The following is a 144,179-nucleotide window of genomic DNA, read 5'->3' on the forward strand; positions in this document are numbered from 1 at the left end:
GACACAAAACCGGTAGTCTTTAATGACACAGAAGAGTGCGAACAAATTAGGAAATTCAAACAAAATCAGAATCAAATTAATACGCAACACCAAGTAGAAATCCGGGAAGTACAAGGTCAGCTGACACAGGTAATACAAGAATTACGTATTTCAGAGGACACTCGCGCTCCAACACGGGAAGAGGGACTTAGAAATACGGAAAAGACGCTAAATAATAACACAGGGCATTTCGGAAATTATGTAAGAAATTGGCAATGTGCACCGAATTTTGAGATGGAACCGCCGAAACGATGTAACAATGACCGACATGCGACTTGCCGACATGATGATTTTGACTATAAGCTGTTCATTACTACACGTAAATTCAAAACATTTAAGAATTCTGGCAACGACATTCATCCACAAGCATGGCTCCATCAATTCTCTCATTGTTTTCCTCCCAACTGGTCGTTAGAACACAGATTAGAATTTATGTGTGGCTACTTAGAGAATGAACCAGCTGTAAGAATGCGATCGGTCATTCACGATTGCCACAGTGAAGGAGAATTTTACCATGCCTTCCTCTCAGCATATTGGTTTCAAGCCACACAAGACCGAGTAAAACATAGCATCATAATGATGAAACGTTTCGAACAATCTGAATTTTCCAGTATTATGAAATATTTTGAAGACATGTTGCATAAGAATCAGTATCTTTCAAACCCATACAGCCCCTCAGAACTCATCCGCATTTGCTTAATCAAATTACCTGAACATTTACGACATATTATTTTAGCAGGACGTTGCAAAGAAGACATTGAGGCTTTTCAGGGACTGTTACAAGAACTAGAAATTGACACTGATAATCGCGGAACGCGAAAACAAGAACACAACAATTACAGGTCACATCCGTCGCAATTCCGCGATGAAAGAAATAATAACTGGACACGACAAGGCTATTCTTACAACGCAAATCGTGACCAAAACAGACACCACCCATATGACAACCACTGGCAGAGTAATAATAGTTACAGAGAAAGATCGCATTTCCGTAGTAATGACTATCACAGAGACAGCCAGAGACACAGACGATATGGAAACCAAAACAATTATTATCAAGGGAGGCAGAATAACTTCAGACGCAACAGTTCGGCGCACAGTTACGATTCAGGGAGAAATTCTCCACCACGCGACGGACATGGAAGAAACTACGAAATCTACCGACATGACGACAGACGAGATAATCATAACGACAGACCTGAATTTCATCAGAACTGGCGGGATTCAAACAGAGCAGCGCACTTTCGACAACGTGAATTTGTAGAAGCTAGGTCTCCTAATCCCAATAACGACGCGCGCCAATAAAGGAACAGACAATGACTCGCGCCGCAGGCATCCACGTGCGCCGGGTGGCTCAGAGAAAAATAACATAGAAGCTAACCTTGAGAAAAATTCCAGTATTCTTTACCGACGTATACGACATGATAAATGCGTTGAAGTTGAAACTCTGCGTACTAGGAAGAGTAAAGGTTTACACCACATTTCACATGTAAAACCGTTTATTGAAAGATAATCTGCTTTTTAACTTTGTCTTTGCCATATAACTTTTCACTTTACATTACTAGTAAGCTTTGTCAGACTTAGAATCTGTTAACATGCAACAATGTTTGAAGTTAAATATCCAATCAAGAACCAAGAGAACTTATTTAAACAGAAATTACGAATGCATTGTTATTGTGAACAGACGACACAGTGTTATTGTGTGTGTGCATTCTTGCTTGTTTGTTGCACGATTACGACTATAAGGCTCACATACTTAGAACATTTACCAGTACTGTTAATGAGATTTTAATACAATCTTTTGGTTTATTTGAAAATACATTCTGAAATTAAAGTGCCAGATGACACAGAGGTTAGTTTATGTGACAGCTACACGATTTTATCACGACGCTACTAATGAGTGACAATTTACAATGTTGCTATTGCGGTGTTTCTGTTTTATATCTGCACAGTTTTTCTGAATTCTTCTGGAAATTAAAACACGTTTTAGTAGTAACTTTTGTGGTATAGCAACAATGAGACAGCCTTTTTCGTGGCACAACAATACGTTACAGCACAGTACTTTCCTCATCACGGCAATAAGCGTAATAACTAAGATATTTATACGCAAAGCATTTCACTTTTGTGTATCATGAGGTAAGTACATTGACTTCTGCAGAACTTAGCTTTCGGAGGACGATAACTACGAGACTTCCACAGAATTATCTTACAGCAAGATGCACATTTAGCGCTACAGGACACGCATTTGAGTGATTAATTTTGTACTTAAACCATTTATTTTTCAAGATTTTTGAATTACAAAGAAAGTTTTCCCTGATACATTTCATTCCATTGCAATAATCTGTAACACCTGCGGGTATAATTACATTAATCCTCAGGTGGGTACACGCTTACTTTGTGTACCATGTGTGTGGCAACCACAAGGAACCCTAGCTAATATGGTATTTGCTTATACAACTTTACACATCGGTACCGTATTTCTCCAACACATAAATTACACAGCTATCTGATTATTTGACAGAGAAATAAACTTTCTTTTTACTATGTCAGTGACAGATGTTTACGCAATTACACAGTTGGATAACTTCACACTTACGAAATTGTATGTTGTTTGTACTTTGTGAACTGTTCATATTTTTTCAGAACCATTGTGATACTATGAGAGCTTTGAATGATATATTTGGTAAGGGAGCATGATTTTAAAGTACGTTTGAGGTAGGTGACACTTTTGACATGAGCAGAGAATTTTTTTAAGTTTTGATATTATTGGAGGAAGCTACGACGATTTTGAGAGTTGACTGAGGTGTTATGATGTTATTTTTACGACGACTATGTGTATTATGTTGTTGCGGTATGTTTATGATTAATAAGCTGATGCTATATAAGGAATGTGATTACGTGTTTATATGTATATGAATAATGGATAGAAGTTAGGGACTCTTGACTTGTGAAAAAGGATGTTGGAAACCAAGAATCGTACTTTAAGAGTTATGAAATGTGTGTAAATGCGTGAATGTATCACAATGACGGCGAAAATTTCTTGGACACTGTTATATTCATAGGATTTTGTTTCTACACATTTGCAACGTAAATTCTCGACCTGTGAAATTTTTATATGAGACTGTCACTGTAGCGGAAACTGCTGTCGTAAATATTTCCGTAAGAAAGTTAAGTGACCACCTGCACGTAATGTGTCGCGGGCACCCAGCTGTGTCAGACGCCTGGAGAAAAAGCCATTAGTGTGTGCCAGAGGCACAGGTAGAAAAAAAAGAGAGGCCATTATCCTCACTATTGACGTTCCTTTGTAGAGAGCATCGCAAAAACGACACGGTCGAACTTGAAAACATATGTTGACACTGTGGAGCTCTTAATTTATGATATTTACAGAAATGCCTAATGAAATGACGAGAAATATTTTTACATCTGCACACCTGATTATGACAAGGGTCTTTCTACGAGAGTTGAGAGAATGTCTACTAACTTATGAAATGTCACATGACTATTGAATGATATTTTTATGCTTTGGTTTGCGTAATTGCTTATTTCATTTGATATCTAGTTTCTAGCTGCACTGCAGCATTGGTTAAAATAAAATTTTATAGATGTACTAATATAAATATTTTCTGTCTACAGATCGAGTAAATAATAATTTTTTTTAAAAAAAATGAAGGAGCACAAAAAGACATTTACCTTCACAGGAACTGCAATCATAGTTTTCTTTTCAAGTACTTGTTAATTTCTTTTGTAGAATAAATTGTGATGCATCACTCTAGTGTTAAGATGTGACATAGGTATTAGACATGGCCATTTTTAGTGTAATATTTTTTCTGCTTGAGCTATGTCATGTTTAGGTATAAGTTGCTGCTGTTTGCCAGGCATAGTGTTATTGAATTTGACTTTGTATTATTCTGTTAAGCCAGTTTTACTAATGATTTATTTTTATTGTTTGCTGCACATTGCCTTAGATTAGTTGTAATATTACAATTGCTTTGCTAATTTCTTAATGCTGCTTGCTTCGCAAATCTGCGTTTTTTTCATTGCTGTTTATATTAATTGTTTTATGCTGCTGCATTGCCTCGTCCCTTAGTTTAATATCTGAGCTCAGTAGATTTAAGTTAGCTTAAGAGGGGGTAGACTATATAAGAACCTAACTATGGAGAATAGGGAAAGAATGCTTTGGAGGTTATATGAAACAGATTTGGCAAAAATGAGTATTGTGCACTGAGAAATAATTATTTTGAAAGAAATATGAATCGAATACAGAAAGCAGGTATAGATAGGACTTTTTGGGAATAATGATGAACGAAGGGAGATCTCCAAGAACAAAATTGGTTTTGTTCGCAAAATACTGCAGTACCAAAAGTTACACTGAAAACGAACCCTGTCCTTTCCATTGTGTTATCCCCCTATGTGTTTGTGTACCCTTGTATATTTGTTTTCTTCCTGCCTCTGTGTAGTTTCATAGAATTTTTTTTCTAATACTATTCACTATGATGAGGAATACTGTTATCCTCAAATATAATTGGTTTTAATAATATGTTATTTAACTTGTAAATATGCTTAGACATTATTTATTCTGTTTTGTTTTAATGCTCATGTGTGAAGTTGATGTTTCAAAATTTATTCTGATCTTTATGTATGTACTTATGTCATTATTTTTGTAACACTGATGTACATGTTTATTTCTATTCTATTGTAAAACCTGTACTACAAATGTTATCTGTATTGTTATGTTCTTTAATGATGTATTTTGTACCTTTGTAATTGTATTCTTCTGTTATAAAATTGTAATTGACACCAGGTCATCAAATTAAGTAACTTGTAAGTTACATTTCACTGCACACGTTTCTGTTGGTCATAGTATATGGACAATATGTGAGAAGTAGGGACTGTTAGTGTTTGCACGTGTGTTAATAATTCAGCAAGGGACTGGTTAACAGCATTGCTGGTTCTAAGGACAATTTCAAAAACTTTGTGAGTGCACAAGTGGTGGTTATGGACTTGCTATATTATCCGCAAGACTCTTCAATGGTGATTGTGCACCTGCACAGTCACAACAGATGGCTGCTGGCCATCTCTACAAGGACTGCAGTGGGTCTGCGCCTCTGGTGGCCCACCAGTACCGTAATCTCTACAAGGACTACAGTGGGTCTGCGTCTTTGCTGACTCACCAGTACCATTATTTCTACAAGGACTGCAGTGGGTCTGCGCCTCTGGTGGCCCACCAATACCGTAATCTCTACCAGGACTACAGTGGGTCTGCTCTGTGATGACCTACCCACCAATACTCTTCAAAATTTCGACTGACTCCGCTGTGGATTTACTCTGTTGTGGCCCATTACCTGTCTGCATGTAGAGTCAGCACTGTCTTTTCGTTGGAAGGACAACAATACTTCTTCAATACTGCATGGAAATCCACTACTTCCGTGTGCATTTTCTTTTACTGCTCAGACTTTGAGAAAAAGACTGATATTTTACTGTGATGAACGATTAGAACTGTCTTTATGGACTGTGAGAAAATTTTAGCTTTTGACCAACATTGTATCAATAAGTGTGTGCATTTGATTTCTTTGTTATTGTAATTATGAAAAATTTTTTCAAATCTGTATTGGGCACTGCCCAAACCAATTTGTAAAATTTTTTGTGGGGAGCATGGGGGCTACGTAAGTAGGCTGTTTAGGTTTTTTTATTGGTAACGCCACCTCTGTATAGAAAATCACTGGCTGTGCGGTGTGCAGTCTGTGGCTGCTTTGCATTGTTGTAATACTCGCCATTGTAGTGTTAGGCAGCTGGCTGTGAACAGCGCATAGCGTTGGGCAGTTGGAGGTGAGCCGTCAGCAGTGGTGGATGTGGGGAGAGAGATGGCGGAGTTTTGGAATTTGTCATGAACTGCTATATATATATATATATATATATATATATATATATATATATATATATATATTGTTCTCTATTAATATCTTTCATTTGCTAACTATCCCTATCAGTAGTTAGTGCCTTCCATAGTTTGAATCTTTTATTTAGCTGGCAGTAGTGGCGCTAGCTGTATTGCAGTAGTGGGAGTAACCAAGATTTTTGTGAGATAAGTGATTTGTGAAAAGCACAGGTTAATGTTAGTCAGGGCCATTCTCTTGTAGAGATTATTGAAAGTCAGATTGCGTTGCGCTAAAAAATATTGTGCGTCAGGTTAAGCACAGTCCTGTAAAATTATTGAAAGGGGACGTTTCATATGTTGCGTTGAAAGTATGTGCCACGTGAAAGTGACATATACTTCATAGACTATTCGCCTACACTTCTTCGAAGTATGGGATACAAGTGTTGCGTTCCCTTTTGCCAGGGATATTATAAATCCCAAAAAGGCATGAAAGTGCACATGTTTCGATTTCCCAAATGTGTAAAGTTGAGAAATCGCTGGATTGCAGCTATTCCCAGACAGGAATTTGTGTCTATGCATCATTCAAGGGTAAGTAAATGACAAAATTTTATATCGTTTTATTTGTTTCCATTGCACCACATTTGCCAATTGTTCTTAAAAGCAGTTATGTATTATGTAGGAGTATAATTTGTTTCTTAATTCTGGACCATTGCTGCGAGGTTAATACGAAGCAACTATTGTCACACAGAATAGTTATATTAATTAGTGTGGCTCGAAAATGTTTAGTATTCCTTAAAACTCCTACCAGATTATTGAGTTTCCAGCACTTTTATTTGGAAGAGCTACAGAATGATTTTGTTCATATACAACTATTCGGAAATAATTTCAATTTGAGTAAACTACCTTAGAAAATTGCTTTAATTAATTCAGTCTTCAACAGATTAAGCAGTATAGAAAACAGAATTTCGATGTAAGTGCATTGTGATTAAATTAACAGCACTCTGTGACACGGATTTCAGTCAGGGATATAGGAGCAACAATCTTTTCATGTTTAAAGTTCTAAAGTTCTGGAGAGACAGGGAAATAAAATATTTTTTTTTTTTTTTTATTAAACATTACATCAGGAGGTACTCCATTTCGTCGAATGATTTGAGTTTCATGTGAGGTCAGCAAATGTTGCAGTGGAGAGGAAAATTTACGAAAATAACCAGGGAAAAAAATTGTTAAATTCTATAGGAGCTCCAGCTGCTTTATTTAAAACCGAAACCGTCTGCTTGTTATTGCATGTTGCCGATTTTTTACTGCAAGAAAACATAGCTTCTGAGGTTGAGAGGCACCCACTTGCCTTTCTCATACTGTGGCATCAAGCAGTCAGGCCTGCAAGATGAGTGGCTTGCCAAGCGAGTGGATTCTTCCTTAATTTATCGGGTAACATGAATTCTCGTATCTTACTATTTAGTTACAAATTATCCTCCTGTATGATTAACACGCAACGGAAACACGCATCTGACTATCAGTGATTTATAGAACACTGACTGCACACTACTCACTGGCAATACCACATTTACTTTTTGTCTTTGATTTAACGGCTTTTATATAAATTCGGGACATTATGACAACATACAATTTAATGAAAAAGGCCACCAATCTCTTTCTTTTCACTATCTGGTTTATTCCTAAACACACAAATTCTACAACCTACAACAATATCACATGAGAAATTCCGCCCAGTGGGCATGGCTTTACATTAGTGAATCTCGATACTATGGTCTCGTAATCTATTTACCGCAACAGTGCACTTCCTGGATAGGATGGTGGATCTTTTATTATACCTCACACTTCGACTCTCACAATCATCCTCACGAAACTTTCCTCCAGATCGAGCGATACAGAAGGAACAAGCATAACCCACAAATCTTTCGAAACTACCTTGCTACTCCCATGCAAAACACACATACCCAAATTACATGACATACGCAACACAACAATATGAAATATTACACAAAGAACGGTTACAACTTCATCACTTTCCGCTTTCCCACTTCAATCAATATTTATCCCAGTTTCACACGACACTGCCCCACTTTGTAATTCTACTTTCCTACTGTGAACTCTGGAGATAAACGCACGTCTTCCTGTGCAATGCAAGCCAAGTGGCGTTGCTGGAAAGATGGCCGACTCACCTTGATTCTCTCTCAGAGTTTAAATTTAGCGTCACACGGAATGATATTTCTTAAATATTTCAACTTATGATACACACGCTATTTCTTAAATATTTCAGCTTATTGTACACACGCTATTAATTCAGCTTAACTTAAGCACACGGAAGTATCTCAACTTACAACTACACGTGGGCTCATTGTGACCGTTGGTTTACTACAACCCCCTTAAAATTACCTGCCTCACATTTAATTCTCCCCACAAAAGTTCCTGAGGAAGAGAAATTATTAATTCTAACTACTCTTAAATATTCCACATCCATACCATGCCTCCACTCTTTCATTACGGAGCACAACAAAAAACAGATCTTTACAGCAGAAGGTCCAGCGGCAGAGTGCTGAAACATGGCCGTATTCCAGTTCTCTCGCACCTCTGTCGAAGTGGGAGAAGCACCTTGCTACCTTATTGGTCAGCCACATTTCAGGCGCTCAAAGCTCTGGTAAAATTTTCATCTCTTTGGTCTCACCAAAGGTAGCCAAAAGATCGACTCAAAGATGATCATATATTCCCATTCACTATCTGTGGTTAGCAGACGACCATACATTCATTCATTTCACAGATCTCACCAAACTGGATGTAGGGATTTATTTTGAGGGAGTGCACATGTGATCAATTAAATAAGTTGTCATTCTTTCCCACACTGGTATCCGGCTTCGCTGTATTAATTGAAATTGAGTTACTTTACAAAAAAAATGTGTTGTTCTGACAAAAATATCGAAGTATTTCGTACCTATTTTCAATGTCGGGCGGTACTGTACCCTTTCACCACCGGATACCCATGCAGAAAAAAATGACACGGTACTACCCTCGCAATCCACATGACAAATAAAACATCACATCATAGAAATAAAAAAATAATATTGAGATAAAAATTTGCTTTAGATACTGGGATCTTCGTTATTTTTATGAGTAATCCAAATTTCAATAAGTCTAAAACAAATAAAAAATACTAATTGTACTCATGAGATTTTAAATAGCTCACTGTCCAAACACAGAGCAAGTAATCTGACATTCATAAATTGCGTTGTAAAAACCTTTACACAGCAAAGTCTAAATACAAAAGAAAATCAACACAAGGAAAAAATTTCGTACACTAGTTACACGTAGAATGTCAGGCTCCATACCATTACTCTAAAATATACCTCAAACCTATAGAGAAATAAAACTGAGAAGAAAAACAATGAAATATACCACAAGTTACATACTGGTTACGTAATATAGTTCGTCTAAGACATCATGTCATACCTCATTAACTGTCATCACCTAAGCAATTGCCACAACTACTCGACAGTGAGTTTAACCTTATCCTATACCCATCAGTACAAATACCTGCTGCTGAGCTAGTCAGTCCATCAACTTTGATCAATACACGCAATAAATAGTTAGCAATAAGTACTTGAATCTACCAGTAGCTCTCTTATCTTACTCTACTGCTTATTTCTCTGTTGTCACACATTTAGACGACAAGAACTTGCATTTCGACTAGCCTTCGTTACACTTTAATGTGAAACACCACCACTGTGATAATGAAAATAAGTGGCTTCAGTCAAAACACCAACAAGATTATTACTATGCACGACATCAAAATGCATCAATTAATTCCGATATTCGTTGTGCAATGCAAACTCTTCTCCCCTGTGACAACCTTACTGATCAATGCTACAAGAGCCGCTACGTTAGTATTACGCCACTGGCTAATAATTAGAGCATCATTGTACCAAATATTCTAATAAACATGCTACGTGAACTTGATAACCCAGAACAGACAAAAAACAAACACTAACTATTCTAAACACAAATGTTAATTAGATACAATTACACTTGCTGTCCCTTCAGGAATGAAACATACAAAAAACATTTACACAATTACAAATACATTATTCCCTATCTTGCGAGTCACACGGAAACATTTCATTCTGTGATTTTCTTGAGGTCAAAAAGTTGCTGATAGTTTTCCTAGAACCACTGTCTCGGTGTCAAAGCTCTCCCATGGTTACCCGGACGAAAGTCTTTGAGTCACTCAAATCGGCATTTTGAACACGCACTGAACAGTAAACTGTATCTCTCATTAAACACAAATGTCATAGTCACTCTCAGAGTACCATCCACACGAATCTGTTCGTCCAAAAAATGGCCCTACAACTACTATTACCCACGGTTCTGTCCTTTCAGTTCATGGTGTAATTAAAAGTCGTAAGTTTCAACAAACAGCACTTATTCCCGCGCCAATTCAAGAAATGTCTCCTACTACAGACGCAAATGTCAATGTACCACTCTAGTTTCTTGCCTTCATACAATAATTGTTCACCAAACGACAACTGTCCTCTAAGTATACCAAGTGTCCCACATGCAATTCACAAAGCACACTTAACAAGTCACTGTCAAAAGTTTATGGATCCCACCATTCAGTGGTCGAGACAAAACAAAACGATCGTCCTGTCTGCTAAAGACAAAATCTTTTCCACCACTCACAACGTGGAAACACCAGTCCTTCACTTTCCACATTATGGAAAGTCGCAGTCATCTTGTTTCACGGCTCCACAGTCCAGTACTAGGTAATAGTTGCTGGTAACAAATGCTCGCCGGGCTCTGCCGCGCGCCATCCATTCTGCCGTGGCGCCGCTGCACGCGCCGTTGAGCAGAAAAAACCACCCGCTGCTGCCTCCGCGGGATACCTTCCCCAGTCGTAAGGGTGTCGGAACTTATGAATGGCCAGTGGTACGCGCGTGTCGCCCCAGGCCGTTGACCTGCTGTAGCGGGCGCGTGGAGTGTACCTCGTCTGACAGTGGAGTGGGGAGTGCCGCGGCTGTGTCGCCCATTGCCATGGCAACGTCAGCTCGGCCCGCTAGCGGTATGGGCGTTACGACACCCAATCAGTCAGAGCCTTCCGTGCATCTCGCAACATTACAGACAAAAGGATATTCTTACATTATTTAAATACTCATTGATCACATGTATGATCTATTAGATACATTGGTAATAAAAGAATCTTTGTCCTAAAAAAACATAAAATTATACGCCCTAGTTTTCTTACACATACAACATCGACATTTATCTCTTTTCTATAGACAGCCCACACTCATGCTATTCATTGTACCTGTCGTCCCTCATACAAAACATGAAAGTGTAAAAAAAAAAAAACAAAAGGAATAATAAGCAATCTATACTGCTCATAATTACAATATCAAATAGTAGGCTACCCTAACATCCTATCACAGTGAAAATATTAGAAATTTTATTCTAAAACTACAATATACAATGAACTTTTGTGCTTGTGACAGATTGAAATTAATACCCCTTGAAAGTGTTCTAACAATAAATAATAATAATCTACACCGCTCACAATTACCTACCACATGTTATTAAATAGTAAACTACTTCATAACACAACAAACATTTTAGAAACTGATGACTCTAAATCTACAACAAACAATGCACCTTTGTGCTTGTGACAGACTGAAATCAGTATCTCTCTATATATTTTACCTTTTTATTATATATAACAACATTCCTAGGACATGTATGAACCATCCACATGATGTCAGATCCTGACCTGCCATCGAGGTTCATCCCAATCAAACAATACATAATGATGTTTTAGTTACAGATCGGTAGCATCCCCTTTGCAGGAGTGTGCGCATTGATCACACTACACTACGACTCTCACTCACCAGACATCACATTTTCCTTCTCATTCAATCCATTAATACACTAACAGAATAGGTATAGAAGTCAGCTAACCTTAAAACCACCACACTTACGACAACATACCATACCTTTGCTCCCTTATACTCAACCACATAACACATGAAGCTGCTTCGGAGATAGCTTCCCAGTCTCCGAATTCGTCCTTTCACTCTGGCACCTCTCTCCATCGGCTTACCTCCGCATTCGCTTTACCCATTAATCATTCTGCTAAACACCAACTTAGAACTGCGACATTTCATCTAAGAACAAAAAATACACAAATTAATCAACCTGCAAAATAACTGTACACATTCTTGGTACCGTTTTGATTGGTTATACTGGTACCAGGCTTCAACAACAACAACAAATATTATTTTTGCCAAATCGCAAATTTTATGCTAAGAATTAGATCTACACTTATATCACATCTTACGTCAGTATTCCACAACGTTCACCATCTGGGTCTCATACTCCCTTTACGTCCTTTCACATTGTGCAGTTGTCCTCATCTCTTCATTCGTATTTCGGCTCTCCGTCCGTCCATTACTCCATCATTTCCTGGTCTTCCTTCATCATTGGCATCAATCTCTATTGCAGCATACACAGGCCTCTCTATAACATACATCTAAGACATCTCCACAGTATTCAATTCTACTCACCTTTATTTACCACTGTTTCATCACGTCGAATCTCTCTTTATTAGTCACACTGCTTCACGTCGCTTTTCTCCTCATATACCACCTTTATCCACTACTATTTATCACGTCGCTTCTCTATCTACCATCTTTAACAACTCATTAATCATCACGTCGTTTCTGCTTGATCCTTATTCATACGACACAAAATACGTACATACACCACTCTGTCGACTCCCGTTCATGACTCATTTGACCAGTCTATTCCGTCATACTTCCTGACATCCCGCCTGAAAATTCTTATGTTCGATTTGACCCTGCACAACGCTACACACCACAAATAAATACACTGATTATCTACCATAAATTGCCTACTTTCGATCTATCCTTAACTTTTCCATAATTTGATGTTAGAAATGTGATGAAGCCCACGAGACTGTTTTCCCTTGATCGTCTCAATCAGTACAGCATTTTCATGGACAATCCGCCTCACTCTGAATGGTCCACTATACACAGTAAAAAATTTGCTAGTTAGGAATCTGTGCTTACTTGAAAATTAAATGTGTGCAGAGAATATACAAGCTGGGAGAAATGGGCAGCCAAAGTGTTAGAAACTTAAGTGCTAATGGCCTCTTTCACTAACACCAGATTCCGAACAACCATACACAGCACTTCATTATAACTGTCACCACGACAATGACATACTATAGATCAGATGGCATCTAATTGAAAAACTTCGATCGCATTACTGATGTTACCTGTAACAGCAGTATAAACGTACCCTATTCCATACAGATCACAATGTTTACTTTTTCCATTATGTGTTAATTACCTGCAATTGGCAATAGTACATAACATTTTAGCAACTGGTTTCTTTGAAGAAACCGCTCTTTTACTTTACTGTTCGGAATAAAACTTTGCAAATTTTGCTCTGAGAGAGCAGCTTAACAGATGCCATTACTGGTGTTTTATTCTCTGATCAGAAGTATGGTATTTGCATTCCTACATATTAGTAGAGTTTGTCTGCTACATAGACAATTTTCAGTGCCAGCTGCATGTGTTTTAAGGTAAGATGCTAAGGGCTGATATGTTGGATTAGTTTCTCCTATTCTTGAATCCATTATGACAAGAATGAAATGCCTGGATTCCATGCTCTCCTGTCATTCTGATAGTTTCTACCCTCGACACTATCTGACCTGTCTCCGTTCACGATATCGCTCTCATTACCCAAGTGCTGAAATGACGCAGAATCGTCCACACCTCTGCCTGCTATCACTATATCTCTGCGCAATTTCACTGGCAACTTCGTTATACAGATCCTAATGAGCTCCCCAGGTTCGTATGTCACATTCAAATACCTGTTTCGTCTGAACATTTCCTGATAGCACGACACTGAATCTCTTACACCACCTTCGTTACAATTTGGCATCATCAATATGCTTTGCTTAAGCTGGTCCTGCTTACTTTTCGACCAGAATTCATTTAAATAGCTACTACAGTCTTTAAGGTCTTCCTGCATTTTCGCTCTAGCCTCGTCCCTCAAATAGTTATACACAAACTTCGTTTTGAGGAGCAGTCCCCACGTTGAAGGTAATGAATCGTGAAATTGAGACAGCCTTGGACTATACCCAGTTGGGTCTGGCACTTGTTTTATCCGACACAACCGTTCTTCTGACTCTCTGTATTCGTCTTGCTCTTTCTGCCTATTTCCGCCTTTTGAGTTTATCTCACTCTCCCCCTGCAATCTACCTGGTGGTGTGTCACCTTCGCTACTGCACGCTAATTGCAACTGTGCTATTTCACTATGTTTCCTACTTATTTCTAATTGTACCTCTTTAAACTGTAATGGTGGTTGTATTTCCTCCTGATCGGCATAAACCTCTCGCTGCGTACTGTCAGAACCTGTCTCGCCTCTTGTACTGATCTTTTCTGCATCCGCACTAATCGTATTCATTCTGGCCACTACCTCTTTGATTCGTTCTCCCGGCAACACGTCCCTACGCTCAGTAGTATCACTCTCTATTGCAAATACTTGTACCTCCAAATTATTAGCTTTTTCTTTCACGGCATCACATACTTGCTTCACCGCACCCAGATTCTTCTCCCCCTCATCTATCCGATTATTAACTGTGGACAGACGCTCATCGATAACTGAGTGTAGCTTCTTCATTGCCTCTTTATTTCCCTTATCCATTGCCTCCAATTTTTCCTTATTTGCTTCCAATTTTTCCTTAGTTGCTTCAAATCGTTCCTTATTCTCCCTATCTCTCTCCTTATTATCTCTATTGATTGCTTCTAATCTTCCGTTATTTGCTTCCAATCCTTTCTTAGTCTCCCTACTCATCGCTTCCAATCTTTCCTTATTATCTCTATCCATCCTCTGTAAAAACTGCAGTAGCCCACTGTCATTTGCTACTGTCGACGCGCTCACCTCGTTCGCCTGAGAAACCGTAGCTTCGCTAAGGGTAGCTGCACTTTCACTGAATACCTGAAATAGTCCCGAGCCCGCGTCGTTGGGAAAAGCCCGCGTTTGTGGACAAAGCCCGCCGCATAAAGGATCACCTTGCAGCGGTCCACTGAACAATACAGCCCCTTCGGAGTGTTTGCCGTCCCCGCTCATTAAGCCATGGTCAACAGCTACTTCCTGCTGCACTACTACGTTCGCCCCAGAATCGCTATTCTCCATGGTGGCTACACTTTTCAACTGCGATGTAGTTACTACGGACATTGCGCAAAAAAAATTATACAACGATCTTCCAACCTTAGATGAAGTAGCAAGCATTACATAAAAAACATAAAAGATCCTCACCAATCCAGAAAGAAATTGCCAACAAAAAAAATTTTTACTTTTTAGCGCTATCACAATACATTCCATAAAAAAAATCTTAACAGCAAACCCTAACAGCAGAATCCTGGCATAATATCCTGGCAAAATTATCCTGGCAACAAATTAAATATCCTGGTAACAAAATTATCGTGGCAAAAAACGGAATCCTGGCAACAAAATATCCTAACAAAAATAATCCTGGCAACAAAATTATCGTGGCAAAAAAAAAAAAAAACGGAATCCTGGCAACAAATTAAATATCCTAACAAACGGAATCCTGGCAACAAAATATCCTAACAAATGAATCCTGGCAGGGTCGAAATTATGAGACGCACCCACTTGCCTTTCTCATACTGTGGCATCAAGCAGTCAGGCCTGCAAGATGAGTGGCTTGCCAAGCGAGTGGATTCTTCCTTAATTTATCGGGTAACATGAATTCTCGTATCTTACTATTTAGTTACAAATTATCCTCCTGTATGATTAACACGCAACGGAAACACGCATCTGACTATCAGTGATAAATAGAACTCTGACTGCACACTACTCACTGGCAATACCACATTTACTTTTTGTCTTTGATTTAACGGCTTTTATATAAATTCGGGACATTATGACAACATACAATTTAATGAAAAAGGCCACCAATCTCTTTCTTTTCACTATCTGATTTATTCCTAAACACACAAATTCTACAACCTACAACAATATCACATGAGAAATTCCGCCCAGTGGGCATGGCTTTACATTAGTGAATCTCGATACTATGGTCTCGTAATCTATTTACCGCAACAGTGCACTTCCTGGATAGGATGGTGGATCTTTTATTATACCTCACACTTCGACTCTCACAATCATCCTCACGAAACTTTCCTCCAGATCGAGCGATACAGAAGGAACAAGCATAACCCACAAATCTTTCGAAACTACCTTGCTACTCCCATGCAAAACACACATACCCAAATTACATGACATACGCAACACAACAATATGAAATATTACACAAAGAACGGTTACAACTTCATCACTTTCCGCTTTCCCACTTCAATCAATATTTATCCCAGTTTCACACGACACTGCCCCACTTTGTAATTCTACTTTCCTACTGTGAACTCTGGAGATAAACGCACGTCTTCCTGTGCAATGCAAGCCAAGTGGCGTTGCTGGAAAGACGGCCGACTCACCTTGATTCTCTCTCAGAGTTTAAATTTAGCGTCACACGGAATGATATTTCTTAAATATTTCAACTTATGATACACACGCTATTTCTTAAATATTTCAGCTTATTGTACACACGCTATTAATTCAGCTTAACTTAAGCACACGGAAGTATCTCAACTTACAACTACACGTGGGCTCATTGTGACCGTTGGTTTACTACAACCCCCTTAAAATTACCTGCCTCACATTTAATTCTCCCCACAAAAGTTCCTGAGGAAGAGAAATTATTAATTCTAACTACTCTTAAATATTCCACATCCATACCATGCCTCCACTCTTTCATTACGGAGCACAACAAAAAACAGATCTTTACAGCAGAAGGTCCAGCGGCAGAGTGCTGAAACATGGCCGTATTCCGGTTCTCTCGCACCTCTGTCGAAGTGGGAGAAGCACCTTGCTACCTTATTGGTCAGCCACATTTCAGGCGCTCAAAGCTCTGGTAAAATTTTCATCTCTTTGGTCTCACCAAAGGTAGCCAAAGGATCGACTCAAAGATGATCATATATTCCCATTCACTATCTGTGGTTAGCAGACGACCATACATTCATTCATTTCACAGATCTCACCAAACTGGATGTAGGGATTTATTTTGAGGGAGTGCACATTTGATCAATTAAATAAGTTGTCATTCTTTCCCACACTGGTATCCGGCTTCGCTGTATTAATTGAAATTGAGTTACTTTACAAAAAAATGTGTTGTTCTGACAAAAATATCGAAGTATTTCGTACCTATTTTCAATGTCGGGCGGTACTGTACCCTTTCAAGGTAAAAGACAGAATTTAAAATTACAGTTTGTATTCGAGCCTAGAAAGGCGTATATAAGGCAAATCGTCAAAATAATTTTACTTCTTGAAATACCATAGGGCAGTTTTGTTCAGTTACTTTACTCAATGATATAAATTTCCATACTTTCATTACAAGGCCATGTAGAAGCCGGCCGCGGTGGTATCGCTGTTCTAGGCGCGCAGTCCGGAACCGCGCGACTACTACGGCCGCAGGTTCGAATCCTGCCTCGGGCATGGATGTGTGTGATGTCCTTAGGTTAGTTAGATTTAACTAGTTCTAAGTTCTAGGGGACTCATGACCAAAGATGTTAAGTCCCATAGTGCTCAGAGCCAGCCAGCCATGTAGAAGAGGGAAGCACGAGAATCCCTATGCGGTCTCAGCTCTAAAACTCGTAAAGTTCGTATAGCTGCAGAGTGCTTAATAGGAGCGTTCCGATACAGACTCGGCCATCAGTATGTGACGTCACAAGTATGCGCGCAGGCCTGTAGTCTAGATGGTGTTGCTACAGGACGCACGCCCAGCGCTGCACCTTGTGTTTACTTACATGACTCGGCCTTGGGAGCTGTGCAGCCAAGGTATCTGAAGGTCCCGATAAATACTTGAATCCGAGTACAATCTAGGCTATTTCTTAGTGGTAGAACTTGAAATGGCTGTTCTCAGCTTAGTGAGGATAATTTTGAATCTTTCTAGACATACAGCAGAGTTACATTAACAGGAAGAAAGATTTAGAGTTTAACGTTTCATCGATAGCAATGTCGTTAGAGACAGAGTACAAACTCGGGCTGGACAAGAAGATGAAAGAAGGTCGTCGGATCTCTTACAGTAGTTCTACAGACCACTCACTCACGCACAAATATAACAGAAAGCACACTGTTAAGAAAAATTACCACTAATGTTATTGTTTATATTCTATATTTAAATTAAGAGCTTCATATGTTTCTCCTGTCATACCAGGAAGTATACATACTGACCGAGCGAGGTGGAGCAGTCGTTACACAGTGAACAAGTGTTAGGGAGGATGGCAGTTCAAACCTATTTACAGAAAGCCAGCTTTACGTTTCGAGTGATATCCTTAAATCACTGAAGGTGAATGCCGGGATGATTCCTTTGAAACGTCATCGCCGCTTTCCTTCCTAATTCCGTGCTTGTGCTCCATCTCTGGTGTCCACGTTGTCGACTCGACGTTAATACCCATTATTTCTTCCTTTTAGGTACCGGTCTCGTATTTAATAGACTACACACAGAGTTAGATTCGTTTGCGGATGACACGAACATTGTAGTAGACTTACAACAATAACGACAATAGTAAATATGGTCCTTAAAAGAATTTAACTAATTTTATGCCGTAAAAAAATCCGTAATAATGGGTTAAAAGTATCTAAGCAGTGCAGTGCTAATGAGGATGTTTATATGTCCACTCAAAACTACAAATCTTCAGCGAAATTACCTACGTTGCTCTAAAGATCCTGGAAATAAAAGGTTTCCTGATATACACATGCACGACTGATAGAACACGTAAAACCTAACGAACGTCATCGTCACGAGTAATATTAACGCCGGCCGGAGTGGCCGAGCGGTTCTAGGCGCTACAGTCTGGAACCGCACGACCACAACGGTCGCAGGTTCGAATCGTGCCTCGGGCTTGGATGTATGTGATGTCCTTAGGTTATTTAGGTTTAAGTAGTTCTAAGTTCTAGGAGACTGATGACCTTAGAAGTTAAGTCCCATAGTACTCAGAGCCATTTCCATTTCAGTAATGTTAACGACTGATAATGGATTAACAACAGTGCAAGATATTTTCAATGACAAGATATATGAAGTGCTTCCGAGATTATGTTACAAACTTTCAGTGACAATGCAGGAGGGTAAATGTAAGTATTAACTTGAGGTAAGGGATCCCGGTCAGGAAACGGCCGAGTCGGAAGTTATAAGCTCTGACAGTTGAATACACGTACCGACACTGTTTTTGTTAAGATTGCAGGGTAAGCAACATTCAGAGATGCTAGTAAGGACCAAAACAAGAAATGATGTCCAATAAACATGAACTCTAAAATGCATACCTTAAGAGCTGTGAACACTTGTTCATTTTCGATACTGTGAACGAGTTCTCTTCCACTTAAGAGCCGAACCCGGAGGAGGCAGTGACGTTGGACGCTGGGCGTGAACCCAAGTCAACGATTTAACTAATCCAATAGGTACCCTGCTGGGTTCAGGCCGGAACTCTGGGCAGGCCAGTCCATTTCAGGAATATTATTGTCCACATACCATTGCCCCACAGATGTTTCTTTATGACAGCGTGCACTGTCTGCTGATACAAATAGTCACCGTCTCCTAGCCATTCTTCTACTGTACACAATATCCAATGCTTTCAGATGTGTTCATATCCTTCCGGATTTAGAGTTCTCTTTAGCGCAATAAACAGTTCACACCACATCAACAAAAAACACTCCCATATCGTAACACCAAGACCTCTGTACTTCTCTGTTGTCACAACATAATTTGATGGCAGATAACATTATACAGGCATTCACTAAAGCCAGATTCTTCCGTCGGAATGCCACATTGTATTCTGTGATTCATCAGTCCAAATCAATCGTTTACAGTCGCTCTTTACACCATCTCTAGCGTCGCTTAGCGTTGACTACATGAATGTGTAGCCTAAGAGGAGTTACTCAGACATTGTAACCCATTCTTTGTAACTCCCTACACGTAGTCAGTGTACTGGCTGGACTGTTGGTATAACATTGGAACTATTGAGTGAATTCATGCGAATGCTTACAGTTACCCTTCGCAATGCTCGACTTTTGCTGCCCAGTAGTACATGAGGTGAGCCTAATATTGATTTACCTGTGAGTGTTCCTCCGCATTTCCACTTCACAACCACATCAGTTACAATGAACTTGGAAACTTTCAGAAGGGTTGAAATGTCCTTGATGGATTTGTTACTCAGGTGACATTCAGTGATTAGTTCCACGTTCGTGACCGACCGATTCTGCTGTTACTCTGCTGACAACACAATACTTGCCACTTCCTTTTGTGCTGATAGATGAGCCTTTTGCGACATTAGTGGTCAGTTCATCATTATGTATTGGTGCGCAGATACCTTTGATTAGATAATCTACATTTCGATCTGTCGCCTCGTAATCACGACCAGCGAAAGGTGAAATATTTTCGAACTTCTTCTGCCTGTGCCAAAGAGTTTGAACTTAAATCGTTAATTTGTAAAATGATGTGGGTGCATCACTACACACAAGTGGGTTTTGTTGTATTTAGATAAACCTTGCTGTTAAGTACTTACATTTTTTAAACGTTGCTGTGAATTTAACATCCCGCAATATTTAATTTATGTATATTCAGTACCAGTAACAACATCACTAGCAGTCACAATAATTTGTCCTCTACAACCACATTTACGTTTAGATCCATACTCTGCAAACCACTGTTAAAAGCTTCGCAGAGGTTATATGCCATTATACTAGTTTTTAGGGTATTTCCCGTTTCATTCAAGTATGGAGCATGGGAAGAATGACTTTTTGAATGTCTCTGTGTCCTTACGATCCCTACAAGGGCGATAAGCAGGTAATTGTAGTATTTTCCTAGAGTCATCATTTAAAGCCATTTCTAGTCATTTTGCAAGTAGATTTTCTCGGGTTAGTTTACAACTGTGTTCAAACATCTGCCAGTTCAGTTCTTTCAGCATCTCTGTGACACTCTGTCACATGTCTAACAAACCTGTGACCATTCTTGCTGCCCCTTTCTGTACACGTTTCCTCTCCGTGTTAGGACTATTTGGTATGGGTGCTACACACTTGAGCAGTATTCTAGGATGGGACACACGAATGATTTTTAAGAAATAACCTTTGTTGACTGGCTGCATTTACCTTGCGTGCCACCAATAAACCAAAGTTTGCCAACTACTTTGCCCATTACTGAGCCCACGTGATCGTTTAATTTCATACCTACACGAAGCGTTACCCGCCGGTATTTGTATGAAGTGACTGTTTCCAATTGTGACTCATTCATATTATAATCACAGTTTACTATTTTTTTCGTGTTGTGAAGTGTACAATTTCTCATTTCCGGAAGTTCAAAGAAAACTGCCAGTGTTTGCATCACGTCGAAATTTTATCAAGAGTTGACTGAGTATTTATATAGCTTTTTTCTGACAGCACTGTATTATAGATGACTAATTGATCTGCGAAAACTCTGAGGTTATTGTACATATTGCCCGAGAGGTCATTAAGATACGATGTGAACATCAAGGATAGCAAAACACTTCCCTGGCGCACTCCCGAAGTTACTTGTGAATCTGTTCATGACCCACCATACCAGATAATATGTTGTGTCCTCCCCACCAAGAAATCGTCAGTCCCATCGCAAATTTTGATTAATACCCCATACTATCGTGCTTTTGATAAAAGCGCAGACGTGGTACTGAGTCAAATACTTTTCGGAAATCGAGAAATACTGCATCTACGTGACTGCTTTGATCCATGACATTCTGAGCGTCAAGTGAGAAAAGTGTGGGTTGGGTTTTCGGAATCCATGCTGATTGGCAAGGAGGTGATCATTCTGTTCATCTCGTTTGAACTCAGAGTATGTTCTAAAATTCTACAACAAATGGACGTCAATTATATTTTACTATAGTTTTGTGGATCCTTTCTGCAACCCTTCTTCTAGACAGGTACGACCTGTGGTTTCTTACAACTCTCGAGCATCGAGGGATGCACGACAGAGTGTAGTTCGAAGAGGAGTTAGCTCGGCCGCCATTTCAGTGTAGGATCTGATCGGGATTACATCGATCTCTAAGGCTTTCTTCAGTTTTAAAAGTTTCAAAAAAATGGCTCTGAGCACTATGGGACTCAACTGCTGAGGTCATTAGTCCCCCAGAACTTAGAACTAGTTAAACCTAACTAACCTAAGGACATCACAAACATCCATGCCCGAGGCAGGATTCGAACCTGCGACCGTAGCGGTCTCGCGGTTCCAGACTGCAGCGCCTTTAACCGCACGGCCACTTCGGCTGGCTAAAAGTTTCAGCTGTTTCTCATCACCACTGATACAAATATCTACACTGCGTAAAAAAGTAATACATCTGAAAAGACGACGTCGATTTTGATCCTATGACGGCAAATGCCACCTGGGTGATAGTAGGTATGCTGATAATGGCTTCAACGTCGTCCACCAACAGATAGCATAGTGGCATAGCTACCAGAGGGCCTTCAGTGTCTAGCTTGAATGGGGAATACTCACAGCCAGAAGTCTGAGTCTGGTGCACAGAGGCAACCAAGCCCACGGGAGGCACTCGAGCTGCCTACAGCCAAATGAGTGATTCTGTGGCCTTTCGAGTGGTTGGATGATGATTTCGGAGAACTGCCACACAAGTTGGACGTGCTGGTATCAGTAGTCGCCTGAACATTTTCACTTCAATAGAAGAGGTTCCGGATGTCCACGCAGCACAGACGCCAGCCAGGGTCATCGTATTGTATCTTAATTCACTTTTTGTCATCACACATACATGTAATCATTCAAGCTTATCATGTCTGTAAGTGCTGATATAAGATTTCTGGTGTATGTAATGTGTGTAGATAGTAGTAATGTGAGCAATACACAATACTCTGCCCATATCACTGAAAATCTTGTATTATCTTTGTTTCACTGTCCCTCAAAAAAGTTCTTCAGTATGACGAGTATTCCTCAGATGACCTCTTCAAGCCTAAATTAGCTTAGGACTGTCTCTATTGAGTACTTATATACATTCTTTGTCGAGAATATTAGTCATTGTTGCTGTTCGGACAGATTAATGGAACAGTAGGAGAAAACTTAACCATACGTAAAACGAAAATAAAAGTAATACGCATAGTTACTAGGGTCTTTTCACTTGTAAATCTCATAGCTTGGACATTTGGAAACTCCTTGAGCTTTGTTTCATTTACTATGACATCTCGTAACGTTTACAGTGTTATACAGTCCATTGCTTTGATTGCTCTAGTGGCTTAAATTTGTCTTATGTAGAGTCAGTGATTAGAATCACTTTATATGGTTCTTCACGTATTTTGTAAAACTGTTTGATTTCTGCATTAATACTAGATGACTTGTGGCTAATTTTAACTAACACCAAATTACCTATGTAAAACATTACCTGAGTGCTCTCTTTATGATAACATATTTTTTTAATTTTGTCAGCCCTGTCCTTAAGTTTTTGCAAAGCCAAATTTCTTTTCTAATCCATTGTAAGGTGATGCTTTGCATAGAAGGATAGTGACTCTGTTATTAGGTTAGGTTGTTTTTTGTTTGTAAAAACTTTAGAAGGGAGATGTTACTGCAGTGGAAAATGGTATTTTGTTCATGTCTTCCTCGAAATATTTTAGACACGTGTGACAACTATAATACTTCTTGGAGCAATAGGTTCTGCAGGGCCTATCAAACTACGCCACAACTTGTTCCTGTAGGAGTGTGTTGGAACCAAGGGGGCACTTGGAAATATACATTACGTTTATTTCTAAACTCATAAGGATTCTTTCCATAGTTTGGAATGCAGCTGAGGCCTGTTACCGCTGATGATACGTAACAATTTACTCAAAACATTTATGTAACAATTTATCTTGTTAGTCAACACTTCCCATAGCTCTTTCACAGGGGACTGAGTTTAGCAAATTTAGAAAAAATATCCAGTAGAATCAACAGGTAGATCAATCCTCCCTGTAATTTAGGTAGTGGGTCATATAAATCAACATCAGCTTTGTCCAAATCTCTATCAGGAGTGACGAAGTGGAGTTCCCATGTCGGATATACACTCCTGGAAATTGAAATAAGAACACCGTGAATTCATTGTCCCAGGAAGGGGAAACTTTATTGACACATTCCTGGGGTCAGATAAATCACATGATCACACTGACAGAACCACAGGCACATAGACACAGGCAACAGAACATGCACAATGTCGGCACTAGTACAGTGTATATCCACCTTTCGCAGCAATGCAGGCTGCTATTCTCCCATGGAGACGATCTTAGAGATGCTGGATGTAGTCCTGTGGAACAGCTTGCCATGCCATTTCCACCTGGCGCCTCAGTTGGACCAGCGATCGTGCTGGACGTGCAGACCGCGTGAGACGACGCTTCATCCAGTCCCAAACATGCTCAATGGGGGACAGATCCGGAGATCTTGCTGGCCAGGGTAGTTGACCTACACCTTCTAGAGCACGTTGGGTGGCACGGGATACATGCGGACGTGCATTGTCCTGTTGGAACAGCAAGTTCCCTTGCCGGTCTAGGAATGGTAGAACGATGGGTTCGATGACGGTTTGGATGTACCGTGCACTATTCAGTGTCCCCTCGACGATCACCAGTGGTGTACGGCCAGTGTAGGAGATCGCTCCCCACACCATGATGCCGGGTGTTGGCCCTGTGTGCCTCGGTCGTAAGCAGCCCTGATTGTGGCGCTCACCTGCACGGCGCCAAACACGCATACGACCATCATTGGCACCAAGGCAGAAGCGACTCTCATCGCTGAAGACGACACGTCTCCATTCGTCCCTCCATTCACGCCTGTCGCGACACCACTGGAGGCGGGCTGCACGATGTTGGGGCGTGAGCGGAAGACGGCCTAACGGTGTGCGGGACCGTAGCCCAGCTTCATGGAGACGGTTGCGAATGGTCCTCGCCGATACCCCAGGAGCAACAGTGTTCCTAATTTGCTGGGAAGTGGCGGTGCGATCCCCTACGGCACTGCGTAGGATCCTACGGTCTTGGCGTGCATCCGTGCGTCGCTGCGGTCCGGTCCCAGGTCGACGGGCACGTGCACCTTCCGCCGACCACTGGCGACAACATCGATGTACTGTGGAGACCTCACGCCCCACGTGTTGAGCAATTCGGCGGTACGTCCAGCCGGCCTCCCGCATGCCCACTATACGCCCTCGCTCAAAGTCCGTCAACTGCACATACGGTTCACGTCCACGCTGTCGCGGCATGCTACCAGTGTTAAAGACTGCGATGGAGCTCCGTATGCCACGGCAAACTGGCTGACACTGACGGCGGCGGTGCACAAATGCTGCGCAGCTAGCGCCATTCGACGGCCAACACCGCGGTTCCTGGTGTGTCCGCTGTGCCGTGCGTGTGATCATTGCTTGTACAGCCCTCTCGCAGTGTCCGGAGCAAGTATGGTGGGTCTGACACACCGGTGTCAATGTGTTCTTTTTTCCATTTCCAGGAGTGTATATATTCTATATCTCAGTTTTGTGGCTTTTATCGCAGGTTGCTGATAACTTGCTAATTTTCCTTTCTGAACCACACTCATGATGGAAATTTATTAGGCCTAATGGCACCTTATGACCAGACCTCTTCGACGATGTTCTCATCACTGGTCTCAGTGATTATGAGGCAGTTCTAGACACAATGATTGCCAAAGTACAGAGGGCAACTAAAACCAGTACAAAGTTCTATAAACTAGATAAAGAAGCAGTAGATGTTAAATAAAATAAGACTAATAAATGTACATTGAATAACCATGTTACTTTAATGTTTTAGAACGAAAATTTCTGTGTTACTTGAAAGTGAGCAAGTATGAAATAGAAGCACTGCTGGCTCGCGTGTTTGTTAAGGACGATGGCCTTAGACACAGCCAAGCATTTAGTGTGGAGAAGGAAAGTGGTCAGACCCTTGCGCAAGCTGCCACTCTCCAGAGGCAGACCGACTAAAACTTTAGGCCTGCTCTAACAGCTCTACTACCCACAATGTCAGATCCACACTCACAGTTTCGGTCATCCCTCACATCCCAGGATGCCACTCCTCATTTCTTGGAATGGTGATAACCAATGCAAAGATACGTCCAGTCGCGCCTCAGTACTTTACAGTCCATTAAAATGAGTAGTTTGTCGCAATGTAGCCCCAGGGAAGACAACATGGCACTGATAAAAGGTATCATAAGGAGCTGAATTTTTTTCGCTAAATTCAGAGAATTTTACCAAAAGTTTACGTAAAGAATGTAAATTGCACTATTTTCAAATCCAAAATACGTCAATAAATCAGACACACACACACACACACACACACACGCACAAACAAACATGTACACATATGCTCACACAATGTTTATGACACGAACTTGCAGGTCCAGCAGCATCTCTATACCATACTTGGTGTAACGCACAACAAACCCTGAAATTACATAATGTCCATATCTAGTTTGTTGTATGGTGCTTTGAATGCGTCTCAATGTTCGTTCAATATCTAAAATGTCTGAGCCAACATATGCCAGTAACACAAAAATACAACGTTTGTCTTAAATGTGACAATGTTATCTTACAACCGCACATATCCATCAACATTCCTGCCTAAAACAACATTATAATATCTCAAATTAAATCTCCCAATGCTATTTCTATGCCTAAATGGTTACCAAATACATGTGGCTAAACACAACATGCTAAACAGACAGCTGACATTTCATTTTTAGGCCTAAATGTGGTGATGTACCAAAAGAACCTGACGAACATGTTGACTGATATATTATACCAACCAGGCAAACAGAAAGATAGTCTCAATTACTTCTAGCTTTTGGAAGAATTCAGTTAATTCAATTTTTGTGCCTACACGTGATATAAGGCAGAATGGATACTAAAATTAAATATATCCTCAACTAAATTGGTCTATAATGCTTGTCAAAGGCCACAGTACTCATTCAACGACTGAAATGTCTGCAGAAATGTTTATGTGAATGTTACTTACTTATCTGGTCAAAGAAAAAGTAGACCAACAACACACACAGTGTTTATATCAAGTGCTCCTATGATTCCTCAACATCTAAAATACGTAAAGGGTGTTAACATTTCGAGCTGAGAATGTCTCTATGGTGGTTAACCAAAAGAACTGAGGTTTTCAGAACTTTTGCAGTATTATTTCACCTTAGGAGCGGAATTATAGGGGAAAAGAAGATAACACATAATTGTCCATATTAGAAACAAAATACAATGATTTTATTAACTAGCTAATATTGTTATTCACTTGAATTTGAATTAAGGGTACTTGACATTACGTACAAAACGAACTTCGGAGGAAGGCTGCAATATTTACCGGAACTATGGTTCCATGGCTCTCTAAAACTCCTACACACTGTCTTTCCCAAGATCAGCTCCTAACTATTTCCACAAATATAATGAATGTACGTGGCGTAAATACACAAAATATAGTCAAAAGACAAAGAAACTGACTGAACATCATTTTAGGAAGGAAGAAGGTATTTCGGCAAAATCTTTATTTGTGATGTAATACTTAAACTGCACAATTTGGCAATACCCTAGGACGAGTTCATAATAAGAAATTTTTACATACAGCACGACCAAAGACAGTGGTGGAACGATATGTAGAAAAACAATGGTGCTACAAGACAGACATGGAAAGTCGATATCTTGAAAAGTATTTTCCGAAATAAATAAAGATTTCAGTAATCTCTCTCTCTCTCTCTCTCTCTCTCTCTCTCTCTCAAAAATGTTCAAATGTACGTGTGTGTGAATTTCTAAGGGACCAAACTGCTGAGGCCATCAGTCCCTAGCCGGCCGAAGTGGCCGTGCGGTTCTAGGCGCTGAAGTCTGGAACCGCGAGACCGCTACGGTCGCAGGTTCGAATCCTGCCTCAGGCATGGATGTGTGTGACGTCCTTAGGTTAGTTAGGTTTAACTAGTTCTAAGTTCTAGGGGACTAATGACCTCAGCAGTTGAGTCCCATAGTGCTCAGAGCCATTTGAACCATCAGTCCCTAGACTTACACTCTGCGTAAACAAACTTAAACAAACTTATGCTAAGAACACACACACGAGGGAGGACTCTAACCTCTCTCTCTCTCTCTCTCTCTGTCTCTCTCTCTCTCTCTCTCTCTCTCTCTCTCTCTCTCTCTCTCTCTCTCTCTCTCACACACACACGCACACACACGCACACACACACACACACACACACACACACACACACACGCACACACACACAGCAACAAAATTTATCATAATACTCAAATATAAGTACAGATCTCAGATCGTCAACGAAGTATCAGCTTTGCACCAAAATAAAACTGCATTATTTTAAAACATTTGTTTCGAGTAAAAAATACACATGGCACTAATCAATTTAATTGTTATGTAGCATAAAAGAAACTACATATGGTTTCCGTATTGGCACTGGTGATTTAATTTATAAGTAAAGCAACATTTCTGAAAGTTAACAGTTCATTCTTTGTACCAAATATTGAATGCGCAATGTATTCTCAGATTAAATATTTCTACATCCACGTTTCTGACATTAAAAAAGACACGATTCTCTTATTGGAAGTAATGAAATAAATTATACATTAGTCGGCGAGCGTGCTTCAGTCTTTGTAACACGCATTACATTCAATAAAATATCAACAATATGGTTGTGCGTCATTGAAAAATACACATGGGTACTGCTGCTAATCTAACTTACAGCTTAAAGTGCACTTGTCGACAAGAATTACTAGAGTAAACAATGTTTCCCTACAGTGCTGGCATTGTCACCATCTTACACTCGCAAAAGCAATTTCACCATTCATCCATACATCTTCATATGCTTGAAATGCATTTAACATAGCAACGTGCTCACGCTAGTGATAAATACCTCTGGGTAGTTGCAGCTGTTGAAACATGTTTGCCAGTTTCATATTCTGACATAATCTCGGTTCAGTTGGCCACTTACAAGGGATCCAGCTCAATAGAACAAGTTCTTCATTACTTGTCTAAGAACTTCATTACTCTAAGTAGGAAGTTAGCGAAATAACATATTAAGCAGTTTAATACACAATGTCATAGCCTAAGAGACGAGAATTGCTATGCTTTCAGCTACCCACTTTGAAAGATGTTCAAGCATTATCGTGACCTCACGTTACTAACTTTGTCTTGTAGTACAAATCCTTTTGCGTTTTCTGCTTATACTGCTAAATATTGCTGTCACTGAAAACTATATGACATTTTGATGAAATAGAATACTGAATACATTCCTCCCATTAAATTTGTTGGAAGGAAAATACTGTTTAGTTAAATGCTCATCACAGTGGTATGATGTAGAACAATACAGCAATGTTTCTTTTTCCTTCTTTCTACTACTGTGGCGACTCAGGATCAAAAACGACTCCAAATGACGAAAAAAAATTACAAGTGGCCTAGAAGCTCTACTGTTCTATTACCCATGACACCACAAGCCAGGCCCCCTTATACTTAACGTGATTCACATTCCAAGAAACTGCATATAATTTCATGGAATGGTGGCGTCCATTAAAATTAAACATCCAATACAATGTAGCCTCAGAGCAGCCGGTTTGGAAGTGAGGCAAGGTATCTGAACGATCTGAATTTTTTGCGTCCTATTCAAAGCATTTATCGTAAAATATTACAGCTTGTAACATTGATCGCTCATTGACTGGATGCAAGCCGGCCGGAGTGGCCGCGCGGTTCTAGGCGCTACAGTCTGGAACCGTGCGACCGCTACGGTCGCAGGTTCGAATCCTGCCTCGGGCATGGATGTGTGTGATGTCCTTAGGTTAGTTAGGTTTAAGTAGTTCTAAGTTCTAGGGTACTGATGACCTCAGCAGTTAAGTCCCATAGTGCTCAGAGCCATTTGAACCATTATTGACTGGATGCAAACTGTAATGTTGCGTTGTAGCATATTGCGTCGTGATCAGTAGTTAAGGCATGGCTGTTCAAGTGGAGACAGGAACTCCACGTCTCATTCGTTGAACGTACGATATCATATGGTAACATGGCTTTTCCTGGCCTCTTATTGGCCAGAATGTAGAGACGGAGACTCAGCTGCAGCTTAAAAAGAAGCTAGTTGGTGGCCGCGGCCGAGAGCCGTCGTGATTCGGGCTGCACTGTTCACGGCCTGAGCAAAATTTTGTTTACTGCTCAGAATACTTGTGATTCAGCATCATATTCATTTCAACAAGTTCGCTTCTTCCATTCGGATAAGAAGGTCGAAAGGAGCAGTCATTTATGTGATGATACAGTATGATGCACTAATTTGGAAGTGTGTACCAGGAGGCAGTGGCCAGTGTGTCAGTAAAAGTGAAAAGTGAAAAGCTTTGCAACTGCGATATAAATTCCTGGCATCACTCACATCCATGCCCGAGGCAGGATTCGAACTTGCGACCGTAGCGGTTGCGCGGTTCCAGACTGTAGCGCCTAGAACCGCTCGGCCACCCCGGCCGGGGAAATATCGATTAAAAACGTCTTTTTTGCTTAACGTTAACCTTGCATCACACAGATGCTGAAAGGTTCTGGATGTTGACGGGAGTAATTAACTGCTCCACCTCATTCGCTGCTTCAGTGACTAGATTCTGAAGGCGGCGATCTCTTGTGGAAAGAAGTAAGTTGTCGGGGCAAACAATTTCGGTCCGTTAACCAGCATGCATAGAAAGTGAGAAAGTGCATCATGAACAGCTTTTTGTTGTGACAGTGCCTCCATCACCAAATAAAACTAAATTTCTTCTATTGCAAGGACGTTAGATTAAGTTATGTTATGGGCATCACTTGAAACACGAAAAATACTCTAACTAGCTACACTTTTTTATTTATCCACTATTGTTTTCCAAGGACTATATGTCTATCATAATTATGATGAATTTATTTAAAGTATCGTAACATAGGTTGTATTATGGGCATTCAGTGTCACTGTCTATGAGGCTGATGTTCCTAATCGTATTTGCATTATGCTGGCAGAAAGTGCCTCTGCGTCCCAGACAGTTATGGGTAGAAACCAACTAAGTTACGTTAATTTTAAATAAATGCGCAGTATGATGGATGTATAACACTCTGAAACGTTTGGTTCAGTGACAAATAAAAGTGGTTATATTTATTTGTGTATATCGGAAGCAGCAGCACCATTCAGAAGTCTCTTCGCTCTAACCCCTCTTAGTCAAACTTTCAGTGCACGTAAACTTGCTTCTTTACAGTGCAAGGTTGTAAAAATTCAAAATATAAGGGTTAGATATTGTTGTGGATTGGCCAGAGCGCCAACCCACAATGAGAGGAGACCGAAAGGCACGCGTTTAAGCTCACGCAGGCTGGCGTGAGGTCTGGAAAATGACTAGGAACTTAGAACTTAGAAAAACGGACGCAGATGGTGAATACTTAACTTTAATCCATAATTAGTGAACATCGCTCTTGATGATACATGAATTACAAGATCAATAGCAAATGATAATGGCGCCTTGCTAGGTCGTAGCAAATGACGTAGCTGAAGGCTACGCTAACTATCGTCTCGGCTAATGAGAGCGTAACACCTAGCAAGTGTGGTGTCTGGCGGTGACACCACAGATGTTTTGCATAAAATACCACATTCGTCTTTAGCTAACAGACAGGAATGTTTCATGTGATGTCTACAGGCAGGACTATCACGGATACGTGTTGAGGTTTCACACGGAAGCGTCTAAGGATTTCCGACAGTACATTGAAAACTGTGACAGCTAGCCACTCTCATTATGTGCCTATGTTGCTTCGTCGAAACGAAATATGAATTATGACAATGATTAAGTCACTTTTTCGTCGCCGAAACTAAACTTTATAAAATGCTTTTGTGAGACATACTGAAATAATGAGGCACCGGCCTTTTTTCCTCTCCAGCATATGTTTAACATGTTACTGCAACATGCAGATGACTGTGATGCTTCTCGTAATTATGGAAAATAAGGCAAACGAAAAATTAAAAAAAAAGAAGTGCTGGCTCATAGTTTATTCCACCTGAGTAGCACCACAGGATCCGTAGAAATGGAAGTCCCCAACAAAGGAAATGATTATCGTCAGGAGTCTCAAGTGTCAGAAACTTTGTCTTTGAAAACTGGTGTTTGACTCACATCCTGAAAGCTGAAGGGGAAATAAATAAATCATTGGGAAATACCGTCGTTTTATCTTTAATTAGCTTACTCGAAAGTAGACCTGTGCATGAACGTTTACTGACATCTCATGGCCTTTGCAACCTGTGTTACGGATATTTGACAGTCAACCTATCAGGTCAATAAGTAAAACACAGCCATGCAATAACGTATAATAGTACCTGTCGTATGAAAAATTAATAAAAACATTTAATTATGCTTGAAAACAGAATCACTCTCCGATGGGTACTGGCCATCGTTCGTGATGTGAAGCCTTTCGTATGAACTTGTGAGCGAACGTGCTCAGAGACGTTTCCACCCACTCTTACTCTGTGCCTCCTACGCCGAAGAAACTTCTGACGCAAAACCTCCATTCTTTAAAACTGTTATGAAGCCATTTGACTTTTCAGTGTGTGGATTATTAATTCGTCTTTTGTAGTAATGGCGCAGTAAAAAGAAGTGCCTCTTAGAACCTAAGGACCTAAACTTGAGTTTAAGAACTTCACGCGGATTCGAGATGGCGAAATTTTTCTCAAGCATTACCTGAAATTCATCAGCGAGTCACCTCTGTCGGCTGAGTTTATCTTGGCTTTTCTTTCTACTCGTGAGAGTCCACCACCGTATTAAAAGAACTATAGCGAACTGAACTTAGGTATCAGCTTTTCTGCCCTTTAGCCAGAATCGCTACGACATTCGTGACCTGTTCTCAACAGTTTTGAACCACATTTAACGATACACGTGTAAACCGCCATATTTTTTGCATCCACGCAACAGTTGTAAATACCTTGCTCAATATTCATATAACTTACGGAATTCAGTCTGGTAGCGTCCTCGACAACAGTCAATATTTTGACACGTGAAAACACCGTCACTTTCAAGGCACGAATCAAGCGGCAGGTTGGTTAACACGGCAACGTAAATACTCGATGGGTGAGTTTAGTCACCCAGGAAGCAAAAGACGGCGTATGCAGAAAGACATCTTAGTATAGAGCTAGTGCCACGACACAACCAACGGTATCCAACTCCAGACGTCGTCCATGGCCAAACATTAACGAGTGAGAATGTAGCGGTGATTCTGTTGTCTTGCCGCGGTGATTGGTCTCGTCCACCGAGGGTTTAAGTAGCCATGTACAGTGATCTGTCATGTAGTGTGTGCTTTGAAAATGTTTAAGAGGTTTTCTCTTTCGGCGGCTGTCGTGGTATATATCTGGCCTTATGGCCTTAAGTTAAATGATAATTCGATACGCCTGGAGAAGTTCAAGTTTCACTTACTTCCTCATTAAACTCACTAGCTTAGTCTGAAGTTGCGTCTCCGTTCATATATGGATTACTGATTTGACCTTATGGGTGGCTATTTATTAATGAAACAGTTCAGGTAAACAAACAGATATATGTCACTACAGCTCACATTCTAGACGAGACGTGGTTGACATGGTGTCGATTTAAATTACTGAATAATTTATCTACGATACGGTGGTAGCTGCCACACACATGTTCGTACGAGAGCTCGGCACCAACTAACTTTCCACCAGAAGTTATTCTACTCAAAAGAAAACCACTGATTAAGTTGTAGTTTATAGCTTGAAATACATTTCAAGTAATTTACTCGTTGCCTGAAGGTTATAGTCAGATATTTAGAAATAGAATACAAATATAAATAATTTTCTTTCGCATTTCCATAAAATTTAAAGAAATTATCAGAGTAATGTGATGGTTCACATAATTCCCTTGCGTTATTTGTGTAAAAATTCTTCCTGGTGTAACAATTTCCCTGTAATATATGTACATCCAATAGTATATAAATTACTTCAGTAGTAGTTAAATGTAGCCTTTTACAATTATCCGATTGTCTTCTGAGAGTCGTATGACAAACTGCGTCGTCTGTAAAACCATAGTAACTCTGCCAAGCGATGGAAACAAAGCTATACCGTTCAATATGTCATAACCACGCCATATCTTGTGTGACGGTGCGTCTTAATAAAGTAGCCCCAACAAAGTCTGTTATGTCACCGAGTATAATATGCAGTCCCGTCATTTAATAAATGTTAAAACAGTCTCTCTTGTATCGAAAACAGAGAACTGGAAGCATTATACGTACCGGATTCGCTCATAGATATCGATACATATGAAAATCTACCAAGAGTGATCAGTATCAATCAACTCAGAAAATGAAGAGGTATGGTTCTTATCATATTCACAGATTTCGCGCATTTCAAATTTAACACATGTAGTGCAATAATTTTGTGTAGGAGGATAATACATCCCAGTTTGTAGGAGTCGGTCAGTTTAGGACTTTCAGTTTCGAACGATATCTTATGCGTAAAAATAAGCAGGTGATATAGATATATCTATACATAATCATAATAGTATCGCAGATTTGGCAGGAAACTCACTAAATGTAACTTTTTTTCCGAAGGAAGGAAGATTGTGGCCATACTTCCCGCCGACGACGACGCCATTAGAATTGGATCACATTGTCAGATATTGGAAATGTGAATCAAATCGGTTGTATTGGTTTGGAAAGAGCTATTGTTAGTAAGTTAATTATACATGTTCCATAGATCATTTAAACGATTTTCTTACAGAAATGATGAAAAACGAGAAGGTTTAAAATATGTATGTACGATTAATGTTGTCTGCATCTACATCTACGTGATTACTCTGCTATTCACAGTTAAGGGTCTGGCTGAGGGTTCAATGAACCACCTTCAAGCTGTCTCTCTACCGTTCCACTCTCGTACGGCGCGCGGGAAAAACGAGCACTTAAATTTTTCTGTGCGAGCACTGATTTCTCTTATTTTATCGTGATGATCATTTCTCCCAATGTAGGTGGGTGCAAGCAGAACGTTTTCGCAATGGGAGGGAGGAGAAAACTGGCCATTGAAATTTCATGAGAAGATCCCGTCGCAACGAAAAACGACTTCGTTTTAATGATTGCCACTCCATTTCACGTATCATATCTGTGGCACTATCTCCCCTATTTCGCGATAATACAAAACGAGCTGCCCTTCTTTGAACTTTTTCAATATCATCCGTCAGTCCCACCTGATACGGATTCCACACCGCACAGCAGTACTGCAGAATAGGGCGGACAAGTGTAGTGTAAGCAGTGTCTTTAGTAGATCTGTTGCACCTTCTAAGTGTTCTGCCAATGAACCGCAGTCTTCGGTTTGCTCTACCCACAACATTATCTATGTGATCGTTCCAATTTAGGTTATTTGTAATTGTAATCAGTTGAATACCTTATTTTTTTAGTCCTACTGATGCAACTACACTTAAAAGCAGGGCCTTTTTTTACACAGACTATCAGATTTTAAATAGTAATTCGTCAATAAAATACAAGGAGTAATCTAGAAGAAATGAGTTTAGGTTATGTTTAAAACTTGCTTTGCTACCTGTCAGACATTTTATGTTATTCGGTAGATCATTCACAATTTTTATAAATATATATTCATATACTGAACTCCTTTCTGACGCTCTGACAGCTTTAGTAATGAAGAAAAGAGGTCATTTTCTTTCTCTAGCGTTGCAGGTATGGACATCACAGTTCTTCTCAAATTGAGATGGACTATTGACGAAGAATTTCATTAGTGAATATATATATTACGACGGCGCGGTCAAAATACCTAGCTCCTTGAAGATTTACCTACACAACGACTGCAGGTGAACACATCTCATTATTCACCCTGCTCGCATTTGTGCTATCAATACTTTTTTTCTGAGCTGTAAGTTACCTACAGAATAGTTCCATAAAACAACACTGAGTGGAAATTTGCGATATACGTATGTAGATTAGATTATATTAGAGATTACATTAATACTTGTTCCATAGATCATGAATACGACACTTCGTAATGATGTGGAACGTGTCAGGTTAGTAAAAGATGTCTGTACAAGATATTACATTACACAAAATATTGCATGACACTAATGTTTAAGTAGTTTTTCTTTCCCTTAATATATATCTAAAAATTCAGCTAATGAGTAGAAGGAGTTGTCATCTAGAAATTCTTTTAATTTATTTTTAAATGTTAGTTGGGTATCTGTCAGGCTTTTGATGCTGTTTGGTAGGTGACCAAAGACTTTTGTGGTAGCATAATTTTCCCCTTGCTGTGCCAAAGTCAGATTTAACCCTGCATAGTGAAGATCATCCTTTCTCCTGGTGTTATAGCTATGCACACTGCTATTACTTTTGAACTGGGTTGGATTATTGACAACAAATTTCGTAAGTGAATATATATACTGTGAGGTTACTGTGAGGATCCCTAGATCCTGAAATTGATGTCTACAGGATGACCGTGGGTGCGCACGAGCAATTATTCAGATTACACGTTTATGAGCAATGGATACTTTCCTACTCAACGATGAATTGCCCCAGAATATGATGCCATACGAATGCAGTGAATGAAAGTAGGCATAGTAAGCTAATTTACTGAGATTCTTATCACCAAAACTTGCAATAACCCTAATAGCATACGTAGCTGAACTCAGACGTTTCAGCAGACCATCAATGTGTTACTTCCAGTTTAACCTCTCATTAATGGACACACAGAAAAATTTTGAAAATTCTACCTTAGCTACAGACTTCTGTTGAAAGTCTATATTTCTTACTGGAGTTGTGCCATTTACTGTATGTAACTGTATATACTGTGTTTTATCAAAATTTAAAGAGAGTCCGTTTGCTGAGAACCACTTAATAATTTTGTGAAAAACATCATTTACAATTACATCACTTAGTTCTTGGTTTTTGGATGTTATTATTATACTTGTATCATCAGCAAAAAGAACTAACTTTGCATCTTCATGAATGTGGAATGGTAAGTCATTAATGTATATCAAGAACAGTAAAGGACCTAAGACCGAACCCTGTGGGACCCTGTACTTGATAGCCCCCCCAATTTGAGGAATCAGCTGTTGTTTTAACACTACATGAACCACTTATTTTAACTTTCTGCATTCTTCCAATTAAGTATGAATTAAACCATTTGTGCACTGCCCAACTCAAACGATAATGATTTAGCTTATCTAAAAGAATTCCATGATTAACACAATCAAAGGCCTTTGAGAGATCACAAAAAATACCAATGGGTGATGTCCGGTTATTCAGAGCATTTAATATTTCATCAGTGAAAGCGTGTATAGCAATTTCTGTTGAAAAGCCTTTATGAAAACCAAACTGACATTTTGTTAGTACTTTATTTTTACAAATATGAGAGGCTACTCTTGAATACATTACTTTCTCAAAACTTTTTATAGAACTGTCAGAAGAGAGATTGGGCGCCAGTTGTTGACATCCGACGTATCCCCCTTTTTATGCAATGGATTTACAATGGCATATTTCAGTCTATCGGGGAAAACACCGTGCTCCAAAGATCTATTACATACGTGGCTGAGAATCCTACTTATCTGTGGGGCAACAAGCTTTAAGTACCTTGCTGGAAATGCCATCAATTCCGTAAGAGCTTTTACTTTTCAATGAGTTTATTATTTTACTGATTTCACAGGGAGAGGTTGGTGGAATTACAGTTGTTTCAAACTACACAGGTATGGCCTCTTCTATTAGTAGCCTTGCCTCTTGTAGTGAAGATCTAGATCCTATTCTCTTCACAACATTTAGAAAATGATTATTGAAAATATTTTCAATTTCTGATTGTTTGTTAGTACACTTGTCATTCAGGAGATTAGTTCGTTTGTTTCCAAAACTATCAATTATACGAAGAGCAAAAGTAGTTGAACTTAGTTACTTGAAGTGCACAGTGATATTAATTCTCCATTTTAAACTTTTATCACGATATACCCCCACAATTTGGAGTACTGTACCATATTTATGGACTCCTGTTGATGTGCTACACCAGTTCTTGGTATGACTATTTGTTGTACAAAACTGAATATATTGCACTTCTTTGAAAACTAAGGGTAGTTCCATTTTGAGATAACGACTCAGTAATTCTTTGAAGACCATTTTTAACCACCTCTTTTGTTACTTACTCTCTAATGGGATTTGTTATAACATTAGTGTCCTCTTCAGAAAGTATTAATTCAGTTTCTTCGGTGTTAAGTGGGAGGTCTTTCTCATAAATAAGGAATATGAGTGGACCTAAAATTGAACCCTGTCCGGCTCCCTTTGTTATTTTTACACAATCACTAAAATTTTCTAGTCTTCCAACATTGTCTTATTTACTCAGTGTTTTGGTTGGCAGGAGAGCCAACACCGTGTTACTAGAGGAGGCCGAAAGGCACGCGTTTTAGCTCACGCGGGCTGGCGTGAGGTCTGGAACAGGACAAGGAAATTAGAATTTAGAAAAAAGGACGTAGCTGGCAGAATACTTAACTTTAATCCATTAATGGTGAGCGTCGGTCTGGACGGTACATGATTCACAATATCAATAGTAACTGATAATAGCGCCTTGCTAGGTCGTAGCAAATGACGTAGCTGAAGGCTATGCTAAACTATCGTCTCGGCAAATGAGAGCGTATTTTGTCAGTGAACCATCGCTAGAAAAGTCGGTTGTACAACTGGGGCGAGTGCTAGGAAGTCTCTCTAGACCTGCCGTGTGGCGGCGCTCGGTCTGCAATCACTGATAGTGGCGACACGCGGGTCCGACGTATACTAACGGACCGCGGCCGATTTAAAGGCTACCACCTAGCAAGTGTGGTGTCTGGCGGTGACACCACACTCAGCCCAACATTTTGCATTCAAAATGTTAAGTATGATTCCGACCAGCTATGTTTAAAGCCATAAGTTCAGCAAGAGTTGAGTTTTCGTAACTGTGAAGCATAATTTACAAAATCAAAAACCTTGAAAAGAACACAGAAAATACCAACTGGGGCTATTTTATTATTTACGTCTTGTAATATTTGATGAGTGGAAATATAAATAGCATTTTCACTCAGCAACTCTTCTGGAAACCAAATTGCGATACGCTAAGCAAATTGTTACTGCTTCAAAGGGAAACTACTTATTATTGCATTACTTTCTCGAATATTTGGAAAAGATGTCAGTATGACAACTAGAGGATAATTATTTTAGGTTCTTGGCGCTTCAGTCCGGAACCGTGCAGCTGCTACGGTCGCCGGTTCGAATCCTGCCTCGGGCATGGATGTGTGTGTCGTCCTTAGGTTAGTTAGATTTAAGTAGTTCTAGGTTCTAGGGGACTGATGACCTAACAAGTTAAGTCTCATAGTGCTCAGAGCCATTTTAACCAATTATTCTTGGCATCTGTCTTACGAAGAGGTTTCACACTTGTACATTTTTCCGTCTGGAAGAATTTCCTGTGGTGCATTACATATATTATTAAGAACATTAGTTTTTCACTCAGAAAAACCTTTATCAAATTTCATCAACACCATAGGAGCTTTTGTTTTATGGAGTTTTTATAACTATGTCAATTTTAGTGAAGGGTATATTGTTTTGTAAGAACCTGTCTCTGGACTTTAGAGTGCTGTATTTGTTATTCCCATTAATTGCGTATCATGAGCGGATAAAAAATTGGACACACATTAAATGTTTCAGACCGAATACTCACTATAAAAACGTTATCAGTCAGTGTCCTACTACATCGCTGCACACAAGTTGAAAAAACGAGCAGTGAAATTTTATTGAAACAGCCAAATAGTGATTCCAGTTCGTTTTTGTTGTCCGTACCTTTTAAACAATCCAAATTGAAATTTCCACAAACTAATAACTGTTCCTTCTTGTCTGACAGATAGCTCAATAATGCATCTAGATTTCTCAAAAATTGTTTATAGTTTCCTAGAGAGGATCTGTAGATCGTTCCAAACGCACAGAAGAGAAGCATTCTGCAGTAACAACTCACAAGCATCTGTTCCACTCTACACGAAAATGATGTTAGTTTATAACCTTTGATATTCAACCTCCCCATCACTGTTCAGAGCGGCAAAAAATATCTAACACTTCAGAATTTTCCACATCTTCGAGGCATACAGCAAGCTCATCTATCACGTTTTTCAATCTCATAATATTCTAATGGACAAAATTTCTGCTGTAATTTCTCTCAGTACTGTCTGTCTGTAACATCACTCTACCCTAAAAAAGTGTACCCATCTGTCTCTAGTAATCACAGGTATTTTGTGTTACATGCTTATGCCCTCCCTACCTCTTACACATTCTGAAAGTCGCTAAGCTAAACATTCCTTCCCCCTCCTATTAAGCACTGTTATTTGTACCAACGCAGCCTTGCTGTTATTTGTACCAACGCAGCCTTGAAGTTGTTATTGCGAGTCTGCTGCTCTACTTTGCTCAAAAACTAGTTGAGACTCTCTCCTCCTTCAGGTACAATCCCAAATGATTGCCAAGCGGCTATCTAATTTTTTTTCTTTTTTTTCTTTATTGATTTTCAATTCCCCCCGAAGGGGGAGGGCTGGCAGCAGCTTACTACGCTGCTCTACAGCCTATGGCTATCTAATCAATGCGAGATACTTTTAATAGTTTCATTCTCTCAAAATATGGTAGAAAACTCAAAGAGATTCTGGTCGTATTTAAGTACACCAGTGGCAAAAAACAGTCAATACCGTCACTGCATGATAGTGATGGAAATGTTACCGATGATGGTGCCACTAAAGCGGAGTTACTATATACAGTTTTCTGTAATTCCATCAGGAAAGAGGACGAAGTAAATGTGCTGCTCGGGGGGAGGGGGGGGGGGGACAATGGTAAGCGCCATCGCCGTGTATTTTGCGGTGGATGGCTAAGGACACCACCTGTGGGACGCATAATGCAGTAAACTTACTAGTAGTTCCAAATTCACTCAACAGATGTCAGGGCCGAGCTTAATGGTAAGCGCCACTGTCCGTCTGTTGCGGAAACATAGTGGTAAGTGACAGAGAGAATGGCGGCAAGTAAAAACATCTCCGAGACTACGGCAACAGTGAACATGGCAGAAGACGAGAAATATACTTCTAATGATACTAATATCTTCGAGAGGGATCCAGAATACATTCCTAGCGATTCATATGACTGAGGTATGTTATTTTGTAAATATACTGTCTTTAGTACGTTTCACGAACATAATGGTTCAAATGGCTCTGAGCACTATGGGACTCAACTGCTGAGGTCATAAGTCCCCTAGAACTTAGAACTACTTAAACCTAACTAACCTAAGGACAACACACACATCCATGCCCGAGGCAGGATTCGAACCTGCGACCGTAGCGGTCGCGCGGTTCCAGACTGTAGCGCCAGAACCGTTCGGCCACCAGCGGCCGGCGAACATAATGGTAAGTGTATGTACATACCATTATGTTCCTGAAGTACGTTAATTTTGAGGTTATTTTAGAATGGCTACATTTTTTTGGCTAAGTGGTGTGTGAAAGCGCATTTCTCATTTATATTGTTACATGTAATAATAATAATGGTAACGGCAGTAGTAGTTTTCGTCGTTATACAGGTTAATAGCGAATCAGATCATATTGCCCAAAACAACGAACAGTGTATCGCTCCTGCAGAAACCATTCAGGAACAGACAAAGAGGTCGTCTCGGAAAAGGTGCTGCTGTGGCCAAAATAAGAACTGGAACATGGTACTGTTTCGGAAATATCTAATTTCAACTGGTAGATTTCGTGTGATTGAACACCACTTCCCCGTGAGCGGGCACACAATGTTGCCGTCCGATAGAGATTTCACGACAATTTAAAATTACGTTCGCCGACAAGTACAAGACGTGTACAGTCCAGATCAGTGGTGCGAGATCATCAAGAAGTCGGCTAAGAAGAATACATTGCTCGCATATAATATGAAAAGAGAGGATTTCTATCAAATACGATACTCTAAAGAAGCGTTTGTCTTCAGAAAGAAGACAGTTGATGGTCGAGATGTCAACCTAAGGAAAGTATGTAGATGGAAGGTGACCTCCGAATATCCATCATCTTTATTCATCAGCGAGACATTTTGACATGACATTTGGCATGAAAGAAGCTTCAGGAAACTTTGAAGGCAAGGACCAGTTCCTATGCTTCGACTTAAATACAATGTGCAAAGGCTTATTGAAAAGAAGAAAGTTGCTGACGTCCTGTCGCTCCTAAATTACATACCTGCTGTCCACCATGGATTTATCCTGTCACTAAAGCCAACAGTTTTGGATGAAAAAGACATTAGTAATGAGAGTGGTGAATGATTTTGCAGTTTCAGGTAAGTGTTGACGACTTACTGTAAAATTTAATATGTAATGTTCTATCACTATGTGTTGTTAATGGTGTATGGTAATGTAATAATTTTTGTAGATTTCATTTGCTTTAGTCAGTTCTGAGTTTCATTTATGTCCGTATAGGAGATGATAGATGTTAGAATCACTACAGAATAAAAGGACTGTTCAAAAAAAATTATTCAGATTTGCAGATCAATTGAAACTTTAGATGCGCTGTATCTCGAAACTGTGATTCTGGCGCTTACCATTTTGTTCCCCCGAGGAGCTCAAATATTCCAGAATTCGAAACCAGAACAGCTGTTAGCATGAGTGACATAAAAGTAGATATCTTAGGTGTTGCGAAACAACTCAAATCACTTAAGGGAGGCAAGTCTTCCGGTCCAGATGGTATACAAATCAGGTTCCTTTCAGAGTATGCAGACACAAGAGCGCCTTTCTTAAAAATCATATAAAACTGCTCATTTGACGAAAGGTTTGTTCCTAAAGACTGGAAAGTAGCACAGGTCACACCAATATTCAAGAAAGGAAATAGGAGTAACCCATTGAATTACAGGCCCATATCACTGAGCTCAATTTGCTGTAGGATTTTGGAGCATATACTGTACTCGAACATTATGCATCACTTGGAAGAAAATGACTTCTTGGTATATAACCAACACTGATTCAGAAAATATCTTTCTTGTGCAACACAGCTAGCTCTTTATTCCCATGAAGTAAAGAGTGCTGTCGACAAGGGATCTCAGATCGATTCCATATTCCTAGATTTCCAGAAGGCTTTTGATACCGATCCTCACAAGCGACTATTAATCAAATTTCGTGTATATGGAGTATCGTCTCAGTTGTGTCTCTGGCTTTCTGCAAGGTAGTATCATAGCCACTCTGCTGTTCCTGATTTACATAAACAATCTAGGTGATAATCTGAGCAGCCCCCTTAGATTGTTTGCAGATGACGCTGTAATTTACCGTCTAGTAAAATCATCGGACGATCAATTACAATTACAAAATGATGTAGAGAGAATTTCTCTATGGTGCGAAAAGTGGCAGTTGGCACTAAACAAAGAAAAGTGCGAGGTCATCCACATGGGTACTAAAATAAATCCGATAATTTTTGGGTATACGATAAATCGCACAAATCTAAGGGATGTCAATTTGACTAAATACCTAGGAATTACAATTATGAGCAACTTAAATTTGAAAGACCACATAGATAATATTGTGGGGAAAACGAAAGAAAGACTGCGCTTTGTTGGCAGGACACGTGGAAGATGCGACAAACCCACTAAAGAGACAGCCTACGTTACTCTTGTCCATCCTCTGCTGGAATATTGCTCCGCGATGTGGGATCCTTACCAGGTAGGATTGACGGAGGACATCGAAAAAGTGCAAAGAAGGACAGCTCGTTTCGTGTTATAGCGCTATAGGGGTGAGAGTGTCACTGATATGATACGCGAGTTGGGGTGGCAGTCACTGAAACAAAGGCGGTGTTCTTTGCGGCGAGATCTACTGACGAAGTTTCAGTCACCAACTTTCTCCTTCGAATGCGAAAATATTTTGTTGACACCCACCTACGTAGGGAGAAATGATAATCATAATAAAATAAGAGAAATCAGAGATCGAACGGAAAGATTTAGGTGTTCCTTTTTCCCACGCGCCATTCGAGAGTGGAATGGTAGAGAAGTAGTGTGAAAATGGTTCGATGAACGCTCTGCAAAGCACTTAAGTGTGAATTGCAGAGTAACCGTGGATATGTAGATGTAGATGTAATTTAAAATACGCTATTTCTAATTTTATCTCTACGACACACATATTTCTTTCCTGTGTTATGATTTTCTTGTCTCGACTACGTAATCTACAGCACCATGGGAAAGCCTCATCCGACACCTTAGTGGTTTCCCGGTTACAATCACACCAGTGAAACATAAACCCACAGTCCTAAAATGTTGCTACGTTGCTACCTAACCTACGGCAACATACAAATTTATCACTGATGGCGCTGCTCTTACAATAAATTAAAAAGCGCTGCAACACACTTAAAATATAATAAAGTAATTATGAAAACTTATCATTCGGTGAGTTTTGCAGATAGCTTCTAGGCATAATATAAACCAGACAGAGATGTTCGCTGAACGTACGTTTCTGGCAGCAGAAGGGACGAAATAAATAAAAACTGCAAAGCACGATATTTTCTAATAACAGTTTCAAACAGACACTGTCAGGAAGTCACTGAAGGAATTCAGAGATCAGTGGTGGGCTGCTAGACTTGTAACTTGTAGGTTCAATCAACACGTGAGTATTACGGAAATGCTTCGTGAACTTAATCTGGAATCCATGGAGGGAAGATGACGTTCTTTTCGCTGAGTACTAGTGAGAAAAGTTAGAGCACCGGCGTTTAAAGGTGACGGCAGAACGATTCTACTGACAGCAACGTGCACTTCGCGTAAGGACCACGAAGTTAATATAACAGAGATTTTCCCTTGCTTTGTTTGCGAACGAAATAGGAAAGGAAATGACTGATTGTGGTACAAGGCATACTCCTTCCGCACACCATACAGCGAATTGTGGAGTATGTATGTAGATGTAGCAAATTACGTAAAGCATTGAAATGACTGCAAAACAACAAGGCAAGCGATTTTGAGAAACCACACAAAACATAAACTTGGATGGCGGCTCTGGGATCTGAAACGCCGTCCAATGTCTCAGCTACTGCATCGCCTCTCTTGGTAACGTTTTCGATGGCCTAAAAGCAGAAGCGCAGATACTTAAAAATACAATAGTACGAAATGCAAAATTAGTATTTCTCTTCATATATTATACATAGCTGGTACACAGTTAATCACTAGCTCGTACATGCGTGGATTAGACTGTTCTGGAACCGAATTTGCCTCTCTCCTGTATCCCTTTGTTGCTGCATCAATGCGAGTTCCCTCTGTCACATATCATGAGTCATATTTTGTATCGTACACTGAGGTCTGTAGGTCGTGTTACGTCCCTCTATTTACACACTACGTTTGTTTTCTTTCTTTTCAGACGGCGTATACACCTACCTACAGTGGGAAAGAACGTGTTCTGGCAAGTGCATGGGCTCATGAACGTGCACGCACAGGGAGAAACATAAGTGGTATGCAACGGGATTTTGTAGCACGATTCCATAAAGAAGCTCCACCAAATCGAGCACCACTGCGATAGCAACAGTCTTCAGAACTTAATCCATTTTTGATGGAAATGGGGCAGGACGACCGTGAACACGATAATAAACTTTGATCTCCCATAAAATCATTGCGGAAAAGATCTGCTGAACTTGGAATTCCAAAAACCACTATGCCAACACACATGTAAAAACATATGGAATTGAAATGTTGTAGGTCAACATTCGCAAATGGATTGAGTGAGGAGGACATGCGACGAAGACACGAAACTTACTCAAGATTACTCGATGCGGTTGTGACTCTGAGCAGTCCAGATCTGACATCAAACGATAATTCCATATGGAGAATAATAAAGCATCATTTCGCGAAACAACGATACCAGGCAATTGTAGAATGGAAGCAAGCCGTTAGCGAAACATTCAAGGAAATGACAGTTCTTGTGCTTCGGAAAATTTCACGCAGGGCATGGCGCCGCATAATTTTCTGCCGTGACAATAATGGTGCCCATACTGATGTTCTGAATCACTAAACTAGCTGGAACGTAAGAATCAACATTTGTCACTCATCTGGTATGACACAGAAGATATAAATAAATCAATAAACAAATAACTAAATTCACATCATGACCAAACACCGTAGAAATGACAAGAGTTTCGGGCCAGAATGTAGAGCATATTGTATCGCTTCAGTGGGAACCGCACCTATGTCTCAATGACATCATCGAAGTGACCATGCAGTGAGTTCTACGTATTCATTGCTGTGCCATATAGCTGAACCTTAAGTTCAGGGTGGCTATATTGAGACTTCTCTTGCAAGTGCAGACGGAACATATTCAACTGTGGAATAGTTAGGGTTTGATTGCGGCCAATCCTTGACCTGTTTACTTCTGTGCATGTTAGAGGAAGTTATCTCTTCCTAGACCTATTCCAGGGTTCCGACAGCATCTTTTAAGCAGAGTGTTCCTGTATCATATCTACATCTCCTTCATACATAGCTCTCTGGAAGAACGTGCCACTTGCACTTCCTGTATGAGACACAGCGGAAGATGAACGCCGATGTCTCCATGACGTGGTTGATCGCATAACCACGCACGTCTTAAACCAGCCACTGGAACATCTCGGCCAACCCACAAGAAGTCCACGGTCATATAAAATCAGCGTGATGCACAATTCCACATTACATTGGCCACTAGTTTTACCTGGCAGTAACACGAACAGTAACTGTAGAGGAGTTTGCAGCATTACCTCAAGCGTTCCAGCTCATTTTACTGGAAAACCTCGCCCTTATCCTGAACAAGTAACTTCTCCGAGTGTCCTTGCAATAAGCTGGGGTAGTGTGGGCAAACACTCCCATCTAACACAGTGCGTCCAGAAACATCCAGTACGGCTGGCACAGTGCAACTCAGGGCGTTCCTCCTTCGTGAAAGCAGCACGACAGCCCAGGACCGTCGTGATAGCGATGGTCACGCACTTCGACACGACACCATCGTACTGCCAATACAAGACGGCCAGATTTTTTCACAAGAATATTAAAACCACATTAATGAAATGGTTAAAAGTTATAAGAACAAAAGACTATCAAATGTAATACATTTATGGTGTAATAACCAAAATGGAAGAAAAACTGAAAATGCTGACTTAAAGACGACCACGGCAGCACGGCAGAAATAAGATTACCCTGGATGGTCTCCTGGCTGTAAACCCAGAATTGTTGAACAAGTCGGTCTTTCTGTGGTTATCTTTGTTCCTCTGAGTGGAGTCAGTAAGTAAGTCATTCATGTTATTTCTCTTGTCAGTGGATGAGTTGCTAACGTGCCTCTCCGAGGACATACATTAATGTTTCTCAAATTTCCATGTCTTTATACAGTACATGTGTGTGTATGTGGGAGTGTGTGTCTGTGTGTGTGTGTGTGTGTTGGGGGGGGGGGGTTCTGTTTAGGGTCGACAACGGTTTTCTGTTTCAAGATCTGAATTAATGCATTAAATTTGTTTAAAATCACATACTTTCATACCAGAAATTAGATGTTTGTAAAACATTGTAATCTATACCTGTCCCATCAGTATCTCCCTCAGAAAATGTATTTGTCGTCAGGACATAATCATTACAAAGGTTACTATGTAGCTTGATTGTCAGTTTGGTATGCGTAATACGGAATGTGAAACGCGAAAAGGTACCTGCCTATTATTGCAGTTAACATGGTAAATATAGTGTCTGCCAGGCTATCACAGTATTAAAAGAAGCGGTATTCATAGGATGACTGACGCTAGAATATAAGTCTGCCCATCTAGATTTCTACGTTTTCCGACACAAATGATTTAGAGACCTTGTTCACTGCCTGTAGGATCTTAGTCTTCAATTGAACGGTAAATCCAGTTCTTCTTCTCTCCTCCCTTATTTTTTCTACTTGCATGCTGTGGCTGACGCAGGAAAAGTGAATGTTTATCGGAGCCAACGGGTTACTGAAGGAAGCGCTCAGCTTCTACCCCTTTTCGCATCCGCACGAGGAAACAATCTCTTACTGCTTAGTCGGAAAACAGGTTGCATCGACTTGCGAGCGGCGTAGATTGAATCTGAAGCCCTCCCGGATGGAATAAGTCACGTAGTTAGTTCCAAAGCTGTTGTGTATACGCAATGTAAAAAAAAAAAAAGGTTTTTACCGACACACTTCCTTACACCAAAACCACAGGTAGTACGTAAAAGTAACTGGCATTTCCAGAAATGTGAGAACACTACTGGGGCGCACAGTAGTACCTCCCTTCCAAACATTTTTTCAGGGAACTCTATTTTCCGCTCCGAATCGCAATGACCCACTTCAGCAAGTTATTTGTGCACCGCTTGTTGACGATTTAACGTCACAACAAATAATATGACATTCAGAGAAGAGGACTTCAGCAATCTCCACCTGTTGAAGTAATACACTGTAGCCGTTTTCTGTGTGTTTAGGATTAATGTCTCCTCTTTTTGTTACGCAAATCGGGAAACAAGTGGAGGAAGGCCGTTACTAGTATAGGCCCACCTCACCTCAAACCTGTTCATGAACATTCGTACTTCAACACAACTAATATTCGAAGGGGGATCCTCTGTGCATTAATGAGGACTTAAAGTAAATGGAAAGATATTCAGCACCTTTACACAGTGACTTTGTCCTTTACTCCCTTCGACCTCTTCAACTACAGGTCCACACAGCATATAATAATCAAATATTTTGGCTAATGGGAGTACATTGATGCTGCTTACAGACCCTCTTCTCCAGTCTCCTCTATCTACTCCACCTTTATTCATCACGGGTATTTTCCTACTTCATCTTACATTACGCGGTGAATGAATGCTTCTGCACAGCAAGTAGTCCAGCCCTTACCCTTTTCAACGTCATCGCCCAAAGAAACGTCCTTCTCAAGATGTTTTCAGCACACATAACTTCCCTCTTGCGAATCGCAGCTGTTGTACACAACTGGCCATTGAAATTGCTACACCACGAAGATAACGTGCTACAGACGCGAAATTTAACCGGCAGGAAGAATATGGTGTGATATGCTAATGATCAGCTTTTCAGAGCATGCACACAAGGTTGGCGCCGGTTGCGACACCTACAACGTGCTGACATGAGGAAAGTTTCTCATACACAAACAGCAGTTGACCGGCGTTGCCTGGTGAAACGTTGTTGTGATGCCTCTTGTAAGGAGAAGAAATGCGTACCATCACGTTTCTGACTTTGATAAAGGTCGGATTATAGCCTATCGCGATTGCGGTTTATCCTATCGCGACATTGCTGCTCGCGTTGGTCGAGATCCAATGACTGTTAGCAGAATATGGAATCGGTGGGTTCAGGAGGGTAATATGGAACGCCGTGCTGGATCCCAACGACCTCGTATCACTAGCAGTCGAGATGACAGGCATCTTATCCGCATGGCTGTAACGGATCGTGCAGCCACGTCTCGATCCCTGAGTCAACAAATGGGCACGTTTGCAAGACAACAACCATCTGCACGAACAGTTCGACGACGTTTGCAGCAGCATGGACTATCAGTTCGCTGACCATAGCCGCGGTTACCCTCGACGCTGCATCACAGACAGGAGCGCCTGCGATGGTGTACTCAATGACGAACATAGGTGCACAGAATGGCAAAACGTCAATTTCTCGGTTGAATCCAGGTTCTGTTTACAGCATCATGATGGTCACATCCGTGTTTGGCAACATCGCGGTGAACGTGGAAGCGTGCATTCGTCATCGCCATACTGGCGTATTACCCGGCTTGATGGTATGGGGTGCCATTGGTTACACGTCTCGGTCACCTCTTGTTGGCATTGACGGCACTTTGAACAGTGAATGTTACATTTCAGATGTGGCTCTACCCTTCATTCGATCCCTGCAAAACCCTACATTTCACCTGGATAATGAACGACCGCATGTTGCAGGTTCTGTACGGTCCTTTCTGGATACAGAAAATGTTCGACTGCTGCCCTGGCCAGCACATTCTCCAGATCTCTCACCAATTGAAAACGTCTGGTCAATGGTGGCTGTGCAACTGGCTCGTCACAATACGCCAGTCACTACTCTAGATGAACTGTGGTATCGCGTTAAAGCTGCATAGGCAGCTGTACCTGTACACGGCATACAAGCTCTGTTTGACTTAACGCCCAGGCGTATCAAGGCCGTTATTACGGCCAGATAAGGTTGTTCTATGCACCCAAATTGCGTGAAAATGTAATCACATGTCAGTTCTTGTGTAATATATTTGTCCAATGAATACCCGTTTATCATCTGCATTTCTTCTTGGTGTATCAATTTTAATGGCCAGTAGTGTATATCTACTATCCTGAACCCTTCTGCCCACAGCTTCGTTTGAGAACGTAACTGTACATTTTACTTGTTTCCCTTTATCTTCATTACTATGTCTGACAAATTTCCACGCGTTTCCTTTCATTTCTCCTCCGGGACAAAGTTTCTGACCCACAAACCAAAATGCTCCACATGTAACTCTTTCTTCTTCTTGATGAATACAGATTTTATGATGACAGTTATCGATGCTCTGCTCTTGGTACAACAGGCATCTGTAGTTACCAAACCCCCTATTTAAAGAAAATGGTTAAGGTGACCCAAATCCATATTTTCCAGTAAGACTTGTAGTACTGTTCGGCACTTAAGTATTCATAATTATATGAGACAGTTGTAAGTTGAAAGCTGTCTATCGCATTTGAAATTTTCACTCCTAAATTATTTGTCATATTATTAACCCACAGGGGCACTGTAAAGATACATTGTGTACTGAATTATTGATATATACGAGCAGTAGCTGCTACCTACGCCTGCTATCGCATATTAGTAGTTTTGTTATGATAAAATATGGCGATGACGAGTAAGTAAAATATTGGTTATGCAATAACATCAGCTGCTCTCACGTGTCTGTCTGTCGGTTTCCTTTTCTTTTTCCTTTTTTTTTGCCTTCTTAAATAATCTGTGTTCTTCCTCCGAATTCATGATATTTCTATACCAAATTTCATCGAAAGCGGTTCAGTGGTTTAGTCGTGAAAACATGAGCTACTTTCCAATTTATAATAACAGTATAGATAAAATTCGATATCTTCATTCTCCGTGATCCAATTTAAATGAAATCAAGTCTATACATTGCCCCTAGCTAGGCTCAAGTTACCTGTGAAATTCCCATGAATACTTGACACTTCAGGCGTTGGAGCTCTTTCCCGCATCAGAACGCTCAGCGTCACGCCGAGACTATTTGCTATAGCCAAACCGTCACAAAAATGGTCAGTTCACTTCCAGTTCACTTTCAGTTCCTTATCTGGCTTTTCACTCCCAATTTCTTACCTGTTTTTTTTTTTTTTTTTTTTTTTTTTTTTTTTGTGTCCCGAATCCTGGGCCTGGACATTTTATTTCGCATTTCATCTCATATTATGATAACCACACCAAAGACAACACACACACGTACACTCACAAACACATACACACACACACACACACACACACAAACACACAAATGCTAACGAAATACACTGAAGCCATTCAGCATGACATATATATTATAACCGCATACATCAGCTTACATTCGACAAGCTTCATACGACATTCCTTGAAGCCAAACTTTTTGAAGAATACAATTCAGCATTTCGGCTGGGTCAGCAGGGTCATAAATGTAACAGTATACCGTATTGTGTAATGGCGTAGCGCAGTGCTAAGCGTACAAACGTGACATGTAAGAGGTTGTGTGTTCGAGCTTCGTCAACAGCTAAGCAGTTTTTTTTTTTTTTTAATTTCTAAATCTAATGAAGATGACTTTGATTACTATTTTTATTCTGTTAATTGATTTAAATGTAACTTTTTATTTCTAATACTTCGCTGTGTCATTTTCATCACTGTACTGACTTTTTATTTGGTTTTATTTTTCTTCTTATGATTCCTTTTTGCGTTTGCAGTCTGCCTGTGTTGCCTATAACCTGTAATAAAGTGCAAACCAGGACTGCTCACTGGTTGCTAACAGTTTCAGGTAACCCCTGATGGCGAGAAAGTTCGGTCTGTTTTTAGCTCTGAAACTGAAACTTTCTGCCTTGAGTTTACTCGTAGGTAGAAATGAGCTTCAATCTCCGTGAACAAAGCGAACATGATTTACGTTATGTTGCAGACTATTGGCCGCTGACACTCGGATGTATTGCACATCACGGGGTTATGGTTAAGTTGCGACACGAGTCTAAATTCATGGCTACAAAACGCGCCGTCTGCCGCAGTTCAGTCATCTCGCACTTCCGTCATACCTCGCGGCGGCCTTTTCCAACATTGCTCCGCGTTACTCATTAACAGTATTTGTGAAGTTACCCGCCTTGTTTATGTGCTGCCTATAGCCGAGCGACAGCCGGCAGCCAATGTGGCAACACTGTAGCAACAAGCGACAGACATCAACTGTCGAGTAATTTTAATGGGACTGTGTTAGCTTTGGAGATTAGTGTGTTCAAACAGACAGACATACACTACGGTTTTACAATCTTATTATTATTAGTATAGACAGTTGTCTTTGTCACAGTCTGTAGGGTGTTCAGAAGGACTCTTTGAGTGTCCGGTGCCACGAGCCAATCACACCGAAGCGCACCTCGTGGCGAACGCTGGCCAACACGTTTGAAAGAACAGTAATGTGAAGAATCTAGTCCAGTCTCGTCTGTCGCTTTCGATGGTTTGTGAATCGGGTGCTGTCGTTATGGTAAGCTATTACATTATACTACAGTGGAATCTGAACATATTTGACATCCGAGTCTGTCGACCACTCGCGGGTATTGCGCAATTAACGTGTATTTATTTTTCTGATTCTTATTGCAGGACTTTAAGTAGAGATTTTCGCGAAATCTTTCGGGACTTTAAAGCATGTCTGGCATGTGGCGGTGGTAGTTCAGTGCTTTGGGAAAACATCAGCTTTAGAAGCCGTTACAAAATATGTTTGGTATAATCCATCCGAATAGTAAGATATTTAAACTCGTCACATTTCCACCCAATGAGCGTTTTCATTATTTGTCGACATATATAGACTTAAATTAAATGAAACAACAAGTTTACTGTTATCAGTCACCGTTTTATTTATTTCCACGACGCGTTTCGAAGGTTTAATCCTCCATCATCGGATGGATTTACATTACTTAGTATTGCATTTGTGTGTGTGTTGTGTTATGATTTTTGGAGGAACTTGTGGCACTGCCTATTGGAGAAACAAGACACTATTTCAGAATATGGTTTAGGATAACTTTTGACAAAAAATTAAACTGGTATCTAATGCTAAACCTTAAATAAGTAAACTAGAGTACCTCCAGTGGTCACAGGTTCCTTTGCTGTCGTAACACATCACATGTATACTGCCACATTTGTAAACAAATATGGCGTCTGGAATCAGCTGGGTGCAAGGTTCGTATAGAAGAAGAGAAGACATAATCGCAAAGTGCAAAGAATATACATCGTAACAACATTATTACAGAATAATTGTTTAAAGCATTTGAAGGTGTTTGTTTTGAGGTGTCGAATATATATGTGTGTACTTCAGTGGTATATAAATCCAATTTTGACAAGTTAAAACAGCTAAACATTCGTACTCTTTTATACAGTCAGGTGAAATGTTAAAATGGCTTAAACTTCATACTTGTTAATAACAATTAGGTGAAATGTTACAGACTTGATTTGCAATGATCATATTGGCTACAGCAGTAAAATCATACACAGATGACACTCTTTGAAGAGAGAGAGAGAGAGAGAGAGAGAGAGAGAGAGAGAGAGAGAGGAAAGAGTGATTGTATGAGAACAAACATTTACATGGCAAGGAGTCTTAAGATTACATGTTGCATATATTAGCTGCCTAAAGGTTGGGGTAATACATTGGTTAATGCTATAAAATATGCAGATAGATATACATTTGTGCCAGTAGTTGATGTACATACGGTTTTAATCTGACAAGGGGTACAAGCTGTTGGTGTGATGAATTATCTGTGAATGATGTCAATCTCTTGTACTCTTGGCGGCTGTCAATATTTATGGTAATATTAGGAAGTGTGCACATGTGTGTGTGTGTGTGTGTGTGTGTGTGTGTGTGTGTTTATTTTTAAGAGTGTAGGCAGTTGCTGAAAACAGAGATTATACTATTGTAAATATTGTCATTTTTGTCATTTTAGATGGATTCTGGTTGTTTCATTTGGTGTTTGTATATTTGGAGTGTTTCAAGGATGTCTAGTTTTCTGCCTTTTGGTTGGATGTGTAGGATGCTAATTCTTGTGTTGTTAACATGGTGTTTTGTTTCATGCACATGGGTAGCTATTGCTGATGTGTGGTATTCTTAGTTTTTTAGTGCTGCCGTGTGTTCCTTGAACCTAATCTCAAATGACCTGCCTGTCTGGCCTATGTAGAAGCAGTCACAGTCCAAACATTCAATTTTGTACACACCTGTGTGATGAAGTGGGTTTCGTGTGCCGATGTTGTGGGGTAACTTCTGTCCAATCTTGTTGTCTGTTGTAAAGGATATGCTTATGCCTTTCCGTTTGAAGACATTGGCAATCTGGTATGAAATATTATCCAGAAAGGGGATTGCATGGAAGATGTTATCTTCTTTTTGTTTTTTGTGTTGTGATTGCTTTGCCATTATTGAGTGTTTTAGGGTGTCTACTATGGAGCTGTTATAACCATTTTCAATAGCTGTTTGTTTTATTATTTCAATTTCTTGATCACATTTATCTTCTGAGAGTGGTAGTTGGATAGCTCTATTAATGATGTACCGGAATGCTGTCATTTTGTGTGCTGTGGGGTGGTAGGAAGAGTTCTGGATTGTGGTATGTGTTGTGGTAGTTGTTGTGGGAGTTGAAAAACTGATTCAACTCACTTATGTCATCTTTAGTGCCTTTCATTAAAATGATGGTATCATCTACATATCTGCAGTAGTAGATGATATTTTTGGGGAGGTGGTGGTTGGAATTCAGGATTTTGTCTTCTAGGTTACTTGTAAATATTTCTGCTAGCAGTCTGGAAAGATTTGAACCCATTGCCAGACCATCTGTTTGTTTGTAGATTTTATTGTTAAATTTAAAAATAGTTGTGTGAAAGTGTGAATTCAAGAAGATCCATTAGTTCGTTAATGTGAGTTGAAGGGATTTTTTTGTGTTTATGTAGGCTGGCATTGATTATTTGTAGTGTGGGATCTATTGGCACAGAGGAATAAAGGTTTTGTATGTCAAATGAGGCAAGTGTGGCTCCACCAGGTACTTGTATGTTTCTGACATATTGTGTGAATTCTGTTGTGTTTTTAAGTGTTCTCTCATTATGGAATGTGTATGCTTGTTTGAGAATTCTGAAGAGTATTTTATTTAGCTTGAATGTTGGGCTGTTCCTACAGTTCACTATGGGCCTGATGGGGGTCTCATTTTTGTGTATCTTAGGTTGTGACCTGAGGCAAGGTGCTTGTGGGCTCATTGTTACAATGTTTCTTGCTTCTTGGATGGTGAGTAGAAAGTTAATGTTGTTTCAAATGTGTTTAATCTCCTTTTGTATTCTGGCTGTTGGATCTTTATGTATTTCAGTTATGTTGCTGGTTTGGAAGAAGTCTAAAAATAAAACGGTGACTGGTAACAGTAAACTTGTTGTTCCATTTAATGTCAGTAACAGTCACGGTAAAGCCTAACCTAAAAATGTTCGCATTTAAAGTACGTAGACTTTCTTTTGTTTCAAGTTTTCAGATGTTGTTACCTCCTCTACTATGTTTCCTGAAGAATTTTATGAGTACCATTATGGCGTAGCTACGTTCTGGAAGCTTTTCTACTCAAATATTTTCGAAGCCAATCGAAATCCATTTTCATCATTTTCGTATTCAGACGAATCTAGCCTGTGTTGCTCTTCGCAAATACAACGAAGTGTATTGTGCCAACGGCAAATATAGCTATTTTCTTAAGTTTTTCTAGGATCAACAACAAACCATTCAACAGATATGGAAACGTTACGCATCGTCATAATATGAATGGTTTTCAGAAGAAAACGAAAGTTACGGAGCTGACGAATCTAATGAAGTTGCAGCTCGTAACTTTGTATAAAAGGTGAGTATTTTACATGTAGCATTTCCAGTTATGCTTAACAGGCTGGGTATAGCATACCCTTTGCGCACAACATGGCTATGAACACTCTTTCTTACTCGTCTTCTTCTTCTTCTTCTTCTTCAAGGCTAGGCACTCGTGCGTTTTCAGCCTTCACTTTTCACTGCCACGTCATTCCAGATCTGCTTATGTCCCTTCTTCCTGTTGGCTGGTACAGCATGGCCAAACGTGGGATTCTCTCTGCACTCATTCTTTCTAGGTGATGTTTCCGTAAAGTTTTATTTCCTTAAATCTTTTCAGTAATACTAGGTGGTTATTAATAACTGACGGTATTCAGATTGCTGCTATGCGGGCTGCATACATCACAGGACACTGAAACATCGTAATTATGTTTATTAACTGGTGCACTCAGGGAGCATGCTGAAGAAAATAAAAGTTCCATTTTCTGTAACACTATTTGATGCTACATGGCACTATAGCTTGTAATTTATTAAAACCTTATTGTAACATGACTATGTTTCATGGTAAAGTTTCATGTAGTATATACTGTGCGATAGATAGCTCTGTACTGTAAGACGAGGTCAACACCTTAAGATGGAGTCACTATAATTTTAGGTGACATTCAATAGAAGCTGAAAATGAATATTTGAAAGTACAGCACCAACACTTCTTACCTATATGATTGTGTCCTACTGCAGTTACGAATGCTGTTTCAGAGTAGTGTCATTTTATCTCCACTGTATCACAGTGTAAGTCAGCACTGTCAGACGAAGATGTCGAATGTTTTTGTACTGAAAGATAAAGTTAATACTGAAGCATGGTGTCACTATAATCTTCGACCCACTTCATCATTTTTAGGTGAACCAAGATCGGTTTTCACAAGTAATACAGACCATTTAGACGATGGAATAACACTACTTACTGTGATATCAGGATTATATTATTCTCATCAACAACTAAACGCTAAATACAGGGTGTTTCACAATGAAAATACGGGTTTTATCACTTTGTAGAATTTATTATATTCACCTACAACTATAAATAGTACATCAGATGAAAGAGCACCTCGAACAGTTTTGTTTGTATATCTTTGCGCAAAGGGAAGAGTATGGAATAACCAAGAGTAACTGGAGAACGCGTTGAACGGGTGAGAGTCTTTCGCGCGGAGAACCAAGAAACCCCTTCGGATGGCTAGTCGTGAATTAGCAATTCCATTGAGTCTATGTGGCAACTTTTAACGAGACGCTTAAACAAAGTCCTTATCGTTCTCAGTTCTTACGAGTTCTAAAGCCTACAGACTACAGTATACGTGCCAACTCTGCATATGAAATGTTGCTGCATGACGATGAAGATCTGGATCGCGTCGTCTTCAGTGATGAATCGACACTGCGCTTAAGTGGAAACATACACAATGTGCGCAACTGAGGGTCACTCAGTTGCGCACATTGTATGTGTTTCCCCAACTCCAGTCAGTGTCCCATGTACTTCACTTAGAAAACAAAGGCCATAAACGAAACCTGCTGGAAGCCCTCGAAATTAACAAACATCTTGCTCACAGTCCAGATCTCATCCTAAATGACCAGACACAGCTCAACACTTCCCCTCTCCTAAACTTCATATAATCACCTCTGTTGTTCATTACTTCCCACACTCTCTCTCTTCCTACATATTCCCATTTCCCTGTACTCATTAAGTTGTTTTGTTTTGTTGAATTTGTCTCTGTATTCCATACAGAGTGTAGTTTCAATAGTTAGGGCTTTCTTTTAACTGGAACTTTTATTACTGTCCACGTCTAACACCCCTTGTTGTTGTCTCATCAAATACTGTTCATATTTTACTTTGTTGATTTATTTAATGAAAACTGTTACACAGCCTTTGCTTTGGTTATAATGTTAATGTTAAAATGTAGTACCACCACACTCTCAAACTGTGGGTTCCCTCAAACACCTCCATTTTCCTGCATTTATTTATTTCTGTTTATCTTATTGATATTGCTTATGTCCCTTATGTATTCTGTATTTACATTGATAATTGCCTCTTCTTTCAATTGATTTGTGTACCACTCTCCATGTTTCACACCTCCTGGTGTAGCCTTGTCTAGTACTAATTTTATTTTATTTTATTAGTTTTGTTAGTTAATCGAAAATGTTATGTAGGGATGCTATTCCTATTTTGTGCTAAAGGCTTTCCTGTCTACTCCATTCACTTCGCCTCGTACTTGATTCGCGTCACATCAATGGCATTATTATTAATGAAACAGATCGCCCACAGACACTAGAAGAACTTCTACAGAAATTTCATGGTACTGCTATTTATTCCACATTAGATTTGAAATCGGGATTTTGGCAAATTCAGCTCCATCCGAACTGCAGAAAGTACACGGCTTTTCTCTGTTTTGGTGACTGTTATCAATTTTGTAAATTACCGTACGGTTTAACTATTTCTTCAGCAGCATTTATTCTCGGTTTGAATACTATACTTCCGACAGAACTAAAAGACAGTATCACAACGTATGTAGACGACATTCTTATTGCAGAAGCAAACTGGTCTGAACACAATCTGATTCTTGAACAACTGTTGAAACCTTTTCGTGCACAAGGATTCACAGTTAGTCTTAGCAAATCACACTTCGGCAAAACTTCCATAAAATTTCTTGGACATGTAATTTCAGCAGAAGGCATTGCGCCTCACACGGAAAAACTTCAAGCTTAACGTGACATTACTGTACCTACGACGAAGAAACAACTACGCAGCTTTTTCGGTTTAATTAACTTTTTTCGTAAATTTATTCATTACTCTGCTTTAGACACCCCTAGATTATGTCAATTGACAGGTAAAAACACTATTTCGTCATGGGATAGCCAAGCGCAGCCTGTATTTGTCAATCTGAAACAAGCTTTGTTGAATTCACCACTTTTATCACATCCAGATCTTAATAGAAATTGTTCCATTGCCACCGACAGTTCTAACACCGCTTTAGGCGTACACATTTTTCAGGAAATTGAAGAAGATGGTTCTACAGCAATTAAAACCATCGCCTTTGCGAGTCGCATTCTGTCACCTGCTGAACGTAATTATTCTGTCACAGAACTTGAAACATTATGTGTTGTATGGGCATTTGCGAGATTTCGGCATTGTCTTTATGGAAGACACACTACCGTTTACACGGATCATAGAGCTATACAGTTTTTACTTTCAGCAAAATTTACACATGACAGGTTAAGCAGATGGGAACTTTATTTACTGGAATTTAATTTTACAATTGTTCACATTTCCGGTACACAAAATATTGTAGCAGACGCACTATCCCGTTCTCTCAGCAACAATCAGCAAGACATCGCAACCAACTTCTGCCAAGCAAATTTTAGCTTCATGTATATTCAACAAGTTGCATTGCTTTGGCAAGACAAGAATAATGTTACCATCAGAAACCATTACACTGTACGCAATAACATTCTGTTTCGCCGCTCTCACCCTGACAGCAACAATTGGTTACTGTGCACTCCTGACGAGCTTGGTAACAAATTAATTTGGTATACTCATTTAAGTTACGTACATTCCGGAGCCAGAAAATGTTTTCGTATACTGAGACAGAACTGTTATTTTGCCAACATGGAGAATCGTATTCGACGAGTTTTAGCGTCATGTAAAATCTGCCAGAAAGCTAAGTCAGACACAACTTCACACATTCCTCCGTTGCATCCCATTGTACCTGTTAAATTGAGACACATGGCCGCTGTAGACATTTTTTGCTCCGATTCCCAGAACTAATAGAGGGTTTTGTTAAATCTTTGTCGCTGTTGAACTCACTTAAAAATTCGTTACCTTCACTCCGTTACGCAAAGCTACTGCTAAATCTGTTTCGAAAGCATTTGAAAAACGTTTTCTATTTCATGTACGGCATGTAATGAAAGTAATTTCCGACAATGGACCACAGTTTCGATCTGCTATATGGACACGTATGTTACGAACAAGTAACATTTCTCCGATCTATATATCCAAGTATCACGCTTCTTCGAACCCTTGTCTACGACTAATGAAAGAAATTGGTAAACTATGTAGAATATACTGCCATAACAACATATTGATTGGGATACACACATACTGTCATTCCAGGATGTAATTAACTCAATGCCAATTGATTCTACTATGCAATCTCCGACTGTTATACTGAAAATTGTTGAACCACCTAACAAAATTAAAGAATTAGAATCTTTTCCTACATCTCGTCGACTGCTACACCATGAAATAATTAACATTGCGCTGAACAACATCAAACGTACCGCAGAGCGCCGGAGAAGACAGCAAAAACAGGTTTGTACACGCCGTGACTTTCACATTTGACAGAAGATATTAGTACGCAAACACTATTTATCTAACAGAGGAAAGAGTAGATGCAGTAAATTTGAGCTTCTATATGCAGGTCCATACAGAATTTGCAGCATTCCTCATCCCAATGTAGTACACGTAGAAACTCTGAGAACCAGAAAAAGTAAAGGCAATCACCATGTCTCGAATATTAAACCCTTTATCGAATGAATATACTTTATGATTTATCACACTGTAATGCCATTTGCAGATATTTATATGAACACTTACTGATGATTATCATATTTTTTCTTGGCAAGTGCCCGGCAAGGTAAGGTTAGCAGGTCGCTTTTCTTGTCGTTACACATCAGACCATGCACATTTTCCATTTTCGTGTATGTATGATTGTTTTTCTGTTTTGTTTGTATGCACTAGGAAATCTTTAAGATATAACAAACACCAGTTGACTTCAAACATTTTTCCTTATGATATCTCAATATCTTGACTATTCTACACTTTTGGCTACTGCATTATGAGACTCTGTGTACATTTTTGCACCTGAACACTCTCTATGTTTTTGACTTAACACTCTAAGCGCCAAGCCCGTAAAATTTACGGGCCTGGGATCGCGCGAAAATCACCAAGCCCGTAAAATTTACGGGCCGCTACATTTAATTTCATTCAAAACACTGCAACGTTATTTCTACGGGTTTGGCCAGCGCTATACGTTTTTCAGATGTTTATTAACAAAATGCGTCCATAGATGTCACGGCAGCGCTGTAATTCATGTTAAAACTTATCTTTGCGTTCTCAGTCTGTATATCATTCAGTTGTTTGTCATCATGTTTCGGCGCGGTTTATCAGACGCAGAAATTGCGGATTTGATCAATCATAGCGACACTCTGGATAATGTAGAGAGTGATTCAGACGATTCTGAATGCAATGGTGTGTTTGAAGGTACGTATTTCCGAATTTTCCACGTAATTGTGCAGTACGCACATATCTGTTGAACATGTGTAAACGATGTATGTAGTTACACATAATGTGATATTCTTTTTAGAAGACGAGATTGATGACAGTTTGTCTTCAGATGAAGACGAGAATGATGTTGAAGGTGTTGCTTCAAATCCAGCAGCTGTGCCGTATCCGAAAGACAGTGAGTGGACTGCAGTTGACACCTACCGACCTCTGCCTGTCAACACGACACCCAGGCAGATACTAGTGGATATTGATGAGTCGAGTTCTGTACTGGATTGCAGTAAAGTGTTCCTTACTGACAGTGACGTAAATGAACTCAAGAGACAGACAAATTTGTATGCATCACAGACAATACAGAAGAAAAGAAGAGGAAATAATCTGAAGCCCCATTCAGTTTTGAGTTCGTGGAAGCCAGTGACTATAAGTGAGATGAGGCGTTTCTTGGGTATTATTTTCCACATGTGTGTTTCGAAAAAGCCAAAAATTGCGGACCATTGGAGCACTAATCCTGTTCTTAGTTGTAACTTTTGTCCCCATGTCATGAGCCGTTTGCGTTTCACTCAGATACTGTCATGCTTGCATCTTGTTGACAATTCAAATCAGAAAAAACCAGGCGAAGATGGATTTCATCCACTTTACAAAGTTTTGCCATATTATAATAATTTGAAGGAGCGATGTATCCAGGCATATCGTCCCTCAGAAAAAGTGACAATTGATGAAGGAATTTGCCCATTTCGAGGTCGTGTGAGTTTCCGTGTTTACATGCAAAATAAGCCTCATAAGTATGGACTGAAAGTATATGCTGTTGCTGAAGCCAGTAGTGGCTATGTTGTAAATTTTGAAGTTTATGCTGGTAAGCATATTGTTGACAATTCTTCGTCTGCGGTTATTTTGCGATTGTTGTCTGACAGCAGCTTGCTGAACAAAGGCCACACTGTGTATTTAGATCGATTTTATTCCAGTCCAGAGCTATTTCAGCAACTGGCAGAGAAAGGCACTGGAGCTGTTGGTACTGTGAACAAATCCAGGAAAGGATTGCCTAAAGATTTAGTATCTGCTAAGCTGAAAAAGGGCGAAATGTCTTTTCGGCGTAAAGATAATGTATTGGCAATGAAGTGGAAAGATAAGAGAGATGTGTATACATTGTCTACAAGGCATCAAGCAACATTTGGTACGCATACTAAGAGAAATGGGTCTGTAGTATTGAAACCACTTCAGGTACTTGATTACAACCTCAATAAAATTGGAGTGGATATTGGAGACCAACGCCTGCAGTACAATCCGTTCCAGCACAGAACTGTGAAATGGTGGCGAAAATTATATTTCCATTTGCTGCTTATGGGAGTATCAAATGCATTTTGGCTGTACAATGCAGTGCACAGGAAGAATATTACAATAACAGACTTTATAACAGTGCTTGCAGTTCAGCTTGTTGAAGACGACACACTTGAATTCATTCCAAGAAATGAAGGAACTGTAGGTCGGCTAACAAAGAGACATTTTTTGCAGCACATACCTGCAACTACTAAGAAGTATGCTGCTCGTGTGTGTCACGTGTGCAGTTCCAGGAGCAAGAAACAGAGTGGCAAGGCTTCTCGCAAAGAGACACGATACGAATGTGAACAGTGTGGCGTTGCACTCTGCCTGGAACCTTGCTTTAAAATTTTCCACACTAAAAAACAATATGATTCTGTGTGAAATTTATATGTAATACTGTATACTATCAGAAACATGTAATGTAGTGCCACAATTTTGGTTAAAAATAAATCACAATTGTATTCCCTTATTCGTATGACTTTTTCTAAATTCTTAAAACATCTAAGTGATTTCTATAACTGTACCTTAAAGCTGTGCATTGTAAAGTAGTTTCTTTCACTCAGAATTAAAGTAGAAATGTGCAGCTTCAAGATGGTACCAAATTTGCCACAATCCAAACAGTAGATTTGATGCAGTAATTTTTTTAATATTGGTAAAATTGCCCGGTTTCTAGGGACGGGTGCATAAAATAGGCCTGGTACAGAGAGTGTTAATATGTTTTCTGTCATGCTATGCTGTATGCTTAATTATATCACTAGAAACAAGTTTTTATTTAATTGGTATATGATTTAAATGCAAGATGTTAATCCTTATTCATTATTTTCAGAAAGCAATAACGTGTAAAAGAAATAACTCAAACAAACCACAGTGGATTATTATGAAATGGGAATTTCACCTTCGTAATTAACGAAAGAAAATGCAATACCATGTCACGAAGAGTAAATGGATCAGAATTAACAAGCATTAACAAGAATATACTATACACATCGTATGATAGCAGTCTTAACTAATATATTTTTTTTTCTTTCAGAATACGAGGCGATTGATGCAGGCTGTCAGACAGAACTACACATCTTAGTTTTAGTGATGAAATATGCTAGAAATAAGAAACTCTATACTATGAATAGTTGTATGAGTAAATGGTAATACGAATAATGAATAATGAAGTGTCTTTTTTGCAGATGATAATGAATGATGATGAATGGTTATATGAAGAATATGCTAATCTGAATAATGAAGTTTTTCTTTGCAGGTGATGATAGTAATGAAGTTATGGTAATATGAATTATGAATTTTTTCTTTGCAGATGAGGGTAATGATGAAGTTTTATATTTATGCTATGTAGTTATTTAAGTATTTGTTGCAGTTCGTTTTGACAGTATGTCTTATATCACATGGTATAATGACTGAATGTTTTGGAAAGGACAGCTAGAGTACATACATATTGAGTACACGTTTCATTACCTGTTAATTCGAAGTTCACTACTTTTCAGCTTAATATGCGTTTCTTCTTTCAGCTCAATAATCCATTTTGTATTTTTTCCATGAGGAGCTATTCATGAAATTAATGTGCTATAAGCAGTTAGTCATTAAACCTGTTCTAGTACTTGCATTTTTTTTTACCCATTTGTGTGTGTCATTCATGAATGTGATCACATATACTCTACTTGTTTCGTAACCTTGCTACAGCTGACTCATGACGAATGACGTTACTAATTCTTATTTCCAGCAATAAGTCAAAAACAAATATTATCATGCAATTAATTATCGATCCCAATGCAATGCATTGCTGGCACAAAAAAATGTATTACCAGTCCCAAATAATGCTACTAGTTTAAGAGATATTTATAGTACTAAATACAATGCAGATTTCTCAGATGTATTAAATCCATTACATCTATGTATTATTGGACCACAGACCTTGAGTAATAGTTATAGTGTGTTGCATTTTAAATATGTCTTATGTCACTTGAATGATGAGTTCTGAGTAATACTGAATGATGTTTTCTAACCACAGACCTTGAGTAATAGTTATAGTGTGTTACATTTTAAATATGTCCTGTGTCACTTGAATGATGAGTTCTGAGTAATACTGAATGATGTTTTGTAATAATGCATAAATGCTATGCCAATAATTTCTGTAAATAATATTTTTGTTATACTCTATAAATGCTATCCCAATAATTAACTCTCATTTTTAATGATGACTTCTGAATAATGATGAATAATGTTTTATAAAACTATATGAATAATATGTAACTGGCCAATGAATGCCACTGTTTCTTATATTTTAAATTTGTCTTATGTCACTTACATGCTTTTATATATGAATACCAGTAGCTTGATGCTACACTCATTAGCTCCTGTTTTCAATGATGACTTCTGAATAATGCATAAAAATGGGTTGTAACTGGCCAATCAGTGCCAATGATTACTATAAGTAGATGAATTATGTAAATGGTATGCCATTAATTAACTCTTGCTTTATATGATCACTTCTGAATAATGCATAAAAAGGTTTGTAACTGGCCAATGAGTGCCAATGGTTACTATAACTAGATGAATTATGTTAATGCTGTACCATTAATTAACTCTTGCTTTGAATGATGACTTCTGAACAATGCATAAATATGGTTTGTAACTGCCCAATGAGTGCCAATATTTACTGTAATCAGATGACTTATGAATGATGTTCTGTAATGCTCCATACATAGTACAGAAATGTTTAGTAACTAGGCAATGAGTGCCAACAATTACTCAAATCGGTTGATAGACTAGTGTAATTCTCTATGATGACTAGCATAAGACTTAATGTCTTTCACCTTCAGACCTAATTACCAGAAATTACTGCAATATCCGTTTGTCCTGTCTATTCTCATGATCATGGAGCACTATATTTGGTTTTTGCACTAATTCTACGTTGGTGTACCTTACAAGAATGTGGTGTTGACACATCATGCTGTCCATCACCTTGAACAATGGAGATGTTATTATGGTCCCACTGTTTGGTGTACCTAATGTACTACCAAAATGGTAACATTGAATATTAATACGACATTTCAGTGTCTTGGCTACACTGATTAATACTTCAGGGAAGAGAACTTCAGATTGTCTCACTTCGTGTTGTGCTTCTGTAGAAAGATATGGACTTTCAGTGCAGCTACGTGCAACCTACTGTGCTACAACCATGATGCAATCCTTCCCTTTCGTTTCCTAGTTCTTATAAAATGGTAAAAATAATATATATATATATATATATATATATATATATATATATATATATAGTTCTTGTAAAAAATATATACAGTGCGTGTGCACTTTGTCATTTGTTAATGTGTTTTGTACTCATTGCGTATACATTTTCTCATTGCTTGATATGTTCTGTACTCAGTGCATGTGCACTCTATTTCATTTCATGTTCTACACTTATATATATATGTACATACTCTGTCACTGTAAACTTAGTTAATTAAGTAGATTTTAGAAAAATTTGTTGCTCATGGGAAGTCCAATTGACTCACCAACGCTGCCAAATTTTGCCCCCCCCCCCGCTCCCCCCCAGTGGAGGGTTATGTAAGAGGTCCGAGCAGATGTAATTTCGATGTATTGCTCATGTGCTGCCTGCGATATGCAAGGTGTCTGACCAGAGAGCAGTGTTGACTGCAGTAGGAACTGTGTAGCTGTAGCAGTAAGTTGTTGCTAGTCTGGAGTCTGCTCTGGTCTGGTATAGTGTATCGTCTTGGCTGGCCTGGTCGCGGTGCAGCGATGCTGGAGCCTGAGTATTATTGTATAAAGCAGCCTCGCGCATATGTAGTAATGTTATCTCAAGTCGCATGTAAATGTTTTAAAACTCTCGTAATAATAATCTTCCTCATAAAAAGTAACTTTTAACAACCATTCATTTCAATTTAAAGAATTTACTATTTTCTCCCATCCATGATCATCCCGATTATTGCAATAGAAAAATCAGTTGCTTCCTTTCATAAATGACAGATAGGTCGGCAAGCATTGCACAGAGCTGTGCCGGAAAAATTTATTGTAAGAGCAGATATATTCGGCGACTTCATTGAGGTAAGAATTTTCCCTTTTTTTTATTCAGAATGGTCTTTCAGGGCCATGACGCAGCACTGCTGTCGTCGTCCAAAATTTACCAGGTTAAATTCACAGTGAATTATTGAAAAATCATAAATGAGCGACAATTTAATTGAGAGGTTAGTTACATTGTATTGTTACCAGGTTACTGAATTTATTTATTTTTATTGGGACGTTACACTGAATGTGAACGACATAATTATAATTTTTAGTGTTGAGAGGTTTAGGAATTTTTCTGTTTTGAGGTTACGCTAAATGTGAATGAATTTTGAGCTTAGATTAAATCAGAAAGAATTTTGTGGGGAGATTAAATGAGAATGAATTTTGTGGGGAGGTTACACTGTGAAAGAATTTTGTCTTGAGGTTACACTAAATTAGAATCATACTCATATTATTATTTATTAAAATATTCTGGGCAGGTTACACAGTTTTTACTTTTTCATTGCAAGGATGTTACTTACTGTAGGTTTCTACTTCAGTCTAGAAGTGTTACTTCTCCTCCAATGTTGTTTGCAAACATTTTAACTTCTTTGGTGATAATACTCAGTAAATGTCTGAAGATGGCCTTGTAAGCCGAAAACCGGTTAACAATAAAACTAATATTGTAGAACAAAAGTGAACTGGTGCTTTTCATTTATTATGTCATAAGGATGATATGACGCTGGAGAAATATGCTACCACAGGTAAGTCCTGCGTTACGTAGTTGGCACATTATGATTATATGTTGGTATTATTTCGTTGATAGTTAGGGAAACTAAAGGAAACACAGTCTGTAAACTTTTTAGAGAGCACTGACATCATCGTTTCAATCGGTAAACATTACAAATGTTCAAATTTGTGTGAATTCCTAAGGGAGCAAACTGCTGAGGTCATCGGTCCCTAGACTTACACACTACTTAAACTAACTTATGCTAAGAACAACACATACACCCATGCCCGAGGGAGGACTCGAACCTCCAGCGAGAGGGGCCGCACAGTCCGTGACATGGCGCCTCAAACCGCGCGGCCAATACGCGGGGCTGTAAACATTACAGCCGTCCTCGGAAGATCGTTTTTATACCACCAGTGGAACGCAGCCTCGAAGTAGGCCTATGTTCCAATCAGTAACATTGATTACCTGCTTCCTCCCCTAACATGGTGCTTGGTTAGGTCAAGCATTACTGAAAAGCTGTAAAAGCCTCAGGAGATGAAAGTTCGATCTCTGTACAATCAGTAATGTGGCCTCAAGTAGGTCTAAAATGTATATGCCAATATCTATACATATTTAGATAAATATTGCAGACAGTTTAGTCCAGGGAATAGCATTATGCTAAATACTTCGACAGTACAGTCATGTTTAGGTATCAATTATAAGTTACACATTGACTGCACTATTCCAGTAGCTAATAATTATAGAACAGAAATTAAGACTGGTTTCTTGTTCCTGAGAAAAATCACCGCTTGCCTGCTTATCTTCGTATTTTAGTGAAATTGAGTTTCGTAGAGCGATAGGTTTGGTACATGTTTCAGTTAGACTTAACCAAAGTTCAATTGCTTGGTAGGATTGTTTCTTTAGCCACATGAGTTTTCCACTGTTGTAGAACAGTCTAGCAATGATAATAGCATTGTGGCAATTAATTTGAGGGTCCATGGTCATGTTTTAGGCCTCAGGTGTAAGTTACGCATTCATTGCATTTTTCAGTACCTGACAGTTGCAGAAAAGAAGGTGAGACTTCCAAGTAGTTTGCTGCTTGGCTTTTTAGAATTGTGTTTTAGCAAGCATGTGCATTGTAAAGTTATATGCTTGGTGCAGATCGCTTTTTTTACATAGATTCGTTTAAGCCTAAAACAAAGTGTTAGCTGCCTGCTCAGCATATTATTTTTAGCCGCACGTTTTTTGGACTGTTATAGAATAATTCAGATAAGGGAATAGCACTAGGGCGCTTGGAAATAATTAATATGAAGGTCTGTTCTGCCTTACACCATGTACGATACAATAATCGAACTGTGCTCATTGAGAGATGCAGCTTCACCTGTAAGTTCGATCAGCAGCAGAGTCATGTGTATTATGATAAATAATACAAACAGCTTAGATATAGAAATATTTAATTTTAACGATCTATTTTGCCTTGCCCTAGGTGTGGTACAGTAATCAAACTATACTCACTGACAGTTTTGGCCACTGGTGCATAGTTACACCAGAATAATCAATACGTTATGCATTTTTGATAAATAATGTCATTCAGGTACTTTTGCACATTGCACAAATTTCAAATTGTTGGGATGATTTTAACATGGAATCATATTAGCCACTAGCACAAGTGAAGTAGTGCCGCCATCTTAAATATTTAAATTTCTAAGGTGGCAGATTAAATGAATGGCAATTTCGCACCTTATATGAGAGTTTTTATACATTGTAACAGGTAGGTGAATATGTCTCCTGACATACTTAAGCGAAAATGACCAGATTTCCCTATTAAAATGTATAGTATGCAATGCAAAGGGATGACACTCAATTGATGGTATTAACACACCAAACCTAAATCCTGCAAGTCAATGAGCAAGAGGTGAAACAAGCTGCTGGAGGAAATGTTGCATTTGGGAGCAGATGCGAGGGGCGAAATCACGGGCTGAGTACAATGGAAAGCTCTTAAAGCGACCAGTGGCGCAGGACAACAAACGGACCAGGTGACTCATGCAGGAAGGCAAGTAATGGGCCACCGGAGTGGTATGGAAAGAATCTTTAGAAAACTTCATTGGGGAATTTCCAGATCGATACGAACAAACCGGTGACGCAGTCGATCACGTGAACTGTGCGTGGTACCCTCATGAAGTACACATATAACTTATAGGTGTCTGGAGTGGGCACAAAAGGAGTAAAGTGCCAAAAGTTTGTCACAGTTGGATGGTAGGCCCTTTGCAATTTGCAGAGATAGTTTCCAAAAAATAAAAGAAACACTCCTATTGGTCGGAAAAAGCTATGACGTGGAGCACGAAAGGACCCAGGTGGGGGACAGTTTTGCTACGAGAGACACAAGGCCGATAATTTCGTAATTTCGTGGACTCTCCTCTGAACCAGTGTCAATTGCACAACTGGGCGTATAATGCTATGTACTACACAAAGAAGGAATTTTCACTGAACACTACGTCCACTTTGGCTGACATTCAGCTAGATATTAGCTGTAGCATCTTTGTGCTCCAACGGTGGAGAAACGAAACAGCCACATAATTAATTGTTCTTGCGAGAACTGAGAGGGCATTGTAATATGGACGCTGCTCCATGTATGCACGTGCATATCACCATATTTCACGACTAGGGATGAGTGCATGATTTCTCTCCTAATGAGAAACATAGGAGTGTTTCTGCTGATAAAATCATCAAAGGTTTTGATAAGCTTTTATAGGACTTTCAGAAGGCGAGAGTAGCCATGCAGCCAAAAGCTCATCGCAGATAAGGTAAATACCATTAGCAGAGGCATAAACTTTTTGATTCACCAGCTTGCGTCCACTGTGAACTCGAGCAACCTTGAGTAATCTTTTGCTTAGCTTGTCACAAAAACTAACCATCCTCTGTAGACTTGATTGTCATCCTAATTAGTACCAAACTTAGAACTGGAATCAGATCATTTGTTGTAATAGTGACCAACTTCGTGATGTAGTAGTAAGAATAATTTTGTAAAGAACCTTCTGGTTAAAATTTGATATTGTTGTGTCTGGAGTTATTTCGATTAATCAGGACGAAATGCGTTATCTTGACAACTGCCCTAAACTTGTCACGTTACAGCATATGTAAATTCGTGTTTTTCTTTGATAATAATTCTGAATTAAAAACAATTTGCGTACAGCTTAAACACTGTTGTGCTCTGTCATAGAATAAGAGTCCACTCCTTACCCCAGTCACTTATTGTATAGACACTAATGCACTCACAGGGTGTTTATGCTGATGTCTGACGAAAGAGAAAAGGAGTGGAGTGTCAGAATTTTTTATTTTTTTAATTTCCGTTTAGCACAACTTACTTAGCTCTGCCAACTTGGATTTTTTATTTCCCTGCCACCACCATCTTACATTTTTGTGTGTCCCAGCAGTGTTATCTTAGATTTTTCAATTTGAGAGAAGGACTATCTTGGATTCCGCAGCTGCATCACTATGACTGCAGTATTGACTAGTGGCACCCATTTGAACTATGTGCTGGAGGCCCCATAGTCATTCTACTCATTAGACTCTTTTTTCTCTTTTAAAACTGGCATCAGTTTCTAGCTGTTGAAAGTATAGAAACATTGTCAGAAATCAGTCCATGATTTCTTGCTGAGTGTCAGTCTGCATTCCACGGTTCACCTTTTAGCTCTTCAGAATGCTTTTCTTTTCACAGAATATACATTCGTTATTTTGTAGCTGTAACAACGTCATTGGTGATACGTTCTGAAGATTGCGGTTGAAAAATAGAGTAGATGTACAGTTAATAATACACTGAAAACCTGTTACTGAATTTACTGGTAAAATTCTCGTATTATATCTGTATCAACCTACATTTCTCACTAACCTTTTAGTAACAACCTATATTTGCCTTTTCTTGTTACTGAAAACTGTGGACAGTATTTATGCACCATTTCATGAATACAGCAGCGTTCAAGTTGTGGTAAGTAACTCAGATCAAGTTTAGATATATTCTTGCATCTATCGCATCAGAATACTGGGGGTTCCACAATCATCAGATTTTACTCGTCATTAATGAGCCCTAGTAATTATCACGTTTCTTTTATTTTACAGTCTGCAATTATAGCGGTTACTAAGGATAGGCCTACTTGATTTGAGTTTATCTTGCGTTGCTCTTCAAAAGTTCCAATGAAATTAACAGTGTGAAACAGATTAAGCTTATTCCATCTTATTGTACTTAAAACGAGATTTTGTATATTTACAGTGACCATTTTTACAGAAGTCAGTAAGCGATTTCTTTGTACTACCCTTGCACTTTTATGCGTATTCTCTTGAATAACTGGATTATTCCAGTCCATGACTTTTCGGCAAGCTTTCAACAAATGTGTAAGAAGGCTAAAGGATTACGTATTGTAAGATTTCTACAGCAAGAAATAAACTTCTTTCGCTTCTCGTATCTAGACAAAGCAGAAGCAACAGATGCTCATGAGTGGAAGTCTGCTAATACGATCTTTTAACTAACATCTTCTATTTATAATATTTCAACCGTTTCTTCTGTAGTTTTTTTGTCATTGTGAATAAAGTACTGCATCGTTCATCGTTAACAGTACATAATCGAGTAACTTTACGTCGTATGGTCCCACGGAAACCGAGAACAATAAATAAATAAACTGCGGCATGTTTGCTTTATAACAGAAAACCTGTTATTTTTGTCAAATTTTTGTTTGTTTTATTATTACGAAGAGAGGGACAACATCAATATTAATTGTTTCAATTGAGGGTGCGTATTTTAACTATGCATTCAGTTAAGCTTGGAGAATTTTACGGTAGTGCAGTGTAAAACGTAATATTTGAAATATTGTATTCGTGTAAATTTCCGCAGCGTGCAATAAAATCTTTCGTTACAATCGCCCTCACTATACAGAATGCATTTTCTCTCCTTCCATTTACTGCCAGGCACTTGCGCTGGAGACAGAAATGAAGAATATGTTTCTCGAAACATTGCAGATAACACACGGATTGACTCGGTTAGAAACCAGGGAAGACTTTACTGAATTCAAATACTGTAGGTAATTCAGATGAAGCATTCCGTGCTAATACAAGACTGTAATACAATCCGTATTCTTAATGGTTTCACATCTAATTGATCCAAAACTTGTCGGAAATCACTGTCCTACAATTGTTCCTCAATGAACAAAGATCCCTCACATCTGATGGTAGCTGAAAACTAATAGTAGATTGCGCCTGAGTGCATCTGTACTTCCTCTACACACCTTGCTGAAGTTACAGGAAGTTGTGAGTTATGAAATGACACCTGTACTCAAAGAGATGTGTTGTTAAGAAGTGCGCCGTGAGTGGTATAAATATTCCTATGTAAAAGATAAGTCACTGTTTAAAGTTGTTACCAAAAACACTGAAAAGAGTTTGACCGATTTACCTTCAATTTTTGCACGATGTTCTAACAATCATTCGGGTGGACATAAACTGTTTATTTTTCAGTTTATATGGTAAATAAATATAAATGTGAATGTAACACAAAAACTGGAAACGTGTTTTTAAAAAATCTCAAAATTTCTTGATCGACTTACTTCAAATTTTTGCACGATACCCTAATCAATGTTTATTTTTTTTTAACACGCAATCTATAACCATACATACAATACCTGAAGAAGAAACGTTGTTAACAAAAATATCGAAAAGTGGTTGACTAAATTACTTCGAATTTTTACATATAGTCGAATAAAATTTCAGATAATGAATGAAGGAGAAACCTTGTCAACAAAAATTTCAAAGAATAGTGGGCACGGAGAGGGTGTAGGCAAGGAAATGGACGCTGAAAGGATGCAAGGAGAAAATGAGCAGATGATGCACAGAGAGAGGGGGGGGGGGAGGCGGAAGAGGAGGAGATGGACAGAGAGAGGCGGGAAGGCGTTTATCGTGTAAATTCAATCGCGATACATATTTATCAGTTGCGAAGCAGTGCAGGGTTCGCTCGTAGTTATATAAATTTAACCTTAAATTTTGTTTGTCACTGAAGCGTTAGGAAATAAAGGAATGGATTTTGAGACGATATTGATGCTAATAGAGAAGCCTTTTGTTCTCAGTGAGCGTTTTAATTTGTCGTCAAATCCAAGTTCTAGTCTATTTAAAGACATACTGATAAATACAATAAATAATTTTGCACTTGGATTTGATTTGGAACCTGACATGATATTTCACCTTTTTGGTTTCATCTACAACGACAATAATTTCAGAGGATATACATATCCAAAAATTATGTTGTGCAGTAAATTAAATACTTTGTCACATTTTTTAACATTATTATTGAGGTGATTAGGTCAACATATGTGTAAATACGTAGTGCTCACATATCGTTAGTTTGAGAGGATTTTGACACATTTCTCCGTCCTTTTGTACCATATATAACATACATTTACCTCGAGAGCGTGAGCTTATATATTAAATCGAGATGAATAACGCAAAGACGTAACGTGGATATCTGAAGTCACACTTATTTTGTATAGTCTACCGCCAAGTCTTTCCTCAAACCTAGAAGAAGGGGCAGCAAAAAATTCTCAACAGGTCCGAGAAGTGTTGTAGCAAAACGATTGCTATCTCGCCTTAACCGAGTGACCTTGCTCGTAGGAGGGGTTGCTCGGGGGAGAGCACTTATCGATTGAGTCTGGGATGGTCTGCAGCACGCACGAAAATTAAAACACGGATGTTAGAAAGCGGGCGCCTTCGCCCGCAGCCACGGGCGCCCCGGCTGCTGCCGACAATGGTGGATGCGATCTTCCTTCCCTCCGGAGGGCGAGGGTTGCCACGGCCCAATCGATAAGCGCCACCTATCAACTGCCACTCGGAAATCGCAATTGAGCGCCTCTCCCCCTGCAGTAGAATCGCTGTGCTCGCTCCGACTCCGAATCCACCTACAGTCCGCAACTTCCATGCCAACCATTGGAAACCGGAGTTCTCATCTCAGCCTGCGCACCGCCTTACTGACAGCTTCATATTCGATGCAAATGTGCATATCATGAGTCTTCCGAGATGTCTGCATCTACATCTGCGTATACACACTGTAACCACCGTACGGTGCACTGCGGAGTGTACCTTGTATCACTTCTACTCAGTTTCTCTCATATTCCACTCTCAAATAGAGCGTGGATAAAAATGGCTGTAAAAAATCCTCCGTACGAGCCCTGATTTCTCACATCTGACATTCGTCGTTCTTAGGCGGAACATACGTTGGCCTAAAATGCCCTTCTCTAAATGTGTGCATCTTTTTGCCTCCAGGGATATCCGTATGAGTTCATGAAGCATGTCCGTAGTACTTGTTTCCTAATCGATCCTGCCGTGGACAAATCTAGCAGCCTTCCTCTGAATTGCTTCGATGTCTTCCTTTAATCCGACCTGGTGGGGTTCCCAAACACTCAAACATTACTCAAGATTGGGTCGCACTAGCGTTCTGTACACTTTTCCAAAATTGTCATAGCAAAACGATGCGGGCCATTTACTTCCCCTACACATCCGACGTGCTCATTCCATTTCATATCGCTTTGCAACGTTACACCAAGATTTTTAATGGAAATGACTATGTCCAGCGGTATCCTACTAATGTTTTATTCAAACATTACAGGACTGTTTTTCTACTCATCCACATTCACTACAGTTTTCTTCATTTAAAGGAAGCTGCCATTCATCACACCAACTAGAGATGTTGTCTAAGTCATCTTGTAAATTACTAAGACCACTCAACGATGACAACTTCCCGTACACCACAACGTCAAAATGGCTCTGAGCGCTATGGGACTTAACTTCTGAGGTCATCAGCCCCCTAGGACTTAGAACTACTTAAACCTAACTAACCTAAGGACATCACACACATCCATACCCGAGGCGGGATTCGAACCGGCGACCGTAGCGGTCGCGCGGTTCCAGACTGAAGCGCCTAGAACCGCTCGGCCACTTCGGCCGGCACCACAACGTCACCAGCTATCAGCGTAAATTGGTGCTTACTCTGTCCGTCACGTCATTTATGTATATGGGGAATAAAAGCGGTCCTGTCACGCTTCTGACGATAGCCTTGTCTCTGATGAGCTCTCGTCATTGAGGACAACGTAGTGGGTTCTGTTACCTAAAACGCTTCGAGCTACTGGGAACCTAAGCCATATGATTGGACCTTCGTCAACAATCTGTAGTGGGGCTCCGTGTCAAATACTTTCTGAAATTCTAGGAATGTGGAATCTGCCTGTTACCCTCCATTCATGGTCTCTGGGTTATCGTGTGAGAAAGGGACATGTTGAGTTTCACATGAGCGATGATTTCCGAACCCGTTCTAATTTGTGGACAGAAGTTTTTCTGTCTCAAGGAAATTTATTATATTTGAATTCAGAATGTGTTTCAGAACTCTGCAGCAAACCGATGTTTTGGATAATGGTCTTTAATTATGTAGGTCAGTTCTTTTACCTTTTTTATGTAAAGGAGTCACCTGTGTTCTCTTTTTCCTTTTTTTCTTTCCGCTTGGGACTTTTCGCTGGGTGAAAGATTCGCGATAAATGCAAAATAAGTAAGGGTCCAACGTCGCCGAATGCTCTCTGTAAAACCGAATTGGGATTCTGGTCTGCATAGAAGCGAACCGCATGCTACTCGAGTTGCAATCGCGAGGAAGGACGTCATCATCGGTTTTTGTCATATCTAGAAAACAGGACACACAAAACTGTTCTCTTCCGTTCACTTTTCTTAACATACCACGAGAGACACGTGGAACAAGTCACGTGAGCTACACTGCCACTTTACGACATGGACAAAATGATTCGTACCAAAGTTGCTGGGCAAGAAGACATAAAAAATGTGTTAAGAACAGTCTGTATGTACTTCCAAGGATAGAATGAAACTATGTTGTGTTTTCAGCCCAAAATAGCAATTATCCTACACAAAAACTACTGTCGCTTATCTTCTGTGTGTGCTGTATTTCTCTGGCTTTTCCCGTTATGTTAGGTTCAAGGTATGCGTGTGGAAGGAAGTTATGTGTTCCTTGACTCTTATTGCAGCAGAACATCTTTGAATTTTAACTATAAACCTCTCCGTGATCCACAGCGCGTGTCTGCTACTGGAATTTGATGAACGTCCCCGCGTTGCTGTCGCGCTTAGCAAACAGCCGTGTGAGGAAACTTGTTGTCCTTCTTTGGATCATCATCTGCTGTGCTATTACGTTTTCGTGCAACTCCCAAACTGTGAACGTCACTCAAGAATAAGCAACGGGGGTTTATTAAATTACCTTCTTAAAATATAATTCTTCACGTTTCCACTGTGAATCACTACGTACCACTTGTAACTCCTACGATTAATGTACATAAATGGTTCCACTTCAGATCACCCCGAAAGTATAATCCTAGATTTTTGGGTCTTTTTAATGTGATGAGTCTTGTCATCTATTTATAAGCAATACATTACGGTGGATTACGTTTAGGCACAACTGTCAGTACCTCAGTTAAGCGATGATTCCGTGCAGATATTCCTGCATTTCATTGCCGTTTTCAACTGAAACTACTACCCGTTATACAGGGTGGTCAGCAACCTCTGAAAAACTTGTAAACGTGGTCCAGGATAGGCTGTGCTGACAAATATATGTTAAGAAAGAAGTTTGATACATTGCGCCATTGCCGGCAGGATTGGCCGAGCGGTTCTAGGCGCTACAGTCTGGAACCGTGCGACCGCTACGATCGCAGGTTCGAATCCTGCCTCGGGCATGGATATGTGTGATGTCCTTAGGTTAGTTCGGTTTAAGTACTTCTAAGTTCTAGGGGACTGATGACCTCAGAAGTTAAGTTCCATAGTGGTCAGAGCCATTTGGACCATTTGAGCCAGTGCGCCATTCATAAGATAATGAGCATTTAACTTAGTCAATCATGTAGTTACGTGGGCAAATTCAACCTGTCCACTAGAGACGGTGTCAAATGGCTTCAAATGGCTCTGAGCACTATGGGACTTAACATCTTAGGTCATCAGTCCCCTAGAACTTAGAACTACTTAAACCTAACTAACCTAAGGACACCACACACATCCGTACCCGAGGCAGGATTCGAACCTGCGACCGTAGCAGTCTCGCGGCTCCGGACTGCAGCGCCCAGAACCGCACGGCCACCGCGGCTGGCCACACTGCTAATCTGTTAATGAACTTCCGGAAGTACATTTCGTTCTCTTCATTGAGGAAGAACGTTTCTCTCAGAAATTTGTAGGTCCAAACATCGAGATAATCGTAGCTGCAAACTTGTGAAGTTGCGGAAATTTATCTTGAAAAAAGGTTTATACTAGTCTACAACACTTCTCACTCAGATGCCTGTCACACTGAAGGTCCTTAAGTTCTAACTGTTGTAAGTAGCCTGTTCGAATGTTGGCAGCGTAAAGTGAAATGAAGTGATGCGTTTACAAGAAAATATGGAAGGCAATGTATGATGATGGATGTTCTTGGTAATGTTTGGGTAGTGGAATTATTGACAACTATATAATTTTTGGAACTGGCTGTCACATGGCTAAGGTAAAATTTTCTAAATACATTGTTTGCTCTTCAACAAAATCTGTCTTTTTGTTAACCATATCCTTCCTAGTAGTTAGAGTCTATAGTAGTTAGAATCTTTTTATTTAGCTGCCTGTTGTTGCTACTTGCTGTAATTCCTGTAGTTCGCGTTATGAAGATTTTCTGTGAGGTAAGTGACTTATGAAAAAGAATGCGGTTTCCACTATCGGGATTGGTGTTTGGAATGAGTTTAGGCAATTAACAGAGTTGGAAGTAGTTTCATATTTCTTTAATTTCATATTTTCTGGAATTGTATTATTGTTAGGATTTCTTTCAATTCAGGGCCATTCTTTTGTGTTAATTATTGGAAGTCATGTTGTCAAATGTACAGCAGTCAGATTTAGTTTGGCATGTATATTGTGGGTAATAAATGAATAGGCTAAGTCTGCGTTGTCTTTGTCAGGGAAAATTCTGTAGGTCAGTGTTTACTTAAAGAAATAATTAAAGGGGTAGTTTCACCGTATCTATTCGTCCTGCTCTGACGTGCTATAAACTGATATTGGATTGCCTCACCTTCGCTTCAAGTTGCTAACCCTGCCATAATACTGCTTTTCGTAGATTTTAAAAGAACTGCTCACCATGTTATGCTTTGCACCATTAAGTAGAGAGACTTTAGTTTAAAACTACGGCGAACGTAACATATTGTCATTCCTATGAAGAGAGCACACGGTTTGCACTTTCCTGCGCTAAGAGGTTCACGCCTCCACAATACTCCACACCCATACAAACTTGACCTGAATCACTCTTTGAAATGCAAATGTTGCGTGGATTTCGCTCACTCCTCCTAAGTACTATAAGTCCCTCCACATCCTACAACGTCATGCATTCTGGCTTGCCTTCCGCATCCGTCTACCTTCCACCACATGGATCCTTTACGAACTCGTCAAATCTTTGCTCTTCTCACTCACTTTGAACATCTCTGAGCAACCTACATGCCTCACAGAAACCTCTCCAATAATCCTACAGTTTCCCCTCTACCCTGCAGCTCTAGTATGCTGCCGCACCTCTACCAACTCAGCGCACGAACCCTACATCTATACACACCCTCGATATATTCGCTCAAAGGAATTTTAACCGTTTCACCCTCCCAGACAGTGCCTTCCATCACGACATTTACCCCTCCTACTAACTTTAAACCCACCCCACCCGTTCCACCTCATCAGGGCTCCCTCTCCGTCTCTTCCCCAAATGTATCCTACCTCCCTCTTTTCCCCTTCCACCCTTCTTCCCCTAGCCCATTTTTCTCATCAAATTTTAGACTCACTAATACCCACTTTACTCCAACCCCTCTTGTATCCCAACTGCCACTTCTACCCCATAAATACATCCGCATCAGTCCTCCGTCCATATACCACCTCCATTCTACTCTCCTCAGCGACCAACCCTTCCCTTTCAGCAACAGACTGCCTACCCCAGATCCGGTACTTCCAGCTTTAGTGCCAGTCAAGTGCTTCTGCGTCAGGGTTTTATAAAACGTTTTTACTTGTTTTAATATGTAATCTTATTGTGTATCTGCTTTTTATCTCTTATTACAACTGTTTTTAATTAAAAGAGAATGAACGAAGGAAATCAGGTATCTTTTATGCAAAAACTTCCATTTGGTTTTCACCTTTAAAAGTTTTAAATTCACTGAAAATACCTCAGATTTCTGTTTATTACTCTTTCATCTCTTTTACATTAGCTTGTCAATTGGCTGAAGAGCTGGTTGACTCTACCGTTGAAAGAACCAGTGGGGATACATTAGTTTGAGGAGCATGATAGGGAACACACGTTGATGCCTTGGTCATCCAATACGTCTGATCTGAACCCGATGGAACACTTCAAGGACGCTATTGGGGCCAGCTTCACACCCAGAAATAACAAATCCGTAATTTATGGGCAGGGCGAGACTTGTTTGTAGATACTTGGCGCCACGTACCTCTAAAAACTTATCAAAGACTTGTCGAATCTATACCAAGCATATTCGCTCCCGTATTGCGTTCAGAAGGTAGACTAACACGCTATGAAGCAGGTGTATATTGTATGAACATGTAACCGACAACGCTTTATACTGATGTTAGAACTAATGTCATATACTACAACTCTCCATAATAAACAAAGTGCGAAAAAGTCACGAGAAGGCTGGTCTCATATGAAGATGTGTCTAGTATGACTCCCGAATGTTGCGGATAGATTCGATGTATTGCACGAGGGTAGTCATGAGTGTGACCAGCCTGTTACAGACAGGTTTGTTGCGAACATGGCAGCCCTTCTCGAGCTAACCGACCTACAACGTGGGGTGATAATCGGGGAAAGTATAAGCAAAAATTATAGCATATTAAACATTACCAAGGAATTCGGAATTCTGTGTTTGAATCTTCCGTATCACAAAGACAAAGAATCCACATGCGTTAAACACCGCACGGGACGACCACTGCGAAGTTTCCATGAAGCGTTTAAAACACGGGAACAATATGAAAACTGACATTTTAGTTGTGCTCACAGTTTAGTTGCACAGTTTCAAAAGTCACAGTGATCACCATTATCCAGATCGTTTCAGTGAGCTGCTAAATCCTGTAGTGCTTTAGTCACTTCTGTAGTGGACTGACAAGGCAGCCAGTCCACAGTGAAGTAGCCGAAAGGGCACGCGTCAACTCACGCCGTCTGGCGTGAAGTCTGGAACAGGATAAGTTATGAATGTGATAAAGAAAAGAACGTAGCTACTAGAACACTTAACTTTTATATTGTCCTTTGGTATACAGCATTCTTGATGATACAAGTGACTATCTTGAGATACATGCAATGGTACAATTGGCGCCTTGCTAGGTCGTAGCCATTAACTTAGCTGAAGGCTATTCTAACTGTCTCTCGGCAAATGAGAGAAAGGCTTCGTCAGTGTAGTCGCTAGCAACGTCGTCGTACAACTGGGCGAGTGCTAGTCCGTCTCTCGAGACCTGCCTTGTGGTGGCGCTCGGTCTGCGATCCTGACAGTGGCGACACGCGGGTCCGACATGTACTAATGGACCGCGGCCGATTTAAGCTACCACCTAGCAAGTGTGGTGTCTGGCGGTGACACCACAACTTCAATGACATTTCAGAGCTGCAAATCAGTGGCGAATAAGGAAGGAACCTAAGACACCACAGCATTTTCTATTTTGGCAGATATGACTCTGTAAATGCTGCGTGTTTTAATATGTATTATTTGAAGCAAATTTTCATATTTTTACCAAATAATACATCTCTTATAAGCCTTATGAATCTGATGGTCATTACAGTACTATTATTTCAGAGACATTTGTTTCCACAGTCTTCAGATTATTCACCTTGATTGTGCACAACTGTAAAGTTTTATTGATAAATGCCTTTGATAGGTGGTAGAACAGACATATCACCGTATTCTAAAATCATTTTATTTGACTTTAAGCTTTAGAACTAAAGCACTTTTTTGGTACAAATGCCTGATGGAAAGAGGGTAAATGGCGTCTGAACAACACAGGAGCATGCTGGAAATGTACTAATAAATACTAGAAAGCGTTGCGAGGAGTGGTGGAGAAGTTTATGTAGCTCTCAATATCCAATAGCAGCTACTAATACGAGATGGACTTTCAGTACACTTTAGTGGATATTATTGTATGTGGCGTGACTCGCGTTGATACGAGGATTTCTGCAGTGTTAGCGGGACGCTACAGATTAAGTTACCATCGTACAGTTCAGCGGGAATGTAACACATATAAATGGACTAGTCTTGTGTGCCGGAATAACTGGCCAGGATACCGAATTATTTTCTCCGTTTGGGTCTGGAAGTATGCTTTTTCACCAGCATATGACCCGTGGTTGTTGATTCATAATCAAAACGTCTTCGGTCCCGGGTTCGATCCCCGCCACTGCCTAAACTTTGATAAATAATCAGCATTGGTGGCCGAAGACTTCCGGCATAAGAAGTCAGCCTCATTCTGCCAACGGCCTTGTCAAAGAGGGCGGAGGAGCGGATAGAGTTTAAGGCACTCTCTTGTCCTAGGGGTGGGAAATTGACCCTAAAGGCGGAGGAATCAGCAATGATCAACGACATGAGGATGTAGAAGGCAATGGAAACCACTGCATTAAAGACACGTAACGTGTACCCACAGGACATGTGGCCTGTAATTGAAGAAGTGTGGCAAAAGATTCCGGAATAGTCCCCCATTCGGATCTCCGGGAGGGGACTGCCAAGGGGGAGGTTACCATGAGAAAAAGATTGAATAATCAACGAAAGGATAACGTTCTACGAGTCGGGGCGTGGAATGTCAGAAGCTTGAACGTGGTAGGGAAACTAGAAAATCTGAAAAGGGAAATGCAAAGGCTCAATCTAGATATTGTAGGGGTCAGTGAAGTGAAGTGGAAGGAAGACAAGGATTTCTGGATGAGTATCGGGTAATATCTACAGCAGCAGAAAATGGTATAACAGGTGTAGGATTCGTTATGAATAGGAAGGTAGGGCAGAGGGTGTGTTACTGTGAACAGTTCAGTGACCGGGTTGTTCTAATCAGAATCGACAGCAGACCAACACTGACAACGATAGTTCAGGTATACATGCCGACGTCGCAAGCTGAAGATGAACAGATAGAGAAAGTGTATGGGGATATTGAAAGGGTAATGCAGTAGGTAAAGGAGGACGAAAATCTAATAGTCATGGGCGACTGGAATGCAGTTGTAGGGGAAGGAGTAGAAGAAAAGGTTACAGGAGAATATGGGATTGGGACAAGGAATGAAAGAGGAGAAAGACTAATTGAGTTCTGTAACAAGTTTCAGCTAGTAATAGCGAATACCCTGTTCAAGAATAACAAGAGGAGGAGGTATACTTGTAAAAGGCCGGGAGATACGGGAAGATTTCAATTAGATTACATCGTGGTCAGACAGAGATTCCGAAATCAGATACTGGGCTGTAAGGCGTACCCAGGAGCAGATATAGACTCAGATCACAATATAGTAGTGATGAAGAGTAGGCTGAAGTTCAAGACATTAGTCAGGAAGAATCAATACGCAAAGAAGTGGGATACGGAAGTACTAAGGAATGACGAGATACGTTTGAAGTTCTCTAACGCTATAGATACAGCAATAAGGAATAGCGCAGTAGGCAATACAGTTGAAGAGGAATGGACATCTCTAAAAAGGGCCATCACAGAAGTTGGGAAGGAAAACATAGGTACAAAGAAGGTAGCTGCGAAGAAACCATGGGTAACAGAAGAATTACTTCAGTTGATTGATGAAAGGAGGAAGTACAAACATGTTCCGGGAAAATCAGGACTACAGAAATACAAGTCGCTGAGGAATGAAACAAATAGGAAGTGCAGGGAAGCTAAGACGAAATGGCTGCAGGAAAAATGTGAAGACATCGAAAAAGATATGATTGTCGGAAGGACAGACTCAGAATACACGAAAGTCAAAACAACCTTTGGTTCCATTAAAAGCAACGGTGGTAACATTAAGAGTGCAACGGGAATACCACTGTTAAATGCAGAGGAGAGAGCAGATAGGTGGAAAGAATACATTGAAAGCCTCTATGAGGGTGAAGATTTGTCTGATGTGGTAGAAGAAGAAACAGGAGTCGATTTAGAAGAGATAGGGGATCCAGTATTAGAATCGGAATTTAAAAGAGCTTTGGAGGACTTGTAACGTGCGCGTTTGGCACACGATACTCATTAATGCCTGTACTATGGTAAGTGAGTGGGGTTTACCTTACGAGACAGGATATTTGTATAGATATTGACCGCGTGTACCTGAATGGAGGCAAATCAGACTTACACCCACTCTGTAATAACAATGACACGCCAAATAAGTCCGAAATGCAACTACACGTCAGGACGGACAAAAAGCAACACAGAAAATGCTACCAATTTGTTAATAATACGGTCACCAGCCTAATTAGGCATTAACTGAGTTTATTCCCTGTACAAGTTGATGTACATTCATGCAAAACAACACGTAGTAACACTGCATAATATAGTAAATTTTAGAACCAGAAAATCTATTGAACTGATAGTTTCACGTTCTGTACTGATATGGAAAAACCACGAATACATAACACTACACTATAATGTTTACTACAAAACTTCGTACTGTCTATTGATCTGATTAAAATCGGGCATAGGTTACCCCAGAAATAGCACTTTCGAATCACACACACAATGTCAATTTTGATAAAGATAAAACACTGATAACTTTTGGCTTTTATATTGACTGTAACTTTCGCTAGTTAAATCAATTTAGAACACTTCAGAATTCAAACGAATAAAAAGGGGGGAGGGGGAAACCTTGAAACTGTTATGATCACTGTATTAAAAAATTTGATTATTGAAATCATTATGCGCTCAAGATTTCCAATATATGAGTTACTACTCTTTTTTATCTTATTTCCTGCTCATTTAAATACCATTATATCTGTCTCGAAATAATTAAACTTGATTACTATATCAATATTAAAGTTATCTTTCAACTTCGTTAGACCTTCGTTATTCATTTACTGGTTCATTAACAAAACAGTTCTTTAAACACCATTCTAACATAGTTAGGTCTGCAAGTAATTATTATTAACACAAAATTTAATTTTTCATTTCGGGACACTCGGATTGCACAACATTTGGAAAGGACCCTATCTAGGTTAGTTGTGAGGATAATTAAATGCTAGGAAAGTTCTGGTAAAATTTAAGTTGTTATTGAACAGTATGGAACAAAAGTAACACTGGTCCATACGAATACAGTACTAAAAGTTTCAACCTGTTTGTATCGATGCGGCGGTTTGCCAGCGGCGACATGGCGAAGCACAGAGCACACATACAACCACAGCTATGGCTCTTGACGTATCAGCACTTTATTTCTTCATAGCGTCGCAATACTTTTCCATTTAGTGCCTATGGAATTTTGCCATGCTGTATGGGCGTTGGAACGGCATACCCGAGGCTCAGTGAAACTACGTCTTCCAGGAGAGCTTCCTCGCTCCGGAAGGTGTTACTCAAACCAGTGCCAAACTCCAACTACTACTGCTGAGCCCGTTGTGCCATGCAGTGCCCATGCGCATTTTCCCGTGCTCGCCTGCCATCCACCTTTTACCGTTCCCTTACAGACAGGGTATTCACCCGAGGTTTTGCATTCTACTCATCCTAGCACTTTGCCTACGTATGGACCAGACGCACAGTTACAATTTTAAACATCTTACAATAGTTTCAACATTTGTTAAATTTCAATTCTATTACAATATTGTTTGACATTTGATATAAACATTAATATTCACATTGAAAATTGTTTACAGTTCCCTTAACATAATGGCATGAAACAAAAAAGAAATGAAATCAGAACATCAATTACACTAATTTATCGAAAATTCAGATGAAAAAAAAATTTACTTATCTGTACAATAGTACAGCGTCGTTGTCGTTACACATGCCCCTGTTTCCAGTAAATTTCACTAAGTGCAAATTTGATGGGAACACTGAACTTTGTATTTATGCAGGGGTTCCGAATCTTTGTGTTAATGTGCCATCATAAAATTTTATATCACAAAACTTCCTTTCACTCACATCATACAGGTCTATACTTTTTAATATACCGAGAACATTTACCTATCACTTACTTAAGTGCCTTTGACACAGTCCAACCTCCTATCGGAACATGATTTAAATTTCTCAGAAAAATAAATTCAAAAGCTGAATCACAAACACTTGACTACAAAGCATATACAAATACCTATATACACTGTAAGACAATTTGTTGCTGCTTGCATTGAATGGCAGTCCATTTCCTTACTTACTAATAAACACACAATAATATTTAGAAAAATTATGACACGTATTTGCTGCCTATTATTCAGATTTTGGCAGTCCATTTCGCATCATTTTATCACATCTCCTGTACCACACTTACAATTCTCCTTTGACTATTTATCTGCCCTCTTTGGTGTTTGGCAGTCCTTTATATTATGACTCATATACTGCCCACTTTGATTTTTTGGCAGTCCCATCTTTTATTTGGCTTGCAGCATTTGCTTTTTTCTTTTCAGGCCTTTTTTCCATACATCTTTACATTTATAGACTATTTGGTAATCTGAAACTTACATAAGTACATTAGCACACTGATATTAGTATACATACATTTACAAAGATTTGTTACATTTAGAATAAAATAGTTTCAGCATCAGATACAGCACATTTACTGCAAATTGCTTTCTGATTGTACTTAGGTTACTCACTCCTAGGAACATACAGTTTCAGGTCCACAACGTTTCTTACACCTAAAGGTCTCTTGGATTTTGGGTAGATCAGGTAATAAGCATTATTGTGTGGAATGTTCTGTATTATATACGGTCCATTATAAATATATTTCAATTTGGAAATTTCATGGTTCAGTTCACTAGATTTTTCGTGGGTTTTTAAAAGAACATAATCCTCAATTTTAAACTTTGAAACTTTCAGGTTTTTTTCATGACTTTTAGATCTAGATTCAGCTTTTTACTTTGCCCTTTTTCTGACTAATTCTTTCTTTTGACTCAACCTCAAGCTTGTACAAGGTGGAAACTCTAGTTTTTCCTCAATTAAACTTTTACTTCTGCTGCCTAACAAAATTTCTTCCGGTGGGAACCCAGTAGTTTCATGATGTAAGGTGTTCATGACATTCTCAAAGTCTAATATAAATCTGCCCCAGGCTCTAAATCATGCCCCTTCCTGTTTTTTACCACAACGCACCTTGGTCAACTGTGACATCATCCCAAGATACATTCCTGACCTGTGAATCATTTATATCTGGTGGTTTCCTAGGTTTCTGGAGTTCAAAGTCTTTGCTTACTTGAACTCTTTGCAAAATATACATTGAGTCGTCAGGTGGCTCCTTTTTTCTGTGTTCAGTCTCAACATCTGGGTTTGGTTTTGAAACTTCGTCATCAGTAGGTACAACATCGCAATTAGCTGTATTCCCATTATTTTCACTAGTACCGAAATATTCGTCATCTGAACTATCGTCAGAATACGACCATTCTGCATCGCTTTCAGGTTCTAACATAAAAGCTTTTCTGAGACAGGCACTAAGTTCTTCCTCTGCATTTTCGTCACGCTTTGATTTTAACTCAGTATCCTCTTTTGACAAAACGACTTCATTATCAGCTTTACTCACATCCACTGTTACTTCATATTTAGCGTAATCCTCGTGGACTTCCGTTACTCGTAGGTAATTACCTGCCCCTTTCCCACGGTGCCTTTCGGTAACAGCTTGTACTGTTGGCGGATCATTAACAGAAGTTACTTCCTCGTCAATGCTTAGGATTTCATCCTCGAATTCCTTTCTATCTTTAACCATCGTCCTATCGGCAGCACGCGTACTTTGCGTGGCGCTATTTACTCTCTCCTCTTCAAATTCGGGCCACGTCACCTTATCGACGTCCCTACTATCTCCTTTTTCACTAATGAACCTCCTTGCCTCATACTCCTTCTTAAAATCCTCCCACTCACACTGCTTGAGGCCCTTGTACAGATCGTCGATCTGCACATGCCAATCAGTTACTTCTGCTAATTCATTCTCGCCATTTACTTCATTGCTAACACTGCTAACTGCACCTCTCTGTGTATCCACTGTTCCATCTACTATTTCCTTCGCCACGGAATTACCACTCGTGATGTATTCGCCAGCTCTTACAGCAATGTTCGTGCCTAATTCTGTCGCCTCGCTAGCGGCTTCTCTCTGAACAGCTGTTCTGCTAGGCTGGGCCGTTGCCCTTTGATGCTCCACTCGCCTGTTAACATGTAGCGCAGTGCGCGGCGAAGATGAGTCATCTGTGCACGCACCTGACGCTTGCTTCGCCACAACACGCCTGTCCCTAAGCTGTCTCATAACTTCACTGTCAGTCTGGTAATATTTCTTAAATCGGGGCCGGTATGTTCTGTCCGCTTCCGTTTGGCCCGCAACGTTCGCGGAAATCAGCTTCCCACGTCGTTACTATTTTGCGCGGTGTACCCTCTATCGCGACCTAGGTAACTCCCTCTTCCTCTTCCTCTGCCTCTACCTCTCTGTATCATGTTGACGCGAAACGCATCGCCGTCATTTCTCTCGTCATTATTGCGGTTATTCCTGTTACTAAAATTCTGATAATTGGCACGACTTTCGCGCCAATGATCTTCGTCTTCGACCCTTTCGAGAAACGCTTGGAAGCTACGATGATTGCTTCCCACATATCTCTTCAAATCTTCTGGAAGCTTTTTATATAGCTCCCATATGATTTCAGAATCGGATCTTCTCCCTCTTAAATGTGTCAACTTTCGGTACCAATATTCGCAGAAATCTTTCAAAGAATTCCTGCCCCTGTTATCATGAAGTTTGGCCATGATAAACTCGCGCCACAAATGATCCTGTTTTTGTTCGGACCACTATTCTTCCGTAAACTGTTGTTTAAACACTTCGAACGTCATTAGTTCGGTATTCAAGTTAATTCCCCAGCGCTTAGCATCACCTGCTAAGGCGCTAATTACTACGTTTATCTTTTCCTGACCAGACAAGTGTTTAGGAAACATCCTCTAGCAATTTTTGATGAAATCTAACGGATGCCATCCGTTATGTTTCTTGGCGGGATCGAAGCGCTCCTCACCTTCCAACAACTTCGTAAGTGGCATGCCTTTACAGACAACACCAGGCCTATCTTTGATTTTACTCTCGAGATCGAAAATTTTGCATTGAATTTTCGATGTATTTTGTACACACTTTTGTACACATCCGGTAACTTTTTCTCCTAAATTTCTTTCTGTATCTGAAACTGCCTTTTTCAACTGTGATATTCCATGTTGGCATTCGTTTACGAACTCACATTTAAGACCGAAAACTTTTTCGTCTACTTTTGTTTCAACTAGAGGCTCTACTTTCTCTTGGATGTTCAGAATTTCAACATCAAACCTACTGTTAATGTTGTCAATATACCTCTGCATAGTATTCATATTTTTATTAATTGTGTCAATTTCAAACTTCACAGTATTTACTACAGAGCTTAAATTACCCACTTTTTGTTCTACTTGTTCTATTTGTTTACTAATTTTAATTCCTTGTTCTTCGACCTGTGCTTTAAGCTGACCAATGTGTGTTTTAAGCGGATCATTCTGTCCTGCAATTTGTTTGGTTAATTGTTCAAATTAATCGTTCATGCTTAAAATTTTCACGCTGTTTTGTTCTACGAAATCGGTGTGTTCCGATACTACATCAAAATTTTCTTTCGGTTCTTTCTTTATCTGTGGTGAATCAACTATGTCAGTGGATTCGTTCACATACCCACTGTCATCTACAAAGTCATCCTCTACTTCCTGTTTTATTCCTTGCTGTGTTCTAGGCAATCTCGACATTTCAATCTGTTCGTTAATATGTTCGTGATATTGTATGTACGCCAATTGTCTTCCGCTAACGCCATCTGTTATCTGGCCACGTAAACACCTGTCATTGCCAGCTACATCTTTCATTACGCTCGGCACATCTACTGTGTCTACGTTCTTGTCCATACTGAACGCAAATTACTCCTCACTACCGTACTTGACGTTCACTGCTGTTTACTTTACTGAATATTATTACAATTCGTGCCACTGAACATCCACTGTTCGGTATTCACGTAAATTTGTGACCGAAAACAACTGGATGTCCTGTCACCGGGAGCCACTTGTAACGTGCGCGTTTGGCACACGATACTCATTAATGCCTGTACTATGGTAAGTGAGTGGGGTTTACCTTACGAGACAGGATATTTGTATAGATATTGACCGCGTGTACCTGAATGGAGGCAAATCAGACTTACACCCACTCTGTAATAACAATGATACGCCAAATAAGTCGAACATGCAACTACACGTCACGACAGACAAAGAGCAACACAGAAGATGCTACCAATTTGTTAAAATACGGTCAACAGCCTAATTAGGCATTAACTGAGTTTCTTCCCTGTACAAGTTCATGTACATTCATGCAAAACAACACGTAGTAACACTGCATAATATAATAAATTTTAGAACCAGAAAATCTATTGAACTGATAGTTTCACGTTCTGTACTGATATGGAAAAACCACGAATACATAACACTACACTATAATGTTTACCACAAAACTTCGTACTGTCTATTGATCTGATTAAAATCGGGCATAGGTTACCCTAGAAATAGCACTTTCGAATCACACACACAATGTCAGTTTTGATAAAGATAAAACACTGATAACTTTTGGCTTTTATATTGACTGTAACTTTTGCTAGTTAAATCAATTTAGAACACTTCAGAATTCAAACGAATAAAAAGGGGGGAGGGGGAAACCTTGAAACTGTTATGATCACTGTATTAAAAAATTTGATTATTGAAATCATTATGCGCTCAAGATTTCCAATATATGAGTTACTACTCTTTTTTATCTTATTTCCTGCTCATTTAAATACCATTATATCTGTCTCGAAATAATTAAACTTGATTACTATATCAATATTAAAGTTATCTTTCAACTTCGTTAGACCTTCGTTATTCATTTACTGGTTCATTAACAAAACAGTTCTTTAAACACCATTCTAACATAGTTAGGTCTGCAAGTAATTATTATTAACACAAAATTTAATTTTTCATTTCGGGACACTCGGATTGCACAACATTTGGAAAGGACCCTATCTAGGTTAGTTGTGAGGATAATTAAATGCTAGGAAAGTTCTGGTAAAATTTAAGTTGTTATTGAACAGTATGGAACAAAAGTAACACTGGTCCATACGAATACAGTACTAAAAGTTTCAACCTGTTTGTATCGATGCGGCGGTTGGCAAGCGGCGAGATGGCGAAGCACAGAGCACACATACAACCACAGCTATGGCTCTTGACGTAACGGCACTTTATTTCTTCATAGCGTCGGAATACTTCTCCATTTAGTGCCTATGGAATTTTGCCATGCTGTATGGGCGTTGGAACGGCATACCCGAGGCTCAGTGAAACTACGTCTGCCAGGAGAGCCTCCTCGCTTTAGAAGGTGTTACTCAAACCAGTGCCAAACTCCAACTACTACTGCTGAGCCCGTTGTGCCATGCAGTGCCCATGCGCATTTTCCCGCGCTCGCCTGCCATCCACCTTTTACCGCTCCCTTACAGACAGGGTATTCACCCAAGGTTTTGCATTCTACACATCCTAGCACATTGCCCACGTATGGACCAGATGCACAGTTACAATTTTAAAAATGTTACAATAGTTTCAACATGTGTTACATTTCAATTCTATTACAATATTGTTTGACATTTGATATAAACATTAATATTCACATTGAAAATTGTTTACAGTTTCCTTAACACAATGGCATGAAACAAAAAAGAAATGAAATCAGAACATCAATTACACTAATTTATCGAAAAATCAGATGAAAAAAAATTTACTTATCTGTACAATAGTACAGCGTCGTTGTTGTTACAGACTTACGGTCAAATAAGGCAGAAGGGATAGATAACATTCCATCAGAATTTCTAAAATCATTGGGGGAAGTGGCAACAAAACGACTATTCACGTTGGTGTGTAGAATATATGAATCTGGTGACATACCATATGACTTTCGGAAAAGCATCATCCACACAATTCCGAAGACGGCAAGAGCTGACAAGTGCGAGAATTATCGCACAATCAGCTTAACAGCTCAAGCATCGAAGCTGCTTACAAGACTAATATACAGAAGAATGGAAAAGAAAATTGTGAATGCGCTAGGTGACGATCAGTTTGGCTTTAGAAAAAGTATAGGGACGAGAGAGGCAATTCTGACGTTACGGCTAACAATGGAAGCAAGGCTAAAGAAAAATCAAGACACTTTCATAGGATTTGTCGACCTGGAAAAAGCGTTCGACAATACAAAATAGTGCAAACTGTTCGAGATTCCGAAAAAAGTAGGGGTAAGCTATAGGGAGAGACGGGTCATATACAATATGTACAACAACCAAGAGGGAATAATAAGAGTGGACGATCAAGAACGAAGTGCTCGTATTAAGAAGGGTGTAAGACAAGGCTGTAGCCGTTCGACCCTACTCTTCAATCTGTACATCGAGGAAGCAATGATGGAAATAAAAGAAAGGTTCAGGAGTGGAATTAAAATACAAGGTGAAAGGATATCAATGATACGATTCGCTGATGACATTGCTATCCTGAGTGAAAGTGAAGAAGAATTAAATGATCTGCTGAACGGATTGAACAGTCTAATGAGTATACAGTATGGTTTGAGAGTAAATTGGAGAAAGACGAAGGTAATGAGAAGTAGTAGAAATGAGAACAGCGAGAAACTTAACATCAGGATTGATGATCACGAAGTCAATGAAGTTAAGGAATTCTGCTACCTAGGCTGTAAAATAACCAATGACGGAAGGAGCAAGGAGGACATCAAAAGCAGACTCGCTATGGCAAAAAAGGCATTTCGGGCCAAGAGCAGTCTACTAATATCAAATACCGGCCTTCATTTGAGGAAGAAATTTCTGAGGATGTACGTCTGGAGTACAGCACTGTATGGTAGTGAAACATGGACTGTGGGAAAACCGGAACAGAAGAGAATCGAAGCATTTGAGATGTGGTGCTATAGACGAATGTTGAAAATTAGGTGGACTGATAAGCTAAGGAATGAAGAGGTTCTATGCAGAATCGGAGAGGAAAGGAATATGTGGAAAACACTGATAAGGAGAAGGGACAGGATGATAGGACATCTGCTAAGACATGAGGGAATGACTTTCATGGTACTAGAGGGAGCTGTAGAGGGCAAAAACTGTAGAGGAAGACAGAGAGCGGAATACGTCAAGCAAATAATTGAGGACGTAGGTTGCAAGTGCTACTCTGAGATGAAGAGATTAGCACAGGAAAGGAATTCGTGGCGGGCCGCATCAAACCAGTCAGTAGACTGATGACGAAAAAAAAAAATGTCCTGTAACATAGACTGTCAAATAGCAAAACGTATCTACTACTTCGTCTCATTTCTCTTAACATCACCTGATTTAATTCGACTACATATCATTACTCCAGTTTTGCTTTTGTTGATGTTCATCTTACGTCCTCCTTTCAAGACCCTGTCTATTTCGTCCAATTGCTCTTGCAGGTCCTTTGTTTTCTCTGAGAGAATTACAATGTCATCGGCAAACCTCAAAGGTTTTATTTCTTTGTCCTGAACTTTAATCCCTACTCCATTTTTTTTGTTTCTTTTACTGTTTGTTCAATGTAAATACTGAATGACATCGGGGATAGGCTACAACCCTGTCTCACTCCATTTTCAATCACTGATTCCCTTTCATGCCCCACGACCCTTACATGCTTCTGGATCCTATACAAGTTGTAAATAGCATTTCGCTTTCGGTATTTTACCCCTGCTAGCCTCAGAATGTCAAACACAGTACTCCAGTCAACACTGTCTAAAGCTTTCTCTAAGTGTACAAACGCTATAAATGTAGTTTTACCTTTCCTTTAGCTGTTTTCTAAGATAAGTCGTAGGGTCAATATTGCCTGTCGTGTCCCTACATTTCTCCGGAATACAAGCTGATGTTCCCCGAGGTCGGCTTCTATCAGTTTTTCCATTCTTCTGTAAAGATACGTGTTAGAATTTGTTCTCTATCCATTTTTGATTATCCATCTTGCACTTCCTGTCGGTCTCAATTTTAAAAAGTTTGTATTCCCTTTCGCCTGTTTCATATGCTGCATTTCTCAATTTTCTCCTTTCATCAATTAACTTCAACATCTCTTGTGTTATCCAAGGATATATACTAGGCTTTGTTTCTTTGCCTATTTGATGCTGTGTCGCCTTCACTATTTCATCTCTTAAAGCTATCTGTTCGGCTTCTAATGTATTCCTTTCCCCTGTTCTAATCAACCGTTGCCAGATGCTCCCTCTGAAACTCTGAAAAACCTCTGGTTTTTTCAACTTATTCGGGTCCCATATTCTTAATTTCCCATCTTTTTCCAATTTCTTCAGTTTTAATCAACAGTTCATAACCAGGAAACTGTGATCAGAGTCCATATCTGCCCCTGTAACTATCTTACAATTTAAAATCTGGTCCCTAAATCTCTGTCTAACCATTAAATAATCTGTAAGAAACCTTCAGTACCTCCAGGTCTCTTCCACGTACACAACCTTCTTTTACGATTCCTAAATCAGCTGTTAGCAATGATTAAATTATGTTTCGTGCAAAATTCTGCTAGGCGGCTTCCTCTTTCATTCCTTTCCACATATTCACGTACAGTTTTTTTCTTCTCTTCCTTTTCCTACTATCGAATTCCAGTCTTCCATCACAATTTAATATTCATCTCCCTTAACTATCAGAAAAATTTCTTTTATCTCATGATATACTTCCTTAGTCTCTTCATCATCTGCAGAGCTAGCTGGCATTTAAACTTGTCTACTGTGGTAGCATTGACTTCGTGTCTATCCTGGTTACAATAATACGTTCACTATGCTGTTCACAGTAGCTAACCCGCCTTCCTGACTTTCTTATCCATTATGAAAAGCACTCCTGCAGTACCTGTATTTGACTTTGTCGGTTGGTTGGTATCAGGAGTCCTGTAGTCCTGGTAGAGATTACGGTATTGGTGGGCCACCAGAGGTGCAGACCCACTGTAGTCCTGGTAGAGATTGTGGTATTGGTGGGCCACCAGAGGAGACCAGAGAGCGTGGTCATCGGTCTCATCGGGTTAGGGAAGGATGGGGAAGGAAGTCGGCCGCACCCTTTCAGAGGAACCATCTCGGCATTTGCCTCGAGTGATTTAGGGAAATCACGGAAAACCTGGTAGAGATTGTGGTATTGGTGGGCCACCAGAGGAGACCAGAGAGCGTGGTCATCGGTCTCATCGGGTTAGGGAAGGATGGGGAAGGAAGTCGGCCGCACCCTTTCAGAGGAACCATCTCGGCATTTGCCTCGAGTGATTTAGGGAAATCACGGAAACCCTAAATCAGGATGGCCGGACGCGGGATTGAACCGTCGTCCTCCCGAATGCGAGTCCAGTGTCTAACCACTGCGCCACCTCGCACGGTTTGACTTTGTTTTTATAACCCTGTATTCATCTGACCATAAGACCTATACCTGCTGCTAAATTCACTATATCTAAATTCAACCTATCCATTACCCTTTTTAAATTTTCTGACCTACCTGCCTGATTAAGGTAGCTAACATACCACCCTCCATTCCGTAGAATGACGATTTTGTTTCTCCTGATGACAACATCCTCTCTGAGTAGTCCCCACCCGGAGTGAAACGTCCTGTTTGAACAATTATACATGACTGTGCTTAAACTGACACACAATATTTTTAGCGCAACGCAATATGACTTTCAATAATCCCTACAAAAGAATGGCCCTGACTAACATTAACCTATACCTTTCACAAATCACTTACAAAAATCTTCGTTACTCGAACTACTGCAATACAGCGAGCGCCACTACTGCCAGCTAAATAAAAGATTCAAACTACGGAAGGCACTAACTACTGATAGGCATAGTTAGCAAATAAAAGATTTTAATAGAGAACAAACAATGTATTTACCTTAATAGTCATAATATACATAGCAGTTCATGACATCCAGTCTTACAAATTTCAAAACTCCGCCATTTCTCTCCCCACATCCACCACTGCTGGCGGCTCATCTCCAACTGCGCAACGCTATGCGTTGTTAACATCCAGCTGCCCAACACTACAATGGCAGACAACAATTCAAACTAGCCACAAACTGCACACAGCACAGCCAGTGATTTTCATACAGAGCGCTACGAGGCGTTACCAATATAAGAACCTAAACAGCCTACTTACATAGCCCCCATGCTCACCACAAAAAATTTTACAAATTGTTTTGGGCAGTGGCCAATACAGATGTGAAAAATGTTTTCATAATTAGAATAACAAAGATATCAAATGCACACACTTATTGATACAATGTTGGTCAAAAGCTAAAATTTTCTCACAGTCCATAAAGACAGTCCTGATCGTTCATCACAGTAAAATGGCAGTGTTTTTCTCAATGTCTGAGCAGTACAAGAAAATGCACACGGATGTAGTGGATTTCCATGCAGTCTTGAAGAAGTAGTGTTGTCCTTCCAACGGAAAGACAGTGCTGACTCTTGACATGCAGACAGGTAATAAGCCACAACAGAGCAAACCCACAGCAGAGTCATTCGAAGTTTTGAAGAATACTGGTAGGTAGGTCATCACAGAGCAGACCCACTGTAGTCCTGGTAGAGATTACGGTATTGGTGGGCCACCAGAGGTGCAGACCCACTGTAGTCCTGGTAGAGATTGTGGTATTGGTGGGCCACCAGAGGTGCAGACCCACTGCAGTCCTTGTAGAAATAATGGTACTGGTGAGTCAGCAAAGGTGTAGACCCACTGTAGTCCTTGTAGAAATAATGGTATTGGTGGGTCATCAAAGATGCAGACCGACTGTACTCCTTGTAGAGATGGCCAGCAGCCATCTGTTGTGACTGTGCACGTGCACAATCACCATTAAAGAGTCTTGCAGATAATATAGCAAGTCCATAACCACCACTTGTGCACTCACAAAGTTTTTGGAATTGTACTTAGAACCAGCAATGCTGTTATTCAGTCCCTTGCTGAATTATTAACACATGTGCAAACACTAACAGTCCCTACTTCTCACATATTGTCCATATACTATGACCAACAGAAACGTGTGCAGTGAAATGGAACTTAAAAGTTAATAATATGATGAACTGGTGTCAATTACAATTTTATAACATAAGAATACAATTACAAAGGTACAAAATACATCGTCAAAGAACATAACAATACAGATAACATTTGTAGTAGTACAGGCTTTACAAAAGAATAGAAATAAACGTATACACCAGTGTTACAGGAATTATGACATAAGTAAATATATAAAATAATGAGAATAGTTTTCGAAACATTAATTTCACGCATGAGCATTGAAACAGAACAGAATTAATAATGTCTAAGCATCTTTACAAAGTAATTAACATATTATTAATGCCTATTATATTTGAGGATAACAGTATTCCTCATCATAGTGAATGTAGCTTAGTATTAGAAGAGAAAAAAATTCTATGAAACTGTACACAGAGACAGGAAGGAAACAAATACACAAGGGTACACAAACACATAGGGGGATAACACAATGGAAAGGACAGGGTTCGTTTTCAGTGTAACATTTGGTACTGCAGTATTTTGTGAACAAAACCTATTTTGTTCTTGGACGTCTCCCTTCGTTCATCATTATTCCCAAAAAGTCCTATCTATACCTCCTTTCTGTATTCTAACCATATTTCTTTCAAAATAATTATGGCTCATTGTACAATACTCATTTTGGCCCAAATCGTTTTCATAAAACTTCTCAATGCATTCTTTCCCTATTCTCCATAGTTAGGTTCTTATATGGTCTACCCCCTCTTAAGCTAACTAAAATCTACTGAGCTCAGATATATATACGAAGAAACGAGGCAATGCAGCAGCACAAAACAATTAACACAAACAACAATGACAAAAAAATACAAATTGGCAAAGCTAGCAGCAATAAATCTAAATTTGAAGAGCAAATGCAACATTATCACTAATATGAGCCAATGTGCAGCAACAAGAAAAATAAATCAGTAGTAAAACTAGCTTAACAGAGTAATACAAAGTGAAATTTAGTAGCACTATGCCTGGCAAACAGCAGCAGCAAATGCCGTAACTTATATCTAACTCTGACAAAGCTCAAGCAGAAAAAATTGTACACTAAAGACAACAACGCGGATAAGGGAAATGTATATTCAAATCTTAATATGTATGTCATTAAAGTGGTGCACCACAACTTATTCTACAAGATAAATTACCAAGTACTTGAAAAGAAAATTATGAATGCAGTTCCTGTGAAGGTAAATGTCTTTCTGTGCTCCCTAATTTTTTTGAAAAAAATTATTATTTACTCGATCTGTAGACAGAAAATATTTATATTAGTACATCTATCAAATTTTATTTTAACCAATGCTGCAGTGCAGCTAGAAACTAGATATTAAAGGAAATGAGCAAATATATACAAAGCAATGTGTGAAACGATCATTCACTAGGCAAATGGCGTCTCCAAAAGGCAGTAAAAAACTCTCTCATATAGAAAGACAATAGATGTAAAAATGTTTCTTGTCATTTCATTAGGCAATTGAGTAAATATCATAAATTAAGAGCTCCACAGTGTAACCATACGTTTTCAAGTTCGACCGTGTCGTTTTTGCGATGCTTTCTACAAAGGAATGTCAATAGAAAGGATAATGGCCTCTTTTTTTCTCCACCTGTGCCTCTGAAAGGCACTCACTAATGACTTCTTTCCAGGCAACTGTCGCCCGTCTGGGTGCCCACGACGCATTACCGCATTACGTGAAGGTCACTTAACTTTCTTACCGAAATATTTACGACACCAGTTTGCACAACAGTGACAGTCTCACATAAAAAATTTCACGGGTCGAGAATTTGCGTTGCAAATGAGTAGAAACAAAATCCTATGAATATAACAGTGTCCAAGAAATTTTCAGTGGCATTGTGATGCATCCACACATGTACACACATTTCATAATTCTAAAGTACGATTCTTGGTTTCCAACATCCTTTTCCACAAATCAGAGTCCCTAACCACTACTCATTATTCCCTACCTCATTATACATATACATATTCGTCGACACTTCTTCAATATTTCATCGTGAGAAATACGTAGCATAATCAAATTCCTCATATATGGTATCATCATCGTATTGATCATAAACATACCTCAACAGCATAATACATAACCTCGTCGCAATAATATCATAACATCTCAGTCAATTCTCAAAACCGTCGTAGCTTCCTCCAATAATTTCAAAACCTAAAAAAAATTTTCTGCTCATTTCAATTGTGTCATATACCTCAAACGTACTTTAAAATCATGATCCCATACCAAATGCGACATTCAAAGCTCTCGTAGTATCACAATGGTTCTGAAAAATATGAAGGGTTCACACAGTACAGACAAAATAGAATTTCATACGTGTGAAGTTATCCAGCTGTGTAATTGCGTAAACATCTGTCACTGACGTAGTAAAAAAGACATGTTTGTCTCTCTTGGTTAAATGATCAGATAGCTGTGTAATTTATGTGTTAGAGAAATATGGTACCGATGTTTTACACATCGGTAATACCATGTTAGCTAGGGCTCCTTGTGTTTGCCAGACACATGGTACACTAAGTAGGCGTGTACCCCCCTGAGGATTAATGTAATTATATCCTCAGATGTTACAGATTACAGCAATGGAATGAAATGTATCACGGAAAACTTTCTTTGTAATTCAAAAATCTTGAAAAATAAATGGTTTAAGTACAAAATTAATCACTCAAATACGTGTCTTGTAGCGCTAAATGTGCGTCTTGCTGTAAGATAATTCTGTGGAAGTGTCGTAGTTATCGTCCTCAGTAAGCAAAGTTCTGCTGAAGTCAATGTACTTACCTCATCATAAACGAAAGTGAAATGCTTTGCGTACATATATATCGTAGTTATTGCGTACCTTACCATGATCAAGAAAGTACTATAATGTGACGTATTGTTGTGCTACGAAAAAGGCTGTCTCATTGTAGCTATACCACAAAAGTTACCACTAAAACATGTTTTACTTTCCAGAATAATACAGAAAAACTGTGCAGATATAAAACAGATACACCGCAAAAGCCACAATATAAATTGTGTCACATATTAATAGCGTCGTGATATAATCATGTAGCTGTCAAAGAAACCAAATGCTAAGTCATCTTTAATCCCACAGAAAGTACTTCAAACAAAGAATGTCTTTTCAAGTAAACCAAAATGTTGCATGAAAATCTCATTAGCAGTGCCGGTATATGTTCTAAGTATGTGAGCCTTATAGTCGTTACGTAATCGTGCAACTAAGAAGCAAGAATGTACACACAATAACACTGTGTCGTCTGTTCACTTTAACAATGCATTCGTAATTTCTGTTTAAATAAGTTCTCTTGGTTCTTGACTGGATATTTAACTTCAAACATTGTTGCATGTTAACAGATTCTTAGTCTGACAAAGCATACTAGTAATGTAAAGTGAAAAGTTATATGGCAAAGACAAAGTTAAAAAGCAGATTATCTTTCAATAAACGGTTTTACATGTGAAATGTGGTGTAAACCTTTACTCTTCCTAGTACGCAGAGTTTCCGCTTCAGTGGAATTATCATGTGGTATATGGTACATCGGTAAAGAATGCTAAAATTTTTCTCAAGGTTAGCGTCTATGTAATTTTTCCCTGAGCCAGCCGGCGCACGTGGCTGCCTGCGGTGCGAGTCATTGTCTGTCTCTTTGATGGCGGGCGTCGTTATTGGGATTAGGAGACCTAACTTCTACAAATTAACCTTGTCGAGAGTGCACTGCTCTGTCTGAATCCCACCAGTTCTGATGGAATTCAGGTCTGTCGTTTTGTCGGTAGTTTACATAGTTTCTTGTTTGTCGGCCACGTGGTGGAGAATTTCTCCCGGAATCGTAACTGCACGCTGAACTGTTGCGTCTGAAGTTATTCTGTCTCCCTTGATAGTAATTGTTTTTCTTCCCATATTGTCTGTTTCTATGGTAATCTCTGTCATATTCATTACTACGGAAATGCGATCTTTCTCTGTAAGTATTATTACTCTGCCCGTGATGTCATATGGGTGGTGTCTGTTTTGGTCACGATTTGCGTTGTAAGAGTAGACTTGTCGTGTCCATTTATTATTTCTTTCATCACGGACTTGTGACGGATGTGACCTGTGGTGAATTTTTTCCTGTTTTCGCATCCCGCGACTGTCTGTGTCAATTTCTAATTCTTGTAAGAGTCTCTGAAAAGCTTCAATGTCGTCTTTGCAACGTCCTGCCAAAATTACATTTCTTAAATGTTCAGGCAATTTCATTAAGCAAATGCGGATGAGTTGTAAAAGGCTGTATGGATTTGAAAGATATTGATTCTTATGCAACATGTCTTCAAAATATTTCATAAGACTGGAAAATTCAGAATGTTCGAAATGTTTCATCATTATGATACTATGTTGTACTCGGTCTTGTGTAGCTTGAGACCAATACGCTGAGAGGAAGGCATGATAAAATTCTCCTTCACTGTGACAATCGTGAATGACCGATCGTATTCTTACAGCTGGTTCATTCTCCAGGTAGCCACACATAAATTCTAACCTGTGCTCCAATGACCAGTTGCGAGGAAAACAATGAGAGAATTGATGAAGCCATGCTTGTGGATGAATGTCGTTGTCAGAATTCTTAAATGTTTTGAATTTACATGTAGTAATGACCAGCTTATAGTCAAAATCATCGTGTCGGCAAGTCGCATGTCGGTCATTGTTACGTGGTGTCGGCGGGTCCATCTCAAAATTCGGTGCACCTTGCCAATTTCTTTCATAATTTCCGAAATGCTCTGTGTTATTATTTTGTGGCTGTTCCGTATTTCTATGTCCCTCTTCCTGTATTGGGGCGCGAGTGTCCTCCGAAATATGTAATTCTTGTATTACTTGTGCCAACTGATTTTGTACTTCCCGGATTTCTCTTTTGTACAGTGTATTGATTTTATTTTGGTTTTGTTTGAATTTTCTAATTTGTTCATACTTTCAGTGTCAGTGAAGGCTACATACAAGTCTTGTGTCATTCAGGTCATCATATACCTTTGTAGATAAGTTAGTGAACTGATCTGAAAGTTCGGCTACTTTATCCGATAGTGAAATTATTTCCTCTGTGTGTTTTTCTGAACCAAGTTTCAGAGTGTCCATTTGTGTTGAAATCGTATCTACTGTGTCCTTTAAGTTTTCCAGAGTTTTTGCAAGTTGCGTAACCGAATCAGTAGATGCAACTGAGTCAGTTTTAGCTTGCAAGGTGTCGTGATTTTCATGAACAATAGTTCGCAGTTCTTTTATGGCTGCTTCGTGATTCTGTAATGCATTTTCATGACGCGAAAAAATAGGTTGGCAATGCTCACAAATTTGCGTTTTTACGTCATTACAGACTTTTTGACATTTCGATTCGATTTTATGTAACTCAGTAGTTACATCTTCACGTGTTTGTTCAAGTGTGGTGTCTAACTTTTGAAGATTTTGTTCCATTGCGTCTAAATGTTGCTGTGTTTGTCTCTGGTGTTGTTCCATTGTGTCTAACTTTTGAAGATTTTGTTCCATTGTGTCTAACTTTTGAAGATTTTGTCCCATCTGTTTCTGAGTTTGTTCAAGCGTTATGTCTAACTTTTGAAGATTTTGTTCCATTGTGTCTAAGTTTTGTAGCCTTTGTCCCATTTCTTTCATTAACTGTAATAACAATGCGCTAGTGTCTGAAACATGTTCCTCAGTGCTTTTCGGTAGTGAAGTTGCACCGGCAACATTCACATTTTGAAAAGCAGAAATTGTGTCTTGACTTATTTGAGAAAACGGTAAGGACCCAAAACCTGAATCTGCAGTATTTGCAAAATTGTGTCCTGTCATTTCCGATTCCTGAGGCGGGCTGTTGCTGACCGATCGATCCATAATGCTTCCCTGTTCACTAATTGTTTCACTGTCTACGCCATTATTTGCCGCCCACTCCATTTCCCTATGCACAGTTACCAAATTACTACTTTGAACATTAGTTAATTCATTACACGGTGGCGCTTACACACTGCTTTCGTCTTCGCTGTCATTTCTCAGTTTACTTTGGAGCCTAGTGTTACGTTTTTCACACGCCATTATTGTCACAATATTTCACACGATAACACAGAAAAGCACAATCTGAAGAGCAAGAGTAAGAGAACACATTAACATAGCGCTGAAAATAATATCTAGTTAATTGCACGCGCAGTTGAGAAATACTTGGTGTAAAACTACATGCATGCCACAACTGTTTTACTGTACCACAATGAAAACTACAACTACAAAGGAAATTCTCTCTACAATTACGCGCTAGCAATAAACAAAAGCTACACTAATTACACAAACTACAAGGAAAAAATCAAAAGATTCCAGTGAGGTATCTACGGCTAAGAGTCGACATATGAAACGTCCCCTTTGAACAATTATACATGACTGTGCTTAAACTGACACACAATATTTTTAGCGCAACGCAATCTGACTTTCAATAATCCCTACAAAAGAATGGCCCTGACTAACATTAACCTATACCTTTCACAAATCACTTACAAAAATCTTCGTTACTCGAACTACTGCATTGCAGCGAGCGCCACTACTGCCAGCTAAATAAAAGATTCGAACTACGGAAGGCACTAACTACTGATAGGCATAGTTAGCAAATGAAAGATTTTAATAGAGAACAAACAACGTATTTACCTTAATAGTCATAATATATATAGCAGTTCATGAAATCCAGTCTTACAAATTTCAAAGCTCCGCCATTTCTCTCCCCACATCCACCACTGCTGGCGGCTCACCTCCAACTGCGCAACGCTATGCGTTGTTAACATACAGCTGCCCAACACTACAATGGCAGACAACAATGAAACTAGCCACAGACCGCACACAGCACAGCCAGTGATTTTCATACAGAGCACTACGTGGCGTTACCAATATAAAAACCTAAACAGCCTACTTACAGGAGATCCAAATCGGAGACTATTTTAGCTGCAAAATATTTTACCCAAGGGGACGCCATCGTTATTTAACCACAGAGTAGAGTTGCATGCTCTCGGGAAAAATACGACTGTAGTTTCCTCTTGCTTTCTGCCGTTCACAGTAGCAGCTCAGCAAGGCCGTTTCGACTGGTATTACAAGGCCAAATCAGTCAGTCATCCAGACTGTTCGCCCTGGAACTACCGAAAAATCTGCTGCTCCCTCAGGAATCACACATTTGTCAGGCCTCGCAACAAGTATACCTCCGTTGTTGTTGCACCTACGGTACAGCTACCTTTATCGCTGAGGCACGCAAGCCTCCAAACAGACGTAAGGTCTGTGGTTTATGGTGTGGGTTACGTTAATCAGGATGGGTGAAATGCCAGATACGATGACTTTCTCTTAACTGTATTTAGTTTCTTTACTATTATACCACGGACTTAGATAACAGTAAAACATTCATTACCACACACTATCAGATAAAAAGTATCCGGACACCCATGTCTAATGTGGATGTCAGGGGGGCGGACAAACCAATATGGAAGGTGTAAGAGGTATGCGCTGCCTGCGATATGCAAGGTATAAGAGAATCGCTGACCAGAGAGCAGTGTTGACTGAGTACGAACTGTGTAGCTGTAGCAGTAAGTTGTTGCTAGTCGCTAGTCTCAGGTAGTCTGCGTTTGTCGCTAGTCTGCTCTGGTCTGGTGTATCGTGTTGGCTGGGCCGGTTGCGGTGCAGCGATGCCGGAGCCTGAGTATTATTGTATAAGGTAAAAAGCAGCCTCGCGCATATCTAGTAATGTATGTGAATTCCCATGTAAATCTTAAAAAAAATGACCTAATAATATTCTTTGTGATATAAAGAATTTAAAGAATTTTTGCTTTTTTATTCAGAATCATCTTACAGGGCCATAACGCAGCACTGCTGTCGTCCTAAAATTTACCAGGTTACTGAATTTATTTTTTTTATTATGAGGTTTAAGAATTTTTCTGTTTCGTGCTTACATTAAATGACAAAAGAATTTTGTGGGTACATTAAATGTGAATGCATTTCGGTACGGAGATTATAAATGGGAACCAATTTTGTTCTGAGGTCACACAAAAATTAGAATCATTAACCAAAAATTTATTTATATACAAAAATTTTGTGGGGAGGTTACACTCGGCGAAATCCGGCCAGTATCGTATTTCTTTGTGAATTTCTGAGAAGTTGTCATATATCTGCTCTTATTTACCTAAATATAGTTTGCATCTGGCGCAACGCATTTACTAATTTGTCACTCCTTCTTTCACAGATCATCGGCAATTTATTGCTCTTTGTTGTAATTGTGTTTGTTCCTTTTTTTTTGCTTTGTCGTTGTTTCATTTTTATGCTTAATTTTGATTCGTGGAAAATGTCGCGAAAAACTGTTAACAGTACATCGTGATGTGCAATGAGTGAGATAGCCGACTCGAATAATTTGTCCGTTAATACTTGCGACACTCAGTGTAATAATGATAATCCTCCATTTACAGACAATCAGTGCGTACCGATCACTACCATTGATTTTGATCCTAATGATGAGCAAACTAATGCAATTATGTCCAGAGTAAATGTAACAATTGATGACGCGGCACGTTCTGTTACAATGAACGCTGCCCAGTTTAACACACCTGATTTGCAGAAGTTACACAGTGAACAGATAATTATTTCTAATCAAGATGAACAATGTAGTCAAAATACGTCAGATCTATTTGATTCCGAGGTAGTGACCCACAGTGCACACCCGATTGGCAAACCTTTTCAAGAATTACAAAAAAAAATGGTTCAAATGGCTCTGAGCACTATGGGACTCAACTGCTGTGGTCATCAGTCCCCTAGAACTTAGAACTACTTAAACCTAACTAACCTAAGGACATCACACACATCCAAGCCCCAGGTAGGATTCGAACCTGCGACCTTAGCTTCAAGAATTACAGAATGACCAAATGGTTACAGAAAACGTGACACATATTGATACACCATCTTACAACATAGAAAATAGAATGGCTAATTTTGGGTTGGATCAAATTATGGCAGTATTGCTACAGTCTAAGAAAGAACAAGACAACAAATTCAAACAACTTAATGAACAGAACAAACAACTTAATGAACAGAACAAACAACTTAATGAACAGAACAAACAACTTAATGAACAGAACAAACAACTTAGTGAACAGATTACAGCCGTTGCTGCTCAATGTCATGATACTAAAGAACAATTACATGAGGAAATTAAGGCTTGTGCTAGGAGCAGTAGTGAAGAAATTAGACCTGTGGCTCAAGAATTAAGTAACACACATGCAGCCACAACTAAATTACTTAGAGACGAAATTAGTGCAGTCGCTAAAGAATGTTCTGAGAACGCAACACAGTTACGCGACGAGTTTAAATTAATGTTAGCAGAACTTTCACGCACACTGGATGCAAAAGTAGACGCGTAATTCGACCAACAGAACAGCCAAATTGACGAACGTTTTAATCACCACCTACAAAACAGTGAAACGCGTTACCGTAAATTTATACAGGAAAAGAATAAAGTAAAACGACAAGTCATGGAAACAATTACTGCACAGAGACAGGAAGATAAGCGTAAATTGTTTACGAAAGCAGAAACATACGTAGACAACAATATTGCTACAGTATCAGACGAAATTAATGCTATCAAACAGTTGAACACCGAATTACATGATGAAATCTCTGATCTTAAAACAAAAACAGACACAAACACAGTAGACTTTCAGATAGTGCCCGACAGACTTGAACAATTAGAACTAATACAGGATCCCGATGCCATCAAAGCAGACGTTAAGAAATTAAACAAAACCACACATAAAATACAAGAACAAATTAATGCTTGCGATACTAAAAACGATGATCAGGTAAAAATACTGACTGAAAAATATGATGAATTGGCCAGTCGTGTTGATGTTATCGAAAGTAATAATGACACCAAATCAGACGATAGTTCACCAATATCGTTTAATCAAACAACCGAATTCCAAAATTTACAGCAGACGATCAGTGAGATAGGTTCGTCCAATAATACATTACGTAGAAAAATGTCAACTTTACAGCAAGAAGTGACAGAGATGAAAAATGTTTCAGCTTTTAATACATCACAGCATATGCCACTCTCCGAACATCTGTCAGACTCACACAGCCAGTATAATTTAGGTAATTTACAGAGATTACATGACTTAGATTCCGAACAGTCACAGACAAACAGATTATCATACAACCCTGAACCTGTTCAGACATACAGAGACGATAATTTTGATTACAAGCACTTTCTATCCGTGAGAAAATTTAAAGTATTTAAAAATGACAGAACACAGAGTCACCCCTTGGATTGGATACAACAATTTAGCTTTGCATTTCCACCGACTTGGCCCGTAACACACAAACTTGAATTTATTTGCAGTTTTTTGGAAGGCGAACCGGCAACTCATATGAGACCGATCACGAGACAATGCTGTTCGGTAGAAGAATTTCAGAATGCTTTTCTGTCAGCGTATTGGTCGAAGACGACACAGCGTGGAATCAAGGATCAACTAATTAGTTTACCGAATTATGAGAACTCAAATTTTCCCACTGTCACGCAATTTTTTGAACACATGGTCCAACAAAACCAGTAAAGTGAACCATACAGTGAATCTGCACTTATTCAATTATGTATTTCTAAATTACCACGATCATTAAGAGTGTCACTTTTAACGGGTCAGCAGAAAGAAAATATTTCGGCATTCAGAGATATGTTACAGCTTTTGGAAGTGCAGCAATCGGATTATTCCTACATAAACAAATATTTTTCATATAATAACCAAGGTCAACAAGGATACAGCGGTTACGATCAGCCACGCTATTTCAATAGCAAAGGTAATAGACGCTCCAGGAACGACAACCACCAGAATTTTATTAACAGACAAAATATTAATTATCAGTATCGTCAAAATTATCAGCAACAGGAACCACATTTTGGTAACAATAGACGCTTTTCATCGCAACAGCATCAAAGCCAGCCGGTTAGCATACCTAACCAACAATGTAATGTACCAGGTCAACCAAGCTTTAATGTTTCGCCGCCTACACGTATAGCGTCAGCTCCAACAAATAATAACGCACAGCAACAAGGAAATAACTACGTACAGAAAACACACTATTTCAGCTCATATCGCAATGCACCGTATTGAAATGACTATTATGACAGACGTAAAAGTAATGAGCACAATTTTCAGCGTACGTTTAATAACAGCCGGTCTTACCAACAACAAAATCATCCGCAACAACAAATTATCATGAATGAACCAGACAGTAGACATCATCCCGAACGTAATACGTCAGGACGAAATAACAGAACAGTACAAATAGTGGAAATGCCACAGCATCCTCCCGAAAATAATAGCAAGTCAGATAGAATTTGACTAGATACAGTACAGGTTGCATCTTCCAGCAACGCAAGCAATACTTTTCACACACAGAATCTTGTTCACGAAAATGTTATTACTTTTGACGACATCCGAGACACTCTTTTGCAGGAAAGACCAGTTATTCAAAAAACCGTTTCACAGCCTATCATTGACGTAAAGATTGGATCGTCCAAATTTTCAGCAGTAATCGATTCTGGTTCACCTATGTCAGTTATAAATGAGGAAACTTTCAACGAATGTAACAAAGAGAATACCTATCCTACATTACCATTAGGCAAAACGAAAGTAAAAGGAGCAGTATCTGGTAAAGGAGTAGATGTAAAATTACAGACACATTTATCATTTTGTATTGCAGGTCATACATTTCACTCAAATTTTTGGATTGTTCCCTTATTGACGACAGACGTTATTTTAGGTACGAATTTTCTGGTACAACACGACGCAATTATTGACTTTCAAAACTCCTATTTAACGTTAAAGGACGAAAATGTACAACTGGCTTTAGAATTTCAGCACTCTTTATCTGCAGAAGAACAAACAATTAATCGTACAGAGGTCATTTCCGCATCACGTAACATAGACTGTCATTCCATACTGTTCACAGATACGAGGTGTGGCTAGAAAAAAACCGGACTAGTACTGGTGAAACAATAAAACGAATGCAATGAGGCTGAAAGTCGCGTGGCCTGTCACGTGACTCTCGCTCCGCCTGCTGCTCGAGTTTCATCTGCCTCCTGCACTCAGTCTGCCCGTGGCGTCTGTTTTAAGTAGTTGACGTTTTGTCTGTGCGTCGGAAAATGTTGAGTGTACAGAAAGAACAGCGCGTTAACATAAAATTTTGTTTCAAACTAGGAAAATCTGCATGTGAAACGTTTGTAATGTTACAACAAGTGTACGGCGATGATTGTTTATCGCGAACACAAGTGTTTGAGTGGTTTAAACGATTTAAAGATGGCCGCGAAGACACCAGTGATGACACCCGCACTGGCAGACCATTGTCAGCAAAAACTGATGCAAACATTGAAAAAATCGGTAAACTTGTTCGACAAGATCGCCGTTTAACAATCAGAGCAGTGTCTGAGTTAACAGGAGTTGACAAGGAAAGTGTTAGGCAGATTCTTCATGAAAGTTTCAACATGAACAAAGTGTGTTCAAAAATGGTTCCAAAGTGTCTCACAATTGAACAGAAGGAACGCCGAAGAATGATTTGTTCTGACATCCTGGAAAACATTGAAAGTGATCCCACCTTCTTACAAAATGTTATTACTTGCGATGAATCGTGGTTTTTTACTTACGATCCCGAAACTAAACGCCAATCGATGCATTGGAAAACTCCTGGTTCTCCACGACAAAAAAAAGCACGAATGTCAAAATCGAAATTCAAGGCAATGATGATTGTTTTTTTTTTGACATCAAAGGGATTGTGCACATTGATTGGGTACCAGAGGGACAAACAGTGAATCAGCATTACTACATTAGCGTCCTGGCTACCCTACGTGAGCGAGTACGGAGAAAATGGAACGATTTGTGGAGAAAAAAGTCATGGATCCTTCACCAAGACAATGCCCCAGCTCACAGTGCGTTGTCAGTGAAGACGTTTTTGGCAAAACACGACATTCCGATCTTAGATCATCCACCCTACTCACCTGATTTGGCCCCCTGTGTCGTTTTTCTTTTCCCTAAAGTCAAGTCAGCTTTGAAAGGAACTAGATTTGAGACTGTTGAAGCAGTAAAAGAAAAAGCGACGGAAGTAATGTATGGACTTATCGAATATGATCTGCAGCATTGCTATGAACAGTGGAAAATTCCTATGGAGCGGTGTAGAGAGCGAGGAGGAGAGTACATTGAAGGAGATAACATGAAATTATAAATAATTGTAAATAAATGTTTTTTCCAGCATCAGTCCGGTTTTTTTCTAGCCGCACCTCGTACGTATGTACACAATTGTAATACTCCAGACGAAGCCGCCTATGGCGTTATGCAAATGATTTCTGATAAAGTTATACAGAACAGTGCAAATACAGACGACGAACGCACACAACTACACAAAATTCTTTTACAGCGAGCTCCAGTTTTTGACAACGTTCCTGGTACTATGTCCGGTTTTATGTATGAATTTCAAGTTAAACAGCACGACACATTTAAAGCCAAACATTATCCCATTCCGTATATTCACAGAGAACAAGTTAAGAAAGAATTGCAAGCTATGCTTGACCAAGGAATTACTGAAACGGCAGTTAGTCCGTACATAAACCTGCTCCATATTATTAAGAAAAAGGATGGTTCACTTCGCCTCGTACTTGATTCGCGTCACATCAACGACATTATTATTAATGAAACAGATCGCCCACAGACACTAGAAGAACTTCTACAGAAATTTCATGGTACTGCTATTTATTCCACATTAGATTTGAAATCAGGATTTTGGCAAATTCAACTCCATCCGGACTGCAGAAAGTACACGGCTTTTCTCTGTTTTGGTGACTGTTATCAATTTTGTAAATTACCGTTCGGTTTAACTATTTCTTCAGCAGCATTTATTCGCGATTTGAATACTATACTTCCGACAGAACTTAAAGACAGAATCACAACATACGTAGACGATATTCTTATTGCAGAAGATAACTGGTCTGAACAGAATCTGATTCTTGAACAACTGTTACGATCTTTTCGTGCACAAGGACTCACAGTTAATCTCAGTAAATCGCACTTTGGCAAAACTTCTATAAAATTTCTTGGACATGTAATTTCAGCAGAGGGCATTGCGCCTGACCCGGAAAAACTTCAAGCTTTACGTGACATTACTGTTCCTACGACGAAGAAACAACTACGCAGCTTTTTGGGTTTAACTAACTTTTTACGTAAATTTATTCATTACTCTGCTTTAGACACCCCTAGATTACGTCAATTGACAGGTCAAAACACTATTTGGTCCTGGGATAGGCAAGCACATTCTGAATTTGTGATCCTGAAACAAGCTTTGTTGAATGCACCACTTTTATCACATCCAGATCTTAATAGAAATTGTTCCATTGCCACCGACAGTTCTAACACCGCTTTAGGCGTACACATTTTTCAGGAAATTGAAGAAGATGGTTCTACAGCAATTAAAACCATCGCCTTTGCGAGTCGCATTCTGTCACCTGCTGAACGTAATTATTCTGTCACAGAACTTGAAACATTATGTGTTGTATGGGCATTTGCGAGATTTCGGCATTTTCTTTATGGAAGACACACTACCGTTTACACGGATCATAGAGCTATACAGTTTTTACTTTCAGCAAAATTTACACATGACAGGTTAAGCAGATGGAAACTTTATTTACAGGAATTTAATTTTACAATTGTTCACATTCCCGGCACACAAAATATTGTAGCAGACGCACTATCCTGTTCTCTCAGCAACAATCAGCAAGACATCGCAACCAACTTCTGCCAAGCAAATTTTAGCGTCATGTATATTCAACAAGTTGCATTTGAAAATTTCATTTCGTCGTCATTACGAGACATAGCGCAAGAGCAGAGTAAAGACAACGTGTGGAAAGAAATTAAAGAGCTTTGGCAAGACAAGAATAATGTTACCATTAGAAACCATTACACTGTACGCATTAATATTCTGTTTCGCCCCTCTCACCCTGACAGCAACAATTGGTTACTATGCATTCCTGACGAGCTTGTTAACAAATTAATTTGGTATACTCATTTAAGTTACGCACATTACGGAGCCAGAAAATGTTTTCTTATACTGAGACAGAACTGTTATTTTGCCAATTTGGAGAAACGTATTCGACGAGTTTTAGCGTCATGCAAAATCTGCCAGAAAGCTAAGTCAGATACGACTTCACATATTCCTCCGTTACATCCCATTGTACCTGTTAAATTGAGACACATGGCCGCTGTAGACATTTTTGGTCCGATTTCCAGAACTAATAGAGGTTTTTGCTACATGTTTGTCGCTGTGGAAGTCACTTCGAAATTTATTACCCTCACTCCGTTACGCAAAGCTACTGCTAAAACTGATTCTAAAGCATTTGTAAAACATTTTCTATTCCATGTAGGGCATGTATTGAAAGTAATTTCCGACAGTGGATCACAGTTTCGATCTGCTATATGGACACGTATGTTACGAGCTAGAAACATTTCTCCGATCTATATATCCAGATACCATGCTTCTTCGAACCCTTGTGAACGACTAATGAAAGAAATTGGTAAACTGTGTAGAATATACTGCCATAAAAAACATATTGATTGGGACACACACATATTCTCATTCCAAGATGTAATTAATTCCATACCAAATGAATCCACTATGCTCTCTCCGTCTGTTATACTGAAAAATGTTGAACCACCTAACAAAATTACAGAATTAGTAAACTTTCCTACATCTCGTCGACTACGACACCATGAAATAATTAACATTGCGCTAAACAACATTAAACGTGCCGCAGAGCGCCGGAGAAGACAGCAAAAACAGGTTTGTACACGCCGTGACTTTCACATTGGACAGAAGATATTAGTACATACACACTATTTATCCAGCAGAATAAAAGGTAAGTGCAGTAAATTTGAACTTCTATACGCAGGTCCATATCGTATTCGCAGCATTCCTAACCCCAATGTAGTACACGTCGAAACTTTGAGAACCAGGAAAAGTAAAGGCAATCACCATGCCTCCAATACTAAACCCTTTATTGAATGAACATATTTTATGATTTATCACACTGTAATGCTATTTTCTGATTTTTATATGACCAATGATGCAATTATATTTATGTGACTACTTACTGATGATTATCGTATTTTTTCTTGGCAAGTGCCCGGCAAGGTAAGGTTAGTAGGTCGCTTTTCTTGTCGTTATATATCAGACCGTGCACATTTTCCATTTTCGTGTATGTATGATTGTTTTCCTGTTTTGTTTGTATGCACTATGACATGTTTAAGATGTAACAAACACCAGTTGACTTTGATATTTTGCCTTATGATATCTCAACATCGTGACTATTTTACAATTTTTTGCTACTACATTATGATATTCTGTGTACATTTTTGCACCTGAACACTGTCTATGTTTTTGACGTATATGTTTTCTGTCATGCTATGCTGTATGCTCAATTATATCACTAGAAACCAGTTTTTGTTTAATGGGTATATGATTCAAATGCAAGACATTAATCATTGTTCATCATTTTCAGAAAGCAATAACGTGTAAATGAAATAAATTAAACAAACCACAGTGGATTACTATGAAATGGGAAATTCACCTTCGGAATGAACGAAAGAAAATGCAATACCATGTCACGAAGAGTAAATGGATCAGAATTAACAAGCATTAACAAGAATATACTATACACATCGTATGATAGCGGTCTTAACTAATTTTTTTCTTTCAGAATACGAGGCGATTGATGCAGGCTGTCAAACAGAACTTCACATCTTAGATTTAGTGATGAAATATGCCAGAAATAAGAAACTCTATACTATGAATAGTTGTATAAAGTAAATGGTAATTTGAATAATGAATAATGAAGTGTCTTTTTTTCAGATGATAATGAATGATGATGAATAGTGATGAAGAATATGGTACTATGAATAATGAAGTTTTTCTTTGCAGGTGCTGATAGTAATGAAGTTATGCTAATATGAATAATGAAGTTTTTCTTTGCATGTGATGATAGTGATGAATTTTATATGGCCACTTAACGCACCACTTTTAAGTTTTTATTTGCAGATGAGAAAAATGATGAAGTTTAATATTTACTGTTAGTTAAGAAATCCTATGTAGTTATTTAAGTATTTGTTGCAGTTCGTTTTGACAGTATGTCTTATGTCGCATGGTATAATGACTGAATGTTTTGGAAAGGACAGCTAGAGTACATACATATTGAGTACACGTTTCATTACCTGTTAATTCGAAGTTCACTACTTTTCAGCATAATATGCGTTTCTTCTTTCAGCTTAATAATCCATTTTGTATTTTTTCCATGAGAAGCTATTCATGAAATTAATGTGCTATAAGCAGTTGGTCATTAAACCTGTTCTAGTACTTGCATTTTTTACCCATTTGTGTGTGTCATTCATGAATGTGATCACATATACTCTACTTGTTTCATAACCTTGCTACAGCTGACTCATGACGAATGACGTTACCTATCCTCATTTGCAGCAATAAGTCAAAAGCAAATATTGTTATTGCCCAGCATTTAATTATCGATCCAAACGCAATGCATTGCTAACATTTATTACCAGTCCCAAATAATGCTACCAGTTTAAGAGAGTTCTGAGTATTACTGAATGATGTTTTCTAATCACAGACCTTGGGTAATAGTTACAGTGTGTTACATTTTAAATATGTCATATGTCACTTGAATGATGAGTTCTGAGTAATAGTGAATGGTATTTTGTAATAATGCGTACATGCTATGCCAATAAATTCTGTAAATAATATTTTTGTTATACTCTATAAATGCTATGCTAATAATTAACTCTCTTTTTGAATGATGACTTCTGATGGTTTGTAACTGGCCAACGAATGCCAATAATTATTTTAAATATGTTGTATGTCACTTGAATGATGAAAAATGTTTTGTAATATTCAATACTTCCTATATGTTTGGTAACTGGCCAATGAATGCCACTGTTTCTTATATTTGTATTATGTCACTTACATGCTATATATATGAATACTAGTAGCTTGATGCTACACTCATTAGCTCCTGTTTTGAAGGATGACTTCTGATGGTTTGTAACTGGCCAATGAGTGCCAATGATTACTATAACTAGCTGAATTATGTAAATGGTATGCCATTAATTAACTCTTGTTTTGAATGATCACTTTTGAATAATGCATAAAAATGGTTTGTAACTGGCCAATGAGTGCCAATGTTCACTATAATCAGATGACTTATGAACATTATTCTGTAATACTTCATACGTAGTACAGAAATGTTCAGTAACTAGGCGATGAGTGCCAACAATTACTCAAATCAGTTGATAGACTAGTATAATTCTCAATGATGACTGGCATAAGACTTAATGTCCTTCACCTTCTGACCTAATTACCAGAAATTACTGCAATATCCGTTTGTCCTGTCTATCCTCATGACCATGGAGCACTATATTTGGTTTTTTCACTAATTCTACGTTGGTGTACCTTACAAGAACGTGGTGTTGACACGACATGCTGTCCATCACCTTGAACGATGGAGATGTTATTATGGTCCCACTGTTTGGTGTACCTAATTTACTACCAACAGATAACATTGAATATTAATACGACATTTCAGTGTCTTGGCTACACTGATTAATACTTCAGGGAAGAGAACTTCAGATTGTCTCACTTGGTGTTGTGCTTCTGTAGAAAGATGGACTTTCAGTGCAGCTACTTGCAACCTACTGTGCTACAACCATGATGGAATCCTTTCCTTTCCTATCCTAGTTCTGGTAAAATGGTATATATATATATATATATATATATATATATATATATATATATATATACAGTGCGTGTGCACTTTATGTCATTTGTTAATATGATTTGTACTTATTGCGTATACATTTTGTCATTGCTTGATATGTTCTGTACTACAGTGCATGTGCACTTTATGTCATTTGTTAATATGATTTGTACTTATTGCGTATACATTTTGTCATTGCTTGATATGTTCTGCACTCAGTGCATGTGCACTATATTTCATTTCATGTTCTGCACTTATATATATGTATCTATTCTGTGACTGTCAACTTAGTTAATTAAGTAGAATTAAGAAAAATTTGTTGCTCATGGCAAGTCCAATTGACTCACCATCGCTGCCAAATTCCCCCCCTCCCCCCCCCCCCCCCAACTGGAGGGTTATGAATGAGGTATGCGCTGCCTGCGATATGCAAGGTATAAGAGAATCGCTGACCAGAGAGCAGTGTTGACTGAGTACGAACTGTGTAGCTGTAGCAGTAAGTTGTTGCTAGTCGCTAGTCTGAGGTAGTCTGCGGTTGTCGCTAGTCTGCTCTGGTTTGGTGTATCGTGTTGGCTGGGCCAGTTGCGGTGCAGCGATGCCGGAGCATGAGTATTATTGTATAAGGTAAAAAGCAGCCTCGCGCATATCTAGTAATGTATGTGAATTGCCATGTAAATCTTTAAAAAAAATGTAATAATAATATTCTTTGTGATATAAAGAATTTAAAGAATTTTTGCTTTTTTATTCAGAATCATCTTACAGGGCCATGACGCAGCACTGCTGTCGTCCTAAAATTTACCAGGTTACTGAATTATTTTATTTTATTATGAGGTTTAAGAATTTTTCTGTTTCGTGCTTGCATTAAATGAGAAAAGAATTTTGTGGGTACATTAAATGTGAATGCATTTCGGTACGGAGATTATAAATGGGAACCAATTTTGTTCTGAGGTCACACAAAAATTAGAATCATTAACCGAATATTTATTTAAATACAAAAATTTTGTGGGGAGGTTACACTAAACTAGAATCAAATTCATTATTCATATTTAAATTCATTTGATAATTTCGTGTGGGGAGGTTACAAAGGAAGTGGTCTGTATTGTGTATTCAGTCGAGAAGAGGTAACTGCAGATTGGGTCGATTCTGAGGGCATTCGAAAGTGGACTAGTCACTAGAAGTCACCCGATTAACAGATCAATCAGGAATATCTCAGCCCTTCTAGAGCTGCTCAGGTCGACTGTTAGTGATGTGTTGTTGAAGTGGAAACACGACAAGAAAGACGCAGCTAAACCATGACCGTGCAGCCCTCAGATACTGGCGGACAAGCATCGTCGCATCACATCAGCAGAAATAAACATTCGTGAGTTCCAAAGTGAGCAGTCCAGATACTACAATACTGTGCATAGGGATGCAACTTCACAGAGGCCACTGTAACAAATTAAAGGGGAAAAATTAATTGCCTGTCAACCTTAATTCTTTGCAGCGTAACCATCAAAGGGCAGGTCCTCTACCTTAAAACTAAATGTTGTACGTCTGAACAACAGGGTACTGTATTGTGATGATGTCATGAACCCTTACAGACATGTCTCAGATACGAGGCACCTTAATTGAGTATAGCCATAGCAGTAAATTATATGAAAAAAATTAGAAACTGCTACAAATAATGAAGGAGAAAATATTCAAAAAATGGTCAAATGGCTCTAAGCACTATGGGACTTAACAGCTGAGGTCATCAGTCCCCTAAACTTAGAACTACTTAAACCTAACTAACCTAAGGACATCAGATACATCCATGCCGGTAAGATTCGAACCTGCGACCGTAGCGGTTACGTAGTGAGTCAGCTTAGGGACTATTGACCTTAGCAGTTAAGTACTATAAGATTTCACACACATTTGAACTTTTTTTTTTTTTTTTTTGCATGTCAAATTTGCTAGATATTTTGCGATCGCTGTCGATATTCTATACTTCCTTGTGAAATGATGAACCAGTATTAATTTCGAATGTACACCTCACTGGTGTGGTAATATGTTGCCACTATAACGCAGCATGGACATTAACGAGGCGAAAGTGTTGCCAGAAATTACTACCTTGCTGTGTACGCCGAGAATGCCCGATGTGATACTTAGCCATATTCCGTGCCAACAGTTTCGTTTTGTTCACTGTACCTGCCTGTAGTTTGTTTTCATTATTCCACTTTTTCTGATATACAGAGTGTCAACCATTAAAGTTCCAGTTTCAAAACACTGTAGACAGAGAACCACTGCTCATAATGACGTCAAAATTGAACAGCGCGTTATTGCTGCAGCAGGATAAATCACTGGACAAATTAATTTAACGAAAGTCTTATCAGTAGATTGCGCTGTAATCGTTTTAACGTACATCGTGTCGGCTACCAATGACACCTGAAACGCAGTACGACGTCTATGGGCTGAATTGCACATTACACCATATGTAACGTTCAATTTGCTTGCTACACAAGTTCAGCAGTCAACAATTGTGACAGTGTTACTTAGGTCAACCACATTAAGGGCATACCATATCGGATAGATAATATGGGTTTTTGATTGTCCTGAGACCAACAAACTCATAAAAAGCAAAATTGCATCGGTTTCCAATTGTCGTGAGTCCGTTGCAAGATATGCTGTCCACTATTTTATGTCGCAAGTGGAAATCAAGAAAATGGATGTTCCACAAGATATGGGGGTATCACGAGGGTCGCGTTGAGAATACATGTCTTCTCCAGTTCAGCTACGTTCGTAATAGGACCACTGAACACAACACCTTTCAGTTCACCCCACAGCCATAAGTCACACGGATTGAGATCAGGTGATGGATAGACTCAAGGAAAAATGACGGCTGATAATCCTAGCATTTCAGAAACTCCCCTGAAGCAGTCGCTTCACTGACTGTGCAATGTGTGGAGGTTGACCCTGCCCATACATATACACAGTTGATGGGTTGGACGCACAAAAGACTCTTATACTGTTAACCTATGACGGCACAGTTAACAGGACCCCCAGGACTCATCTCCTCGAAAAAATACGGCCTTACGATAAACGATCCCGTCAACCCCCACTACAGGTATCTTTGCGGGACGAAGTGGTGCCGATTGATGTGCGTGCGGATTTTCTGTCGCCGATATCTACAGTTATTCTTATTGACATGTCCCAGGATATGGAAGTGGTCTTCGTGTGACCACAGAATGTCCTGTGTCCATTCATTGCCCACGTCCATACTAGCAAGAAATTACAGAGAGGACGTTTGTCTTGTTGGAATGTCAGCAGGAAGCAACTACTGAACATAGGTGATTTTTAAGGATAGGAATGCAATGATTCGCAGGATTTTATGCACCGTTCGACCCATCCTACAATGCTGTGGCCGCGGCTTTTCTCCTTCCACCACATTAAACTTTAAAAGAATCTATCTTTTCGTATTTTATACTCATTTTGTCCAGACCTGTAGCTGATATTGCACAATGCATTTTTTCATACCCTTGAGCGTCCGGGACTTCTGCAGGGTTACCGGCACACGGTCACTGTTCTTGTAAAAGAATTTTACCAGCAACGTGCGAAGCTTCATTGAGATAGTCATGTTCGGCGTCTCGGATGCAAACTGTGGAACAGCATTGTGTCACTCGTATTTTCTTGTGCGTGTTTTGACACTTACAGTGCCATCTATTGGCCAAAGTTTCGTTCGTTATTTTGTTTTTTCAATTACGTTTCCCCCTGCGTCAATAATATGCATTTATATGCATTTCAAATTTGACATTCTGAGCAGTGGTCCTCTCTTTACAGCGTTTTAAAACTGGAACTTGTATTGTGCACACGCTGTATCTATTACTGTTTGCACTGTTTATTTCATAAATACTTCCAGTTAAATGTTGGATATGAAAGCTTCTTATAATGCGTGTATTGTTTATTTTTTAAGTCCTCAGCCTTTCGACTGGTTTTTTTGATGCTGTCCGTATCTTTTCCTCCCTTGCGCTAGTCTCTACATATCTGCTGCATTACAAACCCCCTCTCATGTGTTTTCCCGACTCCAGCTCCTTCCAGGGCCAAGTCAACTATTACCGGATGCCGTACCAGATGTCCTCCTACGATGCTGCTTCCTCTGGCGTTTTCTTAGATTCCTATCCTCACCTATTCTTTTTAACATTTTTTTTTTCATTTCGTGCATTATCTGTCCACTTAATTTTTAATTATCTTCGGTAGAACTACGTTTAAAAACCTTCCAGTTTCTTCTTATCTGCATTTTAAATGCTCCACGTTACACTTTCATGCACTGCTGTGCTTCAAATGTAAGTTTTCAGAAAATTTCTACCCAAGTTCCGTATCACTATCTGATATCGGTGGATCTTATAACCGAACCCGTCGATTTTTCCGTTTGCTCTCTCTGCTAAATTCTTACGTAACTTACCTCATGGAACCGAACGTATAAATTTTTCATAATAGGCACTGCACTTTTTAATTACGAAAATAACAGGTATGAGTTGATTGGTACTACTTCCTTTTACTTGCAGCAGTGTTTAGATGCAGTAATGACTCAGTCTATTAACGTCTGCAGTCTAGCTGGCTGACTGTTGGTTGCCAATCGGCTGTTCGACTGCCCGTGTCTGTGCTGGAACGTTCCGTAACTCGTCTGGACGTTTGCAGTTAGAATCAGTGCAATTCGTGACATACAGTTTCCAGCAACGCTAACACTTTTGCTTAGTAGAGTGGTAGCAATTGTTCTACACGTTACAAACACCCTACTGACTGTATTCAAAACACATTTAACTAATATGGACTATGTGGAATTTAATTGGAATTTACTTTATAGTCAAGGGCATCAAAAACTATCGCCGACATCTTTACAAAAGCGCACTGAGGATAAGAGGTTCGATTTATATATGTGGAACACATATAAATTACACTTCATTGCACTTCCTACAGCGTTGCATTCCTTACAGCTTTACTTTATATTCAAGGCAGCAGCATGCAGTTTTGTAGACTTGAAGAGAGCTGATATCATCTTACAGTACAACAAGCCCTCCGTAAAAAATGTTATTCCATGAATATGACGGTGCCTAGCTCTGAAGGAGAAATTTTAATGTAATGTTTCAGTAACAGTTACTTTTTTACTGAAATAAAGTTAATTATCATTTGTCAAATTGGCTTTTACTTAGAGGAAAGATGGATAAAAACTGTGAAATAACAGAGGAGCACAATGACTACCATCTGCAAAATTTCTGAATTGACTTAATTTCTGAAAAACTGTTACACTACTTTGAAGCAAAATCAGGTATCAGGAAATTAGTAAAGCCACTATGTTTGGATGAAACGATAATAACTCCTTAAGCTGGGAAACAGTTATCTAGAACTTACGACAAACAAACATGTAACATTTTTCACTCAAAATATTGATCAGTTGAACATCGGTAACTGAGTAACATATTAATAGAATAAAAAGCCGCTACAGCTGCCAGTAATTTCTTATTTATTGTTCGACCAGTTCCGAAGCCTAAATCTTCATCTTCAGGTGCCACCAAGTAATTATGGTAACATAAATGTGTGGCTGTCGAGCCACTCAGTCATGGGGCGTCACACCCACGCCACACAATGGATTTTTTGCCGCCCATAATGGACGGGACCGACCGCCTCAAATTTATGTTTCGTAGTTATTTGGTGGCATTTGAAGATTTAGTTCTCGAAAACGGTCGTACAATAAATAAGAAATTATGGGAACTGAAGCGTATTTTTTATTCTATTACTTTTTCACTCACATGCAGTATTATAAATCGCATAAATTTACTTAGACATGTTTTTTATGAAATAAAGGATCAGCAATTAGGATTCCGTAAGTACAACTCGATAAAGAATTGACGAAGGCTTTTGAATATCTACCGCTATTCAACACAAGGTACAATAATAAGTGACAGGCATATTTTACACATTAAACATTCACGATTACCATAAACTAGTTATTAACAAATAGTTGATTATGCATCTTCATTCAGGTGTTATTGTAGACTTGAAAATTGTCCGTAAAATCCATATTTATATATCGTCTTTCTTGTCCACGGGAATTTTTTTATCAATTTCTATCTCATATAAAGCTGTTAGATTACAGTATCTTTTCTTGACGAAAACTTCTTCACTTGCACAAATATGCTTCTTCTATATTCCAGGATTTTGCCATCCTGGGTAATTTTTCTTCATAGACAGTAGAACTCTTCCACAATTGTGTCGTACCCAATGTTGATGTTAAGGCTGTAATTCATTTCAAGCCTACTATTCTTCATCACCTTTGCCTTTGCTCTGTTTATGCCTCATTAGCTGCCTCCCTAATAATCTTCATCGCCTTTGTCCTTACTCCCTCCATCCTTACAAGTAAGTCATTCATCTCCTGCGTACTACTCTCCATCGCATTTGTCTTTGCTCTGTTTATCCTTAAGTGTTATTTGGTGCTAAGTATATTGTCGATTCCAAAAATGGCTCTGAGCACTACGGGACTTAACATCTATGGTCATCAGTCCCCTAGAACTTAGAACTACTTAAACCTTACTAACCTAAGGACATCACACAACACCCAGTCATCACGAGGCAGAGAAAATACCTGGTCCAGCGGGAATCGAACCGGGGAACCCGTGCGTGGGAAGCGAGAACGCTACCGCACGACCACGTGCTGCGGATATCCAGTCCTTTCAATAGATCTTCTAAACGCTGAAATTATGTTACAGTATGAAGAATGCTATGTTACATGTAAGAGAAGACATAATAGCCAGAAACTTACAGGATAACTCAATAAAAACCAATGTCTGGGTAAGCCATTTAACAAGTCGGAGAAAGTAAGACTATTATATACAACAAAGTCATTGCTAATGATCTCTGCGTGGAGATTTCTGGCCTTTGAACTTAAAACTACCACGTGCGTCCTGGTTCTTGTCGTATACATCATGTCTTAAGGCAAAAAGTTTCCATTAAGTATGTGCTTAATTAACAATTATTTAGTACTTCATAATCACAAACGTTATGCCCTTGACTGTAACCGTATCTGAAGTAAAGTACTATCAGGTTAGCGTAGTACTGCAATACCTCATTAGACAACCCCTAGATAAACAGAATTTTTAATCGCTCTTGTAATTTTGTTTCTGCTAATGGTAAAAGGAAATCATAACAAACTTTCTTAAGTTAAAGCTGTGAAGTCGTATTTACTGAGTATATATGCAGCAACATGACGATCATCTGCAACACTGTTATGGAACCTCGTGATGTGCTACGTTGAACATGTCAGTCTTCTGCGAAAACAGACCACATGTAATATTCCGAAGTACGGATTATCTCTTGGATAAATCGGCATTTAGTGTCGTATTGAGAGAAATACCTTGCCCGATACGCAGTACGAGTCTGTAGGACACTGAAAGGCAGCACAGGAACTGATATGCAATGGATCACTTCAGAGACCAATGGTGTGTTGTGCTTTAGATCTAGAAGTAGTTCCTCTCGCACAAGCTAATACCAATTTTCCACTTAGCGAAGTTCATTCGCAGTTTTGAGCCATGAGCAGTGGCATATCTGAGCAAACGATGTCAAGAGGCGTTTACGTTTTTCGGACATTTAATTTTGTGAATTGCACTTATTAATTTATCGGTTTCTGCCGCATGTCATGGTCCTGCTTTGCTTCACATTGGAATGAAGAATGAAAACGTAAGTGGAGATGAATCAAAAAGAATTTTCAAGTCTACCTATCAATGTCAAGTGCAAACTAGAGTTTTAAAATGACACAGCACAATTGCTGTTTTTGTTTTAATTGTACTGAAACTGATTATTTCGTTCTCTATCAATTTGGAACACGCAGTGTAATGTATACACCTGTGCCCATATTCGGAAAATATTTGCTTTCGCGTTGTAGTGACGCTCGGTTATCCCATGCTGTAGCTAGGAAGTTTGAGGATCGTGGCCGGAACGCTGCAGTTCGACATCCCGTTTACGTAGAGGCAGTGCGTTGTTGATAGCAACCTCGGAGTTTACGCTCAGTCAACCAGAAGGCTATAACAGCTGCGCCCCTTTGCGCGCGGCCGCCCAAACAAAACGTGCTGCGGCTGCGGCCGCGCGGCTCAGGCAGGTGAATTCGCTATTGATCGCAGCCATTCCTCGCGCTTCTTCATCAAAACGCGCTCCCACAATCGCGTGTGCTCCGCCGCACGCCTGCTCAACGCTCAACCCCTCCTACGCATTCGACTCCCCTCCCCCCTCACAACCCCAACACCCTCACAACTACCGCCTACAGACGCACCGCACACCCTCCTTTATAGAAGAAGGCGTTTCTCACTGCCTTTACAACTTCCTTTTCTTAGCGAGACCTAGGCATCGACATCAACTCGTACTTGCAAGTGTAACTAACACTGACCTCTCGCTTACTCGCTGTGAATATGATAACGCTGTATGTACGAAGGGTGTTCAGTAAGTAATGCTTCGCTTTTTTTGTCGGCCAGTTTCGGCTGAAAAAATGTGAAATTTGTTGTGTGACATCGTGGAAGATTCTCACTTTAACCCTTATAGTTTCATAAAGTTCCGATTGGTGGTGACCCTATATGTATCCTTCAAAATGGAGTCTGTAATGGAGATTCGTTCGAAGCAAAGAGCTGTCGGTGACTTTCTTTTTGGCGGAAAACAAAAACATCGCAGATACTCATAGGCGCTTGCAGAGTGTCTACGGAGACTTGCGGGTGAACAAACGCGCGGTGAGTCGTTGGGCGAGGCATCTGTCGTCATCATCAGAAGAAAGCACAAACCTGTCCAATCTCCCGTGTGCCGGCCGGCTGCACACGGCTGTGACTTCTGCAGTGTTGGGAAGTGAAGACACTCTCCTTCGAGGTGATCGACAGATCAAAATTAAGCACCGCGCTGTACAACCGGACGTCTTCGACTCTGAAAGGGTTTTTCTGTTTGATGTCCTCCCTAATGTTGCAACGAGCAACTTGTAACTGTATTTTGCCACCCTCAGGAAATAGAAGAAACGCTTCAGCGTGATCGTCACCACAAAACTACAAACGAACTTCTCCTTCTCCATGACAACGCAATGCCTCACCCAATCTGCGCACCCGAGAGGATCTCACAAAACTTCACTGGACTTTTCTTCCTCATCCACCCTACAGGTCAGATATCGCACCTTCCGACGTGTATCTGTTTGGCCCAATGCACTCCGCGGGAAGCACTGAGTGGATGATGGCGACGTCAATGATGCAGCTAGACGTCGACCAGTAGAGTGGTACCTTGTGGGCATACAGGCCCTCCCAAAACGGTGACGTAAGGCCGTCGCATTGAACGGAGATTATGTTGAAAAACGTAGTTTTGTAGCCAGACGAGTGGGGAAAATATGATGTAATGGAATCCTGGATAGAACTAACCTACTTTTAGAAGAAATAGTGTTGCATTACTTATTGAGCACCTCTCTTAAAACTTAAGGACAAGTGGGCAGATTTCGACGGTAAGTGATAGTCGTAGACAGGCGCATATAAACAGATATATTGATTAAAGCTCTCAGTTACAGATAAAGGGAGCACTCGTTATCAGTTGATGCAATAGCACTGAGATGAGTGGAAAATTGTGCTTAAACGGTTATACTTCCACAGGTTACGATCCAGCAGTCACTGCTTAGTCAACAGGCGGAAAACACATACAAGAAATATTGAACTTCTCAAGTAAATTATGGGAAGGGAGGGAAAGATCCTGTCACGCCACGATATGATGGCAGCAGTACATTCAGCGGCAGATTGACTTTGTGGATCGGTTTCAGTCGTACTTCCGATCCGTCATGGTAATGTCTGTTCATCGAGCTGTAGCTACACGCAAGCGAATAAATGCTTAAATGATTTTCCCGACGAAAACTAGCAGGCTTCTCTAAACCGCTGAATATTCTGGGTCAGGAACGGTGCTACAATACGAAGCCTAAAATGCAAGTGCATATGGTGTACAGTTTGGTTGGTTGGTTTGGGAGAGGGAACCAACCAGCGAGTTGATGATGATGATTTTTGGTTTTGTAGGCCGCTCAACTGCGCGGTCATCTGCACCCGTACAAAATCCCAATTTTTTCACAGTCACGAATGATGATGATTAAATAATGAGGACAACACAAACACCCAGTCCACGGGCAAAGAAAATCCGCAACCCGGAAAACGGTCATCGGATCCAGCGGATTGTGGAACAATGGGGAAGGAAGTCGGTCGTGCCCATTCAAGGGAACCATTCCGGAATTTGCCTGAAGCGATTCAGGGAAATCACTGAAAACCTAAATCAGGATGGCCGGACGCGGGTTTGAACCGTCGTCTTCTCGACTGCGAATCCGGTGTACTAACCAGTACGCCACCTCGCACGGTGTCTACGAGTTGTCTGTACCTACCTCAGAAGTGTGTGTTGACCTCTTCGTGGCGACTAAAATGTGACAGCCTCTGCTCGCCATGGGAGCTGTTTAAAACTTCTGCTTCCACGGTAAAGGATCGGCAGATCATAGTGGCATTACCTTTTATGGCGGACGTAACTGTGTCTTTTGCAGCAGTTCTGGAAGTCAAACACTGGAACATTAAGTTATCAGCAGAAAGCACTGAACTTCAAACAATGGCTTGGTTTAAAAAAGGGAATCGTCATCATGGCGATAAGTAGTGACATTTTAATGCAACTACCTATCGACTTGCCAGATCAGGTTAAGATATCTCTGTACCTATGTATTATCATTATGTGTACAGGTTGTTTTAGTATGACAGGTATAAACGAAAGGGAAAATTAAACGATACCGAAACAAGCAAATATTACTAATAAACATAGGCCTAGAAACCAATAATTCCCCGATACGATGTTTTACGGGTGAGAAAACGAACATCTTATAACAGATTGCTTGGATGAGATTCCTTATGGTGAATGGTTTCGTATGTTAGTACATAAATGATGGTAATGTGGCTTCGAACTGGGGTACGGAGCCGTGGCCTTCCAGGTCCCCTGACTTGAATCCACTGTATATTTTTGTTTGGGGGTATTTAAAAGCTTTGGGGTATTACAGCCCAGTTGATAGCATCGATGGACTTCGTGAGCACATTGTCGATGGATGCAAATGCATTCAAAACTTGCATTTCTGAATGTATTTGGGCAACGATGATGAAACGTGCTGAAGCTTGTCTTCTCATGAGAAGTGGCTATGTGGAACACTTGATGTAATGTGTCTCTCCTGAAATGCATATTTGTAGTTTGGATCCTCGAGGAATCTGTTACCAGGTCTTCATGTACGAAGTCGTAATACGACGGTTATTCGAAAAGTAAGGAACGATCGGTCGCGAAATGGAAACCAAACTCAAAATCCGATGAAGGTTTGCATAGGTGTGTTGGGAAGTGTCTCTAATATGCCCGTCGATCGCATTACGTCGTTCATTTTAGTTCTGAGCACACAGGGGGCACATAAAGATACCTAAAACAATAGTTTCTCCCGCCAAGTACGAAGGCCTGGTGAGAAATTTTGCCTGAAGCAATGCAGCCAACATTAGATAACTGTCGTTCGTTTTCTTGTTCAAGACAATTCTCAGCCGCATTCTGCATGGGCAATGAGGATGCTTCTGCATCGTTTTCAATTCGAAATGTGTGATTACCCACAATACAGCCCGTAATTATCTCCCTCTGAGTTTCATCTCTGCTCACATGAACCGCTGGCCTGAAGACAACATTTTGGCACAGACAACGAGCTGTAGACCAGCGCAGAGAATTGGCGGAAAGCACTGGCGGATGTCTTCTATATCGAGGGTATCGGAAAATTTCTTACAGCGCTACGACAAACGTCTGAGTCGGGTCGACGACTATGGAGATAAGTAGCTGGAAGTTGTAGCTAACTGTTGCAAATAAAACAATTTAGATTTTCACTGTGGTTTCCATTTCGCTACCTATCGTTCTTTACTTTCCGAATAGCCCTCGTATGTCATTCGGGGAAACGTTTGGATTCCAGATCTGTGTTTCTTAGGTTTCTTGGCTTGTTTCATTGTCTTTTACTGTCTCCTTTCGTTTCTACCAATAATGATGAAACAACCAGTACACCTTGCCTCGGCCGCCCTTCGAACACACATAAAATGTATGTACAACTTAGTACATTCATTAATTGCGTAAATTTCAGGATAGATTTTCAGCCTTAAGTGCTTCACTTTCTTTAATGTAAGCAGTTATACACTTTTAGCTTTTTATTGCCATTCACTGAGAGTATTTATCACAAGACGACAACAGAAATTTGAAAAGACCGATTTTCGCTATCGTGTTTATATGTCAGGCGTACACCACTTTTAGCAACCTGGTGAAATGCCTACACCAACATACATAGTCCAGAGGCCACTGTAGTCTGTATGTATATTATTAAATTTCTGTCTTATGCCATTTTTCCTCCCCTCATGAGCCATGGACCTTGCCGTTGGTGGGGAGCCCTGCGTGCCTCAGCGATACAGATAGCCGTACCGTAGGGGCAACCACAACGGAGGGGTATCTATTGAGAGGCCAGACAAACGTGTGGTTCCTGAAGAGGGGCAGCAGCGTTTTCAGTAGTTGCAGGGGCAACAGTCTGGATGATTGACTGATCTGGCCTTGTAACACTAACCAAAACGGCCTTGCTGTGCTGGTACTGCGAACGGCTGAAAACAAGGGGAAACTACAGCCGTAATTTTTCCCGAGGGCATGCGGCTTTACTGTATGGTTAAATGATGATGGCGTCCTCTTGGGTAAAATATTCCGAAGGTAAAATAGTCCCTCATTCGGATCTCCGGGCGGGGACTACTTAGGAGGACGTAGTTATCAGCAGAAAGAACACTGGCGCTCTACGGATCGGACTGTGGAATGTCAGATCCCTTAATCGGTCAGGTAGGTTAGAAAATTTAAAAAGGGAAATGGATGGGTTAAAGTTAGATATAGTGGGAATTAGTAAAGTTCGGTGGCAGGACGAACTAGACTTTTGGTCACGTGAATACAGGGTTATAAATACAAAATCAAATAGGGGTAATGCAAGAGAAGGTTTAATAATGAATAAAAAAATAGGAGTGCGGGTAAGCTACTACCAACAGCATAGTGAACGCATTATTGTGGCCAAGATAGACACGAAGCCCACGCCTACTACAGTAGTGCAAGTTCATATGCCAACTACCTCTGCAGATGATGAATAAATTGACGAAATGTATGATGAGATAAAAGAAATTATTCAGGTAGTGAAGGGAGACGAAAATTTAATAGTTATGGGTGACTGGAATTCTAGAGTAAGAAAAGGGAGGCAAGGAAACATAGTAGGTGAATATGGATTGGGGGTAAGAAATGAAAGAGGAAGCCGTCTGGTAGAATTTTGCACAGAGGATAAATTAATCATAGCTAACACTTGGTTTAAGAATCATGACAGAAGGTTGTATACATGGAAGAACCCTGGAGATACTAAAAGGTATCTGATAGATTATATAATCGTAAGACAGAAATTTAGGAACCAGGTGTTAAACTGTAAGACATTTCCAGGGGCAGATGTGGATTCTGACCACAATCTATTGGTTATGAACTGTAGATTAAAACTGAAGAAACTGCAAAAAGGTGGGAAATTAAGGAGATGGGACCTGGATAAACTGAAAGAACCAGAGGTTGTAGAGAGTTTCAGGGAGAGCATAAGGGAACAATTGACAGGAATGGGGGTAAGAAATACAGTAGAAGAAGAATGGGTAGCTCTGAGGGATGAAGTAGTGAAGGCAGCAGACGATTGAGTAGGTAAAAAGACGAGGGCTGGTAGAAATCCTTGGGTAACAGAAGAAATATTGAATTTAATTGACGAAAGGAGAAAATATAAATATGCAGTAAATGAAGCAGGCAAAATGAAATCGAAAGGAAATGCAAAACTGCTAAGCAGGGATGGCTAGAGGACAAATGCAAGGATGTAGAGGCTTATCGCACTAGGGGTAAGATAAATACTGCCTACAGGAAAATTAAAGAGACCTTTGGAGAAAAGAGAACCACTTGTAGGAATATCAAGAGCTCAGATGGAAACCCAGTTCTAAGCAAAGAAGGGAAAGCAGAAAGGTGGAAGGAGTATATAGAAGGTCTATACAAGGGCGATGTACTTGAGGACAATATTATGGAAATGTACAAGGATGTAGATGAAGATGAAATGGGAGATACGATACTGCGTGAAGCGTTTGACAGAGTACTGAAAGACCTGAGTCGAAACAAGGCCCCGGGAGTAGACAACATTCCATTAGAACTACTGACGGCCTTGGGAGAGTCTGTCATGACAAAACTCTACCATCTGGTGAGCAAGATTTATGAGACAGGCGAAATACCCTCAGACTTCAAGAAGAATATAATAATTCCAATCCCAAAGAAAGCAGGTGTTGTCAGATGTGAAAATTACCGAACAATCAGTTTAATAATTCACAGCTGCAAAATACTAACGCGAATTCTTTACAGACGAATGGAAAAACTAGTAGAACTCGACGTCGGGGAAGATCAGTTTGGATTCCGTAGAAATGTTGGAACACGTGAGGAATACTGACCTTACGCCTTATCTTAGAAGAAAGATTAAGGAGAGGCAAACGTACTTTTCTAGCATTTGTAGACTTAGAGAAAGCTTTTGACAATGTTGACTGGAATACTCTCTTTTAAATTCTAAAGATGGCAGGGGTAAAATACAGGGTCGTGAAAGGCAATTTGCAATTTGTACAGGAACCAGATGGCAGTTATAAGAGTCGAGGGGCATGAAAGGGAAGCAGTGGTTGGGGAGGGAGTGAGGCAGGGTTGTAGCCTCTCCCCGATGTTATTCAATCTGTATATTGAGCAAGCAGTAAAGGAAGCAAAAGAAAAATTCGGAGTAGGAATTAAAATCCATGGAGAGGAAATAAAAACTTTGAGGTTCGCCGATGACGTTGTAATTCTGTCAGAGACATCAAAGGACTTGGAAGAGCAGTTGAAAGGAATGGACAGTGCCTTGAAAGGAGGATATAAGACGAACATCAACAAAAGAAAAACGAGGATCATGGAATGTAGTCGAATTAAGTCGGGTGATGCTGAGGAAATTCGATTAGGAAATGAGACGCTTACAGTAGTAAATGAGTTTTACTATTTGGGTAGCAAAATAACTGATGATGGTCGAAGTAGAGTGCATATAAAATGTAGACAGGCAATGGCAAGGAAAGCGTTTCTGAAGAAGAGGAATTTGTTAACATCGAATATAGATTTAAGTGTCAGGAAGTCGTTTCTGAAAGTATTTGTATGGAGTGTAGCCATGTATGGAAGTGAAACATGGACGATAAATAGTTTGGACAGGAAGCGAATAGAAGCTTTCGAAATGTGGTGCTACAGAAGAATGCTGAAGATTAGATGGGTAGATCACGTAACTAATGCGGAGGTATTGAACAGAATATGGGAGAATAGGAGTTTGTGGCACAACTTGACAAGAAGAAGGGACCTGTTGGTAGGACATGTTCTGAGTCATCAAGGGATCAGAAATTTAGCATTGGAGGGCAGCGTGGAGAGTAAAAATCGTATAGGGAGACCAAGAGATGAATACATTAAGCAGATTCAGAAGGATGTAGTTTGCAGTAAGTACTAGGAGATGAAAAAGCTGGCACATGATATAGTAGCATGGAGAGCTGCATCAAACCAGTCTCAGGACTGAAGAGCACAACAACAACAACATGCCATTTTTGTACTGAACACGCACGCATCCAGGATATTGAATATTTATTCCATTGGCAAACGCTGGATCTTATGAAAACGTGACTTTTTTTCTCATTTTATTTACTGTGCGTAAATACCTTAGAAGCATTAATACACAGATAGATACACAAAATACTTAAATAAAGTCTTACTTTAGTTCCTACATGTAGGAGAGCAGAGTTGTGCATATTCAGTATTTATGCACTACACACATTGGAATGTTGTGTTATAGCCACCTCCGCAATCTGTATGTTTTGATGTGCAAGGCGCACCAAATCCTTCCATAACTTCTCATTCAAAACATGTAAATGTTGTGACCAGCCAAAGTGTTCATATGCTCCACACAGGATTGGATAGCTGGCATACATTAAGTTATTAAATGTATGTTCTTGTAAATGAGTTCATCGATCACTATCTGCTGTATTGTAGATTTTGGCAATTCGTGGAAGGTCGCCATTGCATAGTGTGTGCTCATCCAGTAGCACTGTAGTCGTTTGAACAATGCTGCTGAATATTTCCGTATTGTGCATTGAATTGTCGCATAGGTCGCACCACATGTTGCTAGATAAAATCACTTTGCCGGCCGGGGTGGCCGAGCGGTTCTAGGCGCTACAGTCTGGAACCGAGAGACCGTTACGGTCGTAGGTTCGACTCCTGTCTCGGGCATGGAAGTGTGTGATGTCCTTAGGTTAGTTAGGTTTAAGTAGCTCTTAGTTCTAGGGGACTGATGACATCAGAAGTTAAGTCCCGTAGTGCTCAGAGCCATTTGAACCATTTTTAAAATCACTTTATTACCGCTATATAGACAATTTTCGAACACCACCACTGTGTACTCTCCGGATTACATACTCGGCTGTGATGATCACAAAGCTGCTTATTCTACTACAGTAGATTTGGGTGTACAGACCACATGGATCGAGATAACGGCAGTGGATTTTCAAAGCAGTCTGCGGGAACTGCTGCCAGCTATTGATCAGTAAACAGTGAACCACACGCACCCTTGCTTATATTGTTTGAATAAGGCGACAGAGCAGCAAATCTGCGCAAATAATAATATCGTGAGAACCTTACACTCATAGTAATAACTCGTTTAAATAAAGGGGTAGGGCAATAATGCTATATACGTTGTTTAACCCTAATGGTTTAAATAACGTAGATGTACACCGCTCATATTTGTGCCTTCGCGAATTACAAGGATAATAAAGAAGACAGGGGTCGATCCTGCAGCACGAAGGTAACATCCTTCGGAAAGGGAAGAAAGGGAAGAGGGAAACGGTTGGCCGGTGATTACGAGGAAGTGTACAGAAGAGGGGTGCTTGCTCATTCCACATATGTAGACAAACCCTAAATTGTTAAAAAAAAATGCTCACTTCCACTAGTTACTCAGTTCTGTATTGGGAAGTCACAGCTTTAGAAAATTGTAGCGAAATATAGGAAGATTACGAATGAAATGCTTGGTGCAAAGTCTGGCTGCTGTCTCTCAGTAAAAATCTAAAGTAATGTCTTACCGCTAAGACGACTAAGGAATTTATATTATTCGACTGCAGTAATCGATCGATTGCTGTAATCAGACCCCCAACAGATGAACATGGGTCCAGAGAGAAATAAGGATGAACGATTACTAAATATAGTCATGAGATGTTAATGCCATGCTCCGGGTTACTGTCAAAAAATCAGTACAAGTACAATTCATTCTGTAAAAGTGTTATTCATCCAAAATTATTCTTGGGTATTGATCGTCTGTCAGCGGTCCTTACGAGTTTTTACTAGCTGAAGATGTAGAGGAGATTCAGAGAATTTCTACAAGATTCCTTCCTGAAATAATGGTAGCTCTCCCTTCGCTTCTCGCAGAAGTGACGCACATAGTAATTTGCAGTCTCAATTTTTTAACCAAAGTCTTACACATGATTTACTCAGTGTTTCCTTTCTACACTTTTTTTTCTTATTCTCTTCACAAACTCAGATTTTGTTACAGTTATCATATGTGAGGTTGGTATTATAACAAAAAAAGATAGCCATTACAAGGTAAGAAATGACAACAATATCAAACAGCACACACATTTTTGATGTCTTGCAAAAACTTATCTATTTGATTACGAAGGTGTATTAGGCATCTACGGTCATTTTTGGGTGAAAAATGGATGTCGCGACCAAAGATAAAATGCTGTACGACTCAAAAACATGTTGTTGATACTCATGCAGAAGATAAATAAGTAAAGAAAATTATAAATTTTTTTATTTCCACCGAAATCGTTACGCCCAGCGAAACATTAAAAACAAGTATTATTTATAAATTACTACAATTTACGAAAGTTGAAGATTGAAGTTGAATTACACCAATTCAGAACCATGGCTAACAGGAACAAGTCAACAGTTACAAACGCTAGTGAACTAACCTATTTGTTTGCAAATTTTCTGATATCCTTGGAAAAAAATTAAAGTCTAGCAACTAGGAAGCTTCGATTTACAGCAAAAACAACACACCTAAATTAAATGTGATTACTTCCACAGAAACACTTTGTATCTCATCTTGTTAACAATATGTATCAGTAATGTCTTTGTGAGTCGGACGTCATTTTATCCGTGGTTGCGACATTCAGTTGGCAGCTGACCATAGTCTAAGAGGCCGAATGCCAATATGAGATCGCCTAATAATATTTTGTTGAACATTAGGAAAGTGTTTCCAGTTAAATAATGCCTGGAAATGAAGACTGAGTGTGAGCACTTAGACAAGCGTCCTGGTCTCTAGCACACATGAAAGTGTTAAAATACAGGCCGTAAAACGACAGTTTGTTCAACTATTCTTCACGTATTAATCGTGGGAAACAGACAGGAGCAGGCCCTACCGACGCACTATCATGCTCAAATGCAACAGACCGACCCCAGTTGCGTTCCGCCTGAATTTGATGCAACCCAATAACGTAACGTTCTTCAAGCTCCTATAGACTGTTTTTATACTGTCATTTGACCGGCCGCTGTGGCCGAGCGGTTCTGGGCGCTTCAGTCTAGAACCGTGTGACCGCTGCGGTCGCAGGTTCGAATCCTGCCTCGGGCATGGATGTGTGTGATGTCCTTAGGTTAGTTAGGTTTAAGTAGTTCTAAGTTCTAGTGGACTAATGACATCTGATGTTAAGTCCCATAGTGCTCAGAGCCATTTGAACCATATACTGTCATTTGCCTCTATAAAACTGCTAGCGCAAATCACAGTGAGTACATTGATATGTGTGACAAACAGTCCACATGTTAAATAATACCACGATACTGCGAATATCAGGAAACACGTTATTAGAGATGAGACAGTCCTTAAAGTTAGTAAACTAAAATATTTTTACAAGTGTTATTTCAAAAAGGTTACGTCTCTCATTAGTTCTAACATGTGTGAGACTGGCTCTGATCTATCTTCCTACCACAGTTGCGAAAGGACACTCTGTGAGCGTTTTAGGAATTTGTGGTGAACTGTCTGCATGGTAAGAAGAAACAATCGGACACATGCAGAGTTCGGAGGACTGCAATAGTATGGAAAGTGATGTAATCAGACAACGATATCAATGTCGCTTCCACTACACTCCTCCCTGTAAAGGAAACGTTATCACTAACCGAAATTAGTGTACGGCTTCAGGAATAACTAAATGTTAGCACAAATGAAAATCTTAGATTTTCGTTATTAAGGTTTATTTTTACTCTAAATATGACTTTATGACATATCAATCATAAATGTGATACGTACAGGATGGTAAAATATTGATACTGGGTGTTCACAACTATGAAGCGAAATTCCTAACTATTCTAAGGTTCTTTAATAGTAAGAGTGTTGATGACCATGTCTGGTGGTCGCTAAAATACAAACAAATTAAATACAATTGGGGCCATAGATACGAATTAAGCAAAAATACACAATTAAAATAACCAAATGATGGATGGGGATCGGTAAAGAGCAATCAGAAAGAAGTACACAATTAAAACAATTCAATAACTTCAGAGAATAAAGCACTCTACAGTGGCTGATAAATTCATTTCGTTAAATCGGATGTTTCGCGGGCCTGCTTAAGTTAAGCCTGACAACCGTGAATATGTTTAACTAAAGGTCATGGCTGAATGTACAAAAAAGTAGGAGAGACAGAGACGACCGCAGTTCTGAGCGTCAGTTGAATATCACTTGCTGGCGTAGCGTGACCGCGCTTGTTTACCTTTCGTCGGCGGCGGCAGTGGCTGCTGTCGGTGCGAGCTGTGAACATGAGAATCTGTTCTAAATCTCTCTCGACTGTTAAACACCAGTCTGATACATTTGTTACGCCTTCGGTGAAGCCGAGTCTCCTGGTTCTTCCCTAGCTAAGTTAATTGGCACGGTACATGCCACTTGGATGGAATAGCAAGCACGTCGTTGCCCTCGGTGGTGTAAACCTCTGTTCTTCACTCGGCATTACCAGAAGTGAAGAACTCGTGTTCATGAATGTTAAAAATCGTCGCCTGAAGGCTGAACTGAAAGTAGACCTTCCTCTTCCTCTGTCCAACAGACCATCAGGCTACGCATTAGGCTCGATCCTTTTTCTCATAAATCAGGATAAGCCTCATTGCATGACAATTCTGAGTCCTTGGAGATGGATCACAATATGTTCAATAAATTCATTTCGCTATTCACTAGTTGCCTACCCAACGTATACTTTCAGCTTGATTCACTAGTTACTGAAATAAAATCGTTAATGAACATCTGCTCAAGCTGACAGAACTGTAGGCTGCAGGAGTTCCTACAAGAAGTGTTGTTTTCCACGTGACCTGTTGTGATGCTGTGGAAGAATTCGCTGTGAACGTTACGCGTTGTAAATTCGTAGCCTAGAAAATGAGCCCATCCCTTCAATTATATTTAAAAGTTCATATTGCCAGTTCATTGAGATCATTAACGTCTTTTTATAACGCGCTAATAGTAGCGACAATGTGCGAAAACACTACTGTGAAAGAGCTCGTCGACAGACAGTAAAGATGAGAACAGTTTGCGAGTACTGGCCGTTGACCATATGTTGCCTGTCGTTATACTTACAGGGCACTTTTCTGCACTGGCATTGACAAGTATAAAATTATTTCGTATTTTATATCATGTAATATTGTAAATTGTTGTTCAGTATCAAACATCTTCGATAAACCGAGTTAGCAACATGCAGTAATAATAGCGCTGGTATCATTGCTCATGCAACATATAAAGTGAATAATACTGAAGTATGTAATCTACCAATGATCAAAGTTCATCTGAAGAAGTCTGGTTGGTGCATGAGTTCTTTTCAGTTTTGTCTGGCATATTATCATGTATTCACACAGGCTGCTATAACGTATTTACCTGTCATTGTTTATGTGAGTTTCTGGTACTGATCTTACAGTGGGTCATTGAATGTTGCATTTTTGGGGGTTATGAGAATCGTTTCTTTGCAATTAGAAAACGGAGCGTATAAAGGAAGAGCCCTTTTCTGATTTATTATAGAAGTGAAGGCATTGGAGGCTAGTCTAAGCATTCGTGCCGTTCACGGCGATTGTAGAAAAGAAGAAATCAAGTCAAACACTAGTTTTCTCCAGGCAAGTATAGTCGTATTTGAGTGAATTATTTGCTACAAACACGGACACCAATGAGCTTTGATAAGCTACTTCTTGAAAGTCCACCATCACGGCCCACGTCAATATACTCTACAGATCTGCATTCAATGGGCACTGTTGGCGAAAAAAGAAAAGTAGGAAGTTTAAGATCAAACGTAGATCTGACAACGAGATCCTTAGATATACAATGGAGGCTCAGTTTGGGAAGGTTGGCGAAGAAATTCTGTTGTGTCCGTTTCATCATACTGAACAAAAATTACTACGAATTGTGCACTACATTAATACAAATAGATAGCAGCTTATCATGAGAACGTCGTAAGGAACGTCGATGTTTATTAAATATAAAGTTTTAAAAATAACGTATTGAACGTGAAGTTAACAGGTTATACAGAGCCACAGTTTCATAAGTAAAATTTTGTACTTTCAAATTCTAAAAATGTTGTTGACGGAAGAAGAAAACTGGAGGCACTATGAAGTTGGCAGTTACGCAATATCATAACTTTTTAGTCTTTAGATCTACTGATCACTGAAGATATAAAAATCTCTTAACGATGAAAAATCTTCCAAATTTATCTTTACTGAGCTTCGATTAGTGTGCTTGTAGCTCTGCCACAGAAGAGGAAACCATCTGGCCTCTTGCCGGAATTGAACCGATAGTTTAATATCGCTCCATGCACAGCGCAACAGTATTACCCCACGGCTTGTGAACAAGTAGTTGTCAACACTCTCTTATTTTCCTAATGATGGCTGACGCAGAAAATTAGCTACTTAAGAAACCAAATTAACTGCACAAGGTACAGGCCACAGTAGTACTGCCGGTCCGTAGTGTCCAATGGGCACAGTGTTTCGTGGATCACTCGTGTCGTCACCATCAGATGCTGACGGCCCACGGCTGACTTACATCGGTTCCCAACCGAAGCTGTTCCCTCCGCGGTCCTCGCCTGAGGGCGCGCGTCAGCAGTCGCGGAGACGCTTGCGTCAGCGTCTCTGGTAGCGCCGATGTACTTGGTCGGGCGCATTCTGAAAAAGCGTCGCCTAACAACTGTCTTTTTCCCGTCCAATAAAACACGGGCGTTATTACGGAGTGACAAAGACTGCCCCGGTTGGCTGAAGGCCGGGATATATAAGATTCCATGCAACGACCTGGTGACCAGGGCGGACAAGACACCAACCGAAGCTGTTCCCTCCGCAGTCCTCGCCTGAGGGCGCGCGTCAGCAGTCGCGGAGACGCTTGCGTCAGCGTCTCTGGTAGCGCCGATGTACTTGGTCGGGCGCATTCTGAAAAAGCGTCGCCTAACAACTGTCTTTTTCCCGTCCAATAAAACACGGGCGTTATTACGGAGTGACAAAGACTGCCCCGGTTGGCTGAAGGCCGGGATATATAAGATTCCATGCAACGACCTGGTGACCAGGGCGGACAAGACACCTGCCTATGACACTGATAACGTCAAAAAAAAAAAAAAAAAAAAAAAAAATAGCTGAGCAATTATACAATCGATTACTTTATAAATTCTAATATTGTACACAATAAACCCAGCACTGTATCTTCGAACCAGTTCGAACTCCCAAACATACCCACCCCATCACACCATTGTACTAGAAAATATAGAAATTAGAAAATAATCCCTATTTGTAAATACTCCTCCAAGTAGCATAAGCTTCTCCTTATTATAGGTAATTACGTTAAGACTCGCCGACACAGCGTGGTCACAACATCCAGACAGAAAGACAAGAGTAAAGAAACCAATCGTTTTGTATACTTTTTGTAAATTTGTAAATATTTCTCCAAGTAACACAAGTGCCCTCTTGGCGTAAGTAGTAGTATAAGAAAGTACCGTAAGACACTCTCCTTCAGAGGCGGCACAACATATAGGGAAAAAATATCAACAAACTAAATCTATCGTAGCCGGCCGGAGTGGCCGAGCGGTTCTAGGCGCTACAGTCTGGAACTGCCCGACCGCTACGGTCGCAGGTTCGAATCTTGCCTTGGGCATGGATGTGTGTGATGTCCTTAGGTTAGTTAGGTTTAACTAGTTCTAAGTTCTAGGGGACTGATAACCTCAGCAGTTAAGTCCCATTGTGCTCAGAGCCATAAATCTATCGTAACTAAATGTAAGCATAATAATAAGGAACAGTGTGTGGTGTCACCGCCAGACACCACACTTGCTAGGTGATAGCTTAAATCGGCCGCGGTCCAGTAGTACATGTCGGACCCGCGTGTCGCCACTGTGTGATCGCAGACCGAGCGCCACCACACGGCAGGTCTCGAGAGACTTACTAGAACTCGCCCCAGTTGTACGGACGACGTTGTTAGCGACTACACGTACGAAGCCTTTTCTCTCATTTGCCGAGAGACAGTTAGAATAGCCTTCAGCTTAGTCCATGGCTACGACCTAGCAAGGCGCAGTTATCCATATCTGGAGAGAGTCTCACTTGTATTATCAAGAGCAATGTACAAGAAGGCATTAAAGTTAAGTATATGAGAAGCTCCGATCTTTTCTTTATAGCTTTCATCACGTATCCTGTTTCAGACTTAACGCAAGACGGCGTGAGTTGACGCGTGCCCTTTCGGCTCCTTCACTTTGGACTGGCTGCCTTGTCAGTCCACAACACAGTGTATACTTAAAACTTGTCAATAAAGAAAAAAACCTACAACGTAGGTTATGAACAGCGTGCGAACTCCCATTCGGCTCACCCTTCCCCTAAGGGAAGGGTATGAGAGGTAAAAAGAAGAACTCAGGAACTCATTTCGTCAGCGCACATCGAGCTATTCCATGTGAAACGGCAACTTCTATTAACAGCTGGAAGGCATCGCCAGTGGTAGTCCACTTAGCAGAGTGGTGACCAACTTCTTCATGGAACATTTCGAACCAAAAGCTCTGGACTTGGCGCCTTTTCAACCTAATGTGTGGTACAGATACATCGCCGATACCTTCGTTGGGTAGAGCCATGGTGAGGAACGTCTCGGGGACACCTGAAGAGCCTACATGTCATCATAAAATTTACCATGGAGGCAGAAAAGGACTAACGGCTACCCTTTCTGGATGCGCTGGTAACAATCGATGGTGAAAACCTAGGACACAACGTGTATCGAAAATCGACACACACGGAGTGATACCTACACAGACTTTCAGATCACCAACCGAGCCAGAAAAGAGCCATGATTAATACGCTCGTAACAGGAACAAGACGAATATGTGAACCTCAGCATTTCAGACACAAGATGCAACACCTGGGAACGTCCTAATGACCAATGGGTACACCATCAATTACGTAAGAAGTGTCACAGATTCAGACTTTTTCCGAAGTGACACATCGGAGAAAGAAATGTCGATTACGGCCTTCCTGCCATACATTTCCAGAGTGACGGACAGAATCGGCCGTATACTGCGCAAACATGGAGTAAAGACCATTTATAAACTGACAAGGAAGATCAAATAGTCTATCAGATAGGCAAAAGAGAAAAGGGACCCAAGTCAACGCTAAAACACACAGTCGTACACGGATTGCTGCTGGGTCTGAGAGTGAAAGTTAGTCTGTTTAAACACACAAGCCTCAGTTACGTTACTTTGTGAGACGTCTTCCCACAGTGGGCCCACATAGTCCAGAGCAGGTTCGGGGAATAGGTGTTCAGAAGTCATCCGAAGGTGTATCCGTTAGTAACACGCAAGGAATATGGGCGTGGATCCACCGTCGTTAACTCCAGGGTAATGTCCGACAATGATCCAGTACCATTACGCCATTGTTTAGCGTGGATCCACCTGCGTTACGTCTGAGATGGATCCACACAACTGAAGTTCGACGTAGCTCCAAAATGTGGATACATCTCGTGGTACGTCTGAAGCAGTGTCAGGAACAGGATACTCTCACATGTAATACAGGATAGCTTCTGATGGATGATGCATTGCAGTTGGCCTTGGGGGAGGGGTGTAGGAGTGTGTGATTTTCGTGATAATCTTAACAGTTTCCATTGCTTTTCTGGAAATGTAGTTGTTCATTAGGTTTTAAAAAATCGTTTTCAAAGTCAAAAGTCATGAGAGCCCTCTCTTAAGTGTTTACATGAATGTACTGTAGGAGTGTGTTCTGCATGGGAAAACATCACACAACATAGCGTAACTGAACTATGTGTGTGTTTGTATGGACTGTTGACCAAAGCTGACATGCTGCTCATCGTCGAACATGGGATTCGCCGGGAAGTTTGCTAATGCATGCTAAGGTGCTCACGAATGGGTGAGGAAGAGTACAGGCTATCTGACAATTTAAGCTAGATACTTAACTTGAATGTAAAAGACAACTATGGGGAAGCCATGCCTATGGAGAATTCCGATGGATTCCCAAGGACGAAATCGCCAGATTCAAGGAGAATATCTATGATGTAGCTAGTGATAGAGATGTTCTGGAGGTAGAATGGCCATATCTTACCCATTTGCATGACATGTACAGTGACTTACCGCTGTGTCTGGAGTGCCTAGTCCCACGAAAGCGTTACGTCCCAAAGCTGTTGACAACAATGAGGAACAAGCAGCGATAAATTCGGTACTATAGAAACCTCTAGCAACATCTCAGATTGGGCTTGGAACTTTTTGGGATGACCCGCAGTGTTGCTGGCTGAAGCAGTACATTCATGTAAACACTGAGGAGAGGGCTCTCATGACTTTTGACTTTGAAAACTGTGTTTAAAAAACTAATGAACAACTAAATTTACAGAAAAGCAATGGAAACTGTTAAATATTATCACGAAAATCAGTTTAATTTAGAGGTAGAGCAGTAGATATGGTGCAAGAGATTATATCGCCATGCCAAATTTAAATTGGGTCATCATCTTTTAAGAAGCCAGTGCAGATCCGAAGCCTGTCTCTAGCGCTGTGAGTGTTCTGGACCTTTCCACACTCCACATATACCGATCGCACTATTGGTTTCCCAAGTCAAACTTCACTGATCCCAAGTTACTTTACTCACATGGAGTAATTAAATACCATCATAAGGAATTAGACATGTCCAAATATGTGGTCGATAATCCTTTCGGACTAACATCACAAAACAAGAAGGGCATTGGCCTGATGAAAGATAAAGCGAATGGTTCACAGAATGCAGTATTTGTGGGGCTCCAATTCAATATGTATGCATACTGCAAGGATCCAGGAGTCACCCAGAGGCAGGTTAAGGATGTGCATCGTGCGGCCTCAAAGGCTCTCATAATTGTGGATTACAAGAGGTGCCTACTCTAGGACGTTGGCGCCGCTCCACATACGGTGCGCCAGGTAGTCTTTCTGTCGTGAGACCACCAGTTACATAATGCACTGCAGCTGAAAGTCAGGCTGTCGTATCGTGACGACAAATGGTTCATCTGCAGGGATGGTTGGAACAATCCCGTGCTAATACTATTCATTGAGTCACTGAGCGCTTCAGTGTGGCTGGTTAATTTATTAACAAATAGTGGATGTATGTGCAGAAAAATTGGATGAACTGATTATCATAATTGTGTGTGTGAGTATGCATGCCTGATTCCACGCTTTGTGTGTGTGTGTGTGTGTTTGTGTGTGTGTGTGTGTGTGTGTGTGTGTGTGTGTGTGTAAATAGAATGACAGAAATGGAATGTAAATAATGAATATGTAGAATGCAAAAAGGCTTAAAATGGGAAATACAGTATTTAAGTTTTTAGTTTACCTAGTAGTGTTAGAAACAAAAAATAATAACTTTATAAATAGAACAAATAACTGCAAGTAAGAAAAAAAGGATGTATAAATAGACAAACAAAAAATGTAAAAAAATTAGCTTTGCAAGTTATTGATATAAAAAATAGGTTGATAAAGAAATACCACTGTGTTTACGTCATCAGAAACAAATAGCTAATCAAATAAAACTATGAAGCAAAGAAATAGCTAATAAAAACAAAAAATTACTTCGCGAAAATTTATAGCAAAGGAAACTGTTAATAATATGCCTTTTGTTAATTTTATATCATCGGTATTTCCAAAACCAATCAATAGAAAATTACTGTTAATAATACGAGGGTTGTCCAGAAAATAAGTTCCGACCAGTCACGAAAAGGAAACCACTGGGAAAATCCGGTAAAGCTTTGCACAGATGTGTTGGGCAGTGTCTCTAGTATGCACGTCGATCGTGTCGCGTCGCTCTTTTCTGTTTTTAGTGAACAGTGAGCACGTAAAGATGCGTAGGGAATAGCGTCTCCCTCCAAATACGAGGGGCGTTCAGAAGGTAAGCTCCGATCGTTCGCGAAATGGAAACGACTATGAAAATCCGAAAACGCTTTGCACAGATGTGTTGGGTAGTGTCTCTAGTATAACCCCAGTTAGCATCACGTCGCTCTTCTCATTTCTGAGCTCGCAGTGAGTGCGTAAAGATGTCTAGAAAATAGTGTCTGCCGCCAAGTACGAGGGCCTGGTGAGAAATTTCGCCTGAAACTATGCAGCTAACATTACATAACTGTCGTGCTGTTTCGTCTTCAAGACAATTCTCAGCCGCATTCTGCAGGGGCAATGAAGATGCTCCTGCATCGTTTTCAAATGGAAATGTTAGATTGCCCACAATACAATCCGCAATTGTCTCCCCCTGAGTTTCATCTCTGGTCACATGAACCGCTGTCTTTGAAGACAACATTTTGACACAGACAACGAGGTGTAGGCCAGCGTGGAGAATTGGCGGAAAGCACTGGCGACTGCCTTCTATGATGAGGCTATCGAAAAGTTGGTACAACGCTATGACAAAAGTCTAAGTCAGAACGGCGACTACGTAGAGAAGTAGCTGAAAGGTGTAGCTAATTGTTACAAGTAAAACATTTCTGATGTTCACTGTGGTTTCAATTTGGCAATCAATCGGAGCTTACTTTCTGAACAGGCCTCGTATGAGGGCCTGGTTAGAGATTTCGCCTGTGTCATGCAGACCACATAACACAACTGTCGAGCTGTTCTTTCTTCATGCCAATTCTCGGCCGCATACTGCAGGGGCAATGAAGACGCTCCTGCAGCCTTTCCGATGAGAAGTGTTTGATCACCGACAATACAGTCCGCAATTGGCTCCCCCTGCCTGAGTCTCATCTCTATTCACAAGAACCTCTGACTATGAAGACAAAATTCCTCCACAGTCAACAAGCTGCAGACCAGTGCAGATAACTGGCCGAAAGCACATGCGACTGCTTTCTATGACGAGGATATTGGAAAGCACGACAAAACTCGAAGTTGGAGCGGCGACTAGTAGGTGGAAGGTGTACCTAACTGTTGAAAATAAAACGTTTCTGGTTTTCCTGTGGTTTCCATTTCGCGACCAATGGGAACTTACTATCTAGACAACCCTCGTAATCTGGTTATAACAAACATGAATTTCTTCCTATGACGCACAGACCTCGAATGAAGAGGTCTGCACAACTGAAGTAGTTATAAAGGATGATAAGGGACAGGGCGAGACTGAATCTTATTGGCACAGTGGGGAGGGGAGGTATTCCAGCCATTTTAATGTGTCTCCAATTGGTACAGGAGATACACACCATTTTATACAGATGGAAGCTGTGAAACTTAAGTTGCT

Source organism: Schistocerca nitens, chromosome 4 (genome assembly GCF_023898315.1).
Source record: "Schistocerca nitens isolate TAMUIC-IGC-003100 chromosome 4, iqSchNite1.1, whole genome shotgun sequence".
Taxonomy (NCBI): domain Eukaryota; kingdom Metazoa; phylum Arthropoda; class Insecta; order Orthoptera; family Acrididae; genus Schistocerca; species Schistocerca nitens.